The sequence below is a fragment of the Hypanus sabinus genome, unplaced genomic scaffold, assembly GCF_030144855.1.
Source record: "Hypanus sabinus isolate sHypSab1 unplaced genomic scaffold, sHypSab1.hap1 scaffold_654, whole genome shotgun sequence".
Lineage (NCBI taxonomy): Eukaryota > Metazoa > Chordata > Chondrichthyes > Myliobatiformes > Dasyatidae > Hypanus > Hypanus sabinus.
In genome coordinates, this window is record NW_026781509.1 from 137,049 (window position 1) to 279,682 (window position 142,634).

Here is a 142,634-nt window from a genome sequence, read left to right on the forward strand (position 1 = left end):
CACAGACCTATAACTGTCCCGAAATGTATTCCACTGCCCACTCTCTTACAGTCCCCAAGTTAATCGCATTGCCCTGCCCTCTCCCCACAGCTTCCTGTCAGTCTCCAAACTAATCACAGTTCACCTCACTTTCCTCACAAGCCTGTGTCAGTCCCCAAAATAATATCAGTGTGCTGATCCCTCCCCACTGTCCCCGTCCAGACCTCAAAGAATTCCCACTGTCCTGTTCGTCCCCGACAGACACATGACGTCCCAAAATTTTCCAATAGTACCACCCGCTCCCAACAACCTTGTAGAGTCTTCAAACAAATTCCAGTGCCCCTCCCTCTTCCCAAAACCTACTTCAGTAATATGTGTGTTTTGTGCCGCGTGTGATTGTTGGAATTTTGTTTCTTTATGCTGAGGAACGCTGACGGGTTTGACTGTATTCATGTTTACTGATGAATGGTTGAATGACAATTAAACTCGGAAGGATTGAAACGGTCTCTTATGTACAGGTCTCACCTTCTTTAGACAAGAACCCAGTGATTCAACTATCTGAAACACTCATTCCCCCCCCCAACACCTTAGCCACGTGTTAATCTCTATTACCCTCCTATTTCTGGCGACACCAGCCCGTGCAGAATGTTGCCCGCTTACCCTCCCACTTGAGATTGCTGAGGACCGGATCGAAGAGGTTGCGGCCTTGACACGCGGGAGGTAAAATACTATGTAGAAATCTCTATTCTGCACACAAAACCACTGTTATGCTCCCCAAACTAGGAATCGCCGATAACCACAGCTTGTTTCATCTCGCCTTCCCTTCTGAACCACAGAGACCAACTCGAAGCCAGTGACCGGAACTGTGAGACTTTCCTCTTCACGGTCATTTCCACCCGTCTCAACCACCCAGACGTTTACAAAGTGGAATATATGTTATTAAGCCAGTTGGACACAGGGGTTCTCTACAGTGACCGCTCAACCTCCTGACTGTCACCGAGTTTCCTGTGAACTGCACATTGGGTCTAACTTCCTATCAATATGTCCTCCCGACCACCCCCTCACCTTCCCGAATGACGCTGAGTTCATCCAGTATCAGTTCCAACTCCATAGATCCGAGCGTTAGAGTCTGCATCCGGATGCAATTATCAGAGGCGCAGTTGTGAGGGACACTGGAGGTCTCCCTGCGGTTTCAGATCCTGCAAGAGGAGCATTTAACTCTCCTACCAAGCATGCTTACTGTTCTAACTGTGCAATGTTAAAGAAGGAAACAATGAATAAATTGAAAACAAACCTATCAACAGTTTGCCCCGACAGTGACATGCAAAAGTTTGGCAGCCCTGGTCAAAATTTTTGTTACCGTGAATAGCTAAGTGAGTAAAACAGGACCCTAATTCCAAAAGCCATAATATTAAAGGTGACATATTTCGTTAATATTTTAGTAAGATTACTTTTTTTTATTTCCATCTTTTACAGTTTCAAAATAACAAAAAAGGAAAAGGGCCCGAAGCAAAAGTTTGGGCACCCTGAACGGTCAGTACTTAGTAAAGTGTCACATCTTGTAAACGCTTTCTGTATCCAGCTAAGTGTCTTTCAGTTCTTGTTTGGTGGAATTTTCACACATTCGTCCTTGCAAAGGACTTCTAGTTCTGCCAGATTCTTTGCCCGTCTTGCATGCACTGCTCTTTTGAGATCGATCCACAGATTGTCGATAATGTTTAGGTCGGGGGACAGAGAGGGCCCTGGCAAAACATTCAGCTTGCTCCTCTTGTAGTCCGTTGTGGAGTTTGAGTTTAGGATCTCTTTCAGATGATTACCCTGTTGTAGAAGCCGTCCTCTTTTCATCTTCAGCATTTTTACAGACGGTGTGATGTTTGCTTCCAGAATTTGCTGTAATTTAATTGAATGCATTCTTCCGTCTACCAGTGAAATTTGTCCCTTTGCCACTGGCTGCAAAACAAGCCCAAAGCGTGATCGATCCACCCCCGTGTTTAAAAGTTGGAGAGGTGTTCTGTTCAGGAAATTCTGCACTTTCCTTTCTCCAAACATACCTTTGACGGGCACAGGATAGAGGGATGTGAATTCGCAACAGACGAGATACGGAGCGAAGGCTGAACATTTGGAATAAGGGTGGATCAGCCTTGATCAAATGGTGGGCCGACACGATCGAGCAAATAGCTTAATTCTACCACTCTGCCGTATGATCGTATTTGAAGTTCCTGGGATAGTGGGTATCAGCGTCTCAGAGGGACTACACTGGGCACGACAAATTCATGTGACTCGAAGAACAGGTCATGTTCCTGTCAGAACTGCCTCAGGCACGCAGGTTTCAGCAATCCCATTCCTCCGAGAGTAGTTCGCTGTCACTTTCCCTTTAAGATTCAGACTGCCAATTATTGTCCGCCAGTGTTCCTTCATGGAATGTCTGTCGGTGAAGGCCTCGCGCCGAGCACTCAGTGCTCAACCGTACGGGATCCATTTCTTGTCCCGCTGCTTGTGACTTTATCTTTGGATTTCATCACTGTGCTCTTGTTTAATTCCGGTCTGAGCCGGAGTGTATTCTAGACTCTACTCGACCCTTGCCTTCTCCACCATCCATACCTCTCTCGGTACAGAAGAGATTGCAAGGTTAGGTGTATTACGGGATGTAGTCTCTCATTGAAGACTCGCGAATTTCTCCGGATGTACTGTGGAGAGCGTTCTGACTTGTCCCATCGCCGCCTGGTGTGGAGGCTGCAACGCAGAGGGTCGCCAGAGGCTGCAGAGGGTTCAAGGCTCAGCCAACCCATCACGGGCACAAACCTCCCCTCCATCGAGGACATGTTCAAGAAGGAATGCCTCGGGAAGACCACATCAATCAGCGAGGACCCTGTCCAGCCGGGTAAGTGCCCTGTGCTCATCGGTACCATCGGGGAGGGGGTACAGGCGGCTGTAAACTCATCAATTTACAAGCAGTTGCTGCCTCTTCGCCATCAGTTTAAGAACACTCCCTACACATTTAAACGCTCCCTCGGTATTCACCTTTGAACTAGTATTTATTATTTTTCGCTATTTACATTAATTTTGCATCTTCGACCGTGCTGAGGTCACGTTGAAGTTGTACAAAGTGTCGGTGAGTCCGCACTTGGAGTCCGGTGTTCAGTTCCGGTCGCCCTGCTGAAGGAAAGATTCCACTGATCTGGAAAGAGTGTAGAGGGAGATTTACGAGGATGTTGTCGGGTCTCGAGGGTCTGAGTTATGGAGAGACGGCAAGAAGGAGGGGACTTTGTACCTTGAAGCGTAAGGTTTTAAGCCAGGAGAGGCACAGATAGGGTGCATGTACACAGTTTTTTTTTTCCCTGGGTTGGGGAATTGAGAGCCAGAGTGCACAGAATTGAGGTGAGAGTATGTGGAGAGATCGGAGAGATGAAAGGCAGAGAATGGGGTCCGAGTGGAATAGGAGGGGTGGAAAGGGAATGAGTTGGTGAGAATGGGAGAAAGAGAAGAGGAGTAGAAAGGGGGACTCAATGGGGGTTCAGGGGAGTTCGGGTCCGGGAATTTAGAAGAGTTGACTAGATGGGGAGAGGAAGAGCAATGGAGGAGTATGCGATTGCGAGTAGAGGAGGATAATGGGGTACGAAGGAGAGGCGGAGAGAGTGGGAGTGTAAGAAAAGACGGGGGGTGAGAGTGGTGTAGATTAAATGGGGAAAAGTGGCGTGAAGTCATTTGATTGATGTCGACGCGACAGGCTGTTGACAGAGACCTCCGATCTCTTCAGTAATATCCGCGTATAAATGTGCCGACTGCTCACAGATGAATCTGTATTTATGTTAGCAATTGTAGCTCCAGTACGCGTCGCACATACTGCAGCTGGACCGGCCCTCGGACATCGAGTCGGAGGAGAGCGGAGGGACGTCGTAGATGGGGAGCGTTTAGCGGGTGCAGTGTATCATGGAGACGGGGCGGGGCGTATGGGTACGTACGGGATGATGGAGATGTCGAAGTGTTGAGGATGTGGGTCAAGGAGACGGAATTGCTTGTAAGCGAGGACGGAAACGGGAGCGGTGCATTGCAGTCTGTGTGACGGTGACTGGGAATAGTGTATGAGTAGGGTGACAGATTCGGGGAGTGGTTTTGGAGAGGGAGGGTGTTATGCATACGGGGAGGACTGTATTCGAGTTACAGTGCAGGGAGTGACTCTGTGTTGGTATCGTTGAGTGGTGAGATCCTGCTGTGGTGCAGAGCCTGTCTGTGTCATTGTCACGATGAGGGGCGTGTTCATGTCAGATGTGTGTTGTGGCAGTGACACCGACACACTTTCAGAGCCCCATTGAAAAACTCCGTGTCACACTGAGGGTTGTGTGTCTCGTTCATAGCTTATGCAAACGGTACTGTCCCTCCTGCAATCCAGACTCACTAATATCTGCCGTGTCCGGCTTAGAAGCGTTGACCCTTGACCTGAGCGTATCGGCCCTTCGAGCAATACTTCCTGCATTGATGCGCATGCAGCTCAGAACATGAGTCCCAGCAGGCTCAACCTTTTGCTTCTTGACATTTTCAGAAGTATTAGCAACATCTGTCCCAACAACTACTCAACGATCTGTAATGGAGTTCTTGTTTACATGTCCCTGCAACTCTAATTTATACCATCAGTCTGCCATTTTAATGGAAAAAAATCACCCCTGGAATATTAGTTCCAATCCAGTTCAGGTGTACTTATGGGAGAGGAAATGAAGGACCGGAGCAAGGTGGAGGAGGTGTGGCGCGGCCTCCGGGCAGGAGTCTGTGCTGCCCCCAGGTGTCCGCTCGGCAGAATACAAACTCAGTTGTGAACAATTGTAGATTACCGTGGCATTCAAAGTGCCCAGGGGAACTCAAGCTGCAGAGATGTGTGTGTATGTGTGTGTGTGTGTGTGTGTGTGTGTGTGTGTGTGTGTGTGTGTGTGTGTGTGTGTGTGTGTGTGTGTGTGTGTGTGTGTGTGTGTGTGTGTGTGAAATGCGAGAATGTACTTACTGATTACCTACATATGTTTGCTATCTTCATATTTTATACATATTATGTTCGCTTCAACCCTAACATTTTAGCCACATTTTAAACTGAATGTTCAGAACCGGCTCGTTTCCTACCTAAATACTGGCGACGATAACGACCGCACACGATCGAGGAATAACCATATAACCAAATAACAATTACAGCACCGAAACAGTCCATCTCGGCCTTTCTAGTCCGTGCTGACGCTTACACTCACCTAGTCCCACTGGCCCGCACTCAGCCCATAACCCGCCATTCCTTTCTTGTCCATATATCTATCGAATTTTACTTTAAATGACAATACCGAAACTGTCTGTACCACTTCTACAGGAAGCTGATTCCACACAGCTACCACTCTCTGAGTAAGGAAATACCCCTCGTGTTACCCTTAAAATTTTGCCCCCCAACTCTCAAATCATGTCCTCTTGTTTGAGTCTCCCCTACTTTCAAAGGATATAGCCTATCCACGTCAATTTGATCTATACCCCCCATTATATTAAATAGCTCTATCAGGTCCGCCCTCAACTTTCTACGCTCCAAAGAATAAAGATCTAACTTGTTCAGCCTTTCCCTGTAATTTAGGTGTTGAAGCCCGGGTCACATTTTAGTAAATCTGCACTGTACTCTTTCTATTTTGTTGATCTATTTCCTAACATTCGGCAAGACCAATGCATTATACAATTTTAACATTGCATCCCATCTCCTATACTCAATGCTCTGATTTATAAAGGCCAGCATACGAAAAGCTTTCCTTGCCACCCTATCCACATGAGATTCCACCTTCAGGGAACTATGCACCAATATTCCTAGATCACTCTACTCTACTGCAATCTTCAATGCCCTACCATTTATGATGAATGTCCTATTTGGATTATTCCTCCCAAAATATAGCACCGCACATTTATCAGCATTAAACTCCATCTGCCATCGTTCAGCCCACTCTTCCAACTGTCCTAAATTTCTCTGCAAATTTTGAAAACCTACCTCATTATCAACAATGCCACCTACCTTCGGTATGTGCCTTAGGTAGGTACCTAGATCTGCATACTTGCTAGTCCAATTTACCACCCCAGCATCCAGATCATTAATGTGTTTGACAAACAGCATTGGACCCATTGGAGATCCCTGAGGCACACTATTATACACCGGCCTCCAACCTGACATGCAGTTCTCCACCACTACTCTCTGGCATCTCCCATCGAGCCACTGTTGAATCAATTTTACTACAAACGTATTTTATTGTTAATACCTAACGATTAAACCTTCCTGACTAACCTTCTGTGCGGAACCTTGGCAAAGGCCTTACTGAATTCCATATAGACAAAATCCACTGCTTTACCCTTATCAACTGTACTCGTAACCTCTTCAAAAAATTTCAATAAGATTTGTCAAACATGAACTTCCGCGCACAAATCCATGCTGACTATTCCTAATCAGACCTTGTTTATCCAGATAATTATATATACCATCTCTAAGAATACTTTCCATTAATTTACCCACCACTGACGTGAAACTTACCGGCCTATCATTGCTAGGTTTACTCTAAGATCCCTTTTTAAACAATGGATCCACATGATTAAAACGCAAATCCTCCGGCACCATCCCCGTTTCTAATGACATTTGAAATATTTCTGGCAGAGCCCTTGCTATTAATACACCAAGTTCCCTAAATGTCCGAGGGAATATTCTGCCAGGAGCCGGAGATTTATCCACTTTTATATTCCTTAAAAATGTCAGTACTTCCTCCTCTTTAATTGTCATAGTATCCATAACTTCCTTACTTCTTTCCCTTAACTTACATAATTCAATATCCATCTCCTGAGTTAATACCGAAGAACAGAAATTGTTCAAAATCTCCCCCATCTCTTTCGGTTCCACATATAGCTGTCCAATCTGATTTTCTAAGAGACCAATTTAATCCCTCACTATACTTTTGGTGTTAATATACCTGTAGAATCCCTTCCGATTTATTTTCACCTTACTTGCCAATGCAATCTCGGATCTTCTTTTTGCTTTTATAATGTCTGTCTTAAGATTCTACTTACATTCTTAATTTCCTCGGGCACCTCATTTACTCCATGCTACTTATATTTATTATAGATCTCCCTCTTTTTCGAACCAAGTTTCCACTATCCCTAGAAAACCATGGCACTCTCTATTTTTTAATATTTCCTTTAAACGTAATAGGAACATAGAGATTCTGTTCCCTCAAAATTTCACGTTGAAATGACCTCCATTTCTCTATTACATCCTTCCCATAAAACAAAATGTCCCAATCCACTCCTTCTGCCTCCTTTCGCATCTCCTCAAAGTTAGCCTTCTTCAATCAAAAATCTCTACCCTAGGTCCAGTCCTATCCGTCTCCATAATTATATTGAAACTAATGTTATTGTGATCCCCGGACCCGAACTTCTCCCCAACACATACCTCCGTCACCTGACCTATCTCATTCCCTAACAGAGATCCAACACTGCCCCTTCGCTAGTTGATACCTCTGTGTATTGCACACATTTTACAAACTGCTATTCATCCAGCCCTTTTACAGAGTGAGCTTCCCAGTCTATGTGTGGAAAACTTTCCACAATCACAACCTTGTGCTTTCTACAAATATCTGCTATCTCCTTACAAATTTACTCCTCCAATTCTTGCTCCCCATTTGGTGGACAATAATACACGCCAATAAGTGTTACTACTCCTTTCCCATACCTCAATTCCAACAAAATAGTCTCCCTAGATGTGCCTTCTAATCTGTCCTGCCAAAGCACCGCTGTAATATTTTCTCGGGCAAGCAATGCAACATCTCCTACTCTTCACCCTCCGATTCTATCACTCATGAAGCAACAAAATCCGAGAGTATTTAGTTGCCAATCACACCCCTCTTTCAAATATGTTTCACTAATAGCCAAAACATGATATTTCCAGGTAACAATCCATGCTCTAATCTCGTTCTCGTCCACAATACCTCTTTTCTGCTCCCCTAACAAAGGCAACCCTATCGATAGAGCTCGCCAGATTTCACAACTTATTCCCTTTTGAGCCACAGAGCCATAGTCAGTGCCAGAGACCTGACCGGTGAGACTTTTCCCTGAGTGGTCATTTTTCACCTCTCTCCTCCCATCCAGAAGTATCGAAAGTGGTCTAGCTGTTATTCTGCGGATTAGCCACAAGGGGGGCTCTGCATTGGCTCTGGCTGTTTAACCTCTTTCCCCTTCCTTTCTCTCACCCAGTTTCCTGTACCCGTCACCGTAGTTGTAAATACCTCTTTATATGTCTTCCATATAACCCCCTCAGCTTCTCGAATGATCCTGAGTTCATCCGGTTCCAGTTCCAACGCTTTACGTAGAGTGTCACAGCGAGATGTGTGTGGGTGTCATACTATGGGGTCGTTTAGAGTCCATGTCATGGTGAGCGGTGTGTAGGTGTCACAGTGAGAGCTGTGTGGCTCGCTCATTGCCTATGTTGTCTGTGAAGCGGATGTTCTCTGTGTTTTGCAATCTATCGTCAAAGTCCTCGATCTAACCCACCTCCTTGTCTGTCCACTCGATGAGTTTAAAGTCCTTTTTTATCCCTACTGCAGAGCAGTGAACGTAATTCACGGAACAGAACATACAATTCGGCCCACAATGTTGTGATATACCACTTGAGTTGAATCACTTCTGACTGCACAGCAATCAACTCCCTGCATAATAACGTCCCTGTTAAAGAGGCACATGAACTCCTCTCTCCGTGCTTGTCAATGAATCTCACGGGACTGGTAAAGCCACCACTCAATTTTGAATACTTCCCGCTTCATCACGACTAATACAACCGAAACCGGGAATGTTGAACTGACGCTCCTGCCCGCCCGGCAACGGCGTCTCACTAATGTCTACAATATCATAATGCCAGCGGATGACCCCTTCCCTGACAGACCCCGTCGGTCTTTCGTACAATACTTCTCGCATTGAAACGGAGGCAGCTCAGAACATGAGTCCCAGCCGGCTCAACTGTTTGCTTCCTCACATTGTCTGTGGTCTCAACAACATCTGCTCCAACAACCACTCCAAAATCGGTTTTGACATTCTGTTTTTCATACCCCTGCATCGCTGGTTCTATCCCCACTCCTCCTCATCTTTATTGACAGAAATTCCCGTTGGAATATCAGTTCCAGTCCAGTCCAGATGTAAACGGTGAGATTTGCTCTTGGCAGTGTAAAGGAAGGGACTGTGTAGCATGGCCTCCAGGCAGGTGTATGTGCCGCCCCCTATTGTTCACTCTGCAGAAGACAACTTCTGTCGGTGTCGAATCCAGATTCCGGTTGCATTCTGTGGACCCCGGGACTCAAGCTGCGATGTGGCTTATTTTAAGCCTTATGCATATAAGGTCTATTGTACCTTCCTTCGAAGAGAACCAATGATCCAGCTATCAGGGGCCCTCACTCATCCCAGGACACCTGAGCCACGTGTTAAGCAGTGTTACCTTCCTATTTCTGGCCACACCAGCGCGTATCGAACTTCGACTGCTCACCCTGCCACTTAAGATTGCTGAGGACCCGCTCAGAGTGGTAGTGTCCGTGACACTCGGGAGGCGAAATACCATCCACTAATCCCACTGTCGCACGCAGAACCCCTTTTCTAATTCCCTAACGAATAATCCCCTATCCCACAGCTCGCCTCATCTCGCCCTCCCCCTTCCCTTCTGAACTACAGAGACAAAATCAGTGCCAGAGACCTGACCTGAGATACTTCCCTCTACTTGGTCTTTTGACCCGTCCCCCACCCAAAAGTATACAAAGCGGTAGACCTGCTATTGAAGGGGTGGGCTACAGGGGGCACTCTAACCTGGGCCTGTCTGTTAAACTTAGTCCTTCTGACTGTCCCCCAGTCTCCTGTGAACTGCACATTGTGTCTAACCTCCTCCCAGTATAACCACCTCATCACACCTCAGCTTCCAAGCAAGAATGCCAATAATTCTAAGGCTAAATAAGGAACTGTGAGGCCACATTTGGAGAATTGTGAGCACGTTGATATCCCTTATCGAACAAAGCATGTGGTTATATTGGAAAGGTTTCAAAGGAGGTTCCCGAAATAAATTGCCTGTCGTATGAAGAACGTTTGATGTTGTGGGCCTCTACTCCCGGGAATTCGGAATAATGAATAATGAAGGGTGCATATTGAAAAATTTCAGATTGTGAAAGATCATGACAGAGTTGGTATGAAGTGAATGGATCTAGGATCAGACGAAACAGCTTGAGAATATAGAGATATCTTTTAAAAGGGGGATAATGAGGAACTTCCTTCGCCAGAGCGTGCTGAATCCGCCGAATCCAACGCCGCAGGCAGGCGTGGACTACCTGCCATTCTGTATATTTAAGAGATAGTTTGAAAAATTCTACATTATTGAAGGAACGAAGTCGTGAGTTTGGAACCAAGCGGACTATGGATCAGTTATGAAACGACCAGTAGACTCGATGTCCTAATTCTCCTCCTGCGTCGTATGGGTTTAATTGAAGTTCCTAGGTTACTGTGTGTCAGCAACTCAGAGGGTCTATTGTGGCCCAACACGTTCCACGCAAACACAAAGAAGGTGTCATGTTTCCGCACGTCCCTTTCCCAGAGTATAGTTAACTGTCAATTTTCTTCTAAAGATTCAGAGATATAATTGTGCAATGTCACAATTCCTTATGGACAGTCTGTAGTTAAAGCATTGTCGCAGAACACTCAGTGCTCAATCGTAAGAGTCCCGTCTCCAGTCCGACTGCTTGAGATTTTGGCTTCGGTTGGTTTGGTGCCGTATTGCTTACTTCGTTTCTGAGTCTCCCACATGAAAAGGATGCCGCTACCTTGAAGGAGGCTGCTGGGTTAGCAGATGAAGTTGTTTTAACCCGCAGAGTTGCGATTACTCCGGATGGGAGTTGCCCAGAGAGTAACTGGGAGGATCAGGGGTACTTAGAAATTGAAAAAGGGACTGGTATGGAAAGCCTGGAAGAAGTAGATGTCCCGTTTGAATGTGTTCAGGATGTGGATGCACAGGGTACTGAACCTAGTATTGAAACTCAGGAAGAGTCTGAGGTATCTGATTTAGTTCAAAAGGAATGCAGTCCTTTTGGGGCAGATGGACTTGGTTCAGTGAAGAAAGCATTAACCTTGGTACCAGTGGAAAGTGAGAATTCTCAGTTGTTTGTGTTAAAAGGTATATTACAAGTTAGTGAGGAGATGAAATGTGGTAATGTGAATATTATTGAAGGAGAAGGGAAAAGTGTTATTCCTAAATTGAATAAAGAAAATTTAAAGTCTGGATTGGTTTTAGAAGCAGTAACCAGGCGGAATGAACAATGGCTTGTTAACAAGGTGCATGTGAATCAATTCCAGTTTGTTTTGGAATTTAAAGGTAAACAACTCGCTGATGTTATTCAAGGACGTGATTTGAAGGGACAGAATCAAAAGTGTTATTTTGACACAGAGGGATTACTTGCAGATGTTAAACTGAAAACTAATAGAATGCAGGGTCCTGAAGATAAAATTAATGACTTGCTTAAAAATAAAGAATTGTGTGGAAGTTCAGAAAATAGACTGAGTTTGGAAAACATTGGTGATAAAATAACTCCTACGAAAGGAGTATGTGAAAGCCTTTTCCACACTGGTGAGCAAGCTAACCACGTGAGAGTTAAGTGGAAAAGAGGCAAAGGTTGACAGAATGCCACTTTAAATAACAGGATCTGGCTTTGAGTGAATTCGACAAAGCATGTAAATAATAAAGACAACAACATGGAAGATTGAATGTTAAGTTTAGAAGTAAAATAGAGGTTAGTATTTGCATAAACTTTTGTAATGTACTACAGTATAATCACACATGTATTAGTTCACATTTTGTAATACACCACACTTAAGCTAAGATCACAACCCTTGGTATTTGTTGGCTAACAAAGAAAAAAATAGGCGGTTAATAAATTGGAGTCTGATGCTACAGGAATTTATTATGATACAAGATATTAAAGGAAGTGACAATGTAATCGCTGACAGTTTATCTAGATGCTAAGCTGAAGGTATATCTGCATTGTTTTGTAGTTAAACATTTCTGTATTTTTTTGCTAAACTCTGTAATCCTGTAAAACGCTGTACTCGCTAATTTTCTCCTTTGTTGAAAATTCCTAGAAGGATGGGGGTGTTACGAAGGATGAACAGCTCTGATAGGTAGAAGGGTGCAAGGTTGCCCATGTCCCCCTCCCCTGGGAGACTTACAAACCGTTACTGTTGCCAGGCTGTTAATGAGAGAGAAAGAGATGGAACAAAACATACTGGGACTGGAACATTTGCTTCAGACAAGGGTGAGATAAACGGGGGGAGGGAGACCATATTATGAGTCCTGTAAGACTCACGGCTCCGGAGAGGGCTGTTTACTTGGTACTATTCTGTTCATTAAAATTCCTCAATGGACAGCCGGAGTGGGCTAGTTTGATGGGCTAAACCATTCAAAACTGATTGACACCTGAGACCCCGTGAATAGGGATAAAACTGAGGTCTGGGGAGACACCCCTCAGAAACACCAGGAGACGCACTAGTGAGCACTGCTTAAGTTCTGGGACCCACGCGTAGGTGTGGGGGCATCGGAAACCGAGCGAAGGATCAGTCAATTTTAACTCACAGTGTTTATAACGAGGCCAGTGGGGGCTTGCGTGTGTGTCCACCTTTGCCTGGGTGACGAGTCCACCATAGATGAACACCCTAGTCCTAAAGGACAGAGTGGTCATACCTGAATGGCCACAACAACATATGGACGGATCAAGAACGTAAAGGACGTTTTGACTAGCTGTCACTGTTTGATCGTTCTCTCTTCTCTCTCTCTTTCTCTCTCGCTCTCTCTCTCTCTCTCTCTCTCTCTCTCTCTCTCTCTCTCTCTCTCTCTCTCTCTCTCTCTCTCTCTCTCTCTCTCTCTCTCTCTCTCTCTCTCTCTCTCTCTCTCTCTCTTTATACCCCATGTTAATTCATTATCCCCTAGACATCAAAAGAGCTTGTTTATTATTGATTATTATTATACCCACATTTTTAGATTGAGTACTGCTAAACTGTACTATCTGTATATTTGTATTGCTGTTATTGATTTGTATATTGTACTAATAAACACAGTTTTGAAAGTAGTACCAGACTGTAACGGACTCTTCTATCTTTGCTGGTAAGACACCCAGTTACGGGGTACGTAACACAAGTCTCTATTATAGTTTGGGGTACAACAAATGTACCGACCTCGCCAGCTCTGAGAATGTTTGCCCAGTTTCCTACCTTAACTGCATGAAGTATGCAATCTGCCGTAGAATTTGCAATTTCCGGAAGACCAGACAAATGATCGCCTGAATTTACGACAAAACTACTCAATTTTAAAGCTGTTTTATTCCAAAACTCAGCTGAATTGCTATTGGACGGACGGACAGGCAGACGGACAAACGTACTTTAGTGATCCAGAAGGAAATTGAGTTTCGGTACAACCGCACCAACCAAGAGTAGTGAAGAAATATAGCAATATAAAACCATAAATAATTAAATAATAATAATTTAATCATGCCAAGTGGAAATTAGTCCAGGACTAGCCTTTTGGCTCAGGGTGTCTGACACTCCGAGGGAGGAGTTGTAAAGTTTGATGACTTCCTATGCAGCTCAGTGTTACATCTCGGTGGAATGAGTCTCTGGCTGAATGTACTCCTGTGCCTGACCAGTACATTATGGAGTGGATGGGAGTCGTTGTCCAAGATGGCATGCAACTTGGACAGCATTCTCTTTTCAGACACCACCATCAGAGAGTCCAGTTCCACCCCTACAACGTCACTGGCCTTACGGATGGGGCGTTATCTACAGAGATGGCCATTTAGAGTAAACACATACTTCAGTCCATTCTTCAGCTCTTTTCTGAATTTCCTCTGTGTCAGTGCATAGATACAAGTATTGGTGCACATACTGAGCATTTGCAACATGTGTCCAAATTGTTGTAGAATATACGCTGGGGAACTCAAATATCTGTCCTGATAAAAATAGCTTTCGGCTTGCCATTTCAGGGAATGAGCTAGATAGGGAATCCAAAATAAAATGAAGTTAGCTGATATTGCAAACAACAAAATCATCGATCTTCTGCGGTTTTTAACCTCGGTATCTTTCTGATTTTCGCTGCTGTTCCGAAGCCCTCTGCGGTCTCTATTTGCCGCAATTATATGTCTGACTGTTAACCCACTTGATACTAGAATTAAGCCGATTGGTAACAACGGAGTTAAAATGCTATCCAGCAATTCGAATCCTTTCCACACTGATGACGTAGCGTATTCCCTGTGTGAAGGCGCAACGCCACGGGATGTTGTCGATAATGACGTAAGGTTCAATGGCAAAGTAAAACGGTATATTTCTCCCACAACTCACGAGAGCCACGGTCACCATAACCACCGTTGCGGTCCTCTCGGTGCAGTATCGTTCCCGCAGCTGTTGACAACATATCGCGATGAAGCGATCGAAGGTAAAACTGACCGTAAACCAAACAGAACAGTCCATCGTTACTACGCGAAATACCAGTGTCAGTGCGCACACAGGAGCGATGAGCCGGGTTCGGGAATAAATGTAGATATTGTTGGTCTGTTCCACTAAAGCAACAACGATAACCACCAGTAGATCCGCTGTTGCCATTCCAACCAGGTAACGGGTGATGCATTTGGAGAGTCCGCATTTTCCCCGAGGGAGGATCACAATCGCCGTTAAATTAACTACAAGAAATATGAAAAAAACAGGATTATCGTTCGCTGCAACTGTCTGAATGCCCACGATTCCTTCAATGCAGGAAGTTCTGCTCTTTGGAAGTGAAAAGCAGAAATTCAAAGTGTGGAGGCTCCGTTGATGCACTTTGGCTAGAGTACCGTAAACTTCCCGACAGTTTAGAGAGAGGCGTATAATTTTCACAACTCACCTTCCGATCGCTCCAGTAACCAGGAGCAACGCCAATTCCATAATTAGAGGTGAAACAGCTGAAGGGATTTCATAAATTTTAGAAGAACAGATCTGCGTGTCCAGATTCTACTGGGATATCTTTTGAAATAAAGGATGCCTATCTGGAAAAGCAAGCGCCTGGAAAGTGGAAAGCAGAAATAAAGTGTGTGTAGTCTCTGCCGGTGCACTCCGGCTGGTGGACGAGAGCGGCAGTGGGTTGGCGACCCTCCACCAGTTTAGAGCGAGGCAGTGAGCCGTCCATCGCTTCCCAAACACAATTCCCATTACTGAAGGTGAAGCATCTGAAGGAATTATTCGTAGAGAAACCTTGAGATTTAAAGCATAAGTTGCAATTTACAGACTTGTGGGAAAACAGACCTGCGTGCCGGAAATTGACTGACCGATCACTTGAAAAAGCTGCCATTTTGCCGTAAGGTCGAAGTGTCTGTATTGATAGAGACTCTGATCTAGGAAAACACAGACCAGCGTCGCTTCAGAAAGCCAAGCAAGGTCAAACTATGAAAAGATGGCACCGTCGGACACAACGTAATCTGCAAAAGAAAAGCAAGCATCACATTGAAAAACAAGATATGACTTTAAAAAAAGACTATCAAATGCTTGCATCCGCAATTCTGAAAACCCATTTCAGCGACGGTAGCTGTTGTGCTCAGTAAAAGTCCGATCAGTCCAGCGAAACAAAAGCAAGAGTGTGTTACCATATATACAGTGGCCAGCTCCGGTATCTTACCAGGAACACCAATCGCAATAAGCCCAGGATAGAAAACACCGGCGATGTAGTAAATCGCTGGATATCCCATATTCCGTCAGAGGCAGCGTTCAGCTGTGCGGAACGTTCCGACCTCGTATAGACTGGTGATCGGTTTCACCGAGTTATATGCAAGTGAGAGCAATTCCACTGAGGCAATTAGTCTGGTTATCACGTCAGGCACATTGGGGACAACGAGCCACAAAAACAGTGACATTATTTATTTTTTTCTCACTCCCATACCATGCTATAAATTCGTATCCCGAAGGGATGTTACAACTCATTAATTTTTAAACAACAGATAATATGAACGTTGCTAATGTAGTTTCCAAGAAACCTGGCTTCAGCTGCTGTAATCGGGCATTTTCTGATCAGTGTTCTTTCTAACATTGACAAACATCTTGAACAATCAACATCGACAATCCGATTTAAGCTGATTGATTTTGACACATTGGCGAAGCACACTCACATCGGACATTGAGACAGCACCTCGGAAGGTGAAATGGACTACACTCCATTGAAGGGGAGATAGGATCATTCTTTCTTATTCTCGTTCTAGTAATTTCGAATCATTTGAATGACAAATGTTACAGTGACAGCTGATGACATGAATCTCAATAAAAATGATGTACGTATGTTGATACAAACATGTAAAATAGATTGACAGCAATATTCCAGAGACAATAGACAATAGGTGCAGAAGTAGTCCATTCGGCCCTTCGATCCTGCACCGCCATTTTGAGATCATGGCTGATCATTTACTATCAATACCCGGTTCCAGCCTTGTCCCCATATCCCTTGATTCCCCTATCCATAAGATACCTATCTAGCTCCCACTTGAAAGCATCCAGAGAACTGGACTCCACTACCTTCCGAGGCAGTGCATTCCAGGCAGTGCATTCCAGGAGAAGAAGATTTTCCTTAACTCTGTCCTAAATGACCTACCCCTTATTCTCAAACTATGCCTTCTGGTACTGGACTCCCCCAGCATCAGGACCATATTTCCTACCTCTATCTTGTCCAATCCCTTAATAATCTTATATGTTTCAATCAGATCCCCTCTCAATCTCCTTAATTCGAGCGTGTACAAGCCCAGTCTCTCTAACCTCTCTGCGTAAGAAAGTCCAGACATCCCAGGAATTAACCTGGTGTATCTACGCTGCACTTCCTCTACAGCCAGGATGACCTTCCTTAACCCTGGAGACCAAATCTGTACACAATACTCCAGCGGAGGTCTTACCAGGGCGCTGTACCAATGCAAGAGGGTTTCCTTCCTCTTGTAATAAAGAAAAAAAAATACGCGCCAACTCATATCTAGTTGCGGCTTGTGGACTGATTGATGACCGTTCCTTTCAGGATTGGTAGAGTGTGCCTGGTTGCTTCTTTGTGTGACAAGTGTAACTGCAGGATTGATGTTAGGTCCGTTATTATTACCATAAATGTTAATGACTTGGATTTCAATGTAGAAAACTAAATCAGAAAAAAATTATGGGCAATCCTAGGTTGCTGGCGTTGTTAGACAATAACTCTATTCCAAGCTTGTAGATTGATATTGGATGGCTGGGGAATCGGCTGAAAATGGCAGGTGGAATTTAATGCAGGCTACTGTGACGTTGTCTGCGTAGTGAGGAAAGATACAACAGGTAAAGAAGCAAACATTGAATTTTCTGGAATTTAGTGTGTATTATTTAAAAGGGTCCCGGGAATACAGATCGATATTTCACGGGCAGATCGGCACGTGTTGAGCACTTATCATATTGGCCTACAAAACGTTCGTGAGGCCGTAAGTAGAATATTGTGGACTGTTCTGGTCACCTAACTGCTGCTTTGAACTGTCAATAAGCTTTAAAGTTTGCAGCGGTAAATTGAAAGGAAGAGTTCAGGAAATGACAGCAAGACTTAAAGGGACAGGTTGAATAGGTTAATAATTTATTCGCTTGACAGCAGGAAAATGATTGGTGATTTTACAGAAGTATGAAAATTGTGAGTTACAGACAGGGTGAATTCCTGGAGATATTCCCCATCATCTGAGTGCATCTACAAGAGTTCATAAGTTTGAGGTGAAAGGTGAATTATACAAAAGGGGTATGTGCTTATTCAACTCAGTGGGTCGAACAAATGTGGAAGAAATTGCCAGCGAAACTAGTAACTAAATCATTTCTGTGAAATTTGTCAGGCGCATGTATGACAGCAGGACGGATTGTGCGGAAACAGGACGTGGTGGGGATCTAGAGGGGCAGAAGGCCCTATTTCTCTGTAGTAATAATCAATGACTCCATGAATATCTCCACTCTTCTCAATTTCCATTTCGTCATTATTATAAATATGTGCAAAACTGCGTATGCGTTCAAACTCAAATTTCAATCGCACTTGCAGTACCCCTCTTTGCCTGTTGTAGAATTGCAGCCCTCGGTTGTCTCGAGAAAGTCTGACGCCAGTCTCCGTCGTGGAACTGGGATCGACGTGTGGCCCTCGGCTTACTATTCGATATCCTTTGTGGAGCTTGTTTCTGTGCGTGGCCCTCGGCTTGTCTGGGAATATCTCAGCGTGATAACACGCTTTACCTTCTTACACTTTGAATCCTATTTGCAAGGCTCGCTGCATCCGTCTTGAGAATAGTTTTATTCTATTCCCAATTCGTAAACGTCTGTCCTTTGTTGCGACAGCAGATCATTTCAATTTTTATTGCCAACAGCTCCATTATTCAATACATCCGATTAGTTGATAAATATATCAGTATTCATATTACCATATAACCATATAACAATTCCAGCACGGGAACAGGTCATCTGGGCCCTTCTAGTCCATGCCGAACGCTTACTCTCACCTAGTCCCACCGACCTGCACTCAGCCAATAACCCTCCATTCCTTTCCTGTCCACATATCTATCCTTTTTTTTTAAAAGACAAAATCGAACCTGCCTATCCACGTCAACTCTATCTATCCTCCTCATAATCTTAAATACTTCTATCAAGTCCCCCCTCAATCTTCTACGCTCCAAAGAATAAAGACCTAAATTGCTCAAGCTTTCTCTCTAACTTAGGTGCTGAAACCCCGGGAACATTCTAGTAAATCTCCTCTGTACTCTCTCTATTTTGTTGACATCTTTCCTATAATTCGGTGACCAGAACTGAACACAATACTACAAATTTTGCCTCACCACTGCCTTGTACAATTTTAACATTACATCCCAACTCCTATACTCAATGCTCTGATTTTTAAAAGACTGCGTACCAGAAGCTTTCTTCACCACCCTATCCACATGAGATTCCACCTTCAGGGAACTATGCACTGTTATTCCCAGATCACTTTTTTCTACTGAATTCCTCAGTGCCCTACCATTTACCATGTATGTCCTATTTAGATTATTCCTACCAGAATGTAGCACCTCACACTTGTCAGCTTTAAAGTCCATCTGCCATCTTTCAGCCCGCTCTTCTGACAGGTCTAAATCTCTCCGCAAGCTTTGAAAATCTACTTCATTATCCACAACGCCACCTACCTTAGTCATCTGCATACTTACTAATCCGATTTACCACCCCATTATCCAGATCATTAATGTGGTTTTGTTCATTTCTGCGATATTTGCGTTGTTACCAAGGAATCAATTATTATCTGTATGCAATTACTCCTCTGGTGGCGATGATTGCAGTCTTTCAAGTAGCGAATGGAATGAGGTAGAGAACGACAGTGACGGTCGGAGATATATATCTCGGCAAAACAAGTTCTAACTCGCACGGGAACTGTGAGGTGGCGGGGTTTCCCTGCCACTGTGGCCGTTGCCCCAGACGCCGGAGCTACCGCCTGGACGGTCTCTGCGCTCGCCGAATGAAACAGCATGAAGCAGGTTTCCTGTTCCGGATAGCATCAAAACTCCTACTGACTTGCGGAGGATTGGTTTTTAAGGTCAGCGGTGCACATTCCATCGTATTCTTGTGGCATGCCATGTGCGGGCAGAAAGCAGGATATTTTACCAGGCGAGTCACAGAGCAAGTCTCCACCGCGAATTTCTGCGCCCTGTCGCAACGCAGTTCAAAATTAAATTTCTCAATTAACCCGAGATTCACTGGGCTTCATTCTTATCGACTGGCCACAAATCCATTTGTCTTGGAGTATTGGAAATTGTTTGTACATACATTCGCTGATTCAGAAGGCATGGACTTTAGAGGGTGTCTGCGAAATGATGGTGTTTCGCAATGCTGAACCGGATGTACATTGGGCGTCACCAGTCTGAGGGCCACCACTCCAAGAGATTCCTAGTTAACTGCCGGATCTGCAAGGACAGATTGCCGTGACAGGTGATTGTTGAGGGAGAAGGTATAGATGCAGGTAAGCCACTTGTAACACCTGCAGGGATCAGTGCCAGAAAGGATGTCAGTAGGGAGGGATATTGGACACGGCAGTGATGTGGAAAGTGATACCTGCCGAAAGAAATTCGGGGGTGGGGTAGGGAATGTGAAACTTCCTGAGCTCCCGTTCTGGACGGATGAATTTCCGGAGGACGAGATGCTCGTGTTGTGTTCGGTAACGACATGAAGATTCTGTTCTCAGCTCTGACGAGGGATGAAGTTGTGGTTGGAATTTCTCCAGAGGGTGAGGTATAGATATCGAGAAATACTTATAGGTTTCAGGGTGATCATCTCGTTCAGTCAACTGAAGTTCTAGAAAATCCTGTGTAGCATCAAACACCGAAACCTGCAAAATAATCATGATTGCTATCGGAGGTAAATGCAAGTACAGGAAACTGAGCCAAACTTCAAGCGTTTGAGGATGGTCCGTCTGGACCTTCAGTGAGAGATCTCCACTGGGTGCAGGCTCGAGGGGCCGAATAGTCCACTTCTGCACCTATTGTCTATAATGGAAACCGCCGGAGAACATATGAATGCCGACCCTACAGCACTTACAGCTTTACAACTATATGATACTCTGAAGTCTAATGCCAGGTATGAAATGGAGATCATTTATGTTAAAATACCCTGTGTACATATACTTAACTAGTGAAGAAAATGTGCTGAATGCTGTGAATGAATGCACATGTTTTTAGTTGTTTCAGTTGGGCTGTGCGATGACGAAAAGGTAGCATCAGTGCAAATCACTGATCAAAGTGGGATGTAGTTAACCCGTTATAGTTCGGCATTTGCCGAATTCCGGAACACACTCAGTTATTTGTTTGTGTGTTAGCAGTGAGGCCGATGACCAGGCGAGGTGAGGGTCGTAGATGGTGAGGAAGGAGTAACCAAATGTGAGAAGGATGTTGGGTGAGTCCATCAGAAAGACAATGATGTGTTTATGGTACCCTATGACGCTCATGGACACAGATCATGTGCGTGCCTTGACCACCACAAGCCTGCAGGAAAATCCTGCAACCGCCATGGTGTTGAAGGGGCAGAGCTCGGGTCGTAGGGAGCACAGGATGCTCACACAGAGTCCACACAGGCAAGTTGCTGCCACGTTAGAATTCACCAGTGCTCACAATGAATATTCCTACTGCTCGACGAGGGCATTGCAGTAGGCGCGTTTGATTCATCTGGTAGCAGGGAGGTCTGAATAGTTAGCTGGCATGCTAACTAGGGAGAATTGTCTAAATGGCTATATAATTATATCTTCATTATAGCTTCATGGTAAAATGCAGAGGACATAGAGGAAGGATATTTCTCGGACTAGTGGGCCTGACTAATGATGCCTCAAATATTTGCATCGAAACTATTGTTTTCTGTCTTCTAAATCAACATACTGGAAGACAATATACAAGATATAGTCTTGCACCTTACAGATGATACCAGCATAGCTGAAATAGTGGACGGTAGTGGAAATAGTGGAGTATTATCGAGATTTTCAATGGAATTTTGTTCGGCTGGTTGTGTAGGCTTGATTTGAGATACTGCATTTAGGAAAGTCAATCAAGGTAGAATATCCACTACAAACGACTTGGCTCTGAGGTTTGCTGTAGAACAGAGTGGAAGTCTATAGTTCCCTGAAAGCGGTAGTGCAACGTCAAGTAAGGCTGCACTTGAAATAAGCTGATCAGTTTTAGACGGCCAGTTATCGAGCAAATTGTATTACTCTAGAATAGCACAGGAGGCATTCATCAACACCTTAATAGCACACAGGGAAATCCGATCTGAGAGAAGCTGGACAGCAAGAACATTGTTCGTTGGAGCTGAGCAGAATGACGTGTCAGTTTATGGATGTGTCTCTGGTATTGCCAGGGGGAATGCACTCAGTCTTTTATTCCCGTAGATGTGTAAAATTCGATTAAAAAATGGCATTTATAGACAATAGACAATAGACAATAGGTGCAGAAGTATACCATTCGGCCCCTCGAGTCTGCACCGCCATTCTGAGATCATGGCTGATCATTCACTATCAATACCCAGTCCCTGCCTTGTCCCCATATCCCTTGATTCCCCTATCCATCAGATATCTATCCAGCTCCTTCTTGAAAGCATCCAGAGAATTGGCCTCCACCGTCTTCCGAGGCAGTGCATTCCACACCTCCACAACTCTCTGGGAAAAGAAGCTCTTCCTCAACTCTGTTTTAAATAACTGACCTCTTATTCTCAATCCATGCCCTCTGGTACTGGACTCTCCCAACATCTGGAACATATTTCCTGCCTCAATCCTATCAAATCCTTTAATTATCTTAAACGTTTCAATCAGATCCCCTCTCAATCTCCTCAATTCCAGCGTGTACAAGCCCAATCTCTCCAATCTCTCTGCGTAAGACAGCCCTGCCATCCCAGGAATCAGCCTAGTGAATCTATGCTGCACTTCCTCAATTGCCAGAATGTCCTTCCTTAAACCTGGAGACCAAAACTGTACACAATATTCCAGGTGTGGTCTCACCAGGGCCCTGTACAAATGCAAAAGAACATCCTTGCTCTTGTATTCAATTCCCCTTGTAACAAAGGCCAACATTCCATTTGCCCTCTTCACTGCCTGTTGCACTTGCTCATTCACCTTCATTGACTGGTGAACTAGGACTCCTAGGTCTCTTTGCATTTCTCCCTTACCTAACTCGACACCGTTCAGACAATACTCTGCCCTCTTGTTCCAGCTTCCAAAGTGGATAACTTCACATTTATTCACATTGAATGACATCTGCCAAGTATCTGCCCACTCACTCAGCCTATCCAAGTCTCCCTGTATTCTCCTAACGTCCTCTTCGCATGTCACACTGCCACCCAGTTTAGTATCGTCAGCAAACTTGCTGATATAGTTTTCAATGCCCTCATCTAAATCATTGACATAAATCGTAAAGAGCTGTGGTCCCAATACAGAGCCCTGTGGTACCCCACTAGTCACCTCCAGTCAGTCTGAGAAACACCCATTCACTGCTACCCTTTGCTTTCTATCTGCCAACCAGTTTTCTATCCATGTTGAAACCCTGCCCCCAATGCCATGAGCTCTGATTTTACTCACCAATCTCCTATGTGGCACCTTATCGAATGCCTTTTGAAAATCAAGGTACACAACATCTACTGGCTTACCCTCATCTAACATCCTTGTTACACCCTCAAAAAACTCCAACAGATTAGTCAAGCATGATTTGCCCTTGGTAAATCCATGCTGGCTCGGCCTAATCCTATTTCTGCCATCTAGATGTGCCACTATTTCGTCCTTAATAATGGACTCAAGCATCTTCCCCACGACTGACGTTAGGCTAACAGGGCGGTAGTTCTCCGTTTTCTCCTTCCCTCCCTTCTTGAAAAGTGGGACAACATTAGCCACTCTCCAATCTTCAGGAATTGATCCTGAATCTAAGGAACATTGGAAAATGATTACCAATGCATCCGCAATTTCTTGAGCCACCTCTTTTAGAACCCTCGGATGCAGACCATCTGGACCCGGGGATTTATTAGCCTTCAGTCCTACCAGTCTACTCATCACAGTTTCTTTCCTAATATCAATCTGTCTCAATTCCTCTGATATCTTATGACCCTGGCCCATCCATACATCTGGGAGATTGCTTGTGTCCTCCCTGGTGAAGACAGATCTAAAGTATGCATTAAATTCTGTTGCCATTTCCCTGTTTCCTATAACAATTTCTCCCAATTCATTCTTCAAGGGGCCAACATTGTTCTTAACTATCTTCTTTCTCTTCACATAGCTAAAAAAGCTTTTGCTATCCCCTTTTATATTCCTGGCTAGACTGAGCTCATGCCTGATTTTTTCTCTCCGTATTGCTTTTTTAGTTAAGATCTGCTGTTCCTTAAAACTTTCCCAATCATCTGTATTCCCACTCATCTTAGCCCTGTCATACTTCTTTTTCTTTAATGCTATACAATCTCTGACTTCCTTTGTCAACCACTGTGGCCCCTTCCCCCTCTTTGAATCCTTCCTTTTCATTGGAATGAACTGCATTTGCATCTTTTGTATTATGCCCAAGTATATCTGCCACTGCTGATCCACTGTCTTTCCTGCCAGGGCATCCGCCCATTTAACTTTGGCCAGCTCATCCCTCATGGCTCCGTAGTCTCCTTTATTTAATTGCAACACTGACACCTCTGATCTGCCCCTATCCCTCTCAAATTGTAGATAAAAACTTATCATGTTATGATCACTACTTCCTAATGGCTCCTTTACTTCAAGATCACTTATCAATTCCTGTTCATTACACATCACCAAGTCCAAAATAGCCTCGTTCCTGGTTGGCTCAAGCACAAGCTGTTCCAAAAATACATCCCTTAGACACTCCACAAACTCCCTATCCTGGGGTCCAGCACCTACCTGATTCTCCCAGTCCACCTGCATGTTGAAATCTCCCATAACGACTGCATTACCTTTAGCACATGCCAATGTTAACTCCCTAATCAACTTGTACCCAATATCCACGCTACTGTTTGGGGGCCTGTACACAACACCCAATAGGGTCTTTTTACCCTTACTGTTCCTCAGCTCAATCCACACAGACTCTACTTCCCCTGTTCCCAAGTCACCTCTTGCTAAGGACTGAATCTCATTCCTCACCAACAGGGCCACCCCACCCCCTCTTCCCATATTTCTGTCTCTACGATAGCACGTATACCCTGGTACACTCAATTCCCAGGCCTGATCCCCTTGCAGCCATGTCTCCGTTATCCCAACAATATCGTAGTTCCCCATTTTCATCTGATCTTCAAGCTCATCTGTCTTATTTCTGACACTACGCGCATTCAAGTATAGAATTCTTAGCCCATTCCTCCTCTCTTTGCTTAAAACACTGTCTACTGTACCTAACCCAGCTCCTTGAACTTCCATTTGTCGGCATTTGTCGGCAAAGAACAGTCAGAAACGGTGTAGCCAAGTGTCACAGACCCATAGAACATTACAGCACGGAAACAGGCCTTTTGGCCCTTCCTGGCTGTCCCGAACCATTTTTCTGACCAGTCCCAGTGACCTGCACGTGGCCCATATCCCTCCATACACCTCTCATCCACATCCAGGTTTTTCTTAAATGTTAATAACGTTTACAATGCCATCACTTACAATAACAGGTACAATAACATCATTTAAAAGCATTTCAAGGGATGCATTATTTGGGAAGGTTAGGCACCGAACGCTGACAAATAGATCGAGCTTTGAAGGCACCGCGGTCATCATGGACGGCATGGTCGGATTTCATGCTGCACAACTCCAGCGCATGCAAAATGAGCAAACAGACTTTCATTGTTCCTACAGTCAGATTAAACCCAGTCTACCATTGAATCAGAGACCTGATTTAGGAAGGATTCTTTAGCAAAATCAGGCGGCTGAGTGGCCGGGTGTTTCAGTTTCCTATCCTCTTGCATTCTATGATCAATAATGCAACTGTGCCAGCAGAGTCTGCAACTTTAGGCACGGGCCACCTCCGTTACCGACACTCCGGAGCCATAACAAGTCTCCTTGTACGTGTTGGACAGCTGAATCCTTTGCACACCTGAAGTCCGGTCGATGATCTTCAGTTCGCGCTGTTGGTTGAGCAGGATCGTTTGATCAGGGTAATTGTGTGTAAGGCTGCACGGATCACTCTGCCAGCACTCCTCAATCGCAGTGAATTCACAGTGTGTAAGTTTACAGGGAACGGGCAGGCAGCTATAGGAGTGCAAAAGGAATCGGCAATAATGTGAATCCAGCAGGGTGTCAGCAGAGGACGTCAAACTCAAACAAAACATGTTTCGCCATCGACAGATTGTTTGTGATTTTTTATCCATTTCTCGGTTCTGTGGGCACACGTGACACCAGCGGTTGACCTATGACCCCGTCAACATAACACCTCCAGGTGACCAGGCAATGTCTGCAGCAACGGCAAATATGAGGACTCTGCGGACAGCCAATCCCCGTAAGGCTGCTGGTTACGTCAGAATCCCAGACTGACTGCTCAGTCTGTGTGCGCGCCAGACCACAGATAGACACGTTCAACATTTCACAAGCTGCTGCCCACTGGCATAAAGACAGGCGCTATGAAACATTTGCACTCATTCTGTATAAAGTAAAATATTAAAGGAAGGATGCAATACTGAGGCTTCATAAGTATTTAGTCAGACAACACTCGGAATACTGTGACTGGTGTCGGCAATTTATCTGAGAATGGATGCGATCGGATTGGCGATGGTCGAGATGACTGACACAAGAGTGATGCCGAATTGAAAGGGTTAACGTATAAGGAGCGTTTGATGACTCTGGGCCCGCACTCGCGGGAGTTCAGGAGATTGCAAATGGATTTAATTAAGATTATAGACTATTGGAGGACCAGGAAAGAGTGGATGCGTGGGGAATAATTCACACATTGTGGGGTTTGGGAACAGACTGCACGGCCTCAGAATACAAGGACGTTTCTATAGAAGAAAGACGAGGAGATAATTCTGCAACCGGGGGTGGTGAATCTTTGGACTTCAATCCCTCAGACAGCTGTTGATGCCATGCCATTCGGTATATGAAACAAAAAAATAACATTTTTTCCTGATTATTAACGAGTTAAAGGTTACGGAGTAAAGGCAGGAGAATGGACGTGAAGGGAACAATAAATGATGGAATGATGGAATGGCGGAGCTGAGTCCTTGGGCCGAATGGTCTAATTCTGCTCTGATTTCTTATGGTTTTGGTCAGTGACATCTGCTGGCTCTGACGCCAATCATTGTGATGAAATCCGTGATGATGATGATTGTTTTATTGTGGGCAGTGTCTTTCAAATTTGGGTAACGCGGCCATGATAAATAACCTTCAGAGATTGCTTGCCTAGCATCATCAGTCACATAACCAGGACTTGTGAGACACAGCTGCTCATGCAATCGTCCAACAGCCGCTGCCGTGGCTTCACGTGACCTTGATCAGGCTGCCAAGCAGGTTCGACATGTATCGCAGTAGCGGCCAGCAGGCCAGTGGAGGGAAAGGACGCCTTTCATCTCGCTGGCTCCAGACGAATTCCCAACTACTCACTTATTAAATTTCCCGCCTATAATGATTTTTACCATCTCCATCTCAATACTTGTTCATTTTAAACTTAAATATGGAATGTAATGGATTACCGGAACTGTAGCGGTTGCAAACAGAATATTGAAATGAACAATGTTTAACTTTAATATCGAAAACAGCATTCAGCAATTAAATGTATTTCCCGAATAAACGATAATGTTAAGCAATGCCCACGCTGTCGTATCTTCTATGTGCCCAGTCTACTAATCCTCCTCTTCATTGATATGATATCTGTTTTGTAAATGATCCCTGAAAGGAAGATCTGTGAATGAGAGAGAGAATCCCGGATGTCTTCTCAACTCCAAGATGACAGATTGCGGGGTATTCCGGATCGAGTCCTCTGAATTTTAAGCTGAAGGGTGAACAGTCACGGGCTGTGGTACATTTGGCTCCGGGTGACGTAGATATGAAGTGTGACGAAGCTCTGCAACATTGGTTCAGAGAGTTAGGGACTACCTTTGAAGAACAGGCCGTCCAGGGTTGTGATCTCAGGATTGCTACCACATGATAGTAGGGACATACAATACGAAGAATATACAATTTAACACGGGAATAAGAAACTGGTGTAAGCGGCTTGGTCTCTTCGAGGGAAGGTGAGCCCTGTACCTAGGAGACGGATTGCAACTGAACTAGAGGGGGACAAATATCCTGCTGGGGAGAGCTGCTTTGCAGGGGACAGAGTGACAGAGTTAAACGAGAGTGCAAGGGATGGTAATCCGACTGTCAGAAAATATTTAAAAATGGATTGTGGAGACAGATTATGCTGAGACCTCAAGCATAAATCAAATATTTGAACATGTGCGACTAATGTTCTTTCTCCCTTAATTGTTCACAGGCTCGAAAGTGGCTTGTAGGCCATCGACATCTCTGATCTCCATCGTCCATTTGGGGTTGGCCGTCTGGTTGGAAGTCATCAGCGCTCCATCAACTGTGCAGGGAATGGGCGTAAAGAGCTTTACCAGAGCCCCTTTGGCCTGTCTTATCCGTTTCAACTGTGGCTGCGGAGACATAGGCTTGGTCTGTGAGGCAAATGTGCATAGCAGCGCATGTTCCAATGCCGGAAATGTCGTAGGAAAGGCAGATGAGTTAAAGGCACCTGGAATTAAAATATAATAACGCAGTGATTAGTGAGAGCTGCTTGCAGGAGGGGCAGAAAGTTCTGGCAACTTAATATTCCCTTTCTTTGGACGTGACAGAGCGGGAGGGAGAAACGTGGGAGGGGCGGTGTTGTTAGTCACGGAAAATATCATCTCACTGCTCAGTCAGCACAGATTGGAAAATTCGTCTAGTGAGGCGCTAACGGTGGAACTGGGGAAGAAAGTGGAGATGGCCACTATAATGGGGCCCTATTACAAATCACGTATCAGTCCTCGGGATTCAGAGGAACACACTCGCAGATAGACTGTAGCAAGAAACATAAAGTTGCTAGAGTAGGCGCATTTAACTTTCCATACATTTACTGAGATCCTCATACACTGCTATCTGTTTATATATTTATTTGCACAGTTTGTTGTTCATTAATCCTGTTTAGAGTTACGTTTCAATAGATATTCTCAGGTATGCCTCTCAAGAAAACTACATTGGCATGCAGAAGTTTGGGCATCTCTGGTTTAAATTTCTGTTGATGTGAATAGCTAAGCGAGTAAAAGATGACCTGATTTTCAAAAGGTGTATAGTTAAAGATGTGATATTTCTTTAATTTTTTAAGCCAGATTATTATTTATTTTTGTTTCCAACTTTGACGGGTTTCAAAATAACAAAAAACGGAAAAGGCCCAAAGCAAAATTTGTGCATCCTGCACGGTCAGTACTTAGAACCACGCCCTTTGGCAAGTATCACAACTTGCAAACTCTTTCTGTCGCCAGCTAAATGTCTTTCAATTCTTGTTTGGGGTATTTCGCCTGTTTTTCCTTTCAAAAGGCTTCTAGTTCTGTAGATTCTCGGGTCGTCTTGCATGCACTGTTTTTTTGAGGTATATGCACAAATTTTCGACGATAGGTCGGGAGACTGTGAGGGCCATGGCCAAACCTTCAGCTTGTACCCCGTGAGGTAGTCCATGGTGGATTTTGACGTGTGCTTCGGATTATTATCCTGTTGTAGAAGCCATCTTCGTCTCAACTTCAGCTTTTTTTCTTTTTTAACTGGCAGTGTGATATTTATTTCCAGAATTTGCTGGGATTAAATTGAATTCATTCTTCCCTCTACCAGGAAAGCGTTCACCGTGCCACTGGCTGCAACACAAGCCCAAAGCATGATCGATCCACCCCGGTGCTTAACAGTTGGAGAGGTGTTCTTTTCATGAAATTCTGTACTCGTTTTTCTCCAAATATACCTTTTCTCATTGCGGCCAAAAACTTATATTTTAACTTTTGCAGTCCACAGGACTTGCCAAAATGCATCAGACTTGTTCAGATGCTGCTTCGCAAACTTCCGACTCTGAATTTTGTGGACGCACTAAAAGTTTTCTTCTGATGACTCTTCCATGAAGGTCATACCTGTGCAGGTGTTGCTGCCGCACAGTAGAACAGTTCGCCAAAGCTCCACAGTCTGCTAAATCTTCCTGAAGGGATTGATTTGCATTTTTAGAAATCCTACGAGCCGTTCTGTCGGAAAGTTTTCTTGGTCTTCTAGACCTCAACTTGACCTTCGCCATTGTTGTTAACTACCATTTCTTAATTACATTACGATCTCAGGAAACGGCTACCTGAAAACGCTTTGCTGTCTTCTTATAGCCTTCTCCTGCTTTGGGGGCATTATTTACTTTAATTTTCAAAGTGCTAGGCAGCTGTGTAGAGGAGCCCATGGCTGATGATTGTTGGGACAAGGTTTGACAAGTCAGGGTATTCATTCAACTTTGAAATTTGTATTACCTGGCCGTTCCTAACGATTGCTTTGAACAAGCCCTAGCCTAACAAGCTAATTAAGGTCTGAGCCTTTGGTAAAAGTTATCTGAGAGCTCAAATCTCTTGGAGTGCGCAAACCTCTGCATGGTGTTCCTTTCCTTATTTACACTCCAAAAATGTAGAAAATAAAAATAATACACTACTATCGCTTAAAATGTTGAAAAAATGTTTTATCTTTAACTTTAAGACTTTTGGAGATCAGGTCATCTTCTGGTTACTTAGCCATTCTCGGTAACAGAAATTTTGACTAGGGGTGCCCAAACTTTTACATGCCACTGTTGACATTCCTATGACATTTTCCAACATTCAGCTTGCATCGTTGAATATTGGGGAATGAGTTCACAACCATATATAACCATATAACAATCACAGCACGGAAACAGGCCATCTTGGCCCTCCTAGTCGGTGCCGAACACTTAATCTCACCTCGTCCCACCTACCCGCACTCAGCCCATAACCCTCCACTCCTTTCCTGTCCATATACCTATCCAATTTTACCTTAAATGACACAACTGAACTGGCCTCTACTACTTCTACAGGAAGCTCATTCCACACAGCTATCACTCTTTGAGTAAAGAAATACCCCTCGTGTATCCCTTAAACTTCTGCCCCCTAACTCTCAAATCATGTCCTCTAGTTTGAATCTCCCCTACTCTCAATGGAAGCAGCCTGTTCACGTCAACTCTATCTATCACTCTCAAAATTTTAAATACCTCGATCAAATCCCCCCTCAACCTTCTACGCTCCAATGAATAGAGACCTAACTTGTTCAACCTTTCTCTGTAACTTAATTGCTGAAACCCAGGAAACATCCTAGCAAATCGTCTCTGCACTCTCTCTAATTTATTGATATCTTTCCTACAATTCGGTGACCAGAACTGCACACAATATTCCAAATTTGGCCTTACAACTTTAGCATTACATCCCAACTTCTGTACTCAATGCTTTTATTTATAAAGGCCAGCGTTCCAAAAGCCCTCTTCACCACCCTATCTACATGAGACTCCACTTTCAGGGAACTATGCACAGTTATTCCTAGATCTCTCTGTTCCTCTGCATTCCTCAATGCCCTACCATTTACTCTGTATGTTCTATTTGGATTATTCCTGCCAAAATGTAGAACCTCACACTTCTCAGCATTAAACTCCATCTGCCAACGTTCAGCCCATTCTTCTAACCGGCATAAATCTCCCTGCAAGCTTTGAAAATCCAGCTCATTATCCACAACACCTCCTACCTTAGTTTCATCGGCATTCTTACTAATCCAATTTACCACCCCATCATCCAGATCATTTATGTATATTACAAACAACATTGGGCCCAAAACAGATCCCTGAGGCACCCCGCTAGTCACCGGCCTCCATCCCGATAAACAATTATCCACCACTACTCTCTGGCATCTCCCATCTAGCCACTGTTGAATCCATTTTATTACTCCAGCATTAATACCTAACGACTGAACCTTCTTAACTAACCTTCCATGTGGAACTTTGTCAAAGGCTTTGCTGAAGTCCATATAGACTACATCCACTGCCTTACCCTCGTCAACATTCCTCATAACTTCTTCAAAAAATTCAATAAGGTTTGTCAAACATGACCTTCCACGCACAAATCCATGCTGGCTACTTCTAATCAGATCCCGTCTATCCAGATAATTATAAATACTATCCCTAAGAATACTTTTCATTAATTTACCCACCACTGATGTCAATCTGGCAGGTCTATAATTGCTAGGCTTCCTTCTAGAACCCTCTTTAAACAATGGATGCACAAGAGCAATGCGCCAATCCTCGGCACAATCCCCGTTTCTAATAACTGAACAAAGTTTCGGAAAATTTGAATTCAATTAAACAAATGAATACAACAAAACAATCCGCCCACTTTCTTAGAAAGTTAGTTACATAAGGACAAGTAGTTGTTCATTTCATTTGGTTCACTAGGAAAGAACAGCCGTGTAACCTGTTCCAGGCCAAAGTCAACGTGACGACTTTCACTGCCTGCTGTATACAAGCAGATTATTCAGTTCGTTTCCCATTGGGATTTGAGATCATTGCAGAGCGTGTTAGCGATAACTCCCCCGTAACTGGAGAGAATTCACTGAGAGGCTGAACAACGTCACTGGAGAGCAAGGAACGGGAAACGTAAGTGCTCGACAGCGAACAACTCCGGAACACCTGGATTGAGTTCAATTTAACTGTTTTCAATGCCGCCTGTCAGGTCAGAATTCCATTGGTAATTATGATTCTCACACATTGTCCAGCTTTACTTGTCAGTTTTGATCTCGGAAAACAGTCTGATGGAATGTGTTTCTATATATTGCTCCTCACTGAGTCTCCCTAATTACAAAATTAAATAAAATTACAAAATTGTATAAAATTATTGTAGGGGTCTATATTTCCACTGGAGGATCTTTTGCCCAAACTGTTTAGTTTCCAATGAGCATGTTTCACTAGATGGCCTTTAGCCTAATTTTCCCATGATGCAGCGCCATAATAGAACGAGTCCCCGCGTATCTTGGGAGCAGAATTTTAAAATGCGCAGCGGGAGACGCAGCAGATTCCAATAGATTCAACTTTTCAGATGTATTAGCCTGCACAGCTGCCTACACCAATGCAATCCACAGATTCACCGCTCTCTGGTTAAAGAAATAACTTCGTCCTCTGTGTTTTAATTGGATGTTCTCAATACTGAGGTTCAGCACCTTGGTCCTAGTCTCAGTCACAATAGGAAATATTGTCTCCCCATATTCTTAATCTGGACTTTCCACTGTCCGATAGGTTGCAATGTGTTCTTCCCCAATTCTTCCAAACTCCAGCAAGCACAGACCCAGAGCTATTAAATTATCGTCATACATTACGATCCAACTCCTTGCGACACACGACATGACAAACCAGGTCACAGTTCAATGTCATTAAAGCAAAACAGCCCTGGGGTAAAAAAAGAAAGGAATCCTGGATTGCTTAATATTGGAATATAGATTGAATGACTGGGATATTAATAACTCGCACTTGAGTAAGAATTTTGAAGATAAGCATTTTAAAATAAGTGTAACGTATAAAGCGTAAGGTATTTTAATTTGCTTGAGTTCATCATATTCGACATCCTAACTCTAAAAGAACTGTGTGTAAATCCGCTGTAGCAAGATCCACTTGTATTTACTGTGGAAAATACTGTTCGGCCAGTAGGGAAACTGTACCGATGTGTTGTAGAATTCGAGTGAAACTGGACCAAGGCAACGTTATATCTCATTTGTTCCGTGATTTTCAACATATGCTGACGCTAGAAATTAATAGCCAGGCAAAATAAGGGCAATACATCAAACAGCAGCCGGTACAGAAGGCAAACTGAAACAGTAAACAATGAAACACCACTGAAAGATAATTGATGTCCGGATCAGTAGACACGGACAGTTCACTCCAAAGATTTATGAAATGCAATCTTCGAGAATGGATCGATGAGTTTTCAGTACTGGATATTATGGTGATTTAATGTGGAAGGTAAAACACATCTTACAGAAGGGAATTAAGCAGACAATTTAATCGACAACAGAGTAAAGTCGTCTTTAAGTTAAAGGAAAGGAAAGACAGACTTGCTGGGAGCAAACGGATTGATTGAGAACTGCAACGTTTTCAGGGAGTTAAACTTTTCAATATGTTCGCAGCGCAGATGTGTCTTTATTTCCAAAAATTAGAGAATTACTTGACTCTTCCATCTGAGCGGTACAAACATCTAAGAAGCTTCAAAACTAAATTAGCGGGGGGATTGCAGAAGAACTTTCATCTGCTGTCTGAATCTGGTCTGGGTCACTCCGTAAATAAATGTATTTGTGCAGCTGCTGAAATTCTGAGTCACAGAGCCTCAATTGTGAGCCTGAAAAAAGCCGGATAGACGTTGCCAGGTCGGTGGAAAGGTACCGCATGAGGATGAAGACCAGAGTGGTTGTCGCCCAACAGAGAAAGGTACTCTCCGACTCTCCATCTCCGGATCTCGCTGTTTACCGCAATTTCCCCGTCCCTTCAGTCCCCTGCGAACTCCGCTCGCCGCCAGTATCTGTCCGACGGTCAGAGCATTGAGGGTCAAAATGAGGAAGAAAGGAAGTAGCGGATTCAGCAGGCGGTTTGCCTAATAAAATCCCTCAAAACGTTACCGAAAAAGGTAATAGGAGTTTACCGTAACACACCCAGTTGCCTCTCCAGACAGTCGTTGCAATTTCCTCGGCAGAGAATAGTGATTGCCACAAGGTCAACTGCGGTGAAACAAAGACCGAAGACAAGATCTAACCGCTTTTTGTGTAGATATTCGACCTTCTCCGCCGGAAATAACAGCCATGGTTTATTTCGGATGAACTTTGTCACTGGGAGTAAGTACACACCTTTGTTTATGTGAACACCTGAACACGGCACAAAGCGATTAATGGTCGCAAAAGTTCACAAGGTCTCAACACGTTTGTGGCCTACAGCAGTTCTGAGCCGAGTCCAAGAATGATAGAGCACAGTGTTAAGTACCCCGAAACTGGGTGTCTAACCAGCAGAGATAGAAGAATCCGTTGGTGTCTGGTGGTTACTATTTTCAAGTGTTTATTAGTAAAATAAGCAAATCAATATCAATAATGCAAATATATAGATAATACACGTTAGCAATAATAAACCTAAACGTGTGGGAATAATAATAATCGATAATAAACAAGCTCTATCGTTGTCTAGGGGATAATGAATTATCATGGGAAAATATAAAGTTCAGTTCAGTTCATATGTGCTGAAGTCGATGTTGGTTGTTGTGTTGTAATCGTGAGAGAGAGAGAGAGAGAGAGAGAGAGAGAGAGAGAGAGAGAGAGAGAGAGAGAGAGAGAGAGAGAGAGAGCTGTAACAGCTACAGGCAGGCAAACCCTTTACGTTCTTGATCCGTCGTTTCGTTGTGGCCATTCAGGTATGCCCCCTCTGTCCTTCAGCTAGACCGTTCTTCTGTGGTAGACTCGTCACTCTGGCATGAGTGGACACACACACACAAGCCCCCACCGGCCCTGCTATAACAGTGTGATTTAAACTGACCGATTTCTTTGTTCGGTCTCCGATGCCCCACTCCTTTCCGTGGGTCCCAACACTCAGTCAGTGCCCAATAGTGTGTCTCCTGGTGTATCTGAGGGGTGACTCCCCAGACCTAACTTTTATCCCTACTCACGGGGTCTCAGATGTCAATCAATTTTTAATGGTTGTGTCCATCAAACCAGCCCACTCCGGCTGTACACTGAGGAATTTTAATGAACAGAATGGTTTAAGATAAATAACCCTCTCAGAAGCCATAAGTCTTTCAGAAGTCATAAAATGGTGAATCAACGTCTGACTACCCTGCTATAGCTCTCTCTTATCTGTAGCAGATGTCCCAGTTCCAGCATGTTTTCCCTTATGTATCTCTCTCTCATTAGCAGCAAAGCAACAGTAACGGTTTATGATTCTCCCGGCCGGGGGGTGGGGGGGAGGACATGGGCAACTCTGCACCATTCTGCCCATCAGAGCTGTTCATCCTTCATAACAACGGGAACAGCTCCTTCGGCCCAATATCTCCTTGCCGATCTACACGGCCAGCTGAGCTGTTTCCATTTGTCTACATTTGGACATCATCTTGTTAAATCTTTCGCAATCAATATTGGTTTTAAAACATCGATAACCATCCTGTATCACCCATTCCATTGCCAGGTAGTTCCATATACACACCGCCTTCTGTGTGATAAAATTTCTCTTGGAATCTAACTACATCTTGGCCCTCTGGACATCAACATACCCCCCACCCCCCGCTTACTTCGGTTCCACAAACTTATGGCGATACAAGTGACTCTGCGCCTTGTTTTACACCACTATGTAAAGTTATCCTTCTTTCTCCGACCTTTAGGAATAAAACACTCTATGTAAGGGACAAAATACAGCCGGACCTCTCTCTCTACCTAAGCCTTTAGAGACCTTGCAGCATCTTTGTCAGTATTGGCTGCACTCTTTCCAGCCCTTGCTAAACGAGGCCCCCAAAACTGCGCGGTGCATTATATCTAAAGACGGGGGTAGTGTTATTAATGCGTGAACGGAAATTTATACAAAGGTGGCATCAGCGTTAAGAGCCAGAGAGTTTTAATGATTTGTCAGAATGGCCTTCTCTTCAACCCGGGATCGCCCATCTGCGCTACGTTTCAAAAGCCCCGGTTTGTATTCGAATGCAAGGCCGGATTGTGAAACCACGATATTGCCCAACAACATCGCCTCATCTCTCTTCATAGCTGTGCGGCCCAACTATTACTCTGAGCAGAACTTTTTTTTCGGAAGTTGTGAATCCCGTGCGTCACTGTAATTTTATATTTGTAATTCGCACATGAAACAAACACAAGCGGATGCACAGCAGGCGAGTGAACGATGTCAGGCTGAAAAACCGACCGACGGGCACGATGTCAAAAATAAGATGCTCTGACCAGACAGTGTCGGCGTTCAGCGGTCGGGATGCTTATTAGAAATCAGGTGCCACCTACTGATCTGATTATCTTTCCCATCTGTAACAGTGGCATAACTTGAAACGCTGACAGCATAAACACTTTGGAACTCAAAATCTTTCAAGGTAAAGTTTGTGGTATGTTAATCCTTTCGAAATAAATATGGAATATAGTCATTGCTACATTATTAGTTTCAGGGTACTTCTCACTGATATTAGCAGGTATTTCGAAAAATTAAATTGACAATTTCTAAATTATATTAACATAGTAATAGTAACGGTTTGCAACTCCCCAAAAAGGGGGGCATGGGCAACTCTGCACCCTTCTGCCCATCAGAGTTGTTTATCCTTCGGGACAGTACCATAACCTCCTGCAAAGCTAAATCCTTCGACAGAAGGAACACCAGAACTTCGCTTCCAGATGTGTTCAATGTCCCCCATGTTCGCGTTGACCACCAGTACAGGGAGGGATCCTTCTGTCTCAGTATCTGAAGATAACGCGCGGGCTGCTTCAGGAGAGTGAAAACAGGAAAGCATCGCGTCCGAACATGGCCAGGCATTGAAGACTTGTGCCGAACAACCACCCGGTGTGTTCAGGATACTTTCAATCTCTCAGTCCGCAAGTGTTTGGTACTCACCTGCCCCGAAGTTTGTGCCACGTAGGAGAATCTTACTGGTCCGGAAATCTGCCACTCCCCCATCTGCCACTGCTTGGTTAGATGACGTAATGTGTTGTTTTAGTAAAGATTAAATTCACTCCGAGGGCGTCTGTGATAACGTGGCTGTGAAATGCCCGTACTTGTATTTGTGAAGTGTTGTATTGTAAATACATTAGCTGTCATTGTATGCTCGGGGAGGGCGGTGAGGGGAGGTTTGTTTACGGGTAAGATACAAGAGCAAAATGGAGGAAAATGTAATCCAGTATGTATTCTATATTGTGCCGTTCCTTCAGTAAGATATATTATAAAAAACAAAGAATCATAGAGAAGGAATGGTGTGCTGTGACAAGAGGAAGGAAGGGGCGGAGAGTGGGGTCACAGAAAGGGTGTTCAGTTTGCTGCCGTTGGAGCAGAACGTGTGAGGTGCCATTTTCTGGCTCCCTGTCTTTGTTTGGAACCTGTTTAAACGCCGAAATCCACTGATCAATGGCCAGGAGTCACAGACAGAGTGAGAATTCCGCCATACAATCCCATCACACAGTCCTGGAAACATACACTGAGTAACGCTCCCTCCGCAAAGATCAATCACACACCCCCGGGATCATACACAAAGTGCAAAACCCTCCATATTGTTTCAACTCACACTCCGGGGTCACACACAGAGTGAAGCTCCATCCAGTCCGTCCAAACGCGCAGTACCTGGGTCGGATAACCAGCGAAACTACCAAAAATTTATCCCATCACGCTCCCGGAGTCGGACCTGCAAAGACCCTCCTGCACCGTCGCAGCACACCCTACCGGAGTCAGCAAAATTACGAAACCCTCTCCCTCCTCCGTTACCCAGCTTTTCGGGAGGAGAGAGGAGGCCAGGGACAGGGTGGTGAGTTTGCAGACACTGATGCAAGCCGTGTGGAAGCACATGACCGGCCTGTGCATGCAGATTTGTGGAGAGTTTCAGATCCTGGAGATCGATATCCATGGTACGGGGGGAGGTGAAACACCAGCCATTATCTCTTCCTCAAACTCGGCGCAATTGCCTGTGTCACAGAGTGGGAGGAGAGTGGAGGGATGACGTAGATGGGGAGCGTTTAGCGGGAGGAGAGTATCACGGAGACGGGGCGGGGCGTATGGATCGTATGCGATGACGGAGACGGCGAAGTGCGCAGGAGAGGATGTGGGTCACCGTGACAGGGCTGCTTGTAGGCGATGGTTGGGTGACGGAGACGGGAGTGGTGCACTGCAGTGTGTGTGTCTGTGACTGGGAATGGTATAGGAGCAGGGTGACGGAGTCGGGGAGAGAGTAATGCATACGGGGAGGACTGTATTCCAGTTACAGTGCAGGGCCTGACTCTGTGTTGGTATCGTTGAGTGGTGAGATCCTGCTGTGGTGCAGAGCCTGTCAGTGTGTCAGTGTCACGATGGGGGGCGTGTTCATGTCAGATGTGGGTTGTGGCAGTGACACCGAAACACTTTCAGTGTCCCATTGAAGAACATCTCCGTGTCACAGTGAGGATTGTGTGTCTCGTTCATAGCTTATGCAAACGGTTCTGTCCCGCCTGCAATCTCGTCTCACTGCTATCTGCTGTGTCAGGCTGAGAGGCGTTGACCCCTGACCTGAGCGCAAAGGCCCTTCAAACAATTCTTCCTGCATTGAAACGTACGCAGCTCAGAACATGAGTCCCGACAGGCTCGATTTTTCCTACTTGACTTTTCCAGAAGTCCTCACAACATCTGTCCCAACATCCATTCAACTAACTGAAATGGCGTTCTTATTTACATGTGCCTGCAACTCTAGTTTATACCAGCCCTCACCCCTTCTCATGGCAAACCTTACCGCTGGGATATTAGTTCGATTCCAGTTCAGGTGTAAATTCAGAGAGTTGCTCACGGGAGAGGAAATGAAGGAGCTGAGCCAGGTGGGGGCGGTGTGGAGCGGTCTCCAGGCAGGCGTCTGTGCTGCCCCCTAGTGTTCGCTCGGCAGAATGCAATCTGCTTTGTGAATAATTGTCGATTGCAATGGCATTCAAAATGCCCGGTGTGTGCTTCAAGCTGCATAAATGTGTGTGTGTGTGTGTGTGTGTGTGTGTGTGTGTGTGTGTGTGTGTGCGTGTTTGTACATAATGCGTGATTGTACTTATTTAAGTTTGCTATCTTTATATTTTATACATATTATGTGCGTTTCAACCTGAACTTTTCAGCCACATTTTAAACTGAATGTTATTTCTAATTTTGGTCCCACATGCAGATAAATAAGTTTGGAGAACCGGCTCCCTTTTCGTACCTATATCCTGGTGACGATAACGACCGCATACCATCGAGGAATCTCGGTATCGTCCACAGTACCGCTTTTCCGTTCCCCGAACAAAGACAATCCTATCGACACAGCTCGTCAAATTTCACCACTTATTCCCTGCAGAGCCACAGAACCATAGTCAGTGCCAGAGACCTGACCGGTGAGACTTTCCCCACTTGATCATTTGCACCTCTCTCCTCCCATCCAGAAAATCCGAAGTGGTCTACCTGTTATTGAGCGGGTTGGCCTCAAGGTGTCTCTGCATTGTTTCTGGCTGTTTATTCCCTTTCACCTTCCTGTCTGTCACCCAGATTCCAGTACCCTACACCGTGGGTGTAAATACCTCTCTATATGTCTTCACTATCTTACCTCAGTTTCCCGAATGATCCCGAGTTCATCCAGTTCGAGTTCCAGCGCTGTTCCGCAGAGTCTCACGGCGAGATGCGTGTGGGTGTCACGGTATGGGGTCGCTTAGCGTCCGGTCGGGGTTGTGTCCATGTCATGGTGAGGGGTGTGTAGGTATCACAGTGACAGCTGTCTGTCTCGCTCACTGCCTATGCTGCCTGGGAAGTGGTTGTTCTCGGTGTTTCGCAATCTATCGCCAAAGTCCTTGATCTACCCCACGGACCTTCTCTGCCCACTCGATGAGTTTAAGTCTGTCTTTTTGCCACTCTTTCAGAGCAGTGAATGCAAATCACCGAACAGAACACACCCTTCGGCCCACAATGTTGTGATATACCAACTGGCCTAAATCTCTTCTCACTGCACAACAACCATCCCCCTGCATTCCCTGCACGTTAACATCCATGTCAAAGAGGAACATGAACACCTCTCTCCCTGAGTTTGTCAATGAACTTCATGTGACCAGTAAATCCGCCCCTCAACTTGGAATACTTCCCGCTTCATCACGAATAATGCACCCGAAACCGGGAACGTTGAGCTGACGCTCCTGGCCGCCCTGCACCGGCGTCTCACTAATGTCTACAATATCACAATTCCAGCCGTTGACCCCTATCCTGAGCTCATTGGTCTCTCGTACAAAACTTCCTGCATTGAACTGAAGGCAGCTCTGAACATGTGTCCCTGCAGGCACAATTTTTTTATTTCCTTGAATTTATCTGTGTTCTGAAAACATCTGTCCTAACGGTCACCCAACTATCTGTAATAGAGTTCTCGTTTACATCCCCCTGCAACTTTAGTTTATACCACCACTCTCCCCTTTTAATGGCGAACGGGATATTAGTGCCAATCTAGTTCAGGTGTAAACTTAAATGATTGCTCAGGGGAGACGAAATGAAGCAGCTGAGCAAGGTTGAGGCGGTCCGGCGCGGCCACCGCAGGAGTCTGTGCTGCCCCCTATTGTTCACTCGGCAGAAGAAAGCTCAGTTGTGAACAATTGTAGATTGCAGTGGCATGCAAAATACCCAGGGGCTCAGGTGCAGAGATGTGTGAGTGAGTGAGTGAGTGAGTGAGTGAGTGAGTGAGTGTGTGTGTGTGTGTGTGTGTGTGTGTGTGTGTGTGTGTGTGTGTGTGTGTGTGTGTGTGTGTGTGTGTTTGTGTGTGTGTGTGTGTGTGTGTGTGTGTGTGTGTGTGTGTGTGTGTGTGTGTGTGTGTGTGTGTGTGTGTGTGTGTGTGTGTGTGTGTGTGTGTGTGTGTGTGTGTGTGTGTGTGTGTGCGCTGGCTGTTCCCATCCAGAATACGTTTCTCCAGATATTCATAAATTCGCTCTCTAAGAATCTTCTCCATTTGCTTACCCACTACTGATTGAAGACTCACTGGCTTGTAATTCTCAGCACTATCCCTATTGCATTTCTTGAACAAAAATATAGCATTCGCTGTCCTTCAATCCCCTGGCGCCCAGTGATGACGCACATATCATGTACAAAAGGGCAGTGATATCTTTGTCCGCTTTCTCTAATTACATGGGGGTATATACCTTTTACTTTTACGCTGTTTCTTCCCTTTCAGCAGCTGTGGTACCATCACACTCTCCGTGTGATACTCTAATCACAGTCTACCGATAGACAATCTCTCCGCTATTTCTTCCCTTTCAGCAGCTGTGGTACCATCACTCTCTCCGTGTGATAATCTAATCACAGTCTCCCGATAGACAATCTCTCCGCTGTTCTTCCCTTTCTGCAGCTGTGTTACTATCACTCTCTCCGTGTGATACTCTAATCACAGTCTACCGATAGACAATCTCTCCGCTGTTTCTTCCCTTTCAGCAGCTGTGGTACCATCACTCTCTCCGTGTGATACTCTAATCACAGTCTCCCGATAGACAATCTCTCCGCTGTTTCTTCCCTTTCAGCAGCTGTGTTACTATCACACTCTCCGTGTGATACTCTAATCACAGTCTACCGATAGACAATCTCTCCGCTGTTTCTTCCCTTTCTGCTGCTGTGTTACTATCACTCTCTCCGTGTGATACTCTAATCACAGTCTACCGATAGCCAATCTCTCCGCTGTTCCTTCCCTTTCTGCAGCTGAGTTACTATCACACTCTCCGTGTGATACTCTAATCACAGTCTACCGATAGACAATCTCTCCGCTGTTTCTTCCCTTTCAGCAGCTGAGTTACTATCACACTCTCCCTGTGATACTCTAATCACAGTCTACCGATAGATAATCTCTCCGCTGTTTCTTCCCTTTCTGCAGCTGTTACCATCACTCTCTCCGTGTGATAATCTAATCAGTCTACCGATAGACAATCTCTCCGCTGTTTCTTCCCTTTCTGCAGCTGTTACCATCACTCTCTCCGTGTGATACTCTAATCACAGTCTACCGATAGACAATCTCTCCGCTGTTTCTTCCCTTTCTGCAGCTGTTACCATCACTCTCTCCGTGTGATAATCTAATCACAGTCTACCGATAGACAATCTCTCCGCTGTTTCTTCCCTTTCTGCAGCTGTTACCATCACTCTCTCCGTGTGATACTCTACTCACAGTCTACCGATAGACAATCTCTCCGCTGTTTCTTCCCTTTCTGCAGCTGTGTTACTATCACTCTCTCCGTGTGATACTCTACTCACAGTCTACCGATAGACAACCTCTCCGCTGTTTCGTCCCTTTCTGCAGCTGTTTTACTATCACTCTCTCCGTGTGTTTCAACGACACTCCCTTTACTCTCTTTTACCCGACTCTGTCAGTTTTGAAACATCTGGACCCGGGTAAGTACAGAAGCTATTCCCGCCCTTCTGTTTGTCAAGTCTCTGTGATAGTTTGGAGTGATTCACACAATGTAACAATCACGCCAGTTTATTGAGCGTTTCCTGAATTTCCTACCTAAACTGTATAAAGTATGTTGCCTTCCTTAATTTTGCAATTTCAGTGTTACCAGGCTGATAGTAGTCTGAATTCACGACCTACTCATTTTGTAAAACTGTTTGATTAGAAATTTCCGCTGAATTGCAATTGTAGCGTGCGTTATCTACATAGATGGTCATTTAATGTAAGCACTTACTTCATTCCATTCTTCAGTTCCTTTCTGAATTTCCTCCGTGTCAGTGTGTAGATACTAGTATTGGTGCACATATTCAGAATTTGCAACATGAACCCAAGTTGTTGTAGTGTATATAGCGGGGAATTCAAATATCTGTCCTTATACAAATAGTTTTCCGTTTGCTATTTCAAGGAATGACCTGCATAGGGTATCCAAAATAAAATGAAATTAGCTGATACAGCAAACAACAAAATCATCGATTTTCTGCGGTTTTCTCTCTCGGTATCCTGCTCATTTTCACTGCTGTTCCGAAGACCTCTGCGGACTCTATTTGCCGCAATGATAGGTCTCACTGTTAACGCATTGAACACCAGAATTAAGCCGATAGGTAGCAACAGTGTTAAAAGGCGGTCCAACACTTCGTTTCCTCTCCACACGGGGGCGCACCGCCACGGCGTGTTGTCAGTGATGACGTAAGGTTCAACAGCAAAGTTAAACGGGACACATCTCCCGCAGCTCACTATAACAACGGTCACCATGTCGACTCTTGCTGTTCTCTCAGTGCAGTATCGTTCCCGAGGCTTCCGGTTTATCGCGATGACACGATCGAAGGTAAAACTGACCGTAAACCAAACAGAACGGTCCCCGGTGACAACGTGAAATACAAGAGCCAGAGGGCATACAGGAGTGAGGAGCAGGGATCTGGAATAAATGCAGATTTTGTTGGTCTGATCCACCAAAGCGAAACCGAGAACCACCATCAGATCCGCTGTCGCCATTCCAGCCAGGTAACGGGTGATGCATTTGGAGAGTCAGCATTTTCCCCCGAGATAGGATCACGATCGCCGTTAAATTGACTGTAAGAAGTTTTCAGGAAAAAAAAAAAGCATCAACACAGAATTATCTTTAGTTGCAACTATCTGAATACCCACCATTCTTCCAACGCTATGCAGGGGTTGTGATGGAAAATAACTGGTTCTTTGAGTCTCAACAGTAGAGGCCTGGACACACACAGTTTTAATAATAAGGGATTTATTTACAAGGGGAAGTCGGGTCAAGACAAGCAACTACAATACACAGGAAGCGGTGTGGGGACAGGGTACGGTTACACAAAGAACAAGGGAAAAACACTACGACAGCTATCCCCCTTGACCTTGGATAGCCGCGGCTCCCTTACCAGGACAAACGATAGACCTTCCCAAACATAAATCAATGCTCTTACCTGCAATGAGGTGGTCTGTAAGAGAGGGCGAGCCAAGGACAAGTCTCACCTTGTATAGCATGGGGCTCTCGCGAGATAATCCAATTAAGGTGACCAATAATTTAGGTGTGCATTGATTAGTTGGGAGGGTCCAAATGTTCATGGGCATGTGGTGTGTCCTCCGACCAGCCAGGTGGCAGTGCACCAAATGGTGATTGGCATGTGGTGTGTCCTCCGAACAGCCAGGTGGCAGTGCAGCAAATGTTGATTGGCATGTGGTGTGTCCTCCGAACAGCCAGGAGGCAGTGCAACAAATGTTGATTGGCATGTGGTGTGTCCTCCGAACAGCCAGGTGGCAGTGCACCAAATGTTGATTGGCATGTGGTGTGTCCTCCGACCCGCCAGGTGGCAGTGCACCAAATGTTGATTGGCATGTGGTGTGTCCTCCGAACAGCCAGGTGGCAGTGCACCAAATGTTGATTGGCATGTGGTGTGTCCTCCGACCCGCCAGGTGGCAGTGCACCAAATGTTGATTGGCATGTGGTGTGTCCTCCGAACAGCCAGGTGGCAGTGCACCAAATGGTGATTGGCATGTGGAGTGTCCTCCGAACAGCCAGGTGGCAGTGCACCAAATGTTGATTGGCATGTGGTGTGTCCTCCGACCCGCCAGGTGGCAGTGCACCAAATGTTGATTGGCATGTGGTGTGTCTTCCGACCCGCCAGGTGGCAGTGCATCTGTCATGTGGCCGGTATCTCTCAATATAGCAGGGTAGAGTTTCTTTTTGGAAATAAATAAAAACGGAAATCCATAATGTCCCGGCTTCATCGGTGCACCCCGGCTGGAGGGACAGCAACGTACCGGAGTTGCCGACCTTCCGACAGTTTGGTGCGGGGCATCTGATTACCACGACGCACATACCGCTGAACGGTAGATCGCTTCATAATTAACACCATTTCAATTATCAGAGATGAAACAGCGGAAGGGTTAAATTAAAGTGAAATTAATGAGGTCCAAAGTACAAGTTACAATTTAGTGATAATGCAAGAACTGACCTGCGTGTCGATTTTCGACTGGAAGGTCATTTGAAAAAAGCTGCCGATCTGGAAAAAGCGACCACTGTCGCTTCAGAAAGCCGAGCAAGATCAGTCTATGAAGCTATGGCCATATCGGCAACAACGTATTTGACAAAAGAGAAAAATAGATCACCGTATCGGAAAAATAAGGACACCGAAACTGAGGGTAGCATTCGTGCTGATAAAATTCCGAACAGCGCAGCGAAACAAAAAGCAGGACGACGGCACCATATATTTAGTGACCAACTCCAGCATCCAACCAGGGACACCGATCGCTACAATTGCAGGATAGAAAATGCTCGGGATGTAGTAAATCGCTGCCTATTCTATATTCCGTCAGAAGCAGCGTTCAGTTGTCCGGAACGCTCCAACTGCTCATATTGACCGGTGATCGGTTTTACAGAGTTATAAGCAACAGAGAGCAATTCCACTGAGGTAATTATTCTGATTATGACGTCAGTCACATTCTGACCCCGGGAGTGTGTGACGGGACGGTGTGGAGGGAGATTCACTCTGTGTCTCACCCCGTGAGTGTGTGATGGGACGGTGTAGAGGGAGATTCCCTCTGTGTCTGACCCCGGGAGTGTGTGATGGGACGGTGTGGAGGGAGATTCCCTCTGTGTCTGACCCCGGGAGTGTGTGATGGGACGGTGTGGAGGGAGATCCACTCTGTGTCTGACCCCGGGAGTGTGTGATGGGACGGTGTGGAGGGAGATTCCCTCTGTGTCTGACCCCGGGAGTGTGTGATGGGACGGTGTGGAGGGAGACTCACTCTGTGTCTGACCCCGGGAGTGTGTGATGGGACGGTGTGGAGGGAGATTCCCTCTGTGTCTGACCCCGTGAGTGTGTGATGGGACGGTGTGGAGGGAGATTCACTCTGTGCCTGACCCCGGGAGTGTGTGATGGGACGGTGTGGAGGGAGATTCACTCGGTGTCTGGTCCCGGGAGTGTGTGATGGGACGGTGTGGAGGGAGATTCACTCTGTGCCTGACCCCGGGAGTGTGAGATGGGACGGTGTGGAGGGAGATTCACACTGTGTCTGACTCCGGGAGTGTGTGATGGGACGGTGTGGAGGGAGATTCACTCTGTGCCCGGCCCCGGGAGTGTGTGATGGGACGGTGTGGAGGGAGATTCACTCGGTGTCTGGTCCCGGGATTGTGTGATGGTACGGTGTGGAGGGAGATTCACTCTGTGCCTGACCCCGGGAGTGTGTGATGGGACGGTGTGGAGGGAGATTCACACTGTGTCTGACCCCGGGAGTGTGTGATGGGACGGTGTGGAGGGAGATTCACACTGTGTCTGACCACGGGAGTGTGTGATGGGACGGTGTGGAGGGAGATTCACTCTGTGTCTGACCCCGGGAGTGTGTGATGGGACGGTGTGGAGGGAGAATCACTCTGTGTCTGACCCCGGGAGTGTGAGATGGGACGGTGTGGAGGGAGATTCACTCTGTGTTTCACGCCGGTATTCCACCCTCCATCCGTCTGGTATTCGGGACCTCAGTGACTCACATCTGATATTCTGGAGGATAATAACTGTCTGCGTGGTACAGGAGGGGTATAGTTAGCCATGAACGGGGTTAATTTTAGACGAGATCCTGGGCACCCAGACTCTGCCAGTCCGATCTCCCTCAGCCTGGAGCTGAGACTCTACTGTGTCAGTGTGAGGAGGCTCCGACCCACTGTTGCGGTGCACAAGGTGCGGGGGGCAGCAGAAACCTCAAACAAACTCAAGTCCGACACCAAGGCAGGAAGTTACAGCGGTTTATTGATTTCATCATGATAAATGCAAATTAAACAGTATGTGAGCTGCTGACTTGCGCGAGTAAATAAGCTGTTGCAGCGATGTACTACATACAGAGTTAGAGACAACGACACGCAGTCGGTCTATTTGAAGTTTATTCAAACTTCCTGGTGCTGGCATTTACTCCCTGGGTATTTGTGAGCCGGTGCGCCTGCGCAGAAAGTGGGTGCCACACTGTTCCCGACTCACTCACAATTAACTAACCGGCGACAACGGGTGACCGGTAGATTAATCAGTCCCGTTCCTCCCCGTCACTCTGCATCCAATCACACTCCGGGGCCGTGTCCGGGATCGCTGCGGATCCAGGGTCATTACCGAGGTATTTGTCAATTTAACACCATTATATCGGCCAGACAGCCGAATGCCCCGTCCTCGCTCACAGTCACTCACAATTAACTGACCGGCGACAACGGGTGACCGGTAGATTAATCAGTCCCGTTCCTCCCCGTCACTCTGCATCCAGTCACACTCCGGGGCCGTGTCCGGGATCGCTCCGGATCCAAGGTCATTGCCGAGGTATTTGTCAATTTAACACCATTATATCGGCCGGACAGCCGAATGCCCCGTCCTCGCTCACAGTCACTCACAATTAACTGACCGGCGACAACGGGTGACCGATAGATTAATCAGTCCCGTTCCTCCCCGTCACTCTGCATCCAATCACACTCTGGGGCCGTGTCCGGGATCGCTGCGGATCCAGGGTCATTGCCGAGGTATTTGTCAATTTAACACCATTATATCGGCCGGACAGCCGAATGCCCCGTCCTCAGCAGAGGGGGCAAAAGGATTCTCTCCCGGGACACCGGTGTCCCAGACTGAGCCCCGGCCCCCCGGGCTCCTCCCGTCCGGGGAATTCCCCGGGGTGGCACGCGGGAGAGTCTCGGACCCGCACATCCGGCGGAAGTGGCGCCGCCGGACAGCGGGCGGAAATACGTCACGGCGGGAGCGCTTCCGAGATCACCGAGCTCGAGACCGGAGACAGTTCAATTAAAACCGTTGGAAATCAGCCCCGGCGCGCGGCCATTAAAGGTAAGGGCGGGAGTTAAAGGGGAGGGGGAGGGGTAGTTAAAGGGGAGGGGGAGGGGTAGTTAAAGGGGAGGGGGAGGGGAAGTTAAAGGGGAGGGGGAGGGGAAGTTAAAGGGGAGGGGAGGGGAGGGGGAGGGGTAGTTAAAGGGGAGGGGGAGGGGAAGTTAAAGGGGAGGGCGGAGTGTTAAAGGGGAGGGGGAGGGGTGAGTTAAAGGGAAGGGTGAGGGGTAGTTAAAGGAGAGGGGGAGTTAAAGGGGTGAGGGGAAGTTAAAGGGGAGGGCGGAGTGTTAAAGGGGAGGGGGAGGGGTGAGTTAAAGGGAAGGGTGAGGGGTAGTTAAAGGAGAGGGGGAGTTAAAGGGGTGAGGGGAAGTTAAAGGGGAGGGGGAGGGGTAGTTAAAGGGGAGGGGGAGGGGTAGTTAAAGGGGAGGGCGGAGTGTTAAAGGGGAGGGGGAGGGGTGAGTTAAAGGGAAGGGTGAGGGGTAGTTAAAGGAGAGGGGGAGTTAAAGGGGTGAGGGGAAGTTAAAGGGGAGGGGGAGGGGTAGTTAAAGGGGAGGGGGAGGGGTAGTTAAAGGGAGGGCGGAGTGTTAAAGGGGAGGGGGAGGGGTGAGTTAAAGGGAAGGGTGAGGGGTAGTTAAAGGGGAGGGGGAGGGGTAGTTAAAGGGGAGGGGGAGGGGTAGTTAAAGGGGAGGGGGAGGGGTAGTTAAAGGGAAGGGTGAGGGGTAGTTAAAGGAGAGGGGGGTAGTTAAAGGGGAGGGGGAGGGGTAGTTAAAGGGGAGGGGGGGAATCGGCTCCATTCCGCGGGCGGGGATGTTCACACATTCAGGTCCCGACTCTCAGTCCGGGTCTGACTCCCCACAGAGATCTCAGTTCATTCCTCCCGGTCTCACTGAACAGATTGTCCCGTAGCCTGAAACAGATGGGAGAATGAAGATGGAATAAACAGATCACACAACAGTGGCAGTAACAGGGGACCGGGGTTAATGTTTCAACAACACTCACAGACAAATATCACCAGAAAACCCGCGGATCCGCTGACATTTTATCACATTGAACATTAACATAAACACTCACCAGATCTGCTCCAGACTCGGGAGGGTCAGTATGAGGCGGCGGAGACCGGGGACAGATCGGTCTGTCAGAGAGTTTGATCCCAGGCTCAGCTCCGTCAGTGATGGTTTTGTACTGAGAGCGGAGACGAGATCCTCGGCCCCAGAATCTGTGAGACCGACATCCCTCAGCCTGGAGATGAGAGAGAGTGAGGGTGAAGGACACAGAGGGACAGGAGATGGTACAGATCCCCAGTGTTTATCTGTAACACAATTACTGATCACATTAATGTTCAGTGTCAGACACCCAGTGACTGTAAACACAATCTCCCACAGTCTGGTACTTACCACAGTTTCTGTATTTTACACTCCGGGTTCCTCATAGCCGCAGACACCAGTTTCACTCCTGAATCTCCCAGTTTATTATTACTCAGGTTCAGCTCCGTCAGTGATGGTTTTGTACTGAGAGCGGAGACGAGATCCTCGGCCCCAGAATCTGTGAGACCGACACGGATCAGCCTGGAGATGAGAGAGAGTGAGGGTGAAGGACACAGAGGGACAGGAGATGGTACAGATCCCCAGTGTTTATCTGTAACACAATTACTGATCACATTAATGTTCAGTGTCAGACACCCAGTGACTGTAAACACAATCTCCCACAGTCTGGTACTTACCACAGTTTCTGTATTTTACACTCCGGGTTCCTCAGAGCCGCAGACACCAGTTTCACTCCTGAATCTCCCAGTTTATTATTACTCAGGTTCAGCTCCGTCAGTGATGGTTTTGTACTGAGAGTGGAGACGAGATCCTCGGCCCCAGAATCTGTGAGACCGACATACCCCAGCCTGGAGATGAGAGAGAGTGAGGGTGAAGGACACAGAAAGACAGGAGACGGTACAAATCCCCAGTGTTTATCAGTAACACTATTACTGATCACATTAATGTTCAGTGTCAGACACCCAGTGATTGTAAACACAATCTCCCACAGCCTGGAGATGAGAGAGGGTGAGGGTGAAGGACACAGAGAGACAGGAGACGGTACAGATCCCCAGTGTTTATCAGTAACACAATTACTGATCACATTAATGTTCAGTGTCAGACACCCAGTGACTGTAAACACAATCTCCCACAGTCTGGTACTTACCACAGTTTCTGTATTTTACACTCCGGGTTCCTCAGAGCCGCAGACACCAGTTTCACTCCTGAATCTCCCAGTTTATTATCACTCAGGTCCAGCTCCGTCAGTGATGGGTTTGTACTGAAAGCAGAGACGAGATCCTCGGCCCCAGAATCTGTGAGACCGACACCCCTCAGCCTGGAGATGAGAGAGAGTGAGGGTGAAGGACTCAGAGAGACAGGAGACGGTACAAATCCCCAGTGTTTATCAGTAACACAATTACTGATCACATTAATGTTCAGTGTCAGACACCCAGTGACTGTAAACACAATCTCCCACAGTCTGGTACTTACCACAGTGTCTGTATTTTACACTCCGGGTTCCTCAGAGCCGCAGACACCAGTTTCACTCCTGAATTTCCCAGTTTATTACCACTCAGGTTCAGATCCGTCAGTGATGGTTTTGTACTGAGAGCGGAGGCGAGATCCTCGGCCCCAGAATCTGTGAGACCGACACCCCCCAGCCTGGATATGAGAGAGGGTGAGGGTGAAGGACACAGAGAGACAGGAGACGGTACAGATCCCCAGTGTTTATCAGTAACACAATTACTGATCACATTAATGTTCAGTGTCAGACACCCAGTGACTGTAAACACAATCTCCCACAGTCTGGTACTTACCACAGTTTCTGTATTTTACACTCCGGGTTCACCAGAGCCGCAGACACCAGTTTAACTCCTGAATCTCCCAGGTCATTCACCCCAAGTCTAAACACAAACAAACAACTTGATGAACAAAGTGATACAAACCGTAGGTCTGAGGGTAATTCACTCACGCGGATATTTCAGGAAACATTAAACTCTTCCGTAAATCACTGATCGGAGTTCCCATCACTGTCAATGTCCCTCACTGCCCAGTTCCATGGTATTCACCCAATGTCAGTCATTTAGTCTGTTGCTGTGACCCTGTGAACTCCACATATTCTGTCTCGTTCTCCGTTGGCTAGAACAGTGTTCCTGACCACAGAGTGTCAGAAGGGGCAGGGGTGAAGGTGATATAGCCCCACAGTGAGGAAGATTTTTGAATCGCAAAATGTCGATGGGAGATGGAGGAAGATGCCCCATCTGAGGGAATGGATGGGAAGACACAAGAGGAAAGGGATGGGGGAAAGAGTTCCCACAGGAGGAAGTGGGATGGGGAAGAGAGATCCCACAGGAGGAAGTGGGATGGGGAAGAGAGATCCCACGGGAGGAAGTGGGATGGGGAAGAGAGATCCCACGGGATGAAGGGGGATAGGGAAGAGAAATCCCACAGGAGGAAGGGGGATGGGGAAGAGAGATCCCACAGGAGGGAATGGGATGGGGAAGAGAGGTCACACAGCAGGAAGGGGACTGGGGAAGAGAGATCCCTCAGGAGGAAGGGGATAGGGAAGAGATATCCAAAAGAAAGAAGGGGGTTGGGGAAGAGACAACCCACAGAAGGAAGGGAGATGAGGAAGAGAGATCCCACAGCAGGAAGGGGGATGGGGAATGAGATCCCACAAGAGGAAGGGGTTGGGGAAGAGAGATCCCACAGGAGGAACGGGGATGAAGAAGAGAGATCCCACGGGAGGACGGGGGATGGGGAAGAGAGATCCCACAGGAGGAAGGGGGATGGGGAAGAGAGATCACACAGGAGGAAGGGGATGGGGAAGAGATTCCACAGGAGGAAGAGAATGGGGAAGAGAGTTCCCATAGGAGGAAGGGGATGGGGAAGAGAGATCCCACAGGAGGAAGGAGAATAGGGATGAGAGATCCCACAGGAGGATGGGGAAGAGAGATCCCACAGTAAGGGGGATGGGGAATGTGATCCGACAGGAGAAAGGGGATGGGGAAGAGAGATACCGCAGGAGGAAAGGGATCGGGAACAGAGATCACACAGGAGGAAGGGGATGGGGAAGAGATTCCACAGGAGGAAGAGAATGGGGAAGAGAGTTCCCATAGGAGGAAGGGGATGGGGAAGAGAGATCCCACAGGAGGAAGGAGAATAGGGAAGAGAGATCCCACAGGAGGAAGGGGATGGGGACGAGAGATCCCACAGGAGGAAGGAGAAAGGGGAAGAGAGATCCCAAAGGAGGAACGTGGCTGGGGAAGAGAGATACCACATGAGGAAGGGGGATGGGGAAGTGAGATCCCACAGTAGGAAGGGGGATGGGGAAAGAGATCCCACAAGAGGAAGGGGTTGGGGAAGAGAGATCCCACAGGAGGAACGGGGATGAAGAAGAGAGATCCCACGGGAGGACGGGGGATGGGGAAGAGAGATCCCACAGGAGGAAGGGGGATGGGGAAGAGAGATCCCACAGGAGGAAGGGGGATGGTGCAGAGGTCCCGCAGGAGGAAGGTGATGGGAAAGAGAGATCACACAGTAGGAAGGAGAATGGGGAAGAGAGATCCCACAGTAAGGGGGATGGGGAAAGTGATCCGACAGGAGAAAGGGGATGGGGAAGAGAGATACCGCAGGAGGAAAGGGATCGGGAACAGAGATCACACAGGAGGAAGGGGATGGGGAAGAGATTCCACAGGAGGAAGAGAATGGGGAAGTGAGATGCCACTGGAGGAAGGGGGATGGGGAAGAAATTTCCAGAAGGAGGAATTGGATGGGGAAGAGAGATCCCACAATAGGAAGCAGAATCAGGAAGACAAATCCAACAGGAGGTAGGGGGATGGGAAAGGGAGATACCACAGGAAGTAGGGGATGGGAAAGGGAGATACCACAGGAGGTAGGGGATGGGAAAGGGAGATACCACAGGAGGTAGGGGATGGGAAAGGGAGATACCACAGGAAGTAGGGGATGGGAAAGGGAGATACCACAGGAGGTAGGGGATGGGAAAGGGAGATACCACAGGAGGTAGGGGATGGGAAAGGGAGATACCACAGGAAGTAGGGGATGGGAAAGGGAGATACCACAGGAGGTAGGGGATGGGAAAGGGAGATACCACAAAAGGAGGAGGATGGGGTAGAGAGATCCCTCAGGAGGAAGGGGATGGGGAAGAGAGATCTCAATGGGGGATGAGAGATCTGACGGAAGGAAGGAGAATTGGGAACAGAGATCCCACATTTGGAAGGAGGATGAGGAAGAAACATCCCACAGGAGGGAGGGGAAAAAGAAAGAGAGATCCTGCGGGAGGAATGAGAAGGAGTGATCCCACATGAGGAAGGCGGATGGGGAAGGGAGATCTGACAGGAGGAAGGAGAATGAGGAAAAGAGATCCCACAGGAGGAAGGGGAATGTGGAAGAGAAATCCCACAGGAGGAAGGGGATGAAGAAGAGAGATCCAACAGGAGAAAGGGGATGGGAAAAAGAGATCCCACAGGAGGAAGGGGGATGGGGAAGAGAGATCCCTCAGGAGGATGGGGGCTGGGGAAGAGAGATCCCACAGGAAGAAGGGGAATGTGAAATTTCAACATGTAGGTGAACTGGGAGAAACAGTTTGGTGCTGGACCCCAGGATGGGGAGTTTGTAGAGTGCCTACCGGATGCATTCGTGGAACAGCTTGTACAAGAGCCGACCAGGGACAAGGCTATTCTGGATTTAGTCTTGTGTAATGAACAGGATTTGATCAGCGATCTTGAAGTAAAGGAGCCATTAGGAGGTAGTGACCATAACATGATCTGTTTTTATCTGCAGTTTGAGAAGGATAAGGGCAGCTCGGAGGTGTCAGTGTTGCAGTTGAACAGGGGAATCTATGGAGCCATGAGGGAGGAGCTGGCCAAAGTTAACTGGACGGATATCCCAGCAGAAAAGACAGTGGAACAGCAATGGCAGGTATTCTTGGGAATAATGCACAAGGTGCAAAATCAGTTCATCCCCAGAGAAGGAAGGATTCAAAGGGGGAAAAGGGGCCACAGTGGATGACAAAGGAAGTCAGTGATTGCATAGCATTAAAATAAAGGAAGTATGTCAGAGCTAAGGTGAGTGGGAGGACAGATGATTGGGAAGTTTTTAAGGAACACCAGAACTCAACGAAAAAGGCAATACGGGGAGAAGAAATGAGGTACGGATGCAAGCTAGCCAGGGATATAAAGGAAGATAGCAAAAGCTTTTTTAGGTATGTGAAGAGAAAGAAGATAGTTAAGAACAATGTTGGGCCCTTGAAGAATGAATTGAGTGAAATTATTATGGGAAACAGAGAAATGGCAGAAGAATTTAATGAGTACTTTCGATCTGTTTTCACTAAGGAAGACACAAGCAATCTCCCAGATGTATGGATGGGCCAAGGAACAGAGGAAATGAAACAGATTGACATTAGGATGGAAACGGTGATGAGAAGACTGATGGGACTGAAGGCTGACAAATCCCCAGGTCCAGACGGTCTCCATCCGAGGGTACTAAAGGAGGTGGCCCTGGAAATTGCGGATGCATTGGTAATCATTTTCCAATGTTCCTTAGATTCAGGATCAGTTGCTGAGGATTGGAGAATGGCTAATGTTATCCCATTTTTTAAGAAAGGAGGGAAGAGGAAAACAGAGAACTATCGACCTGTCAGCCTGACATCGGTGGTGGGGAAGATGCTAGACTCCATTATTAAGGATGAAATAGTGGCATATCTAGATAGCAGTGATAGGATTGGGCCGAGCCAGCATGGATTTACCAAGGGTAAATCATGCTTGACTAATCTGTTTGAGTTTTTCGAGGATGTAACCAGGAAGTTAGACGGGTGAGATCCAGTGGAGGTCATGTACCTCGATTTTCAGAAGGCATTTGATAAGGTCCCACATAGGAGTTTGGTGGGTAAAATCAAAGCTCAGGGCATTGAGGGGAAGACAGTGACATGGATAGAAAACTGGTTGGCAGATAGAAAGCAATGGGGAACGGTGAATGGGTGTTTCTCGGAATGGCAGGTGGTGACTAGTGGGGTGCCACAGGGCTCAGTATTGGGACCACAGCTGTTTACGATTTACATAAACGATTTAGATGAAGGCATTGAGAATAACATCAGCAAATTTGCTGATGATACTAAGCTGGGTGGCAGTACGACATGTGATGAGGATGTTAGGAGAATTCAGGGTGACTTGGATAGGCTGGGTGAGTGGGCAGATACTTGGCAGATGACGTTTAATGTGAATAAGTGTGAGGTTATCCACTTTGGGAGTAAGAACAGGAAGGCAGATTATTATCTGAACGGTGTAGAGTTGGGTAAGGGAGAAATACAAAGAGATCTTGGAGTCCTTGTTCATCAGTCACTGAAGGTGAATGAACAAGTGCAACAGGCAGTGAAGAAGGCTAATGGAATATTGGCCTTTATTACAAAGGGAATTGAGTACAAGAGCAAGGATATCTTGCTTGCATTTGTACAGGGCCCTGGTGAGACCACACCTGGAGTATTGTGTACAGTTTTGGTCTCCAGGGTTAAGGAAGGACATCCTGGCTGTAGAGGAAGTGCAGCATAGAATCACGAGGTTAATTCCTGGGATGTCTGGACTGTCTTACGCAGAGAGGTTAGAGAGACTGGGCTTGTACACACTGGAATTAAGGAGATTGAGAGGGGATCTGATTGAAATATATAAGATTATTAAGGGATTGGACAAGATAGAGGCAGGAAATATTTTCCTGATGTTGGGAGAGTCCAGTACCAGAGGACATGGTTTGAGAATAAGGGGTAGGTCATTTAGTACAGAGTTAAGGAAAAACTTCTCCCAGAGAGTTGTGGGGGTCTGGAATGCACTGCCTCGGAAGGCACTGGAGGCCAATTCTCTGGATGCTTTCAAGAAGGAGCTAGATAGGTATCTTATGGGTAGGGGAATCAAGGAATAAGGGGACAAGGCAGGAACCGGGTATTGAAAGTAGCTGCTCAGCCATGATCTCAAAATGGCGGTGCAGGCTCGAAGGGCCGAATGGTCTACTTCTGCACCTATTGTCTGTTGTCCTACAGGTGGAAAGGGGATGGGGAAGAGAGATCCCACAGGAGTAAGTGGGAATGGGATGAAATTTCCGGCTGGAAGAAGGGGATGGGGAAGAGTGATCCCACAGTAGGAAGCAGAATCAGGAAGAGAGATCCAACAGGAGGTAGGGGGGTGGGAACGAGATACCACAGGAGGAAGGGGATCTGGAAGACAATTCCCATAGAAGGAAGGGAGATGGGGAAGAGAGATCCCACAAGAGGAAGGAGAATGGGAAAGAGAGATCCCACTGGAGACAGGGGGATGGGGAAGAGAGATCCCACAGGAGGAAGGGGATGGGGAAGAGAGATCCAACAGGAGGAAGATGGATGGGGAATAGAGATCCCTCAGGAGGAAGGGGATGGGGAAGAGAGATCCCACTGGAGGAAGGGGATGGAGAAGATCCAACAGGAGGAAGATGGATGGGGAATAGAGATCCCTCAGGAGTAAGTGGGACGGGGAAGAAATTTCCGGCTGGAGGAAATGGATGGGGAAGAGTGATCCCACAGGAAGAAGCAGAATCAGGAAGAGAGATCCAACAGGAGGTAGGGGGATGGGAAAGAGAGATACCACAGGAGGAAGGGGATCCGGAAGAGAATTCCCACAGAAGGAAGGGAGATGGGGAAGAGCGATCCCACAGGAGGAAGGGGGCAGGGGAAGAGGGATCCCACAGGATGAAGGGGGATGGCGAAAGGAGATCCCAAAGGAGGAAGGGGGACTGGGAAATCTGATCCCACAGCAGGAAAGGTTATGGGGAAGAAACATCCCACAGGAGGGAGAGGATGAAATAATGAGATCTCGCGGGAGTAAGTGGGATGGGGAAAAGAGATCCCACAGCAGTTGGGGGTATGGGGAAGAGAGTTCCCACATGAGGAATGGGGATAGGAAAGAGAGATCCTACAGGAGGAAGGGGAATGGGAAGGAGAGATCCCACAGGAGGAAGAGGAAGGGGAAGAGAGATCCCAAATGAGGAACGTGGCTGGGCAGGAGAGATATCACATCGTGAAGTGGGATGGGGAAGAGAGATCCCACAGGAGGAAGGGGGATGGGGAAAAGAGATCCCACTGCAGGAAGGGGATGGGGAAGAGACATCCGACAAGAGGAAGGGGATGGGGAAGAGAGATCCTTCAGGAGGAAGGGGATGGGGAAGAGAGATCCGACAGGAGGAAGGGAATGGGAAGGTGAGATCCCACAGGAGCAAATGGATGGGGAAAAAGAGATCCGACAGGAGGTAGGGGGATTGGGAATTTCAACATGCAGTTGAACTGGGAGAAACAGTTTGGTGCTGTACCCCAGGGTAGGGAGTTTGTAGTGTGCGTACGGGTTGCATTCTTGGAACAGCTTGTACGAGAGCCGACCAGGGTCAAGGCTATTTTGGATTTAGTCTTGTGTAATGAACCCGATTTGATAAGCGATCTTGCAGTAAAGGAGCCATTAGGAGGTAGTGACCATAACATGATCTGTTTTTATCTGCAGTTTGAGAAGGATAAGGGCAGCTCGGAGGTGTCAGTGTTGCAGTTGAACAGGAGAAACTATGGAGCCATGAGGGAGGAGCTGGCCAAAGTTGACTGGACGGATATCCTAGCAGAAAAGACCGTGGAACAGCAATGACAGGTATTCTTGGGAATAATGCACAAGGTGCAAAATCAGTTCATCCCCAGAGAAGGAAGGATTCAAAGGGGGAAAAGGGGCCACAGTGGTTGACAAAGGAAGTCTGAGATTGCATAGCATTAAAAAAAGGAAGTATGTCAGAGCTAAGGTGAGTGGGAGGACAGATGATTGGGAAGTTTTTAAGGAACAACAGAACTCAACTAAATAGGCAATACGGGGAGAAAAAATGAGGTACGGATGCAAGCTAGCCAGGAATATAAAGGAAGATAGCAAAAGCTTTTTTAGGTATGTGAAGAGAAAGAAGACAGTTAAGAACAATGTTGGGCCCTTGAAGAATGAATTGGGTGAAATTGTTATGGGAAACAGAAAAATGGCAGAAGAATTTAATGAGTACTTTAGATCTGTTTTCACTAAGGAAGACACAAGCAATCTCCCAGATGTATGGATGGGCCAAGGACATAGGGTAACAGAGGAAATGAAACAGGTTGACATTAGGAAGGAAACGGTGACGAGAAGACTGATGGGACTGAAGGCTGACAAATCCCCAGGTCCAGATGGTCTGTATCCTAGGGTACTAAAGGAGGTGGCCCTGGAAATTGCAGATGCATTGGTAATCATTTTCCAATGTTCCTTAGATTCAGGATCCGTTCCTGAGGATTGGTGAATGGCTAATGTTATCCCACTTTTTAAGAAAGAAGGGAGGGAGAAAACTGAGAACTATCAACCTGTCAGCCTGACATCGGTGGTGGGGAAGATGCTAGTGTTGATTATTAAGGATGAAATAGTGGCATACCTAGATAGCAGTGATAGGATTGGGCCGAGCCAGCATGTATTTACCAAGGGTAAATCATGCTTGACTAATCTGTTTGAGTTTTTCGAGGATGTAACCAGGAAGTTAGACGGGTGAGATCCAGTGGAGGTCATGTACCGCGATTTTCAGAAGGCATTTGATAAGGTCCCACATAGGAGATTGGTGGGTAAAATCAAAGCTCAGGGCTTCAGGGGGAAGACATTGACATGGATAGAAAACTAGTTGGCAGATAGAAAGCAAAGGGTATAAGTGAAAGGGTGTTTCTGAGAATGGCAGGTGGTGACTCGTGGGGTGCCACAGGGCTCGGTATTGGGACCACAACTGTTTAGAATTTACATCAACGATTTAGATGAAGGCATTGAGAATAACTTCAGCAAGTTTGCTGATGATACTAAGCTGGGTGGCAGTGTGACATGTGATGAGGATGTTAGGAGAATTCAGGGTGACTTGGATAGGCTGGGTGAGTGGGCAGATACTTGGCAGATGATGTTTAATGTGAATAAGTGTGAGGTTATCCACTTTGGGAGTAAGAACAGGAAGGCAGATTATTCTCTGAACGGTGTAGAGTTAGGTTAGGGAGAAATACAAAGAGATCTAGGAGTCCTTGTTCATCAGTCACTGAAGGTGAATGAACAAGTGCAACAGGCAGTGAAGAAGGTTAATGGAATGTTGGCCTTTATTACAAAGGGAATTGAGTACAAGAGCAGGGAAATCCTCTTGCATTTGTACAGAGCCCTGGTGAGACCACACCTGGAATATAGTGTACAGTTTTGGTCTCCAGGGTTAAGGAAGGACATCCTGGCTGTAGAGGAAGTGCAGCGTAGATTCATGAGGTTAATTCCTGGGATGACTGGACTGTCTTACGCAGAGAGTTTAGAGAGACTGGGCTTGTACACACTGGAATTAAGGAGATTGAGAGGGGATCTCATTGAAACATATAAGATTATTAATGGATTGGACAAGAGAGAGGGAGGAAATATGTTCCTGATGTTGGGAAAGTCCAGTATCAGAGGACATTGTTTGAGAATAAGGGGTAGGTCATTTAGGCCAGAGTTAAGGAAAAACTTATCCCAGAGAGATTTTGGGGTCTGCAATGCACTGCCTCGGAAGGTAGTGGAGGTCAATTCTCTGGATGCTTTCAAGAAGGAGCTAGATAGGTATCTTATGGGTAGGGGAATCAAGAAATATGGGGACAAGGCAGGAACCGGCTATTGATAGTAGATGCTCAGCCATGATCTCAAAATGGCGGTGCAGGCTCGAAGGGCCGAATGGTCTACTTCTGCATCTATTGTCCCACAGGAGGAAGGGTGCTGGAGAAGAGAAATCCCACAGGAAGAGAGATCCCTCAGGAGTAAGTGGGATGGGGAAGAAATTTCCGGCTGGAGGAATTGGGGGGATGAGTGATCCCACAGTAGGAAGCAGAATCAGGAAGAGAGATCCACAGGAGTTAGGGCGATGGGAAAGAGAGATACCACAGGAGGAAGGGGATCCGGAAGAGAATTCCCACAGAAGGAAGGGAGATGGGGAAGAGAGATCCCACCGGAGGTAGGGGGATGGGAAAGAGAGATCCTACAGAAGGAGAATGGGAAAGAGAGATCCCACAGGAAGAAAGGGGCGGGAGAAGAGAGATCCCACAGGGGGATGGGGAAGTGAGATCCCACAGCAGGAAGGGGTATGTGGAAGAAACATCCCGCAGGAAGGAGGGGATGAGGAAATGAGATCCCGCAGGAATAAGTGGGATGGGGAAATTAGATCCCACCGCAGTTGGGGGTATGGGGAAGAGAGATCCCACATGAGGAATGGGGATAGGAAAGAGAGATCCTACGGGAGGAAGGGGAATGGGAAGGAGAGATCCCACAGGAGGAAGGCGGATGGGGAAGGGAGATCCCACAGGAGGAAGGAGAAAAGGGAAGAGAGATCCCAAATGAGGAACGTGGCTGGGCAAGGGAGATACCTCATGGTGAAGGGGGGTGGGGAAGAGATCCCACAGGGGGAAAAGAATGGGGATGTGGGATCCCACAGGAGGAAGGGGATGGGGAAGAGAGATGGCACAGGAGGAAGAGAATGGGGAAATAGGATTCCACAGGAGGAAGGGGATGGGGAAGAGATCCCACAGGACAAAAGAGATGGGCAAGAGGTATCCCACAGGAGGTAGGACAATGTGGAAGAGAGATCCCACAGAAGTAAAGTGGCTGGGGAAAAGAGATCCCACAGGAGGAATGGGGATAGGGAAGAGAGATTCCACACGAGGAAGGTGAATGGGGTAGAGAGATCACATAGGTGGAAGTGGGATAGGGAAGAGAGATCCCATACGAGGAAGGTGAATGGGGTAGAGAGATCACACAGGAGGAAGGGGGATAGGGGAGAGAGATCCCACATGAGGAAGGTGAATGGGGTAGAGAGATCCCACAGGAGGAAGGGGGATGGGGAAGAGGTCCCATAGGAGGAAGGAGAAATAGGAAGAGAGATCCCAAAGGAGGAATGTGGCTGGGCAAGAGAGATACCACATGGTGATGGGGGATGGGGATCCCACTGAAGGAAGGGGGATGGGGAAGTGAGATCCCATAGGAGGAAAGCGGATGGGAAAGAGAGATCCCACAGGAGGAAGGGGGATGGGGAAGAGAGATACCACAAGAGGAATGGGTTCCGGAAGAGAGATCCCACAGGAGGAAGGGAGATGGGTAAGAGATATCCCTCAAAAGGATGGCGATGGGGAGGAGAGATCCCACAGGAAGAAATGGATGGGGAAAAAGAGATCCCACAGGAGGAAGGGGGATGGGGTATTTCAACATGCAGGTGAACTGGGAGAAACAGGTTGGTGCTGGACCCCAAGATAGGGAGTTTGTAGAGTGCCTACCGGATGCATTCGTGGAACAGCTTGTACGAGAGCCGACCAGGGTCAAGGCTATTTTGGATTTAGTCTTGTGTAATGAACAGGATTTGATCAGCGATCTTGCAGTAAAGGAGCCATTAGGAGGTAGTGACCATAACATGATCTGTTTTTATCTGCAGTTTGAGAAGGAGAAGAGTTTAAAGGGGGTTTCTTCTTTTTTCTTTGTTACTGTTGGGAAAGGGTTTCTTTTTGTTAACTAGCAGGAATGCTAATTTACTGATACCGAGAATGGTATTCCTTTGTAAACCAAATGGGGATTAATTTTCTTTCTTCTGAGTCTGTAAGCTTTTGTTGACGGGCTTTTGGGGACATCGGCGCGAGGGGGTCGAGAGAGAGGACGCAATGCTCTAAGCTGGGCAAGGATCGGACCCCAAAGGGGGGTCCGCGGCCGGGAGATTCTCCGAGGGGGGGGGGGGATGAAGCTAGATGTGCTTGGTTGACCACTCGGAGGGTCCTGAGCTGTTTGGAGAGTCGAGGAGTTTGGAGGGTCCTGAGCTGCGAGTCGAGGAATTTGGAGGGTCCTGAGCTGCGAGTCGAGGAGTTCGGAGGGGATCGAATGTGGCCAGAAGACTTCAGAAATTGAGCTCCAACGGTTGTGCACGAAGTGGTTTGGACTTTGATAAGTTTGGCGCCTTTTCTTTAATTTTTTCTTCATATATACTGTATCGTTATTCATCACTTAGTTATAGTAACCTTTATAAATTGTACTCATTTAATCGCATATGGTGTACTGTCTGTTTTTGGGCGAGGCGGGGACATCACACAGCATCCACACCAGCTGATTACCCAGTTTGGCGGGGCCGAAGGCTGCTCCCCCTAGACGAAACGAGCTGAGCGAGCCTGAGGCGACCCAGGGGGTTACATGACCATAACGTGATCTGTTTTTATCTGCAGTTTGAGAAGGATAAGGGCAGCTCGGAGGTGTCAGTGTTGCAGTTGAACAGGGGAAACTATGGAGCCATGAGGGAGGAGCTGGCCAAAGCTGACTGGACGGATAGCCTAGCAGAAAAGACCGTGGAACAGCAATGACAGGTATTCTTGGGAATAATGCACAAGGTGCAAAATCAGTTCATCCCCAGAGAAGGAAGGATTAAAAGGGGGGAAAGGGGCCACAGAGGTTGACGAAGGAAGTTAGTGACTGCATAGCATTAAAATAAAGGAAGTATGTCAGATCTAAGGTGAGTGGGAGGACAGATGATTGGGAAGTTTTTAAGGAACAACAGAACTCAACTAAATAGGCAACACGGGGAGAAAAAATGAGGTACGGATGCAAGCTGGCCAGGAATATAAAGGAAGATAGCAAAAGCTTTTTTAGGTCTGTGAAGAGAAAGAAGACAGTTAAGAACAATGTTGGGCCCTTGAAGAATGAATTGGGTGAAATTGTTATGGGAAACAGAGAAATGGCAGAAGAATTTAATGAGTACTTTAGATCTGTTTTCACTAAGGAAGACACAAGCAATCTCCCAGATGTATGGATGGGCCAAGGACATAGGGTAACAGAGCAAATGAAACAGATTGACATTAGGAAGGAAACGGTGACGAGAAGACTGATGGGACTGAAGGCTGACAAATCCCCAGGTCCAGATGGTCTGCATCCGAGGGTACTAAAGGAGGTGGCCCTGGAAATTGTGGATGCTTTGTAATCATTTTCCAATGTTCCTTAGATTCAGGATCAGTTGCTGAGGATTGGAGAATGGCTAATGTTATCCCATTTTTTAAGAAAGGAGGGAAGAGGAAAACAGAGAACTATCGACCTGTCAGCCTGACATCGGTGATGGGGAAGATGCTAGACTCCATTAGTAAGGATGAAATAGTGGCATATCTAGATAGCAGTGACAGGATTGGGCCGAGCCAGCATGGATTTACCAAGGGTAAATCATGCTTGACTAATCTGTCAAGTTTTTCGAGGATGTAACCAGGAAGTTAGACGGGTGAGATCCAGTGGATGTAGTGTCCCTCGATTTTCAGAAAGCATTTGATAAGGTCCCACATAGGAGTTTGGCGGGTAAAATCAAAGCTCAGGGCATCGGGGGGAAGACATTGACATGGATAGAAAACTGGTTGGCAAAGGGTATCAGTGAATGGGTGTTTCTCGGAATGGCAGGTGGTGACTAGTGGGGTGCCACAGGGCTCGGTATTGGGACCACAGCTGTTTACAATTTACATCAACGATTTAGGTGAAGGCATTGAGAATAACATCAGCAAGTTTGCTGATGATACTAAGCTGGGTGGCAGTGTGACATGCGATGAGGATGTTAGGAGAATTCAGGGTGACTTGGATAGGCTGGGTGAGTGGGCAGATACTTGGCAGATGACGTTTAATGTGAATAAGTGTGATGTTGTCCACTTTGGGAGTAAGAACAGGAAGGCAGATTATTATCTGAACGGTGTAGAGTTAGGTTAGGGAGAAATACAAAGAGATCTAGGAGTCCTTGTTCATCAGTCACTGAAGGTGAATGAGCAAGTGTAGCAGGCAGTGAAGAAGGCTAATGGAATGTTGGCCTTTATTACAAAGGGAATTGAGTACAAGAGCAAGGATATCTGCTTGCATTTGTATAGGGCCCTGGTGAGACCACACCTGGAGTATTGTGTACAGTTTTGGTCTCCAGGGTTAAGGAAGGACATCCTGGCTGTAGAGGAAGTGCAGCGTAGATTCATGAGGTTAATTTCTGGGATGTCTGGACTGTCTTACGCAGAGAGGTTAGAGAGACTGGGCTTGTACACACTGGAATTAAGGAGATTGAGAGGGGATCTGATTGAAATATATAAGATCATTAAGGGATTGGACAAGATAGAGGCAGGAAATATTTTCCTGATGTTGGGAGAGTCCAGTACCAGAGGACATGGTTTGAGAATAAGGGGTAGGTCATTTAGGAAAAACTTCTCCCAGAGAGTTGTGGGGGTCTGGAATGCACTGCCTCAGAAGGTAGTGGAGGCCAATTCTCTGGATGCTTTCAAGAAGGAGCTAGATAGGTATCTTATGGATAGGGGAATCAAGGGATAAGGGGACAAGGCAGGAACCGGGTATTGAAAGTAGCTGCTCAGCCATGATCTCAAAATGGCGGTGCAGGCTCGAAGGACCGAATGGTCTACTTCTGCACCTATTGTCTGTTGTCCTACAGGTGGAAAGGGGATGGGGAAGAGAGATCCCACAGGAGTAAGTGGGAATGGGATGAAATTTCCGGCTGGAAGAAGGGGATGGGGAAGAGAGATCCAACAGGAGGAAGATGGATGGGGAATAGAGATCCCTCAGGAGTAAGTGGGACGGGGAAGAAATTTCAGGCTGGAGGAAATGGATGGGGAAGAGTGATCCCACAGGAAGAAGGAGAATCAGGAAGAGAGATCCAACAGGAGTTAGGGCGATGGGAAAGAGAGATACCACAGGAGGAAGGGGATCCGGAAGAGAATTCCCACAGAAGGAAGGGAGATGGGGAAGAGAGATCCCACTGGAGGTAGGGGGATGGGAAAGAGAGATCCTACAGAAGGAGAATGGGAAAGAGGGATCCCACAGGATGAAGGAGGATGGCGAAAGTAGATCCCAAAGGAGGAAGGGGGTCTGGGAAAACTGATCCCACAGCAGGAAGGGTTATGGGGAAGAAACATCCCACAGGAGGGAGAGGATGAGATAAAGAGATCCCACAGCAGTTGGGGGTATGGGGAAGAGAGTTCCCACATGAGGAATGGGGATAGGAAAGAGAGATCCTACGGGAGGAAGGGGCTAGGAAAGAGAGATCCCACAGGAGGAAGAGGAAGGGGAAGAGAGATCCCACAGGAGGAAGAGGAAGAGAGATCCCACAGGAGGAAGAGGAAGGGGAAGACAACCCACAGGAGGAAGGAGAAAAGGGAAGAGAGATCCCAAATGAGGAACGTGGCTGGGCAGGAGAGATACCACATCATGAAGTGGGATGGGGAAGAGAGATCCCACAGGAGGAAGGGGGATGGGGAAAAGAGATCCCACTGCAGGAAGGGGATGGGGAAGAGACATCCGACAGGAGGAAGGGAATGGGAAGGTGAGATCCCACAGGAGCAAATGGATGGGGAAAAAGAGATCCCACAGGAGGTAGGGGGATTGGGAATTTCAACATGCAGTTGAACTGGGAGAAACAGTTTGGTGCTGGACCCCAGGATAGGGAGTTTGTAGTGTGCGTACGGGTTGCATTCTTGGAACAGCTTGTACGAGAGCCGACCAGGGACAAGGCTATTCTGGATTTAGTCTTGTGTAATGAACCCGATTTGATAAGCGATCTTGAAGTAAAGGAGCCATTGGGAGGTAATGACCATAACATGATCTGTTTTTATCTGCAGTTTGAGAAGGATAAGGGCAGCTCGGAGGTGTCAGTGTTGCAGTTGAACAGGGGAAACTATGGAGCCATGAGGGAGGAGCTGGCCAAAGTTGACTGGACGGATATCCCAGCAGAAAAGACCGTGGAACAGCAATGACAGGTATTCTTGGGAATAATACACAAGGTGCAAAATCAGTTCGTCCCCAGAGAAGGAAGGGTTCAAAGGGGGAAAGGGGCCACAGTGGTTGACAAAGGAAGTTAGTGACTGTACAGCAGTAAAATAAAGGAAGTATGTCAGAGCTAAGGTGAGTGGGAGGACAGATGATTGGGAAGTTTTTAAGGAACAACAGAACTCAACTAAATAGGCAATACGGGGAGAAAAAATGAGGTACGGATGCAAGCTAGCCAGGAATATAAAGGAAGATAGCAAAAGCTTTTTTACGTATGTGAAGAGAAAGAAGACAGTTAAGAACAATGTTGGGCCCTTGAATAATGAATTGGGTGAAATTGTTATGGGAAACAGAAAAATTTAATGAGTACTTTAGATCTGTTTTCACTAAGGAAGACACAAGCAATCTCCCAGATGTATGGATGGGCCAAGGACATAGGGTAACAGAGGAAATGAAACAGATTGACATTAGGATGGAAACGGTGACGAGAAGACTGATGGGACTGAAGGCTGACAAATCCCCAGGTCCAGATGGTTTGTATCCTAGGGTACTAAAGGAGGTGGCCCTGGAAACTGCGGATGCATTGGTAATCATTTTCCAATGTTCCTTAGATTCAGGATCCGTTCCTGAGGATTGGAGAATGGCTAATGTTATCCCACTTTTTAAGAAAGGAGAAAGGAAGAAAACAGAGAACTATCGACCTGTCAGCCTAACATCAGTAATGAGGAAGATGCTAGAGTCCATTATTAAAGATGAAATAGTGGCATATCTAGGTAGCAGTGATAGGATTGGGCCGAGCCAGCATGGATTTACCAAGGGTAAATTTCCCAACTAATCTGTTTGAGTTTTTCGAGGATGTAACCAGGAAGTTAGATGGCTGAGATCAAGTGGATGTAGTGTACCTCGATTTTCAGAAGGCATTTGATAAGGTCCCACATAGGTGATTGGCGGGTAAAATCAAAGCTCAGGGCATCGGGGGGAAGGCATTGACATGGATAGAAAACTAGTTGGCAGATAGAAAGCAACGGGGAGCGGTGAATGGGTGTTTCTCGGAATGGCAGGTGGTGACTAGTGGGGTGCCACAGGGCTCGGTATTGGGACCACAGCTGTTTACAATTTACATCAACGATTTAGATGAAGGCATTGAGAATAACTTCAGCAAATTTGCTGATGATACTAAGCTGGGTGGCAGTGTGACATGTGATGAGGATGTTAGGAGAATTCAGGGTGACTTGGATAGGCTGGGTGAGTGGGCAGATACTTGGCAGATGACGTTTAATGTGAATAAGTGTGAGGTTATCCACTTTGGGAGTAAGAACAGTAAGGCAGATTATTATCTGAACGGTACAGAGTTAGGTATGGCAGAAATACCAAATCTAGGAGTCCATGTTCATCAGTCACTGAAGGTGAATGAGCAAGTACAGCAGGCAGTGAAGAAGGCTAATGGAATGTTGGCCTTTATTACAAAGGGAATTGAGTACAAGAGCAGGGAAATCCTCTTGCATTTGTACAGAGCCCTGATGAGACCACACCTGGAGTATTGTGTACAGTTTTGGTCTCCAGGGTTAAGGAAGGACATCCTGGCTGTAGAGGAAGTGCAGCGTAGATTCATGAGGTTAATTCCTGGGATGTATGGACTGTCTTACGCAGAGAGATTAGAGAGACTGGGCTTGTACACACTGGAATTAAGGAGATTGAGAGGGGATCTGATTGAAATATATGTGATTATTAAGGGATTGGACAAGATAGAGGCAGGAAATATTTTCCTGATGTTGGGAGAGTCCAGTACCAGAGGGCATGGTTTGAGAATAAGGGGTACGTCATTTAGGACAGAGTTAAGGAAAAACTTCTCCCAGAGAGTTGTGGGGGTCTGGAATGCACTGCCTCGGAAGGTAGTGGAGGCCAATTCTCTGGATGCTTTCAAGAAGGAGCTAGATAGGTATCTTATGGATAGGGGAATCAAGGAATACGGGGACAAGGCAGGAACCGACTATTGATAGTAGATGCTCAGCCATGATCTCAAAATGGCGGTGCAGGCTCGCAGGGCTGAATGGTCTACTTCTGCACCTATTGTCTGTTGTCTATTGTCCCACTGGAGGAAGGGGGATGGGGAAGAGACAACCCACAGGTGGAAGATGGATGCGGAAGAGAGATCCCTCAGGAGTAAGTGGGATGGGGAAAAAATTTCCGGCAGGAGGAAGTGGATGTGGAAGAGTGATCCTACAGAAGGAAGCAGAATGAGGATGAGAGATCCAACAGGAGGTAGAGGGATGGGAAAGAGAGAAACCACAGGGGGGAGGGGATCCGGAAGATAACTCCTACAGAAGGATGGGAGATGGGGAAGTGAGATCCCACAAGAGGAAGGAGAATGGGAAAGAGAGATCCCAATGGAGGTAGGGGGATGGGAAAGAGAAATCCTACAGAAGGAGAATGGGAAAGAGAGATCCCACAGAAGGAAAGGGGCTGGTGAAAATGATCTCACAGGAGGAATGGGGATAGGGAAGAGAGATCCCACACGAGGAAGTGGGATGGGGAAGAGAGATCACACAGGAGGAAGAGGGATGGGGAAGAGATGTCCCAGAGCAGGATGTGCATATAGAAGACAGTACCTGGAGTCGGAAGCTGAATCAGGAAGAGAGATCCCACTGGAGGAAGGGGGACTGGGAAGACAGCTCCCACAGCAGGAAGGGGTATGGGTAAGAAACACCCCACAGGAAGTAGGGGATGAGGTAATGAGATCCTGCAGGAAGAAGTGCGATGGGGAAAAGAGGTCCCACAGCAGTTGGGGGTATGGGGAAGAAAGATACCACAGGAGGAATGGGGGAAGGAAAGAGAGATGCTAGGGGAGGAAGGGGAATGGGAAGGAGAGATCCCACAAGTGGAAGAGGATGGGAAGAGAGAGCGCACACGAGGAAGGGGATGAGGAAATGAGATCACGAAGGGAGAAGTGGGATGGGGAACAGAGTTCCCTCAGGTCGAAGGGGGATAGAAAAGAGAGATCCTACGGGAGAAAGGGAATGGGAAGGAGAGTTCCCACAGCAGGAAGGCAGATGGTGAAGGGAGATCCAACAGGAGGAAGGGGGATGGGGAAAATGATCGCTTGGGAGGAAGAGGGATGGGTAAAGGAGATCCAGCACGAGGAAGGGGGATGGGGAAGATATATCCCACAGGAAGAAGACCGATGGGGAAGAGAGATCCCACAGGAAGAAGGGGGACGGGGAAGAGAGATCCCACAGGAGGACGGGGGATACAAGAGAGAGATCCTATGGGAGAAAGGGAATGGGAAGGAGAGATCCCACAGGAGGAAGGCGGATGGTGAAGGAGATTCAACGGGAGGAAGAGGGATGGGGAAGAGAGATCCCAAAGGAGGAAGGGGGATGGGTAAAAGAATTCGTTCAGGAGGAAGGGGAATGGGGAAGAGAGATCCAACAGGAGGAAGGGGGACGGGGAAGAGAGATCCCGCATGAGGAAGGGGGACAAGGAAGAGAGATCCCACAGGAGGAAGAGGAATGGGAAGAGAGATCCCAAAGGAGGATGGGGGATGGGGAAGAGAGATCCCACAGGAGGAAGGGGGATGGGTAAAGGAGATCCCACACGAGGAAGGGGGATGGGGAGGCGAAATCCCACAGGAGGAAGGGGATGGGTTATCGAGACCCAAGAGGAGAAAGGGGATGGGGAAGAGAAATCCCTCATGAAGAAGAGTGATGGGGATGAGAGATCCCACAGGCGGATGGGAATGGGGAAGAGAGATCCCACAGGAGTAAGTGGGAATGAGATGAAATTTCCGGCTGGAAGAAGGGGATGGGGAAGAGTGATCCCACAGTAGGAAGCAGAATCAGGAAGAGAGATCCAACAGGAGGTAGGGGGAAGGGAACGAGATACCACAGGAGGAAGGGGATCTGGAAGACAATTCCCATAGAAGGAAGGGAGATGGGGAAGAGAGATCCCACAAGAGGAAGGAGAATGGGAAAGAAAGATCCCACTGGAGACAGGGGGATGGGAAAGAGAGATCTTACAGAAGGAGAATGGGAAAGAGAGATCCCACAGGAGGAAGGGGGCAGGGGAAGAGAGATCCCACAGGATGAAGGAGGATGGCGAAAGGAGATTCCAAAGGAGGAAGGGGGACTGGGAAAACTGATCTCACAGCAGGAAGGGTTATGGGGAAGAAACATCCCACAGGAGGGAGAGGATGAGATAATGAGATCCCGCAGGAGGAAGGGGGATGGGGAAGAAAGATCCCACAGTAAGTGGGATGAGGAAAGAGATCCGACAGGATGGGGAAGAGAGATACCACAGGAGGAAAGGGATCAGGAAGAGAGATCACACAGGAGGAAGGGGGATAGGGAAGAGTGATCCCACAGGAGGAAGGGCGATGGGGAGGAGAGATCCCACAGGAGGAAGGGGGATAGGGAAGAGTGATCCCACAGGAAGAAGGGGGATAGGAAAGAGACATCCTGCAGGAGGAAAGGGGATTTGGAAAAGTGATCCCATAGGAGGAAGGGGGACTGGGAAGACCTATCTCACAGCAGGAAGGAGGATGGGGAAGAGCTCCCATACGTGTTGGGGGTTTGGGGAAGAGAGATCACACTCGAGGAACGGGGTTAGGAAAGAGTGATCCTACGGGAGGAATGGGAATGGGAAGGAGAGATACAACAGGAGGAAGAGTGATGGGGAAGAGAGATCCTATAGGAGGAAGGGGGATGGGGAAAATGATCGCTTGGGAGGAAGGGGGATGGGTAAAGGAGATCCTACACAAGGAAGGGGGATGGGGAACAGAGTTCCCACAGGTTGAAGGGGGATAGAAAGAGAGATCCAACGGGAGAATGGGGATGGGAAGGAGTGACCCCACAGGAAGAAGGTGGATGGTGAAGGGAGATACCACAGGAGGAAAGGGATCAGGAAGAGAGATCACACAGGAGGAAGGGGGATAGGGAAGAGTGATCCCACAGGAGGAAGGGCGATGGGGAAGAGAGATCCCACAGTAAGGGGGATGAGGAAAGAGATCCGACAGGAGGAAGGGCGATGGGGAAGAGAGATCCCACAGGAGGATGGCGGATGGGGATGAGAGATCCCACAGGAGGAAGGGGGATGGGGAAGAGAGATCCTACACGAGGAAGGGGGATAGGGAAGAGTGATCCCACAGGAGGAAGGGCGATGGAGAAGGGAGATCCCACAGGAAGAAGGGGGATGGGGATGAGAGATCCCACGAGGAAAGGGATCAGGAAGAGAGATCACACAGGAGGAAGGGGGATAGGGAAGAGTGATCCCACAGGAGGAAGGGCGATGGGGAAGAGAGATCCCACAGGAGGAAGGGGGATAGGGAAGAGTGATCCCACAGGAGGAAGGGCGATGGGGAAGAGAGATCCCACAGTAAGGGGGATGAGGAAAGAGATCCGACAGGAGGAAGGGCGATGGGGAAGAGAGATCCCACAGGAGGATGGCGGATGGGGATGAGAGATCCCTCAGGAGTAAGTGGGATGGGGAAAAAATTTCCGGCAGGAGGAAGTGGATGGGGAAGAGTGATCCTACAGAAGGAAGCAGAATGAGGATGAGAGATCCAACAGGAGGTAGAGGGATGGGAAAGAGAGAAACCACAGGGGGGAGGGGATCCGAAAATAACTCCTACAGAAGGATGGGAGATGGGGAAGTGAGATCCCACAAGAGGAAGGAGAATGGGAAAGAGAGATCCCAATGGAGGTAGGGGGATGGGAAAGAGAAATCCTACAGAAGGAGAATGGGAAAGAGAGATCCCACAGAAGGAAAGTGGCTGGTGAAAATGATCTCACAGGAGGAATGGGGATAGGGAAGAGAGATCCCACACGAGGAAGTGGGATGGGGAAGAGAGATCACACAGGAGGAAGAGGGATGGGGAAGAGATGTCCCAGAGCAGGATGTGCATATAGAAGACAGTACCTGGAGTCGGAAGCTGAATCAGGAAGAGAGATCCCACTGGAGGAAGGGGGACTGGGAAGACAGCTCCCACAGCAGGAAGGGGTATGGGTAAGAAACACCCCACAGGAAGTAGGGGATGAGGTAATGAGATCCTGCAGGAAGAAGTGCGATGGGGAAAAGAGGTCCCACAGCAGTTGGGGGTATGGGGAAGAAAGATACCACAGGAGGAATGGGGGAAGGAAAGAGAGATGCTAGGGGAGGAAGGGGAATGGGAAGGAGAGATCCCACAAGTGGAAGAGGATGGGAAGAGAGAGCGCACACGAGGAAGGGGATGAGGAAATGAGATCACGAAGGGAGAAGTGGGATGGGGAACAGAGTTCCCTCAGGTCGAAGGGGGATAGAAAAGAGAGATCCTACGGGAGAAAGGGAATGGGAAGGAGAGTTCCCACAGCAGGAAGGCAGATGGTGAAGGGAGATCCAACAGGAGGAAGGGGGATGGGGAAAATGATCGCTTGGGAGGAAGAGGGATGGGTAAAGGAGATCCAGCACGAGGAAGAGGGATGGGGAAGATATATCCCACAGGAAGAAGACCGATGGGGAAGAGAGATCCCACAGGAAGAAGGGGGACGGGGAAGAGAGATCCCACAGGAGGACGGGGGATACAAGAGAGAGATCCTATGGGAGAAAGGGAATGGGAAGGAGAGATCCCACAGGAGGAAGGCGGATGGTGAAGGAGATTCAACGGGAGGAAGAGGGATGGGGAAGAGAGATCCCAAAGGAGGAAGGGGGATGGGGAAAAGAATTCGTTCAGGAGGAAGGGGAATGGGGAAGAGAGATCCAACAGGAGGAAGGGGGACGGGGAAGAGAGATCCCGCATGAGGAAGGGGGACAAGGAAGAGAGATCCCACAGGAGGAAGAGGAATGGGAAGAGAGATCCCAAAGGAGGATGGGGGATGGGGAAGAGAGATCCCACAGGAGGAAGGGGGATGGGTAAAGGAGATCCCACACGAGGAAGGGGGATGGGGAGGCGAAATCCCACAGGAGGAAGGGGATGGGTTATCGAGACCCAAGAGGAGAAAGGGGATGGGGAAGAGAAATCCCTCATGAAGAAGAGTGATGGGGATGAGAGATCCCACAGGCGGATGGGAATGGGGAAGAGAGATCCCACAGGAGTAAGTGGGAATGGGATGAAATTTCCGGCTGGAAGAAGGGGATGGGGAAGAGTGATCCCACAGTAGGAAGCAGAATCAGGAAGAGAGATCCAACAGGAGGTAGGGGGATGGGAACGAGATACCACAGGAGGAAGGGGATCTGGAAGACAATTCCCATAGAAGGAAGGGAGATGGGGAAGAGAGATCCCACAAGAGGAAGGAGAATGGGAAAGAAAGATCCCACTGGAGACAGGGGGATGGGAAAGAGAGATCTTACAGAAGGAGAATGGGAAAGAGAGATCCCACAGGAGGAAGGGGGCAGGGGAAGAGAGATCCCACAGGATGAAGGAGGATGGCGAAAGGAGATTCCAAAGGAGGAAGGGGGACTGGGAAAACTGATCTCACAGCAGGAAGGGTTATGGGGAAGAAACATCCCACAGGAGGGAGAGGATGAGATAATGAGATCCCGCAGGAGGAAGGGGGATGGGGAAGAAAGATCCCACAGTAAGTGGGATGAGGAAAGAGATCCGACAGGATGGGGAAGAGAGATACCACAGGAGGAAAGGGATCAGGAAGAGAGATCACACAGGAGGAAGGGGGATAGGGAAGAGTGATCCCACAGGAGGAAGGGCGATGGGGAGGAGAGATCCCACAGGAGGAAGGGGGATAGGGAAGAGTGATCCCACAGGAAGAAGGGGGATAGGAAAGAGACATCCTGCAGGAGGAAAGGGGATTTGGAAAAGTGATCCAATAGGAGGAAGGGGGACTGGGAAGACCTATCTCACAGCAGGAAGGAGGATGGGGAAGAGCTCCCATACGTGTTGGGGGTTTGGGGAAGAGAGATCACACTCGAGGAACGGGGTTAGGAAAGAGTGATCCTACGGGAGGAATGGGAATGGGAAGGAGAGATACAACAGGAGGAAGAGTGATGGGGAAGAGAGATCCTATAGGAGGAAGGGGGATGGGGAAAATGATCGCTTGGGAGGAAGGGGGATGGGTAAAGGAGATCCTACACAAGGAAGGGGGATGGGGAACAGAGTTCCCACAGGTTGAAGGGGGATAGAAAGAGAGATCCAACGGGAGAATGGGGATGGGAAGGAGTGACCCCACAGGAAGAAGGTGGATGGTGAAGGGAGATACCACAGGAGGAAAGGGATCAGGAAGAGAGATCACACAGGAGGAAGGGGGATAGGGAAGAGTGATCCCACAGGAGGAAGGGCGATGGGGAAGAGAGATCCCACAGTAAGGGGGATGAGGAAAGAGATCCGACAGGAGGAAGGGCGATGGGGAAGAGAGATCCCACAGGAGGATGGCGGATGGGGATGAGAGATCCCACAGGAGGAAGGGGGATGGGGAAGAGAGATCCTACACGAGGAAGGTCATGGGGAAGAGATATCCCACAGGAGGAAGGGGGATGGTGAAGGGAGATCCAACGGGAAGAAGAGGGATAGGGATCCCAAAGGAGGAAGGGGGATGGGGAAAAGAATTCCTAAATGAGGAAGGGGGATGGGGAAGAGAGATCCCACAGGAGGAAGGGGGGTGGGTAAAGGAGATCCCACACGAGGAAGGGGGATGGGGAAAAGAATTCCTAAATGAGGAAGGGGGATGGGGAAGAGAGATCCCACAGGAGGAAGGGGGGTGGGTAAAGGAGATCCCACACGAGGAAGGGGGATGGGGAAGAGAGATCCCACAGGAGGAAGTTGATGGGTTATCGAGATCCAAGAGGGGAAAGTGGATGGGGAAGAGAGATCCCTCATGAAGAAGAGTGATGGGGTTGAGAGATCCCACAGTAAGGGGGATGAGGAAAGAGATCCGACAGGAGGAAGGGGATGGGGAAGAGAGATACCACAGGAGGAAAGGGATCCGGAAGAGAGATCCCACAGGAGGAAGGGGGATGGGGAAGAGAGATACCACAGGAGGAAAGGGATCCGGAAGAGAGATCCCACAGGAGGAAGGGGGATGGGGAAGAGAGATCCCTCATGAAGAAGAGTGATGGGGTTGAGAGATCCCACAGTAAGGGGGATGAGGAAAGAGATCCGACAGGAGGAAGGGGATGGGGAAGAGAGATACCACAGGAGAAAAGGGATCAGGAAGAGAGATCACACAGGTGGAAGAGGGATGGGGAACCGAGTTCCCACAGGAAGAAGGGGGATAGGAAAGAGACATCCTGCAGAAGGAAAGGGGATTTGGAAAAGTGATCCCATAGGAGGAAGGGGGACTGGGAAGACCTATCTCACAGCAGGAAGGAGGATGGGGAAGAGCTTCCATACGTGTTGGGGGTTTGGGGAAGAGAGATCACACTCGAGGAAGGGGGATAGGAAAGAGTGATCCTACGGGAGGAATGGGAATGGGAAGGAGAGATACAACAGGAGGAAGAGTGCTGGGGAAGAGAGATCCTATAGGAGGAAGGGGGATGGGGAAAATGATCGCTTGGGAGGAAAGGGGATGGGTAAAGGAGATCCTACAGGAGGAAGTTGATGGGTTATCGAGATCCAAGAGGAGAAAGGGGACGGGGAAGAGAGATCCCTCATGGAGGAGTGATGGGGTTGAGAGATCCCACAGTAAGGGGGATGAGGAAAGAGATCCGACAGGAGGAAGGGGATGGGGAAGAGAGATACCACAGGAGGAAAGGGATCCGGAAGAGAGATCACACAGAAGGAAGGGGGATGGGGAAGAGAGATGCCACAGTAAGTGGGATGAGGAAAGAGATCCGACAGGAGGAAGGGGATAGGGAAGAGAGATACCACAGAAGGAAAGGATCAGGAAGAGAGATCACACAGGAGGAAGGGCGATGGGGAAGAGAGATCCCACAGGAGGAAGGGGGATAGGGAAGAGAGATCCCACAGTAAGTGGGATGAGGAAAGAGATCCGACAGGAGGAAGGGGATGGGGAAGGGAGATACCACAGGAGGAAAGGGATCAGGAAGAGAGATCACACAGGAGGAAGGGCGATGGGGAAGAGAGATCCCACAGGAGGAAGGGGGATAGGGAGGAGTGATCCCACAGGAGGAAGGGGGATGGGGAAGAAAGATCCCACAGTAAGTGGGATGAGGAAAGAGATCCGACAGGATGGGGAAGAGAGATACCACGAGGAAAGGGATCAGGAAGAGAGATCACACAGGAGGAAGGGGGATGGGGATGAGAGATCCCACAGGAGGAAGGGGGCAGGGGAAGAGAGATCCCACAGCATGAAGGAGGATGGCGAAAGGAGATCCCAAAGGAGGAAGGGGGACTGGGAAAACTGATCTCACAGCAGGAAGGGTTATGGGGAAGAAACATCCCACAGGAGGGAGAGGATGAGATAATGAGATCCCGCAGGAGGAAGGGGGATGGGGAAGAAAGATCCCACAGTAAGTGGGATGAGGAAAGAGATCCGACAGGATGGGGAAGAGAGATACCACGAGGAAAGGGATCAGGAAGAGAGATCACACAGGAGGAAGGGGGATAGGGAAGAGTGATCCCACAGGAGGAAGGGCGATGGGGAAGAGAGATCCCACAGGAGGAAGGGGGATGGGGAAGAGTGATCCCACAGGAGGAAGGGCGATGGGGAAGAGAGATCCCACAGGAGGATGGGGGATGGGGATGAGAGATCCCACAGTAAGTGGGATGAGGAAAGAGATCCGACAGGAGGAAGGAGATGGGGAAGAGAGATACCAGAGGAGGAAAGGGATCCGGAAGAGAGATCCCACAGAAGGAAGGGGGATGGGGAAGAGAGATCCCACAGTAAGTGGGATGAGGAAAGAGATCCGACAGGAGGAAGGGGATGGGGAAGGGAGATACCACAGGAGGAAAGGGATCAGGAAGAGAGATCACACAGGAGGAAGGGCAATGGGGAAGAGAGATCCCACAGGAGGAAGGGGGATGGGGAAGAGAGATCCCACAGTAAGTGGGATGAGGAAAGAGATCCGACAGGAGGAAGGGGATGGGGAAGGGAGATACCACAGGAGGAAAGGGATCGGGAAGAGAGATCCCACAGGAGGAAGGGGGATAGGGAAGAGAGATCCCACAGGAAGAAGGGGGGTGGGTAAAGGAGATCCCACACGAGGAAGGGGGATGGGGAAAAGAATTCCTAAATGAGGAAGGGGGATGGGGAAGAGAGATCCCACAGGAGGAAGTTGATAGGTTATCGAGATCCAAGAGGAGAAAGTGGATGGGGAAGAGAGATCCCTCATGAAGAAGAGTGATGGGGTTGAGAGATCCCACAGTAAGGGGGATGAGGAAAGAGATCCGACAGGAGGAAGGGGATGGGGAAGAGAGATACCACAGGAGGAAAGGGATCAGGAAGAGAGATCACACAGGTGGAAGAGGGATGGGGAAGAGAGATCCCACAGGAGGAAGGGGGATGGGGAAGAGAGATTCCACAGGACGAAAGAGATGGGGATGAGAGATCCCACAGGCAGAAGGAGAAAGGGGAAGAGATATCCCACAGGAGGAAGGAGATCGCGAAAAGAGATCCCTCAGGAGGAAGGTGAATTTTTTTTTTTTTATTCTTCTACCAAAGTGCACAACCATGCATTTTACAACATTGTACTGTATTTCATTTATAACCATATAACAATCACAGCACGGAAACAGGCCATCTTGGCCCTCCTAGTCCGTGCCGACCCTTAATCTCACCTAGTCCCACCTACCCGCACTCAGCCCATAACCCTCCACTCCGTTCCTGTCCATATACCTATCCAATTTTACCTTAAATGACACAACTGAACTGGCCTCTACAACTTCTACAGGAAGCTCATTCCACACAGCTATCACTCTTTGAGTAAAGAAATACCCCCTCGTGTTTCCCTTAAACTTCTGCCCCCTAACTCTCAAATCATGTCCTCTCGTTTGAATCTCCCCCACTCTCAATGGAAACAGCCTATTCACGTCAACTCTATCTATCCCTAACTTGTTCAACCTTTCTCTGTAACTTAATTGCTGAAACCCAGGTAACATCCTAGTAAATCGTCTCTGCACTCTCTCTAATTTATTGATATCTTTCCTATAATTCGGTGACCAGAACTGCACACAATATTCCAAATTTGGCCTTACCAATGCCTTGTACAACTTTAGCATTACATCCCAACTTCTGTACTCAATGCTTTGATTTATAAAGGCAGCATTCCAAAAGCCCTCTTCACCTCCCTATCTGCATGAGACTCCACTTATATAACCATTATATGGTTATAAGGTGAATGGGGAAGTGAGATCCCACAGGAGGAAGGGGGATGGGGAAAAGAGATGCCACAGTGTTTGGGGTTATGGGGAAGAGAGGTCCCACAGGAGGAAGTGGGATGGGGAACCGAGTTCCCACAGGAAGAAGGGGGATAGGAAAGAGACATCCTGCAGAAGGAAAGGGGATTTGGAAAAGTGATCCCATAGGAGGAAGGGGGACTGGGAAGACCTATCTCACAGCAGGAAGGAGGATGGGGAAGAGCTTCCATACATGTTGGGGGTTTGGGGAAGAGAGATCACACTCGAGGAAGGGGGATAGGAAAGAGTGATCCTACGGGAGGAATGGGAATGGGAAGGAGAGATACAACAGGAGGAAGAGTGCTGGGGAAGAGAGATCCTATAGGAGGAAGGGGGATGGGGAAAATGATCGCTTGGGAGGAAAGGGGATGGGTAAAGGAGATCCTACAGGAGGAAGTTGATGGGTTATCGAGATCCAAGAGGAGAAAGGGGACGGGGAAGAGAGATCCCTCATGGAGGAGTGATGGGGTTGAGAGATCCCACAGTAAGTGGGATGAGGAAAGAGATCCGACAGGAGGAAGGGGATGGGGAAGAGAGATACCACAGGAGGAAAGGGATCCGGAAGAGAGATCACACAGAAGGAAGGGGGATGGGGAAGAGAGATCCCACAGTAAGTGGGATGAGGAAAGAGATCCGACAGGAGGAAGGGGATAGGGAAGAGAGATACCACAGAAGGAAAGGATCAGGAAGAGAGATCACACAGGAGGAAGGGCGATGGGGAAGAGAGATCCCACAGGAGGAAGGGGGATAGGGAAGAGTGATCCCACAGGAGGAATGGGGATGGGGAAGGGAGATCCCACAGGAAGAAGGGGGATTTGGAAGAGAGATCCCACAGGAGGAAGGGGGATGGGGAAGAGAGATCCCACAGTAAGTGAGATGAGGAAAGAGATCCGACAGGATGGGGAAGAGAGATACCATGAGGAAAGGGATCAGGAAGAGTGATCACACAGGAGGAAGGGGGATAGGGAAGAGTGATCCCACAGGAGGAAGGGCGATGGGGAAGAGAGATCCCACAGGAGGAAGGGGGATAGGGAAGAGTGATCCCACAGGTGGAAGGGTGATGGGGAAGAGTGATCCCACAGGAGGATGGGGGATGGGGATGAGAGATCCCACAGTAAGTGGGATGAGGAAAGAGATCCGACAGGAGGAAGGGGATGGGGAAGAGAGATACCAGAGGAGGAAAGGGATCCGGAAGAGAGATCCCACAGAAGGAAGGGGGATGGGGAAGAGAGATCCCACAGTAAGTGGGATGAGGAAAGAGATCCGACAGGAGGAAGGGGATGGGGAAGGGAGATACCACAGGAGGAAAGGGATCAGGAAGAGAGATCACACAGGAGGAAGGGCGATGGGGAAGAGAGATCCCACAGGAGGAAGGGGGATAGGGAAGAGTGATCCCACAGGAGGAATGGGGATGGGGAAGGGAGATCCCACAGGAAGAAGGGGGATTTGGAAGAGAGATCCCACAGGAGGAAGGGGGATGGGGAAGAGAGATCCCACAGGAGGATGGGGGATGGGGATGAGAGATCCCACAGGAGGAAGGGGGATGGGGAAGAGAGATCCTACACGAGGAAGGTCATGGGGAAGAGATATCCCACAGGAGGAAGGGGGATGGGGAGAGAGATCCCACAGGAGGAAGGGGGATGGGGAAGAGAGATCCCACAGTAAGTGGGATGAGGAAAGAGATCCGACAGGATGGGGAAGAGAGATACCACGAGGAAAGGGATCAGGAAGAGAGATCACACAGGAGGAAGGGGGATAGGGAAGAGAGATCCCACAGGAGCAAGGGGGATAGGGAAGAGTGATCCCACAGGAGGAAGGGCGATGGGGAAGAGAGATCACACAGGAGGATGGGGGATGGGGATGAGAGATCCCACAGTAATTGGGATGAGGAAAGAGATCCGACAGGAGGAAGGGGATGGGGAAGGGAGATACCACAGGAGGAAAGGGATCAGTAAGAGAGATCACACAGGAGGAAAGGCGATGGGGAAGAGAGATCCCACAGGAGGAAGGGGGATAGGGAAGAGTGATCCCACAGGAGGAATGGGGATGGGGAAGGGAGATCCCACAGGAAGAAGGGGGATTTGGAAGAGAGATCCCACAGGAGGAAGGGGGATGGGGAAGAGAGATCACACAGTAAGTGGGATGAGGAAAGAGATCCGACAGGATGGGGAAGAGAGATACTACAGGAGGAAAGGGATCAGGAAGAGAGATCACACAGGAGGAAGGGGGATAGGGAAGAGTGATCCCACAGGAGGAAGGGCGATGGGGAAGAGAGATCCCACAGGAGGAAGGGGGATAGGGAAGAGTGATCCCACAGGAGGAAGGGCGATGGGGAAGAGAGATCCCACAGGAGGATGGGGGATGGGGATGAGAGATCCCACAGGAGGATGGGGGATGGGGAAGAGAGATCCTACACGAGGAAGGTCATGGGGAAGAGATATCCCACAGGAGGAAGGGGGATGGGGAGAGATATCCCACAGGAGGAAGGTGGATGGTGAAGGGAGATCCAACGGGAGGAAGAGGGATAGGGAAGAGAGATCCCAAAGGAGGAAGGGGGATGGGGAAAAGAATTCCTAAATGAGGAAGTGGGATGGGGAAGAGAGGTCCCACAGGAGGAAGGGGGGTGGGTAAAGGAGATCCCACACGAGGAAGGGGAATGGGGAAGAGAGATCCCACAGGAGGAAGTTGATGGGTTATCGAGATCCAAGAGGAGAAAGTGGATGGGGAAGAGAGATCCCTCATGAAGAAGAGTGATGGGGTTGAGAGATCCCACAGTAAGGGGGATGAGGAAAGAGATCCGACAGGAGGAAGGGGATGGGGAAGAGAGATCCCACAGGAAGAAGGGGGATTTGGAAGAGAGATCCCAAAGGAGGAAGGGGGATGGGGAGAGAGATCCCACAGGAGGACGGGGGATAGAAGAGAGAGATCCTACGGGAGAAAGGGAATGGGAAGGAGAGATCCCACAGGAGGAAGGCGGATGGTGAAGGGAGATCCAACGGGAGGAAGAGGGATAGGGAAGGGAAATCCCAAAGGCGGAAAGGGGATGGGGAAAAGAATTCCTTCAGGAGGAACGGGGATGGGGAAGAGGTATCCCACAGGAGGAAGGGGGATGGGGAAAAGAGATCCCACAGCACTTTGGGGTTATGGGGAAGAGAGATCCCACAGGAGGATGTTTTGATGGGGAACCGAGTTCCCACAGGAAGAAGGGGGATAGGAAAGAGACATCCTGCAGGAGGATTGGGGATTTGGAAAAGTGATCCCATAGGAGGAAGGGGGACTGGGAAGACCTATCTCACAGCAGGAAGGAGGATGGGGAAGAGCTCCCATACGTGTTGGGGGTTTGGGGAAGAGAGATCCCACTCGAGGAAGGGGGATAGGAAAGAGTGATCCTACGGGAGGAATGGGAATGGGAAGGAGAGATCCCGAGGAGGAAGGCAGATGGGGAAGTGAGATCCCACAGGAGGAAGGGGCTGGGGAAGACAAATCCCACAGAAGGAAGTGGGATGGGGAACAGAGTTCCCACACGTCGAAGGGGGATAGAAAAGAGAGATCCTACGGGAGAAAGGGAATGGGAAGGAGAGATCCCACAGGAGGAAGGCGTATTGTGAAGGGAGATACAACAGGAGGAAGAGGGATGGGGAAGAGAGATCCTATAGGAGTAAGGGGGATGGGGTAAATGTTCGCTTGGGAGGAAGGGGGATGCGTAAAGGAGATCCTACAGGAGGAAGGGGGATGGGGAAGAGATATCCCACAGGAAGAAGGCGGATGGGGGAGAGATATCCCGCAGGAAAAATGGGGATGGGGAAGAGGTATCCCACAGGAGGAAAGGGGATGGGGAAGAGAGATCCCACAGGAAGGAGGCGGATGTGGAAGTTATATCCCACAGGAGGAAGGGGGATGGGGAAGAGAGATCCCACAGAAAGGAGGCGGATGTGGAAGAGATATCCCACAGGAGGAAGGGGGATGGGGAAAAGAGATGCCACAGCGCTTGGGGTTATGGGGAAGAGAGATCCCACTGGAGGAATTGGGATGGGGAACCGAGTTCCCACAGGAAGAAGGGGGATAGGAAAGAGACATCCTGCAGGAGGAAAGGGGATTTGGAAAAGTGATCCCATAGGAGGAAGGGGGACTGGGAAGACCTATCTCACAGCAGGAAGGAGGATGGGGAAGAGCTCCCATACGTGTTGGGGGTTTGGGGAAGAGAGATGACACTCGAGGAAGGGGGTTAGGAAAGAGTGATCCTACGGGAGGAATCGGAATGGGAAGGAGAGATACAACAGGAGGAAGACTGATGGGGAAGAGAGATCCTATAGGAGGAATGGGCATGAGGAAAATGATCGCTGGGGAGGAAGGGGGATGGGTAAAGGAGATCCTACACGAGGAAGGGGGATGGGGAACAGAGTTCCCACAGGTTGTAGGGGATAGAAAGAGAATTCCAACGGGAGAAAGGGGATGGGAAGGAGGCACCCACAGGAGGAAGGCGGATGGTGAAGGGAGATCCAACAGGAGGAAGAGGGATGGGGAAGAGAGATCCCACAGGAGAAAGGGGGATGGGGAAAAGAATTCCTAAATGAGGAAGGGGGATGGGGAAGAGAGATCCCACTGGAGGTAGGGGGATGGGAAAGAGAGATTCTACAGGACGAAAGAAATGGGGATGAGGGATCCCACAGGCAGAAGGAGAAAGGGGAAGAGATATCCCACAGGAGAAAGGAGATCGCGAAAAGAGATCCCTCAGGAGGAAGGTGAATGGTGAAGTGAGATCCAACAGGAGGAAGAGGGATGGGGAAGAGAGATCCTATAGGAGGAGGGGGGATAGGGAAAATGATCGCTTGGGAGGAAGGGGGATGCGTAAAGGAGATCCTACACGAGGAAGGAGGATGGGGAAGTGATATCCCACAGGATGAAGGGGATGGGGAAGAAATATCCCACAGGAAGAAGGGGGATAGGAAAGAGACATCCTGCAGGAGGAAAGGGGATTTGTAAAAGTGATCCCATAGGAGGAAGGGGACTGGGAAGACATATCTCACAGCAGGAAGGAGGATGGGGAAGAGCTCCCATACGTGTTGGGGGTTTGGGGAAGAGAGATCACACTCGAGGAAGGGGGATAGGAAAGAGTGATCCTACGGGAGTAATGGGAATGGGAAGGAGAGATACAACAGGAGGAAGACTGATGGGGATGGGAGATCCCACAGGAGGAAGGGGGATGGGGAAGAGAAATCCCACAGAAGGAAGGGGGATGGGGAAGACAGTTCCCACAGTAGGAAGTGTGATGGGGAGCAGAGTTCCCACACGTCGAAGGGGGATAGAAAAGAGAGATCCTACGGGAGAAAGGGAATGGGAAGGAGAGATCCCACAGGAGGAAGGCGTATGGCGAAGGGAGATACAACAGGAGGAAGAGGGATGGAGAAGAGAGATCCTATAGGAGGAAGGGGGATGGGGAAAATGATCGGTTGGGAGGAAGGGGGATGGGTAAAGGAGATCCTACACGAGGATGGGGGATGGGGAAGAGATATCCCAAAGGCAGAAGGGGGATGGGGAAGAGAGATCCCACAGGAAGAAGGGGGGTGGGTAAAGGAGATCCCACACGAGGAAGGGGGATGGGGAAGTTGATGGGTTATCGAGATCCAAGAGGAGAAAGAGGATGGGGAAGAGAGATCCCTCATGAAGAAGAGTGATGGGGAAGAGAGATCCCACAGGCGGATGGGAATGTGGAAGAGAGATCCCACAGTAAGGGGGATGAGGAAAATGATCCGACAGGAGGAAGGGGATAGGGAATAGAGATACCTCAGGAGGAAAGGGTTCGGGAAGAGAGATCCTATAGGAGGAAGGGTGATGGGGAAAGTGATCCGACCGGAGGAAGGGGATGCGGAAGAAAGATACCACAGGAGTAAAGGGATAGGAAAGAGATACCCCATAGGGAGAAGGGGGATGGGGAACAGAGATCCCACAGGAGGAAGGGGGATGGGGAAGAGATCTCCCACAGGGAGAAAAGGGATGGGGAAGAGAGATCCTACACGAGGAAGGGGAATGGGGAGAGAGATCCCACAGGAGGACGGGGGATAAAAGAGAGAGATCCTACAGGAGAAAGGGAATGGGAAGGAGAGATCCCACAGGAGGAATGCGGATGGTAAAGGGAGATCCAACGGGAGGAAGATGGATGGGGAACAGAGATCCCAAAGGAGGAAGGGGGATGTGGAAGAGAGATCCAGCAGGAGGAAGGGGGACAGGGAAGAGAGATTCCAGAGGAGGAAGGGGAATGGGGAACCGAGTTCCCACAGGAAGAAGGGGGATAGGAAAGAGACATCCTGCAGGAGGAAAGCGGATTTGGAAAAGTGATCCCATAGGAGGAAGGGGGACTGGGAAGACCTATCTCACAGCAGGAAGGAGGATGGGGAAGAGCACTCATACGTGTTGTGGGTTTGGGGAAGAGAGATCACACTCGAGGAAGGGGGATAGGAAAGAGTGATCCTACGGGAGGAATGGGAAGGAGAGATACAACAGGAGGAAGAGGGATGGGGAAGAGAGATCCTTTTGGAGGAAGGGGGATGGGGAAAATGATCGCTTGGGAGGAAGGGGGATGGGTAAAGGAGATCCAGCACGAGGAAGTGGGTTGGGGAAGATGTATCCCACAGGTTGAAGGGGGATAGAAAGAGAGATCCAATGGGAGAAAGGGGATGGGAAGGAGTGACCCCACAGGAGGAAGGCGGATGGTGATCCAACAGGAGGAAGAGGGATGGGGAAGAGAGATCCCACAGGAGAAAGGGGGATGGGGAAAATAATTCCTAAATGAGGAAGGGGGATGGGGAAGAGAGATCCCACAGGAGGAAGGGGGGTGGGTAAAGGAGATCCCACACGAGGAAGGGAATGGGGAAGAGAGATCCGACAGGTGGAAGTTGATGGGTTATCGAGATCCAAGAGGATAAAGGGGATGGGGAAGAGATATCCCTCATGAAGAAGAGTGATGGGGATGAGAGATCCCACAGTAAGGGGGATGAGGAAAGAGATCCGACAGGAGGAAGGGGATGGGGAAGAGAGATACCAGAGGAGGAAAGGGATCTGGAAGAGAGATCCCACAGAAGGAAGGGGGATGGGGAAGAGAGATCCCACAGTAAGTGGGATGAGGAAAGAGATCCGACAGGAGGAAGGGGATGGGGAAGAGAGATACCACAGGAGGAAAGGGATCAGGAAGAGAGATCACACAGGAGGAAGGGGGATAGGGAAGAGTGATCCCACAGGAGGAAGGGGGATGGGGAAGAGATATCCTACACAAGGAAGGGCATGGGAAGGAGAGATCCCACCGGAAGAAGGGGGATTTGGAAGAGAGATCCTACACGAGGAAGGGGGATAGAAGAGAGAGATCCTAAGGGAGAAAGGGAATGGGAAGGAGAGATCCCACAGGAGGAAGGCGGATGGTGAAGGGAGATCCAACGGGAGGAAGAGGGATAGGGAATTGAGATCCCAAAGGAGGAAGGGGGATGGGGAAAAGAATTCCTTCAGGAGGAAGGGGGATAGGGAAGAGGTATCCCACAGGAGGAAGGGGGATGGGGAAGAGAGATCCCACAGGAAGAAGGGGGATGTGGAAGAGATAACCCACAGGAGGAAGGGGGATGGGGAAAAGAGATCCCACAGCGCTTGGGGTTATGGGGAAGAGAGATCCCACAGGAAGAAGTGGGATGGGGAACCGAGTTCCCACAGGAAGAAGGGGGATAGGAAAGAGACATCCTGTAGGAGGAAAGGGGATTTGGAAAAGTGATCTCATAGGAGGAAGGGGGACTGGGAAGACCTATCTCACAGCAGGAAGGAGGATGGGGAAGAGCTCACATACGTGTTGGGGGTTTGGGGAAGAGAGATCACACTCGAGGAAGGGGGTTAGGAAAGAGTGATCCCACGGGAGGAATGGGAATGGGAAGGAGAGGTACAACAGGAGGAAGAGTGATGGGGAAGAGAGATCCTATAGGAGGAAGGGGGATGGGGAAAATGATCGCTTGGGAGGAAGGGGGGTGGGTCAAGGAGATCCTACACGAGGAAGGGGGATGGGGAACAGTGTTCCCACAGGTTGTAGGGGGACAGAAAGAGAATTCCAACGGGAGAAAGGGGATGGGAAGGAGTGACCCCACAGGAGGAAGGCGGATGGTGAAGGGAGATCCAACAGGAGGAAGAGGGATGGGGAAGGGAGATCCCACAGGAGAAAGTGGGATGGGGAAAAGAATTCCTAAATGAGGAAGGGGGATGGGGAAGAGAGATCCCACAGGAGGAAGGGGGGTGGGTAAAGGAGATCCCACACAAGGAAGGGGAATGGGGAAGAGAGATCCCACAGGAGGAAGTTGATGGGTTATCGAGATCCAAGAGGAGAAAGGGGATGGGGAAGAGAGATCCCTCATGAAGAAGAGTGATGGGGATGAGAGATCCCACAGTAAGGGGGATGAGGAAAGAGATCCGACAGGAGGAAGGGAATGGGGAAGAGAGATACCACAGAAGGAAGGGGGATGGGGAAGAGAGATCCCACAGGCAGAAGGAGAAAGGGGAAGAAATATCCCACAGGAGGGAGATCGCGAAAAGAGATCCCTCAGGAGGAAGGTGAATGGTGAAGTGAGATCCAACAGGAGGAAGAGGGATGGGGAAGAGAGATCCTATAGGAGGAGGGGGGATAGGGAAAATGATCGCTTGGGAGGAAGGGGGATGGGTAAAGGAGATCCAGCACGAGGAAGGAGGATGGGGAAGAGATATCCCACAGGAAGAAGGTGGATGGGGAAGAGAGATCCCACAGGAGGAAGGGGATCGGGAAGAGAGATCCCACAGGAGGGAGGGGTTGGGAAGAGAGATCCCACAGGAGGAAGTGGATAGGGAAGAGAGATCCCACAGCAGGAACGGGTGTGTGGAAGAGAAATCTGACTAGAGCAAGGGTAATAGCTAAGAGAAATCCAACAGGAATAATCGGGATGGGGAAGAGTGATCGCACAGGATGAAGGGGGTGGCATTTGCAACAATACATCTCAATCTGATTTACTGCAGTTTTACCCAAATCCGTTTACTTGGAAACAGCACAATGGAACAGTTTTAGAGTTCTGAGTGAGAGATAAGCCAAGTTACCTCAACTCCTGGCACTTGTTCAGCCCGGGTCCCAGCCGCTGGATTCCTTCACACTGAATGTGGCAGCGCTGCAGGTCGAGTTCTTTTATAGTATCACAGAGTCCGATTGCATGAGACAGAACCGCGCAGTCAACCGGGGTCAGTGTCATTCCACTGAATGAAAGTGTTTTCAGAGATCCCAGTGCGGCCTGAGCCAGTCCACGATTCTGAGACTCAAACAGGTAGTGCAATGTGTTCAGGAGTCTCCTTCTCCCAATGTCACCAGTGTTTCCACTCTGGCCTTTAACCTCCTCCTTCACCCAGTCAATCACCCGGCAGGTTGTTTGATGAGGAAATGGACCCAGAAACTCCTCCAGGCCCCGAGCTGTCATTGGGTTGGAGAGACCAGCAACAAAACGGAGAAATACCTCAAATCGCCCATCTTGTGTCTTGTGGGCTTCATTGAGGAATTTCAGGATATCCTCAGGATGTACAGTCAGGAATTGTGCGACTGCAGCTACAAACTCTTGGATGGTGAGGTGTGGGAATGTGTACACCACGCTGTGGGCAGAATCCTCTCTCTCCAAAAGCTCCATCAGGAACCCGGACAGGAACTGGGAAGGCTGCAGACTGTAGTTGATCAAATCTCCGTCTGCAAACACAATCTTCTTCTCGGACACTCCTCTGTAGGCCATCTGACCCACCCTGAGAAACACATCACGGGGTCTCTCAATCTCACGGCCGTGGTTTTTTAGGATATTGTAAATATAGTAGGAGTACAGTTGGGTGATGGTCTTGGGAACTCTCTGTGGGTCCCTGACACTTTCTGTGAAGAAGGGGCCCAGTGCCAGAGCGAGGATCCAGCAGTAGGAGGGGTTGTAGCTCATGGTGTACAGGATCTCATTCTCCTGCACGTGTTTGAAAAGAGCTGCTGCCACCATCTGATCTTCAAAATGCTTGATGAAATATTCCTTCCGTTCCTCACCAACAAATCCCAGGATTTCAGCCCGGACACCAATCTTCGCTTTTTCCAATAAATGTAACACAGTGGGACGGGTGGTCAACAGCACTGAACACCCTGGGAGCAGCTTGCCCTGGATTAAACTGTACACAATGTCCGACACTTCACACCACCACTCGGGATCTGGGCACTGGTGCTTGGGTTCTGTATCTCTCCGACTGTCCGCAAAATCGATTGTGTGCTTGAATTCATCCAAACCATCGAATATAAACAGCAATGCCTTTGGGTTCTTCCAGACCTCTCTCAGGATATTCCCAAAGTAAGGATATTGATCCAGAATCAGTTCCCTCAGGTTTATTCTGCAGTTAATAGAGTTTAAATCCCGGAATTTGAAACTGAAGACAAACTGGAATTGTTGGAATATTTTCCCCGCGGCCCAGTCAAAAACAATCTTCTGTACCATTGTTGTTTTCCCGATTCCTGGCACTCCGGCTACTGCTGCAGAACTGCCAGATTTGGATTTTCTCCGGGAAAAACTGCTGTGGAATAACTGAGCAGTCTCTATTTTTTCTAACGCTCCACGGAGATGTTTCTCTCTATAATCCTCGTGGTCTCTGCCTCTTGCCAGCAGCTCGTGTTCCACCAGTCTCCGATCTCGAAGAGTAGAAATGACCGTGAGCTCTGTGTATCGATCAATCAGCTGGAAAACCTTCACCTTCTCCCTCATCAGGATCGTGTTCACTCTCAGTGTTTCAGTTTGTGCCCGCAGAGTCTCCTTGTGTTTCTGTTGAACATCTTCATGGGAACAGAGAACATATTCAAAATGTTAACAAGCTCAACTGACAAAGAACTTTATAACTGCAGTCCAATATTCTGTGTTTGAGATTACATGAATTGATTCAATGCTTCCATGGATATTAGGACAGAAAATAAAATTCTGTCCACAGACATAGGAACTGACAGCGATGATTGTCTCAGAAAAATATCTAATCCTCATATTCTGACACTAATTACTGATGAAGGTGAATATTCCCCTGATATCCTATTGCAATCCTGACTGCACTCCCGTTACAACATTTCACTATATTTAAAGCATTGTTGCGTCATTAACAGATGATGTTAATGTTGATCTGGTGTGGAAATATGGAGAGCAGGACAACGTGCATTTTGGCAAAGCTACACACTGGGGTGTCCCGGGTGTCCACTGCTCTTGCATCAAAACAAGAGCAGAATATGCCGGAAATGCTCAAGTCTGGCAGTGCTTGGGGGACAATCGCAGTGAACTTGTGGGTCGATAACCCTTCGGAATGGCAAGAAAGAAACTGGCTAGTTTGCAGTCACAGTGATGGAGGATTGGTGAAAAGATGGAATCTCTGTTAATGGAAGAAACCACAAGCGTCTGTCTCAGTGGTGTACGTCGTGTCTGTGGGAGAGGGTGGTGAAGTCTTGACAACTGCTACTCATCAGTCTTGCTGTGGGGGTGTGGGGCTCTGTCTAATGAGGCCTCCGTCTGTCTCAGTGGTGTACGTCGTGTCTGTGGGAGAGGGTGGTGAAGTCTTGACAACTGCTACTCATCAGTCTTGCTGTGGGGGTGTGGGGCTCTGTCTAATGAGGCCTCCGTCTGTCAGAGTCGACCGAGGATGTCCTGTCCCTGCAAGCCGGGACACTCCGATATGGAGAGGAAGCTTCTGCCGATGTTGCAAGCTCCCTCTCTCCCTGCATCTGATGTACACAAAGGAACGGCAGAGACTGACACAGCTTGGCACCAGAGGTGTTTCAGGAGATGCCAGTCTGCGTTGAACACCATTTAAGACTGCCTCAGGGGCTCTAGATCCACTGGGTTTACTCCCAAACTCTTCCCCATGAGGGGTACAGTTACAGAGCAGTGGATGTTTGAGGTCAGAGCTTTCCTGTTGCTGGGTGAGCTGCCAATCACGGCCGACCAGACCCATCTGCCCAAAGGGACCGGTTGTAAGGAACCAGTAACCCGCCTTTACCCCTTCTCCTGTCGGAAGAAACGCTTCCACCGGGCTTAGTGGCTGAGCCAGACGCCTGCATCCCAGCTGCCCGTTTTCCTCTCTCTCTCTCTCTCTCCCCCTCTCCCCCTCTCTCCCTCTCCCCCTTTCTCCCTCTCCCCCTCTCTCCCTCTCTCTCTCACACACACACACACACACAAATACACTACTGTTCTTATGGAACTTGGAACTTCTGTTAACCAACCAAGGGAGAGAATCAAATGTTTTTTGATACAGTATAACATTGAAAGATGTCTTCTTTCCCCAGTGTTTGACATAGAATTACATAATTGATTATCAGTTGTTCCTTAAATTCGTTCATAAGCTACAGGTATTCTTTCTGCTTTTCTGTATGTATTATGGTTATCTAAATAAGTGGTTATAGTTTATGAGATACATAATGTTACAATTTTATACATAAAATGGTCTTATTTTTAGGAGCCAGTAATAACATAGTAGGTGACCAATCAATAGTCATAAATGCAGAATTAAAGCTGTCCTTGAGGCTGGTGGGACATACCTTCAGCTTTTTATATTTTCTGCCATATGGGAGTATGAAAGGGAGAATGTTTGAGGGTTCATCAGCAAGACTTTGGGTGGGGCTTGTGTCTGGCTAACTTAATTGAGTTCCTCCAGGAGGTGACAAAGGTGATGGATGAAGTTACAGATGGATGTTGTCTACTTGGATATTGGTAGAATGTTTGACAAGGTTCCCACAGGGGAGGCTCATACACAAGGTTAACATGCCTGGGAACTGTGATGAATTGTCCTGGCTGGCGGGGAACCATATTGGATATTGGCAGAATCTTTGACAAGGTTCCCACAGGGGAGGCTCATACACAAGGTTAACATGCCTGGGAACTGTGGTGAATTGCCCTGGCCTGGCGGGGAACCATATTGCGAGAAATTGCTTTCGCTGACGGGTGGTCAATCTGTGAAATTATTGTCATAGTTGGCAGAGGAAGACAAGTCAATGGGTATACTAAAATGCAGGTCTATGTATATGTTGCTGATTCCGAAGAGCGTCAACATTTACAGAAGGCAGGATAATGGGGTTGAGAGGAATTGCCGAGCAAATTCACTGAGCTGGATGGCTTAATTATCTGCCTAAGTCTGATGGTTTTAGGGAGCATCTAGAGTATTGTGTTCACTTCTGATTGTCCAGCACTGGGGATGATTGGAGAGGGTGTAGAACAGGTTCACCAGGATGTTGCTTGGATTCGGTGGCATGTGAGGCAAGTAGAGGTTTGAGAAACTTGGACTGAGTGTAGCTGCTATTACGAAGGAGAAGGTGCTTCGGAATCTGAAAGGTCACCTGGACTGGGTCATACTGTGTGTCAGGAGCCTGTCTGGGGTGAGTGGGGATTCCCAGACCGTTGGGACCTGGAGTGGAGGGTTCAGAGACACAAGGGCTGGATTAATACAGTAACAGCTGGAACAGCTGGAAAAATACATTTTACAATGTTCAGGCTACAACGAGAGATGATCTGAATTGTAACCTGAAACCAGAGATCGACGAATGATTGTTGGTGGATTTTCGTTCCCAGATTCTGACAAGTCACAGTATAACATTTGAGATGTGGTTTGAACGGAGCATTTCATCACTCACCTGTCAGTTCAGTGGGTAACTCAGACAACCCTTGTGCGATGTTCATGTATTCCTCTGGGTCAGGACCTGTTTAAATAAAAAAAAATAATTCATGAAAACAGAACTAAAATAATTACAACTATTTAGTTCAATGTGCCTTTGTGTTCAGTGCGTGGTTTTAACATACCGAGCTCCTGTATCTCCCTCAGTATCCTGTCCAGCTTTGGTAACTCAGTCCTCCACATCACAAAGGATTCCCACATCGCCCTCCGGGCCCGGGAGCCTTTGCCATTCACCAAACTGAGGAAGAGTCTGGAACTCTCTGTCCGGTTTCCCTTCTCCGTCAGTTCAGTGACTTTCTATAAAAGCAAACAATTAATTTATTTATTGTGGAGTCGATGGACAGACATGGCGAATCTCACAGTTTAATATTCATGCTGGATTAATGAGCTGAGGTGAATTTGACCGACGGTCCTGATAAGATGCAAAATTAATTTTAGACTCAATGCCTGTTCAACAGTACAGATATGCAGACCTTGCAATTATGTCATAGAACGATATGACGATTACAGCACAGTAATACAGTCCGTGCCGACCTGCACTCAGTCCATAACCCTCCATTCCTTTCCTGTCCATATACATATCCAGTTTTTAAAATGACAATATTGAACCTGCTTTTGCCACTTCTACTGGAAGCTAGTTCCACACAGTAACCACTCTCTGAGTAAAGAAGTTACCCCTAAACTCGTGTTACCCCTAAACTTGCCCCCGACTCTCAACTCATGTACTCTTGTTTGAATCTCCCCTACTCTCAATGGAAAAAAGCCTATCCACGTCAACTCTATCTATCCCCTCATAATTTTAAATGCCTCTATCAAGCTCCCCCCCCCCTTCAAAATTCAACGCTGTAAAGAATAAAGACTTAACTTGTTCAACCTTTCTCTGTACTTAGCTGCTGAGACTCAGGTAACATTCTAGTAAACCTCCTCTGTACTCTCCATATTTTGTGACATCTTTCCTATAATTTGGTGGCCAGAACTGTACACAATACTCCAATTTTGGCCTTACCAATGCCTTGTACAATTTATCTTTACTTCCCAACTCCTGTACTCAATGCTCGGATTTATAAAGGCCAGCATACCAAAAGCTTTCTTCAACACCCTATCCACACGAGATTCCACCGTCAGGGAACTATGCACCATTATTACTAGATCACACTGTTCTACTGCATTCCTCAATGCCCTACCATTTACCATGTATGTCCTATTTTGATTAGTCCTACAAAACTATAGCACCTCACACTTATCAGCATTAAACTCCATCTGCCATCTTTCGGCCCACTCTTCTAACTGTCCTAAATCTCTGTGTAAAATTTGAAAACTACATCATTATCCACAACGCCACCTATCTTAGAATCCTCTGCATACTTAGTAATCCAATGTACCACCCCATCATCCGGATCATTAATGTATATGAGAAACAACATTGGACCCAGTACAGATCTCTGAGGCACAACACTAGTCACCGGCCTCCAACCTGACAAACAGTTATCCACCACTACTCTCTGGCATCTCCCATCCAGCCACTGTTGAATCCATTTTACTACTTCAATATTAATACCTAGTGATTGAACCTTCCTAACTCACCTTCCATGCAGAACCTCATCACAGGTCTTACTGAGGTCCGGTACACTGATAAATACAGCAGGTGTGAGATGAAAAGGTGACGCTGAACCTGCAGTTCCCAGTGCTCCCCAGCGGAACAGCTGAAACAAATCTACTGAGGACAAGTCAGAGATCAAAGTCTCCATTGCCATGTAGAACTCCTAGCACGTGCAGGAGATTAATATTGATCACTATTCCCTCTGATACCAGCAGTTCAGTGACAATACACTAAATACACTCACCTCATTTTCTTCTCGACTGAAATGTCCATCCTTTGTCAACATCCAACCGAGTCTTTCAACCTTTTCTTCAATTGCATGTTTGAGTCTGTCCCTGTAGAACTTGGTCAGTTGGTACAGTCGATACTCGCCCCCCTCTGCCAGGAGGTCGGAGATTGTAAACTCTGGCTCAGTGAATATAAAATGAGAATGTAGTCACAAACTCAAATATCACTTTTCTCCACCGCTCTCACCCAGCCCTAACAAACCAGTCATGTCTTGAACCTCAATCTTCACCTGCTTTCAGATGGTAACACGTATTTTGCCCTAATCTCCAACACTGGTCTTAAAAAACCGACCCATCAATGCGCTGTGCTAGACGTTCCCAGAAGGAACCCATTCACCAGAAACCTGTCTCTCCCACCGTCCCACCCACTCACTGATTACAGTTTAAAATGGGCAATAAATGTTAAGACTGTCAATGATAGTCGCTTCCCAGAGATACTCTCTCTATCCTGGCGAATATATTTCCCATAACTCATATCCTGGAAATACTCCTTATCCGGATAGCTGCATTTCCTCCGATACACATCCTGGAAATCCTCAGAGCAGGTACGACATTTCCTGTAGTGCGGTAACCGGTGCCACACTACACCGCATGCACCACGCCCACACTTTTCCCCTCTCTGACCAACCCTCCAACAAGGAATCACATTTACCCACTTCCCACCGCATTCTGCGAACACATCACCCTCATGTTTCACTCACCCACTCCCTGTTGGGCACTGGACAATTCCGTGTTTAATGAGTTTCCGAGCTGACAGGCAGTCGCCTCACTTGTGCCGGTTCCAGGGTCCTGCTTTGTGACCATGACGTCACTGTCTCTGGGCTGACAGGCAGTCGCCTCACTTGTGCCGGTTCCAGGGTCCTGCTCAGTGTCTCTGACGTCACTGTCTCTGGGCTGACAGGCAGTCGCCTCACTTGTGCCGGTTCCAGGGACCTGCTCAGTGTCTCTGACGTCACTGTCTCTGGGCTGACAGGCAGTCGCCTCACTTGTGCCGGTTCCAGGGACCTGCTCAGTGTCTCTGACGTCACTGTCTCTGGGCTGACAGGCAGTCGCCTCACTTGTGCCGGTTCCGGGGTCCTGCTCAGTGTCTCTGACGTCACTGTCTCTGGGCTGACAGGAAGTCGCCTCACTTGTGCCGGTTCCAGGGTCCTGCTCAGTGTCTCTGACGTCACTGTCTCTGGGCTGAATTTGCTTCTCCTCCTCTGCAGCCGGACCGCATTCCATTGGGACATTGCTCTCAATCTGACCCTGCTTTGGAACCTTGCTTCCTGTATCCCGATCATTTTCCCTCGATGAGCTGCCTGGTAAAAGCCTCTTGAGTACTTTCTGTACCCGATTTAATTTCCCACCTGCAGGAAATGATGAATTGCAGGTTTAGAGTGATTTATACTCGAACAAGGATTCACAATGAGTGTCAGCAATGGAGCCGGGACTCCGGCTGACCGGATTTGGAGCGGGACTGTGCTGGTGAATGTGAACCACACCTCCTGCTAGGTGACCATCTCGATAAGCCAGTAAGTGGACACATCCACTCCCCGAAAAAAGAACTGGATAGACGCAGTAATACTGATCACAGACTACGCATTAGCTGAACACACCAATAACCAGTGGTTATTAATGGAAAGGCATTAGGTGAAACCGGGAATTATCACTTGGATTATCTCCCACAAACATAAATCTCCCTGGATCACAAACTGTCCAGTCATGTGTATCACTGACAGACAAGCCACTGGATTACTCGTGGTCCGATCCTCCAGATCCCACGTTCTCCGGTTGCTTTGTCACACACTGTCTTGTCCCCCGGGTCAAAGACTGACCACTGCCTTGAGATGGACAACGTCCAGTCCCCTGGGTTACAGACTGAACATAACCTTGAAGCCCATGATGCCTGGTCCCCTGGGTCCCATCACGTCTCCTGGATAATAATTGTCTTGTAGCAACTATACAAGTCATTGGCAAAGGGAGAGTCTTGCGTGCAGCTCTAGTAGCTAAACAAAGTCTCGCTGAGAGAGCTTTGCATTTGCTAAGGATGCAGTTGCTATCAATCTACAGGATGGATGTGATTCAGCTGGGAAGAGTGTCAGGGAGATTCACAAGTACATTACCGGATGGGGTTGTTTGTTATCAGGTTTGGCTGGGACAGTTTGCCCCGGAACACGGGAGCTTGAAGGGTAAACTTCCACACGTAAAACAGAATCAGAATCAGGTTTATTATCACCGGCATGTGACGTGATATTTGTTAACTTAGCAGCAGCAGTTCAATGCAATAGGCAATCTAGCAGGGAAAAATTAATAATGAATAAAATTTTGAAAAAAGTAAACAAGTAAACCAATTACGTATATTGAATAGATTTTTTTTAAATGTGCAAAACCAGAAAGACTGTATATTTTGAGCAAAGTAAGGTAGTGTCCAAAGATTCAATGTCCATTTAGGAATGGGATTGCAGAGAGGACAAATTTGTTACTGAATCGCTGTGTGTGTGCATTCAGGCTTCTGTACCTCCTCCCTCATGGTAACAGTGAGAAAAGGGCATGCCCTAGGTGCTGGACGTCCTTAATAATGGACGCTGCCTTTCTGAGACACCGCTCCCTGAAGATTTACAACTTCTGGCAGCTTCTCTCGGTCCTGTGCAGTAGCCCCTCCATACCAGACAGTGACAGACCAATGCAGACCACAAATGAAGTGTCTCCTGATCCTCAGCCATTTCCAATGCTGGCAATGTTCTCGGCTCGGCTACAGAAAACAGAGTTCGGAAAACTCCCCTCATCTACTTTGCGCAGCGAGGGGGGAGTTGAGAGCTGCCCTGACAAAACCTGAAATGTTGTATTATCGCACAATCTTTGAAATCCCGGAAATGCCCTTGTCACCTGCCTCTGAATTTTGTAAATGGAAGTTGAAGATGCCTTTCACCTCTAAACGGCCCTGTTGTGCAACAAACCCTGAACCTCGATAATGTTGCAGGGGTGGAACTGAGCTCTCTGACGGTGGTGTCTGAAAAGAGGATGCTGTCCAAGTTGCATGCCATCTTGGAAAATGTTCCCCTCCACTCCATAATGTACTGGTTAGGCACAGGAGTACATTCGGCCAGAGACTCATTCCACTGAGATGCAACACAGAGCGTCATATTAAGTCATTCCTGCCTGTGGCCATCAAACTTTACAACTCCTCCCTCGGAGTGTCAGACACCCTGAGCCAATAGGCGGGTCCTGGACTTATTTCCACTTGGCATGATTAAATTATTATTATTTAATTATTTATGGTTTTATATTGCTATATTTCTACACTATCCGTGGTTGTTACGGCTGTAATGAAATCCAATTTCCCTCGGGATCAATAAAGTCTGTCTGTCTGTCTGTAGACTTTTCCGTAACAAACAACACTGCTGTCACATTCCTGTTGTTGTTTCACTCTCAACCTGCTGATTCAGGGTCTCCGGCTCCTTTCACTCAGGTGAAGCTTTGCCTGGTGAGCGGAGTCATTCGACCATTTCTGGTGTCAGGTCCCTGCGCTGGAACTGTGGGACCGATCGATTACACAAAGTCACTTTACCAGTGGGATCAGTGACACTGCTCGATGAAACTTTTTCTCTGCCCTGTTAGCGCCTGTGTAAGCTTCTTCATCGGAACTATTGTGCACCAACAGGGCAGAAGTTTAGTTATAAAGATCCAGGTGAACATACCTGTAGCCATTCCGATTCTGACAGACAGTTGCTGATTGTCGTCGTCTTGTTTACACTCTGATCCCGGTGCTGGACAGCGCCGCCTTCTGGTGATGCTCTGAGCTACACAGAACAAGCAGACAGCGAGACAGAGAGAGTAGGATTACTTTGCAAATTGGGAACCAAACATCAACTCCCACACCATGTCTGTATGTCCGTCCAGTGATACCTGGAGCATCATTTTGATTGAATCACAGAGCAACAGAGTACAGATACTGACCCTTCAGCCCATCGCGACAATGCTGACACACAGTTTAAACTGAGATGGTCCTAATTTTCTAAGTTGGACCCGTTTCCCTCCTGTTCTAAATTGCTTTTATTCTTAATACTTATAATATTGAATTAAACACATTTCCAGCAGACTATATGATGCCCTGTTCACATCCAATCGTTCCACAGTCTCTGTGAACTTTGCATCTGCCTTTATATCAACTCTCCTATCACCTGACAAACACTCTGGTTCCCATCCCACAACGACCGAGTTTAAACCGACCCCCGCAGCTCCTGCAGTCCTGGCTGCAAGAACATTTGTTATCTCCAGTACAGATTTAACCCAATCCTTTGGTACATACAGTGTCAAATGGGAACATAACTTCATTGTAAAACCTACTTCTGCTTAATCACAGATCCGTAGTGTTACGTACTCGTGACACATGACAGTGGTGCCCCTGTCACGTGACTGGGCTTGACGCTTTACTGGACTTGAGGTAATGGTCTTGTGATGGCGGAGTGCCGTCATTTCCCGCCAGTAGAGATCATGTGACAGGTTTTTTTTACAGTTATATAAGGTAGACCCCACCCTGTGAGGAGGGACAGTTCGTGGCTGGATTTGCCAAGTTGACTTCATACCACTGCGTGTTTTAAGTGATGACGCAGTTTAGTTGAAGTATGAAGTTTTATGTAATGCCTGAAGTTTAAAAGGTCATTGCCAGCAAGTTCTTTACGATTCTGCTAGTAGTTCGAGACAGTGGAGAGTGAAGATCGAAGTTCGGGAGTTAAAGATCGAGGAGAATCGCTTTCTACGGTGAAACGGGTTTCGACCTTTGTTTGATCCTTATTTGGAAGGATTTCATTGACTATCTTCGCGTTGATCCCTGGGGTTTAACCAGAAAGGATTGAAGATAGTGAGGAAGGAAAGGTCAGTGCCTTTAAGCCGTTTCGTTTCGTAAATTCTTCGTGGGAAAAGTTCGACTTCGGGGATCGAAGCCAAGCGACGTGAAAGAGAATTTAAATCGTCTTATAAAGTCTCTCCTTTTAAATGGTCTGTGAGCATATCGAACTTTTGGCAATACCACTTTAAAGATCTGTTTTTGCAATATCGCTTTAAGAACTGTTTGGGCTGCCGCACAGCAGCTGTTTCCGGTTACGTTAGTGTTTGTTTACTTTTGGGGGGTTTGTTTTCTGTGTTTAATAAACGTGTTGTTTGTTATAAAAAAAATACCCTTGCCGAACTCATATATTTATTGTTGCCTGAATACGTAACAGTAGGTTCTGACCATTTATTAATAGAGAAGTACTTCATGATGTCAGGGTATGCAAATATAAATTATTATTTGGAATTTGCTAGTTAGGACTGAAAGAAATGTGGTGTTGGGACATTTGGCTTCAGGGGTGTTTGCACTTAGCAGAGGCTTGCACGACGATATACCCGAGGGCAAATATATCATTGCAGCTTGCAATAGACAGAGGAGTCAATGACATGTTGCTGTAGTTCATGGTGATTCCACTTCTCTGCAATCACTACAGCAGGAAAGAAATGCGGCACCTTCTAAAGGGGGGGGGGAATTATCAGCGTATTTTGAGATAATTGTGACATAACACAGAAAAGGAAGGAGACATCAGAAGAGATAATTTGGAAATGGGCAATCAATGTAAGGGAATGTGCGCGGCTTTACAGAGCTGATGCTGACAGCACATTAGCAGATCTGGAATGATTGCAACTGGGACTGATAGGGACATAAATGGTATTTCTAGGCTTATTCAGTCTCACTCCAGCTATTTTCTGCCTTCCTTGGTACATAAATGTAATGTCTTAAAGGACTAATGTTTGAGTAAATGAGACTCACCAAACTTTCTCCTGAGTGAGTCAATGGAAACTCTGATTCAGACGGTTTCTCTCCAGTTGGTGCCCTCAGTTCTCGAACTGGTTCACTTGTTGCTGTTCCCTCGTCGTCAGTTGTGATTTCTTCCAGGCGTGGGTTTTCCTTCCAATAAATCTCTCAACACAGGTCTAACTTTGAGCAGAGAGATAATGAAGCGTGTTAATAATACAAATTAGAACAAAGCATTGAATTTAAATATTGAACGTAAATATAATGATTCGAGTGAAGAAATAGGTGACTGCTCCTCACACTTTACAAAACCTGACAGGGGATGCAAAAGAACAGACAGAAATGCTGGAGGAACTCATCAGGCCAGGTAGCATCTGTACGTCGACTCTGATCTCTTCCATAGACGCTGAGTTCCTCCAGCATTGTGTGTGTGCTGCTTGGATTTCCAGACACTGCAGATTATCTCTTCTCCTGTGATAGGATACAAATAAGTCATCATTCAGTCATGGTAGAAGATACAAGTCATAATACATAGAAGTAGAATTAGGTGACTCTAGTCTTCCCCAGAATCAGTCATGGATGATTATGTTTCCAACACCGTATTCTTGCTTCCCTGCTATAACACTCAGCCTATTTAGCCATCTACACGAATATACCCAACTATTTTCCACTGAGGCCAGGGGAGAAAAAAGAAACAGAGGACATGGGTTAAGGGTGAAGGGGGGAAGTTTAAAGGGAACATGGGGGGGGTGCTTCCTCACACAAAGAGTGGTAGGAGTGTGGAATGATCTGCCAGATGAAGTGGTGAATGCGGGCTCCCTTTTGACATTTAAGAAAAACTTGGACAGATACATGGATGTGAGGTGTATGGAGGGTTATGGTCCAGGTGCAGGTCAGTGCTACGAGGCAGAAAAATGGTTCGGCACAACCAAGAAGGACCAAAGGCATCTTTCTGTGCTGGAATGTTCTATGGCTCTACGATAGCCTCCACCACCCTCTGTGGCTTCAAAGTCCACAGATCCACCAACACTTGGATAAAGTATTTGCTCTTGTCCCAGTTTTAAAGTGAACTTCCTTTATTCTGAGGCGTCACTCTCAGATACCAGACGCTCCGTCTAAACAAGACATCCCTTCCATTCCCACTGCGTCCAGACTTGTTGTTATTCAGTTGGTGTAAATAATCATCCCCGGTCGTACTATCCCCCTCCCCCCACCAACCCCAATCACAATCCCCCTGAACTCCACAGAACACAGGCCCAGGGACATCAAATGCTCCACAAGCATGGCAGGCAGTGACTAATGGGGCAAATCAAGGCTCAGTGCTGGGACCCCAGTTGTTTAAAATATATATTAATGATTTAGACGAGTGAATTAAATGCAGGGATCTCCAAGTTTGCACATGACACGAAGCTGGGCGGCGGTGTTAGCTGTGAGGAAGATGCTAGGAGGATGCAGGGTGACTTGGATAGGTTGGGTGAGTGGGCAAATTCATGGCAGATACAATTTAATGTGGATAAACGTGAGGATAAATGTTCTTGCACTTTGGTTGTAAGAACAGGAAAACAGATTATTATCCGGACGATGGCTGATTAGGAAAAGGGGAGGTGCAACGAAACCTGGGTGTCATTGTACACCATTCATTGAACGTGGGCATGCAGGTACAGCAGGTGGTGAAAAAGGCAAATAGTATGTTGGCATTCATAGCAAATGGATTTGAGTACCTGAGCAGGGAGGTTCTACTGCAGTTGTACAAGGCCTTGGGGAGACCGCACCTTGAGTATTGTGTGCATGTTTTGTCCACTAATCTGAGGAAAGACATTCTTGCCATGGAGGGAGTACAGAGAAGGTTGACCAGATTGATTCCTGGGATGACAGGACTTTCATATGAAGAAAGACTGGATGTACTCGGCTTATACTCACTGGAATTTATAAGATTGAGGGGGGATCTTATTGAAACGTATACAATTCTAAAGGGATTGGACAGGCTAGATGCTGGAAGATTGTTTCCGATGTTGGGGAAGTCCAGAACGAGGGGTCACAGTTTAAGGATAAAGGGGAAGCCTTTTATGACCGAGATTAGGATGAACTTCTTCACACAGATAATGGTGAATCTGTGGAATTCTCTGCCACAGGAAACAGTTGAGGCCGGTGCATTGTCTATATTTAAGAGGGAGTTAGATGTGGCCCTTGTGGCTAAAGGGATCAGGGGTTATGGAGAGAAAGCAGGTACGGGGTTCTGTGTTGGATGATCAGGCATGATCATACTGAATGGCGGTGCAGGCTCGAAGGGCCGAATGGCCTACTCCTAGACCTATTTTCTATGCTTCTATAATGCTTATCATTCCTCAGATTATTCTTTGAACCTTGTTAGCAACAACTGTACTGAATATATTTCCGGGGAAAACAAGACAATTGGTACCAGGATAATGTCCCGGAAAAAGCTCTCGTTTCTTTACTCTTCTATCAACTCTCACAAAACGAGCGCTGCTGCACTGGTCGATTCGCAGGAGATTTAAAGTTCTCCAGGGTGAATGTAATAAAGTGATACTGGAATTACCAGAATCGCTCAGCAGGTAAGGAACAGCTGTGGGGAGACGGAAATCGTTAGCGATTCCAGTTTCCCTATCTTCCGTCAGAATGGATTCAAATTCTTTCAGGTTTTAGTGAAAATTCTTGGGTTGTTCTCCATGGAACGGTGGGGACTGAGGGAGGATCTGACAGAGGTTTATAAGATTATGAATGACATAGTCAGAGTAGACAGGGAGCATCTTTTCGCTGGTTAGAAATGTCTAATACTAGAGGACATGCAATGAAGGTGTGAGGGAGAAGATGCAAAGGAAATATGAGGTATTACTCAGACTTATGTGGATGCCTGGATTGCCCTGTCTGTTATGGTGGTGGAAGCAAATACACTGGAGGCTTTTTAAGAGACGTTTAGATAGGCACAAGGGTGTGAGGAAGATGGAGAGGATATGGACCTTATGTAGGAGTGAGTCATTAGTTTTTTTCGGGGTGTGTTGATTTTCTTTTCAGCTGGTATGGCACAACATTGTGGCGGGAAGGCCTGTTCCTGTGACGTACTGTTCCATGTTATGTTCTTTCTTCAACATCTTGAATTTCTCTTTGACTCACACCGGCAGATAGACGTGACAATCAGGGGGAATTTCCAAATGCGAATTGAATTCTGAAACCCCGGTCTGCTTCTGTTGCAAACACAAATCAGCGTATTTAATCAGAGCCTTTCCCTGTGAGGGATGGAATGGGGACTCGTTCTCTAACGTCACTGTATGGACAGACAATCAAAGTCAGATTCCATATGTCCAGACGCTCCTGTGACTAATGTTACTTTATGGACATATAATCAATGTCACAGACCCAACAGTTGTGCAATATTGCAATGGAAGAAAGGCTGAATCAAAAATGCAATCAAGGAGAAGGCTATATTAACAACAGCAAAGGTATGGACAAAAAAAGGAAATTACTGGAATTATGGAAACCTCCTCTGCAGGATGCATAACAGATCAATAAAGTATGTGAGAGCTGGATTCAGTATATAGAGTAGGTTTTTCTGAAGATAATAGAGGGGAACCCCCAGATATTAAACACCCTAATTCTGGCCCACCGATTGCCAAAGAAGAAATAACTGAAGCAGTGAAAAGCATGAAACATTGTAAAGCCCCTGGACCTGATGAAATATAAATGGAAATGATACAAGCCTTAGAAGATCTGGGCATAGACATTCTTTCTGAAGTGTTTAATGGCATATATGAGTCTGGTGTATTGCCTAACGATCTCTTGAAATCAGCAATTAAAACTCTGCCTAAAATTCCTGGAAGTATTGGCTGTGAAAATTATAGAACAATCAGTCTCATGAATTACATAATAAGGATTTTGTTGAGAATAGTTCTGAGTCGAATTTAAAAAATGTTAAGGCCTGAAATTTCTCAACGGCAATATGGGTCTATTTAAGACAGAGAAGCTAGGAACACAATTTTCATAATGCGAATACTTTCAGAAAGGGCAATTGAATATTAAAATGATGTCTTTTATGTTTTATTGATTTCAGTAAAGCATTCGACAAAGTGCAACATGAAAAATTATTTCAAATTCTCACTATTCTAAACATTGACGGAAGGGCAAATAACCGAGAAATACAAGACCGAGATGGGATAAAAATTGAAGGTGTTTACAGCAAAAATATGAGATATGCAGACGATACCACCCTAACTGCGCGTGCTGCAGAAGACCTACAAATCCTCCTAGACAAAGTAGTACAAACAAGTGTAGATTTTGGTCTAAAAATCAACTGTCAACAAATCCAAATATATTGTAACATCAAAAGAGCAGAATTCTCTCAAGTGCCAATTGTCCATCGGTAACAAAAGAGATTGAACAAAAGACCAGCTGTAATTACCATGGGAGCTTTATATCGCAAGATGCTAGACGTAAAGTAGAAATAAAAATAAGAATTGGCATTGCCAAAAACAACTTCCAAAAAATGAAACCCATTTTTCCCAATAGAATAAAAAATCTGTGTCAAAAAGACTTAGTCTACTAACGTGTTACATCTCGGCAATCTTGCCGTATGCTTCCGAGACATGGACTATGACATCAGAACCCCAAAGAAACTTAGAAGCAACAGAAATGTGGTTTCCTAGAAGAATTCTGAAAATATCATATAGAGATGGGGTAACTAATGAGGCAGTACTCCAACATGCCCAGACAAAAAGATTTTTAATGAAAACATTAAATTAGAGGAAAGTTAAATTGCTGGCCCATCACATCAGAAAGGGAGCAATAGAATGCCTTACATTACAAGGCCGTATGCCTGGGAAACGCGGTAGAGGAAGGCAAAGAAGAAAACATATGGACACTGTGAGAAAACTAACAGATCTAACAGATCATTGGATGTGGAGAGCCATGATCGGCCAGGCATGTAAGGCGCAAGTCACATGCAGCAGAAGAATCAATGAAAGTCTCATATGTCCAGATCCTCCTGTGATTAACGTCACTTTATGGACAGACAATCAATATTTTTAAACAATCATACTTTATGTATTGTCTTTTGTTTATTATTGCGGTCTCCATCATTTTGTTGTTGTTTTTTTTTCTTTTCTGTCTTGGTTTGGATCCAGAGTAACAATTATTTTGTTCAGCTTCACACTTGTGTACTGGAATGACATAAAACAATTTTGGATCTTAAACACTGGGGAAAATACCACGACCATCCACATTATCTAAACTCCCTCTTGATTCCATCAGCTCCTACAATGTCACCCTCATTCTTCTCTGGAATAAATATCTTCAGTAATCTCTTCCGCACCCTCTCCAGCTTCAAATATATTTACTACAGTAGGGTGAATACAACTGTACATAATACTCTGTGTAGCCATGTTGATTCATATACAAATCAATGGCATGAATAGTGAATTACAGAGGTCTTAACAGTGAGACACACACACCCACTCGTCACAGGCCTCCATTCGCTAAAACCATCTTCAATCATCTCCCTCTGCTTCTTGTTCTCGAGCCCGGAGAGAATCCTCCTCGCCAGCTCCCCGTGACTTCCTCGTGACCGAACCTCCCCGATCAGCTGCACTGAGGGATTTTGTTACAGACTTTACCAAAGTTCAGAAAAACAACATCACTTGCAAACTTCACCCAACTCCCTAGTTAACTCCTAAATAATCTCCAAAATACTGTCTCGCCGATCAGTGGGTCTCAGGAAGAGATAAACTGGGAATTGACAATAATCAAACTTTGCAGACAGTTCATATCTGCGCGATTAAAAGTGTAAAGCCGGTTTCGCTGATGCCTGAAACGCCTCCATGCGGGAGAAAAGTTCTGGTACACGGTACCTTAAGACGAATAGTGTTTAGCAGGAGGATCGCTGAGGACACTTTGGTGAAAACAATTTCAATCTCCCACCATCAGTTTGTGCAAGGCCTTGGTACCTCGGCAACGTTCTCAGCGATGGTGACTGCCGCGTTCCTGTCACGTTGCTCTGGCGCTCTCCCCAGACAGAGAAGGCCCGCTCCCTACCGCTCTGTACATATACACGTTTCGAAGTTCAAGGCAAATTTACTTCACCCGCTTACATGTCTTATTATCTTCCTCGGCTCTCATTTGTCACCCGGCCACAGGGGCCCCGCCTTGCACACTTCTTTCCAATTCCGCAACTACTCCTGGCAGTTTCCTGCGCTCTATGTCAAAGTATTGGATCAGAGAGTTTCAAGTATCCGCTGGTAAAAATGTGCCTGACCCGCTGAATGTTTCGGGTATTTTCCCTGTTATTGCTTCAACAATACAGGAAGGAGGATACAGGTACTTGGAATCATCTGCCTCTTTCAGGGTTTGCTCCGAATTGCGGGAACATTATTCTAAATGCTTCAATGCTTATTGTTCCAAAGTGGAGTATCACATAAACGTTATCTCTTTTGACCTCTAAGGAGCAGCGCTGGGCTGGCTTTTCATTTCTTCATCACTCCACAGATAATTGGGCGCGGTAACGTGCTCTGGGATACTAAAACACACCCCAGAACCTTTCCTGAATTTTGCCAGATCCCCAGTGATACAGCGTATAGCTCATCAGTGATGTCTACCGCACTCTGCTGAATCTCAACGGCGATTCGTTTCCGCGTTTCCTTCAAACTCGCCGCCACAATATTTATCAATCCAAAGCAGTGAACTTCAACTTGGATTTAAAGCACGTGTTCTAATTCAAAGCATGCCACATGGATGAGAGCAATTATCCCGTAAAGGTGTCAAGTGCGCTCGATTATGAGAATTTACTTCGACAACGTCTATGAGTGAATAAATCAAAATAGCGTGCCGTGAATTCACAAGGTGAATTTCTTCTGCGCCTGTTTCCACTGCCGGTTTCTTTTCCCCGGGGCCACGGATTAAACTGCAAGTCCACTTCTGACAGAGCACAGAGATGTTTCAAAATGTTTGCACCACATTCATTGACACATCGGCATCACAGCACTGTCGGTAACTGAGAGAGTCCGAAGATCGCGCACACAGAACAGAAAATGTTAGATCGGCGATCTTCTTACCGGGAACACCAATGGCGGCAATGATCATGCACCATATTTTTTCACACAGTGAAATGTTTCAGCCATTCTGTGTGAGATCCAGCCTGACTTCCAGATGCCCGCGATCTCGCTGAAGCAACTCTGAGCTGATGAATCTCAACGGCCATTCATTTATACTCGCTCAAGCACACTAAATATTCAAGACGACACACGGCCGACGTGTCTTGTAAGAGCTGGGACAAAAACATATGTGATGTCATTCAAGTAAAGTCCTAATTGTGAAGAGGTATGGATAGCTTGACACGAAATTACAAAATCTCAAAGACGGAGAATTGACGATTCGGTAAGTCAGTGAATGTTACGAAACTCTCTTGGACTGACTTCTCGGTTTCATGATTGGTATTAATCGTGTCCATTCCGAGGCTCCATAGACTTCGTCATCATAGACCAATGCTCTACTGACATGGGGCTACTCTGTTTCTCGCTGGGATTCGTCTCGGTTTTAGATCTTGCATTAGAAGTAAATACAAAAATAAAATATGTGTGGAGACTTCGACTAAAATAGCATCCGGGTTTACGAAGAGACTGAGCAGAAGCAAACAGTTGGTCAAATTAATTTCAACACACATAAAATGCTGGATGAATTCACCAAGTGAACTTTTAGGGAAACAAATAAGCAGTCGACGTTTCTGGACGCGACCCTCCTTCGTTGAGCAGCTGAGCTCCATTCACAAGAGAAGAGGAATTTCCCAGCAGACAGCCATTTCAATTCCCATCCTAATTTCCGGTCTGACATGTCAGTCCACTTCCGCTCTTTGTTTCACAATGAGCCCACACTCGGGCTGGGGCAATTGCACCTTATATTCCGCCTGGGTAACCTCCAAACGTATGGCGTGAACATCGATATTTCGAAGTATACCGTCCACTATATATTGTGTGCTCGATCGAGTGGATTTCACAAGGAGATGGACAATGACAATCAGTTTTGCAGATGAAAGTGTTTTGTTCTCCCTGGATCGATATCAATGAGCTGAATTTGCTCTGAAATGTGACGTCATTTCACTAATCAAGGTCACTTCGAGGGCATTTACAAAGGCCCACTGGAATCTCGCGATCCATTAACCATCGAGTCGGCAAAGTGCAATCTTACACGTAACGCCCCAGTTTTTGACTACATTGATGATATGTTGTTCGGCGGACACAGACTAGAGATCGTTCACAAGAACTGACTGAGTACAATGAGTACAAATGAGCATTGTCAGTTTGAATGATGTCCATGACAGACAATGGGACAATGCAACAACAAGAATAATTTCGGAGAGGATAAAGATTAACATCGTACCCTGCTCTCCCAAAAACTGTGAAGTGCTCATATGGCACAAGACCACACGGCCCTTATGTTCCTGTGATGTCCCATCTGCAGCTGATAATATACCTGACCAGGAAGTAGATGACATCCGATTGGAACCTGAACAACAACCTGATTTGCCAAATAACCAACCTAGACGCACGTCCCAGGAATTTTGGAGCAAAATCGAGTAAATGACGCACTGAGTCCTTGAAAGTTGAACCACACCTTCTGAAACATTTCAGCAATGGGGCGAGGGAAACTGACTGTAAGTATCTCTACCAGTTCAAGGGCTTAATAGTTGAGGATCAATAACTGCTCCTGACCTTGTCGGCGGGGTTTCTGAGGCTCCTGTACCTTCTCTGTAACTGATGGAGGCAGCAAGAAGAGCGAATGACCTGGGTGGTGAAAATCCTTGATGATGTATGCTGCTTTCTTTCGACAGCACCCCGTGCAGATTTGCTCAGTGGTGGGGAACGCTTTACCCGAGATGGACAGGGCCATATTGTCTATTATTATTAGGAATTTACATTCAGCATTTTCAGTTTCCAGACCCTAATGCTACCAATCTACACTTCAGCACACCTCTAGAGAATTCCGTCAACGTTTTAGATGTCGTGCCGATTCTTTGCAAACTTCTAAGGAAGTAGAGATGCTGCCAGGCTTTCTTCGTAATTATAGTCACGTGTTGCCATTTATCCATATATGAACGCTCATGAGTGCAGACAGACGAGACAGCGTTTCTACGGAGACAAAGCGAGAAGACGCGTTGCCAACACTCACACCCAGTGAGCAGACACAAGATCATAACGACGTAATAACAGTCTCGACACCCACCTTCCCAATCCATATTCCCCCCGCCCACCGCCCTACCCCGGTGACGCCGTAGCTGCAAGCATACGTCATCACACCCACATAGAACAGCAGTAAATATACAACAACGCGGGATTGATATAGTTTAGTACCGGACAGCCCAGCCTACCGATATCATTTCTCCACGGTCCCCGAACACCTGCTGGGAGACACCGCGGCATTGTGGAGCAGTTCTCCTCCCGACCACCGACAGTGTCCAAAGAGTGAATCGGTGATCCAGAAGTTTGAGGAATCGATGATCATCCCCAACAGACACACACAGAGCACACACAACAGCACAGTCACGTAATAAAAATCCGGAGGCCCACTTCCCCTCTCGAACCCCCGCTTACCCCCGACGAGGGGTTGAGAGACTGGTGCTATGGAGAGAGAAACGGAGGGATGGGGAGAATCGGAGGTGAAAAGAAGTCTGATGTGAGAGAGCGACCGACGCAGGCATAGTGGGGGATATGGGAAAGCCTGGTAGAACAGACATGGGTGAGAAGAGACTTTGGATAGAGTAAGACCATGGGGGTGGAGACACTAGTGGGAAGGGAGACTGGGAGAGAGAGACGCGGGGACAGAGAGTCGGACAAGAGAATTAGACTGGGGAGAATTTGTTTCGGAGAGATTGTGGGAGAGACGGAGTAGTCAGGGAGAGAGTGACTGGGAGCAGAGAGATAGAGAGAGAGAGAGAGAGAGAGAGAGAGAGAGAGAGAGAGAGAGAGAGAGAGAGAGAGAGAGAGTCTGGAGAGACGGAGGGAATGAGGACGAAGAACATCCGGAAGACAGTGACTGGGTGACTGAAGTGCTGAAGAGAGTGAGACCCGGGCGGGATGCTGGGACAAGAGCGAGAATGATGGGGTAGAGTGAAAAACCATGAGAAGATTGAAAGGGACCTTGGATGCGGCGAGTGGACATGGTGAACGAACACATCGGGGCGGGTAGAGATCGTAGATGTGGATAACATTTGGAGAGAAGAGGAGGAGAGTGAAGAGGTAAAGGCATCTCAGAGAGAAGCCATTTTTTTGTAACTAATCGGGGAAAAAAAGGCTAGACTGCGCAGGCTCATGACGTAGCACGCAAAAGGTTTAAAATAAACCGCCATTTACAGCGGCCATCGTCAGAGTGGACTGAGGCAGAGTGAGATGGTTTTTCTCAACAGACTTCTGCGTGAACAGGCAGAACGAGGGTAGGTTCCCGTGAGTTTTGTCTTGTTTTGCGTGGATGAGTCTTTCTAGCATGTGGCCCGAGGCAGAATCAATACATCGGTGCAGTTGGGAATGATTACGTTTCTCTAGAAATTTTCACTTGCTCCAGAGTGAAAGCACAACCTCCATCGTTTTCCGGTTCTGTCGGCGTCGTCGCGTTTGGACCAGTTTATTGTGAGATTACAAACTCAAGTGGTTAAGCCTTTGGTCTGGTGATCTGAAGGTCGATAGTTCGAGCCTCAGCTGAGGCAGCGTGTTATGTTCTTGAGCAAGGGACTTAACCACTCTGCGAGGACACCGGTGCCAAGCTGTATCGGCCCTGGTGCCCTTCCCTTGGACAACATCGGTGGCGTGGACAGTGGAGAATTGCAACATGGCCAGCTGCCAGTCTTCCATACACCTTGCCCAGGCCTGCGCCCTGGAAACCTTTCAAGGCACAAGTCATGGCCTCACCAGACTAACGGATGCCTATTAAACATCTCAAACGACAGCTCACGGCCAGGATCGCTGTGTGTTTATTGACAGCAGACGGAAGGGGGCCGTGAGCTCCGATGAAATATTATGCATTTGGAGTATATTATTTTCTTTTGAACTCTGGACATTCTCTTTCTCCAGATTTAACTGTGCCCCAGGTGTCAGGAACGGGCTTCAAGGTCAGTCTCTTTGTGAAGAGGCATTGTTCAACAGCTGTCCCCATTTGGGCCATTGCAGTAATGGGGAACAATTGTGCCGAGATAACTATCTCCCATGGATAACAACCGGTCAAGATAAGGACGCCCGTCTCCTTCAGCTTCTCGCTCACTTACTGGAAACGAGTTACCATGTCTCAGCAGCCGTCATCTGAAATTATGGCCATTTCCCTCTGTCGAATTTAACTGGCGTCCTATTTTCTTTACACACACACCAACAGGGTTCGCCCTTACTTTACAAATACATGTACCGTTCATAGAGTGATGAAAAACAAACACATGAGATCTATTTGGTTTCTGTGTGCTGCTGGTATAGTGAATTAACAACAGGACATGTTATCAGAGCTTTACGGCCATTCTCCATGATCACAGCTGGACTGTGATCTCACTGACGCATCCCTGCGACCGCCTGCAACATTCACTCGCTTTCCGGTCCAGAATCTGTGTCCAGTGGAATTAAACACAGTGAAAAAAATGCCTCTATTTTCCTTTGAAACGAGTTCAACTCATCAGATTAGCTTCCTCTATCTTCACTTTTTTGGGATTCCCTGGAACAGCAAATGATGGTATTGAAATGGTAGTAAAACTAGAAATACTGCCGAGACCAGTGGGCTTATTGAAATACCATAACACAGTCCAGTACAGTTCTTGCTCCAACCTGGGTGCTGGACTCCCTGAGTCTGGTTTCAGTGAATCCGAGCATCTGAATTTCATGTAAGTGAACACACCCTGAACGCTGAGCATTGGATTTGGACGGGGTACAGCCGCGGTAAACTCAGTGGCCATATCAGTAAGTACAAGATGTAGATAACAATTGAGTGTAGACGTCCATAATTATAAGAACTGCCAGTGAGATTTACTGCAGGATTTTTTTTAAAAATTTGAATATCACTGCAAGATAGATATACACCGTCTTTGCTCACAAAATTACACAGAATAAAAATAAAATTAAGGCTCTTTTCAGCCTTAACATCCCGTCTGTTACAGGGAAGTGCGATACCGTGCCATGTTCAAATGTATGTGTTCTTCGCGATTGGTATGCATAGATTCCAAGGACCTTATGTTCCCTTAAGATTTACCCACCCTTATCATCACAACAATGTTTAGTTCACCATCTTGTCTACGTCATCCATAAATAGATCCAGATCACATTCAAGATAACACACGAGATGGGGGTGTTTGGTTTGTCTAATTCGGAAATAAACTCGGTGGTATTTTACGAAGTGCACCTGGACACCAGCTCTTTAATGCTGATCAACAAATCACGTGGCAGCAGCCCATTCACCTTAATAAAAACATGCAGAAATGGTCAGGAGTTCCAGCTGCTCTTCAGAACAAACATCAGATTGGGGAAGATTGTCATCTCAGTGACTTTGACAGTGGAATGATTGTTGGTTCCAGACGGATTATTGTGATTATCTCTGGGGTTGTCACGCACAACTGTCTCGATTGGCAGAGAATGGTGCGAAATTCTAACAGACAAACATCCAGTGTCAGTCCTGGATGGGAGAATGTCGTGTGTATGAAAGAACCGGATGAGAATGGCCAGACTGATTCAAGCTGCCGGGAAGGCGATAGGCAGTCTAATAAGCACAGGTAGCAACAGGGAAAGCGGCCAGTGAGGGAGTGGAGCTTTGAGGCTTTGACTCGAGAGGCTTCGACGAGTAGAGGCGGAGAACGAGCTTGTCACCTTGCAGCTAATTTGAATACATCCAGCTTGCTCTCTGCGGACAGCATGAGACCTGATAATCGAGACCAAGCTGTCACGTGACACCTTGTCAAAGGCTTTGCTGAAATCCAGTGTGCCTCGTATACGTGAAAATAACTTTGAATTCCCACCTATGTTTAATGTTACGTTCACAGGTTCCGACATCGTAATTAGTAGAAAAGTACTTGACGAGGCCAAGGTATGTAAATGTAAATTACGGGTTGCCATTTGCCAGTGAGGACTGAATAAAATGCAGGATTGTAATAGCTTGCTTTAAAAAAGGTCCGTTCTCAGCAGAGGTCCACACGACAATATATTCGAGGGTAAGTATGTCATTGCAGATTGCAAGAGTCAGAGGAATCAATGGCATGTTGCTGCAGTTCATGGCAATTCTACATTTATACAATCACAACAGCATGACCCATACAGAGAGGAAATTGTCAACGTATTTTGAGATGACTATGACGAAACGTGAAACGTCACACCTGACCAAAAGCTACTTCAGATGGTGCAAGACCTTCAAATGAGCAAACACTGAGGGTATGTGAGTGACGGTAAAGAGCTGGGCTTCTGAAAGCACATTGCCAGACCTGCAGTGAATACAACTGGGTCACACAGAGGCATAACTGGTATTTCCGGGCACATTCAGTCCATTCCGCCTATTTCTTACCTTCCTTTTTCCAGATATGTAATATGTAAGGGGCCAGAGTTTCGAGTAAATGAGACTCACCGAACTTTCTCCGGACTGAACCAATGGAAACTCTGAGTCAGAGGTCTCTCTCCAGTTGATGCTCTCACTGTTCGCTGATCCCTCGTTATCAGTCGTGGTTGGCTTACAGTTGCGGACTTTTCTTCCAATAAATCTCTCACCGCAGGTCTAACTTTAACCAGAGAGATAATGGAGCACATTAACAATACGAAGGAAAACAAAATATTTCTGTTCAATCTTCCAAAATGCATATCTAACTGAAATTTAAATGCTGAGGTCAAATAAAAGGATCTCAGTGAACAAATCTGTAATAGTCCCTCACACGTCACTCATCGTGATACGGGATATGAAGGACTCATCATTCTGTCATGGTAAGACATAAGATATGGGAGCAGAATGAAGTGATTCGGTCCATCGAGTCTGCTGCAACATCAATCACGGCTGATTCTTTTTCTCCCCAATGCCACATTCCTGACTTCCTCTCATTACATCTGATGCTGCATAGTATCAAATTCCACAGATTAGCCAAACTTTGACAGAGTTTTTTTTTTCTTATCTCCGTTTTAAAGGAAAGCTGAGACTGTGCTGTCAGATCCTGGACTCTCCGTATCAAGGAAACATCCTCTCCATGTCTACTGTCACCAGGATCTTCAGCATTCGGTTGGTTTACTTAACCATACATCCCTCCACCACCGTCACTCTGAACTCCACTGTGCACAGGTCCAGAGCCAGCAAGTGCTGCTCATTCATAAATCCTGTAGTTCCCAATCTTGTGTCTTGTTGCGAAACACTTTACTGAACACATTTCCAGAAAATAAAACGGCAAATTGATACCAGGATAATTTCAAACATGGGAATATCTGCTGATAATGGAAATCCAAGCAACACACACAAAACTCTTGAGGAACTCAGCAGGCCAGGCAGCATCTATGCAAAAGAGTATATCTGGCGTTTCGGGCCAGTCCTGATGAAGGGTCTCAGCCAGAAACGTTGACTGTACCCTTTCCCATAGACACTGCCCAGCCAGCTGAGTACCTCCAGCATTTTTTGTTGTGTGATCGGGATATTTTAATGTGATAAGCTGTGATCGCTCTACAGCTCTACAACCTATCAACAAAGCGAGAGCCTTTGCGCTGGTCCATTTCCAGAAAACTTAAACCCTTCCAAGGTGAATCTAATAAATAGAAACAGGGAATATTAGAAACGCTCAGCAAGCAAGGAGCAGCCGTCAGCAGAGAAGCAAAGTTCAGTTTCAGAATATTTCGTTAAAAAATTCAAACATTTTTAATTTTTTTAGCGCAGATCTCCAGCATCTTGAGTTTCCGTTTGACTTCCACTGCCTGACGGACAAGTGACATTGAGGGGGAATTTCCACGCAGGGCTTGCACACTGAACCACAGGATCCAATTCTCCTGTTGTAAAAATGGAACAGTGCATTCAATCGCCGTCTCTCTCGATGAAGGAAGGAATGGGTATTCATTCCCTCCTCAGATTACCAATCAGTGCTTCCAAAGAAATCTCGGAAAAAAAAACATATGAGCCCGGAACACATGCAGCATTTCCTCAGAACATCGTAAACCCGGGTGGATGAACACAGGGTCCACTTTAATTGGGTCGAAAACAGTCATAGCCCTGGACCAACCTCACAGGGAAACATCTGAATCCGTCAAATACCCACCACAGATTCCTTACACAATATCTCACACCGAGTGGTGTAGTCAGTAATTTGCCCCAACCAATGTCCAGGAGGAACATCCAGCCCCATCTGTAGCAGTTCATGCATGAGCCAAATCTCAATCTCTGACTGCTCCGTATTTCCGAAATCCCCTTGGCAGGATTATGGTCCAAGTACAAGCACTTCCCGGACTCTGTGCTGCCGGTGACAAGCTGCATAGTTACTGTGGGGAGGATGCGTTTCACATAGTCTCCAGCAGCTAAATTCAACAGATATTATCATTATCTTTTTCTTAAATGAGATATTGCCCGGCACAATCGTCCGCCACATATCCAGCCGGATAAAAGGATTAACACAAATAGTTGGAAATCAACTCCAAGTCACTCACCATTCTGACTTGGTAACATAACACCGTTCCTGCATTTTCGCTGGATCGGAATCATGAAATTCCCTCCTTAACAGCACTTTAAGTATCCCTACACACCAGAGTTTGCAGCGGTTCAAGATGGCAGCTATTAACCAAATTCTCAAGGGTAACTGGGGTTGGCTGACAGAGATGTCAACGGCCACATCCCGTAACTGAATAAAGAAACGATGTATTCAATATAAAATTGAAATTAAAAGGCTGGAAAATCGGTACATCTGATTGGATGTGTGGAGAGAGAAACTATGGAAGAGCCAGTATCAGAACAGTGACTGTCCAAGATGCTGTCCAATCTATTGAACGATTAATTGCGCAATTTCGCCCAAATCTTATCCTTTCTCACACGTATAATATAAAATATAACAATTACAGCACGGAAACAGGTCATCTTGGCCCTTCGAGTCCGTGCCGAACGCTTACTCTCAACAGTCCCACTGACCTGCACTCAGCCAATAACTCTCCATTCCTTTCCTGCTGTTATACATATCCAATTTTACTTTAAATGACAATATCGAACCCGGCTCTACCAGTTCTACTGGAAGCTGGTTCTACACAGCTACCAACCTGAGTAAAGAAGTTCCCCCTCGTGTTATCCCTATACCTTTGCCCCCTAACTATCAACTCATGTCCCCTTGTTTGAATCTCCCCTAATCTCAATGGAAAAAAGCCAATCGAAGTCAACTATATCTATACCTCTCATAACTTTAAATACCTCTATCCCACTCAAGGTCCCCCACTCAACCTTCTACGTTGCGAAGGATAAAGACCTATCTTGTTCAACATTTCCCTGTAACTTAGGTGCTGAAACCTAAGTAACATTCTAGTAAATCTTCTCTGTACTCTCTCTATTTTGTTGACATCTTTCCTATAATTCGGTGACCAGAACTGTACACAATACTCCAAATTTGTCCTTACAAGTGTCTTGTACAATTTCAATATTACATCCCAACTCCTATAATTAGTAATCTAATTTATCAGGGCCAGCATACCAAGTTTTCTTCACCAACCTATCCACGTGAGATTCCACCTTCAGGGAACTATGCACTATTATTCCTAGATCATTGTTCTACTGCATTCTTCAATGCCCTAACATTTACCACGTACGTCCTATTTTGATGAATCCTACCAACATGTAGCAACTCACAGTTATCAGCAGTAAACCCCATCCGCCATCTTCCAGCACACTCTTCCAGCTGAGCTAAATCTCTCTGCAAGTTTCGAAAACCTGCTTCATTGTCAACAACGCCCCCTATCTTGTTATCATCTGCATACTTACTAATCCAATTTACCACCTCATCATACAGATCATTAATGTATATGACAAACAACATTGTACAAAATACAGATTTCTGAGGCACACCACTAGTCACCGGCCTCCAACCTGGCAAACAGTTACCCACCATTCCTCGCTGACATATCTCATCCAGCCATTGAACCTTTCGAACTAACCTTCCATGTGGAACCTTGTCAAAGGCCTTACTAAAGTCCATATAGACAACATCTACAGCTTTACCCTCGCCAACTTTCCTAGTAAGCGCTTCAAAAAATTCAATGATATTTCAACATGACCTTCCACGCACTACTCCATGTTGACCGGTCCTAATCAGACCCTGTCTATGCAGCTTATTATATTTACGATCTCTAAGAATACTTTCCATCAATTTACCCACCACTGACGGCAAACATACAGGGGTAGAGTTGCTACGTTTACTCTTATAACCCTATTTAAATAATGCAACACCATGAGCAGTACGCCAATCCTCGTTTCTAATGACATTTGAAATATTTCTGTCAGAGCCCATGATATTTCTACAGTAACTCCCCTCAAGGTTCTAGTGAAGACCCTGTCATGTCCCGGGGACTTACCCTCTTTTATACTCCTTAAAACTGCCAGTACTTCATCTTCTTTAATCATCATAGTTTCCATAACTTCCCTACCTGACTCCCTTACGTTACACAATTCAATATCCTTCTATTTAGTGAATACCGAAGAAAAGAAATATTTGAAAATCACCCCCATCTCATTCGGCACCACACATAGCAGCCCCCTCTGATTCTCTAAGGGACCAATTTAATCCCTCACTATCCTTTTGCTATTAATATAATTGCAGAAACCCTTTGGATTTATTTTCACCTTACTTGCCAACGCAACCTCATATCTTCTTTTAGCTTCTCTAATTTCTTTCTTAAGATTCTTTTTACATTCATTATATTCCTCGGGCAACTCACTTACTCCATGCAGCCTATATTTATTGTAGATCTCCCTCTTTTTCCGAACCAAGTTTCCAACATCCCTTGAAAATCATGGCTCTATCAAACTTTTAACCCTTCCTTTCAACCTAACAGGAACATAAAAATTCGGTATCCTCAACGTTTTACCATTAAATGACCTCCATTTCTCTATTACAACCATCCCATAAAACAAGTTGTCCCAATCGATTCCTTCTGAATCCTTTCCCTTCTCCCCAAAGTTAGCCTTTCTCCAATCAAAAATCTCAACCCTTGTTCCAGTCCAACGCCTCTCCATAATTATATTGAAACGAATGGAATTGTAATGACTGAAAAAAATATATCCTGCATACATTTTACAAACTCCAAACCATCCAGCCCGTTTACAGAATGGGATTCCCAGTCTCTCTGTGGAAAATTAAAATCACCCACAATCACAAACCCGATTTTCCTACAAATATCTGCTGTCTCCATACTGATATGCTCCTCCAATCCTCTCTCCCCATTAGGTGATCTATGGTACACCCCTATAAGTGTTACAAAACCTTTCCTATTCTTCAATTCCACCCAAATAGACTCCCTAGACGAGCCATCTAATCTATCCTGCCAGACCGACTCTGTAATATTTTATCGGACAAGCAATGCAACACCTCCCCCTCTTGTCCCTCCGATTCTATCACACCTGAAGCAACGAAACCCAGCAATATTTAGTTTCAAATAACACGCCTCCGGCAGCCTTGTTTCACTAATAGCTACAACATCATATTTCCAGGTTTCAATCCATGCTCGAAGCTCTTCCATCTCTCTTACAATTCTCCTACCATTAAAGTAGTTGCATTTATGATACTCTCCACCTCTTACTCTCTTTTTATCACTAACGGTGCAAACAACTTTACTGTCTTCTTTTTTCTTCCATCTCCTATACAATCTGTTCCTACGTTCTGGTACCCCTCGCCCCTTGTATCTAGTTTAAATACACTGGAGCCTGTCTAGCAAACCGACCTGCAAAAATATATGTCCGCCTCCACTTCAGATGTAAATTGTCCCGCCGGAACAGGTCCCACCTTCCCTGGAAAACTGCCTAATGATCTACAAATCTGAAGCCCTCCCTCCTCCACCATATATTCAGCCACGTGTTCATCTGCGCTATCTTATTATTTTTAATCCCGCCTGCACGTCGCACTGGTAGCAAACCTGTGTTTGCAGTTCTGGAGGTCCTGTCCTTTAACGTCGCCTAAAAACTTAAACTCACCTTTCAGGACATCCTCACTCTTCCTACGCACGTCATTGGTCCCTACATGGACCACGACATCCGGCTGCTCCCCCGCCCTATTGCGAATACTAAGGACTCGATCTGAGATATCGTGGACTCTGGCACCAGGGAGGCAACAGGCCATCCAGGATTATCGATCTCATCCACAGATACTCCTATCTGTCCCCCGAACTATCGAATCCCCTATTGCTTCTGCTCTGCTCTCTCATGGGAAGGTAGGACATCCAGTGTTCTGAAAAGTTAGTAAAAGTGATTATCGGTGCATAAATCGTGATCGTTCGAGAAAGGGTAATGAAAGGCTCTTAAATTTATAGCAGTTGGACCTTCTAGATATTCGCTGCTCAAAATTAGTTCTGTATTGTTCAGCACTTGAACTTCATTGCCGCACAGTGCACTCCCTTGGACAGGGCGAATCTTTTATTTTATTTTTATTCTTTTGCGTTATTCATTTCTATTTCCTGGATACAGAGATGCTCCCGCTAAAACAGTTTTGTCCACTCTATTGACTTTTTACCTCTCTTTTAAATCCGTGTTTTTAAATCAAAGCAAGTGTCAGAGAGTGAAGAAGTAAAGATATCTCGGACAGAAACTATTTTTCCTAATTGATTGGGGAAAAGAGGCTAGACAGCGCAGGCTCGTGACGTAGCACGCCTACGGTTTAAAATGAAGACCGCCACATACAGCGGCCATCGGCAGACTGAACTGAGTCAGAGTGAGACGGTTTTGGCTCAACAGGCATCGGCGTGAACAGGCAGAGGCGAGAGTAGTTTCGAGTAAGTTTTGTTTTCTTTTGCGTGAATGAGTCTTTCTAACATGTGGCTCGAGACAGAATCAATTCAGCAGTGCTGTTGGCAATGATTACGTTTCTCTAGAAAGTTTCACTTGCTCCTGAGAGATGGCACAACCTGCAAAGAGTTCCGGTTCTATCGGCGTCGTCGCTTTTGGACCAGTTTATTGTGAGATTACAAGCTCAGGTGGTTAAGGCGTTCATCCAGTGATCTGAAGATCACTGGTTCGAGCCTCAGCTAAGGCGGCGTGCCGTGTCCTTGAGCAAGGCACTTAACCACACATTGCTCTGCCACGACACCGGTGCCAAGCTGCTTGGTTCCAGTGCCCTTCCCTTGGACAACATCGGTGGCGTGGACAGGGGAGATTGGCAGCATGGGCAGCTGCCAGTCTTCCATACAACCTTGCCCAGACCTGCGCCCTGGAAACTTTCCAAGGCACAAATCCTAGTCTCACGAGACTAACGGATGCCTATTAAACAACTCAAACGACAGTTCAGTGCCGGGATCGCTTTGAGTTTATTTGACATTGACAGCAGACGGAAGGGAGCAGTGACCTCCGATGAAATATTATGCCTGTGAAGTACTTTTTTCTGAAGTCTGGTCATTTATTTTGTCCAGATTTAACCATGTCCCCATTAACTTTAGCCGCACTGATTTCAAGCTTAGCCTGCTTATAAAGAACCAATTTTAAGTGTTGCCCGCGTTTGGAACAGTACGGTAATGGGCCGATTGGGCAGCAACTGTGACGAGATAAGCATAGCTGCATAGAGATTACAACCGGTCAAAGTCGACAGCAAGATAAGGACGCCCATCTCCTTCAGTTTAATTTTCTCTTACTGGAAACTGGTTACAACATCACCGGAGTAATCATATGAAATTGTGATCATTTCCCGCTGGCGAATTTGCCCGACATCGCCTTTACTTTACCAATAGATGTAACGTTGCTCGTCAGAAAACGATGGGGGAAAAAAAAACACCAGACATTAAATTCACGGGGTCCCTTATTTGTCCGTGTGCGCTGCAGCAATGTTAAATAATTAACAGGGCTTTCGCCCCCTCAGTTCTGTTCCACCATTTCCCCCACTATGTTCCATCTCAGTGACACCGCCTACAATAAATTACTCCCTTGACTCTGAAGGCTCAGTGTTTTGCGGAATTAAACAGATTGGAATAAAAAAAAACTCTGCTTCTATTTTCCTTACAAAAGAGTTCAACATTATAAAATTATCTTCATCTGTTCTCACCAGTTTCAGCTTCCTCTAAAGCAGCAAATGGTAGTATTGATATGGTAGCAATGCAAGAAATACATGCCGTGACAAGATGGCTTATTAAAATACCATAACACAGCCCAGTACAGTTCTTGCTCCTACCTGGTGCTGGACTCCTGAGTCTGTTTTCAGCAAATCCAAGTATCTGAATTTTATTGGCCCTAACAGTAAGTGAACACACCCTGAGCAACGTTCAGTTGATAACACGCTCATAAAGCTGAACTTCACCCTATTCAGCGCGTAACGCCACACCCTGTTCCACAACAATTGTAGTGAAAAACGCAAAGACTCATTTTGCTTGAATGAGCCTTTCAATGATGATATTGATATGGTAGAAATATTAAAAATACTGCCGTTACAAGAGGGCTGATTAGAACACCATAACACTGCCGTGTACAGTCCATGTTCCTACCTGATGCAGAACTCCTGGGGCTGGTTTCAGGGAATCCGAGTATCTGAATTTTATTGTCCCTAACAGTAAGTAAACAGACTCTGAGCAAATTTCAGTTGATAACACGCTCATAAACCTGAATGTCACCCTATTCAGCATTTACACCATACCTTTTTGCACAACGCTTGTGTTAAACCACACAAAGACTCACCTTGGTTCAATGCGTGTTTATAACTTGCGGTCCGAACCAGAATTGATACTTCACTGCGCGAAATGTTACCACCTGCAGAGAGGAATCATGAACCGCATCCTGGTTCCGTTCCGTTGGTGACGTCGCTTTGAGGTATTGTTCACCTTGGGAGCAGTTTATTGTCACATCATAAACTCCAGCAACAGCTGAGGGCAAAGATCGCTGCGGGTTTATTTCACAGAGACAGGAGAAGGAAAGGCGCTCTCTGTTGAACAGTGGACATCCCCTTTCTGCAGATTTAACTGTGCCCCCGTAGCCTGGATTTGAACTGAATTTAAGTTGGCCTATTAAAGAGCCCTCTTTAACAGTCGTCCGCAGTTGTAACATTTGGGTAATGGGCAACCCGGGAGCGGCTGTGCCAGGGTTACCATCTCCCAGTCAAAATCGACAGCAAGATAAGAACGCCCTACTCCTTCAGTTTATTGCTCACTTACTGGAAACAAATTGCAGGATGATAGCGCCAATTGAAAGAAAGCTCTGTTTCTCTTGTCCTTTGAGGAAGCGAATTTCAAAGGCACACTGGTTCCACATCAGAAAAATCACCTCATCTATCTTCCTCTGTTTCACCTACCCCTACAGCAGCAAACGTGTTCTCCACATTCCTGTCAAGCTCCGCGTGATGTGCAATGTCCCGAGCAAGGGGTCAGTTCATTTATCTAAAATAATAATTTAGTCCATTTCCCACTGGTGAATTGGCCTGAAATCTCATTTACTTTACACATACGTCAATCGTTTATCATCAGTGAGTTATGGAATAACTCGAAACATTAAATTCTCTGGGTCTCCCATTTGGCGCAGTCTGGCATATTTAATTAGTAGCAGATATTCTCTATTTCCATTTGAATAAGTAACAAGCAGGACAGAGAGAGTCAAGCGGTTGAGTTTGTGTACTTGGATTTTCGAAATTCCTGTGATAAGGTGCTACACATGAGGCTGCTCAACAAGCTACGAGCCCATGGTATTGCAGGAAAGATTCTAGCATTGAAAAATCAGTGCCTGATTGGCTGTAGGTCTGATGGTCTTATGGAAATGCAGCTTCCCTGGAGGTGGAGGAAAGAGGTGGAAGAGGCAGTGGGAAGACATGGTTTGTCAGATCTGAAAACGATTTGATTTTACTATAACCGGACTGAATCGGAAAACCATTGTGAGGGTACTTTAAATGACAGAAGCAGGGGAGATGTGATCGCATCAGTTGAGGGCAGGGATTGAGTCTCCATCAGACCCTCAGTGAGATGATTCAAGTTACAATGTGCTGCGATGAAAGCACAGTGTTTAGGGCCGGATTTAATCACTGATTCTGACACAGTGAGAGGCATAGTTTTACTGTAAGGAAGCAACATTAATGGAAGAAGACAAAGAAACTTTATCAATTGCCAGTCGCTTAGCTGAAGTGTCCAGTCTGTATAACCATATAACCATATAACAATCACAGCACGGAAACAGGCCATCTCGGCCCTGCTAGTCCGTGCCGACCTCTTAATCTCACCTAGTCCCACCTGCCCGCACAGCCCATAACCATCCACTCCTTTCCTGTCCATATACCTATCCAATTTTACCTTAAATGACACAACTGAACTGGCCTCTACTACTTCTACAGGAAGCTCATTCCACACAGCTATCACTCTCTGAGTAAAGAAATACCCCCTCGTGTTTCCCTTAAACTTCTGCCCCCTAACTCTCAAATCATGTCGTCTCTTTTGAATCTCCCCTACTCTCAATGGAAACAGCCTATTCACGTCAACTCTATCTATCCCTCTCAAAATTTTAAATACCTCGATCAAATCCCCCCCTCAACCCTCTACGCTCCAGTGAATAGAGACCTAACTTGTTCAACCTTTCCCTGTAACTTAATTGCTGAAACCCAGGTAACATCCTAGTAAATCGTCTCTGCACTCTCTCTAATTTATTGATATCTTTCCTATAATTCGGTGACCAGAACTGCACGCAATATTTTAAATTTGGACTTACCAGTGCCTTGTACAATTTTAACATTACATCCCAACTTCTGTACTCAATGCTCTGATTTATAAAGGCCAGCGTTCCAAAAGCCTTCTTCACCACCCTATCTACATGAGACTCCACCTTCAGGGAACTATTTACTGTTATTCCTAGATCCACTGCGTTCCTCAATGCCCTACCATTTATCCTGTATGTTCTATTTGGATTATTCCTGCCAAAATGTAGAACCTCACACTTCTCAGCATTAAACTCCATCAGCCAACGTTCAGCCCATTCTTCTAAGAGGCATAAATCTCCCTGCAAGCTTTGAAAACCCACCTCATTATCCACAACACCTCCTACCTTAATATCATCGGCATACTTACTAATCCAATTTACCACCCCATCATCCAGATCATTTATGTATATTACAAACAACATAGGGCCCAAAACAGATCCCTGATGCACCCCGCTAGTCACCGGCCTCCATCCCGATAAACAATTATCCACCACTACTCTCTGGCATCTCCCATCTAGCCACTGTTGAATCCATTTTATTACTGCAGCATTAATACCTAACGACTGAACCTTCTTAACTAACCTTCCATGTGGAACTTTGTCAAAGGCTTTGCTGAATTCCATATAGACTACATCCACTGCCTTACCCTCGTCAACATTCCTCGTAACTTCTTCAAAATATTCAATAAGTTTTGTATGTTACCTTAACAGAAACAGATACTCGCAGTGGTGACAAAGGGGTTTCGTCTGGTTACTTTTAAATTGGAGAGGAGTGTGGGGTTTTGAAATCAATGCCTTGTGGTGCCACGATCTTCAAATTAGTGGAGTGGTGGATCAGACAGCATTGAAACAGGCCTTTGGCCGGCCATACCTGTACTGACCATCCACCCACTGTCTGCACTGGTCCCGTTTATCAGTACTTGGTTCATAGCAGACTGTATCTCGGCAGTTTCAATGCTCACGATTATTCCCTAGATCATATCTTGAATTACGGATCAACATGAGGTACTCGCCAGTTCTCCCGGAGTTTGCTTGTGGCTAGGCAGGACACAAGCATATTGGTCAAGGCCCCAATATAGGGGCCTTGCCTCTCTCGGTAACTCATCAGGGCCTGGAGACACATACGCCTTAATGCACTTTAAGAGACCCAACGCTGTCTCCTCCTTTACTTCAAAATACCCGAGCAGACGAGTACTCTCGGCACTGATCTCTATATCCTCCCTAACTACTGATGTAAGTTACTCATTAAGGGCATCACACACATCCCGGAGGGCTCTGTTTGATTCGACATTCCTAAGCTTTACATACATTTCCTTTTCCTGCTTGACTAAGCTCATCACTTCTCTCCACATTTAAGGTTCTCTTACACTGCCAATCTCGTCATTTCTTCACACAGGAATGTCGCTGCCCTGTACTCCGTGCCAATGGACTCTAAACACCCTCCACATGTCAGATGTGGACTTGCCAGAAACAGTTGTCTCCCATTAACTCTCCATAGTTCTTGCTTATTGAATTCGTAATTTACCCTGATCCAATTCTTTACTGTCCCACAAAGTCTACACTTTCCCTCACTATAGCTCTCTTAAACTTAAGGGGTTCTGCCCTAACCATTCACCCACCAAATGGTCGGGTATCTCGCTAGCATAATTACCCAACACCAGTTTCAGTACAGCTCCTGCTTTTATTAGACTATCTACATACTGATTTAAGATGTCATCCTAGATAGCAAAAATGGTTGAAGCTCGAAAACCGGGGAGCTTTTAATAATCAAATCAAGACTATTTAAAAAGGAATAAGCTGAAAAGGTGAAATATGAAGGCAAGCTAGCTAATAATATAAAATAAGATAGCAAAATAAAGTATCATAAAGAAGCACAGTGATGCATCATATTCAAATGTGATTAATATGCATAGAATCTAACATGGTCCGGTCTCCGTTTTCCCACTAATTACTATTCTTGCCGCTGTGTGGATCAACCATTCATGTGAGCCGGAAATTTTCACACGGCCTGAAGAAAGCGCTGCATCTCTGATCTGATCCTTTTGTAATGCGCATCTATAAATATTTAGAATGGACTGACTAAAAACACATTCATTTGTCTTTATCTATTAATGGAAGGATGTGATAAATTATAGAGCAACGAAGAAAAATCTCTCAGATTTCATGAACTGTTTTCCAGCTGAATGTTAATCCATCTGCGCTGCAACAAAGGCTCGGTGACGCGAGCATTTTAATTACAGCGCAGCCGCACACTGGCACAGCTCAGACGGAACAGTGTCAGCCTCTCTCTCCAGGTTACCCCAAACTGCCTTGTCAGCGACAACCTGTTGTTAGAGACATGAAAATCGCAAAAATCAGCACCAAATCTCACCCATATTCTAGATGCTAAATGCACTGAATGGCCGTGTTATTAGACACAGCCGCTCATATTCGAGATGCTAAATGCACTGAATGGCCGTGTTATTAGACACAGCCGCTCATTAATGGGAATCTGTTAATCGCGTGGCAGCATCTCAAAGGATAAAACATGAAGATATGGTCAAGAGGTTCAGTTGTTGTTCAGGCCAAACATCCGAATCTGGAATAAATGTGATCTAAGTGACCTGAACCGTGGAATGACCGCTGGCGCCAGACAGGGTAGCATGAGCATTACGGAAACTGATCGTCTCCTTGGAAATTCACGCACAATTCGCTCGGTTTACAGTGAATGGTGCGAAGACAAAACGAAAGAAAATCCAATGAGCAGCAGTTCTGAGGGTGAAAACGCCTTGTTAATGGGAGACATCAAGGAGATTGAATAAACTGATTAAATCCGACAGGAAGGCGACAGTAACTTAAATAGCCTTGCGCTCCCAAAGCCGGGGTGCGGAAGAGCGTCAGTGAACGCAGAACATTGGATTTGGACGGGGTACAGCCGCGGTAAACTCCGAACATACACTCAGTGACCATATCATTAGGGACAGGATGCAGATAAAAATTTCCCACTGAGTGTAGTCTTCCATAATTTTTTAACAACTGCCAGTGAGATTTACTACAGGATTTTCATTTTTATTTTAAATATCACTGCCAGATATACACCGTCTTTGCTCACAAAATTACACAGAATTAAAAAAAAAACGTTTTAGCTGCTGTTTTCAGCCACAACATCCCGTCTGTTGCAGGGAAGTGCGATATTGTGCGATGTTCAAATGCTTGTGTTCTTCGCGATTAGTATGCATAGATTCCACGGATTTTATGTTCCCTTAAGATTAACCCACCCTTGTCATCACGACAATGTTTAGTTCACAATCTTGTCTACGTCATCCGGTTGTGGGAAACAGGGGAATGAATAAATAGATCCAGATCACATTCAAGATAGCACCGAGATGGGGGTGAGTGGGTTGTCCAATTCGGAAATAAACTCCCTGGTAATTTTACGAAGTGCACCTGTACACCAGCTGGTTAATGCTGATCAACAAATCACGTGGCACCAGCCCAGTCACTTTAATAAAAACATGCAGAAATGGTCAGGAGTTCCAGCTGCTCTTCAGAACAAACATCAGATTGGGGAAGAATGTCATCTCAGTGACTTTGACAGTGGAATGATTGTTGGTTCCAGACGGATTATTGTGGTTATCACTGGGGTTGTCACGCACAACTGTCTCGATTGGCAGAGAATGGTGCGAAATTCTAACAGACAAACATCCAGTGTCAGTCCTGGATGGGAGAATGTCGTGTGTATGAAAGAACCGGATGAGAATGGCCAGACTGATTCAAGCTGCCGGGAAGGCGATAGGCAGTCTAATAAGCACAGGTAGCAACAGGGAAAGCGGCCAGTGAGGGAGTGGAGCTTTGAGGCTTTGACTCGAGAGGCTTCGACGAGTAGAGGCGGAGGACGAGCCTGTCACCTTGCAGCTAATTTGAATACATCCAGCTTGCTCTCTGCGGACAGCATGAGACCTGATAATCGAGACCAAGCTGTCACGTGACGCCTTGTCAAAGGCTTTGCTGAAATCCAGTGTGCATCGTATACGTGAAAATAACTTTGAATTTCCACCTATGTTTAATGTTACGTTCACAGGTTCCGACATCATAATTAGTAGAAAAGTACTTGACGAGGCCAAGGTATGTAAATGTAAATTACGGGTTGCCATTTGCCAGTGAGGACTGAATAAAATGCAGGATTGGAATATCTTGCTTTAAAGAAGGTCCGTTCTCAGCAGAGGTCCACACGACAATATATTCGAGGGTAAGTATGTCATTGCAGATTGCAAGAGTCAGAGGAATCAATGGCATGTTGCTGCAGTTCATGGCAATTCTACATTTATACAATCACAACAGCATGACCCATACAGAGAGGAAATTGTCAACGTATTTTGAGATGACTATGACGAAATGTGAAACGTCACACCTGACCAAAAGCTACTTCAGATGGTGCAAGACCTTCAAATGAGCAAACACTGTGGGTATGTGAGTGACGTTAAAGAGCTGGGCTTCTGAAAGCACATTGCCAGACCTGCAGTGATTACAACTGGGTCACACAGAGGCATAACTGGTATTTCCGGGCACATTCAGTCCATTCCGCCTATTTCTTACCTTCCTTTTTCCAGATATGTAATGTGTAAGGGGCCAGAGTTTCGAGTAAATGAGACTCACCGAACTTTCTCCGGACTGAACCAATGGAAACTCTGAGTCAGAAGTCTCGCTCCAGTTGATGCTGTCACTGTTCGCTGATCCCTCGTTATCAGTCGTGGTTGGCTTACAGTTGCGGACTTTTCTTCCAATAAATCTCTCACCGCAGGTCTAACTTTAACCAGAGAGATAATGGAGCACATTAACAATACGAAGGAAAACAAAATATTTCTGTTCAATCTTCCAAAATGCATATCTAACTGAAATTTAAATGCTGAGGTCAAATAAAAGGATCTCAGTGAACAAATCTGTAATCGTCCCTCACACGTCACACATCTTGATACGGGATATGAAGGACTCATCATTCTGTCATGGTAAGACATAAGATATGGGAGCAGAATGAAGTGATTCGGTCCATCGAGTCTGCTTCAACATCAATCACGGCTGATTCTTTTTCTCCCCAATGCCACATTCCTGACTTCCTCTCATTACATCTGATGCTGCATAGTATCAAATTCCACAGATTAGCCAAACTTTGACAGAGTTTTTTTTTTCTTATCTCCGTTTTAAAGGAAAGCTGAGACTGTGCTGTCAGATCCTGGACTCTCCGTATCGAATCCTCTCCATGTCTACTGTCACCAGGATCTTCAGCATTCGGTTGGTTTACTTAATCATACATCCCTCCACCACCGTCACTCTGAACTCCACTGAGCACAGGTCCTGAGCCAGCAAGTGCTGCTCATTCATAAATCCTGTAATTCCCATTCTTGTGTCTTGTTGCGAAACACTTTACTGAACACATTTCCAGAAAATAAAACGGCAAATTGATACCAGGATAATTTCAAACATGGGAATATCTGCTGATAATGGAAATCCAAGCAACACACACAAAACTCTTGAGGAACTCAGCAGGCCAGGCAGCATCTATGCAAAAGAGTATATCTGGCGTTTCGGGCCAGTCCTGATGAAGGGTCTCGGCCAGAAACGTTGACTGTACCCTTTCCCATAGACACTGCCCAGCCAGCTGAGTACCTCCAGCATTTTGTGTTGTGTGATCGGGATATTTTAATGTGATAAGCTGTGATCGCTATACAGCTCTACAAACTATCAACAAAGCGAGAGCCTTTGCGCAGGTCCATTTCCAGAAAACTTAAACCCTTCCAAGGTGAATCTAATAAATAGAAACAGGGAATATTAGAAACGCTCAGCAAGTAAGGAGCAGCCGTCAGTAGAGAAGCAAAGTTCAGTTTCAGAATATTTCGTTAAAAAATTCAAACGTTTTTAATTTTTTTAGCGCAGATCTCCAGCATCTTGAGTTTCAGTTTGACTTCCACTGCCTGACGGACAAGTGACATTGAGGGGGAATTTCCACGCAGGGTTTGCACACTGAACCACAGAATCCAATTCTCCTGTTGTAAAAATGGAACAGTGCATTCAATCGCCGTCTCTCTCGATGAAGGAAGGAATGGGAATGCATTCCCTCCTCAGATTACCAATCAGTGCTTCCAAAGAAATCTCGGAAAAAAAAACATATGAGCCCGGAGCACATGCAGCATTTCCTCAGAACATCGTAAACCCGGGTGGATGAACACAGGGTCCACTTTAATTGGGTCGAAAACAGTCATAGCCCTGGACCAACCTCACAGGGAAACATCTGAATGCGTCAAATACCCACCACAGATTCCTTGCACAATATCTCACACCGAGTGGTGTAGTCAGTAATTTGCCCCAACCAATGTCCAGGAGGAACATCCAGCCCCATCTGTAGCAGTTCATGCATGAGCCAAATCTCAATCTCTGACTGCTCCGTATTTCCGAAATCCCCTTCGCAGGATTATGGTCCAAGCACAAGCTCTTCCCGGACTCTGTGCTGCCGGTGACAAGCTGCATAGTTACTGTGGGGAGGATGCGTTTCACATAGTCTCCAGCAGCTAAATTCAACAGATATTATCATTATCTTTTTCTTAAATGAGATATTGCCCGGCACAATCGTCCGCCACATATCCAGCCGGATAAAAGGATTAACACCAATAGTTGGAAATCACCATTCTGATCACCAATCACTCACCATTCTGACTTGGTAACATAACACCGATCCTGCATTTTCCCTGGGTCGGAATCATGAAATTCCCTCCTTAACAGCACTTTAAGTATCCCTACACACCAGAGTTTGCAGCGGTTCAAGATGGCAGCTATTAACCAAATTCTCAAGGGTAACTGGGGTTGGCTGACAGAGATGTCAACGGCCACATCCCGTAACTGAATAAAGAAACGATGCATTCAATATAAAATTGAAATTAAAAGGCTGGAAAATCGGTACATCTGATTGGATGTGTGGAGAGAGAAACTATGGAAGAGCCAGTATCAGAACAGTGAATGTCCAAGATGCTGTCCAATCTATTGAACGATTAATTGCGCAATTTCGCCCAAATCTTATCCTTTCTCACACGTATAATATAAAATATAACAATTACAGCACGGAAACAGGTCAACTTGGCCCTTCGAGTCCGTGCCGAACGCTTACTCTCAACAGTCCCACTGACCTGCACTCAGCCAATAACCCTCCATTCCTTTCCTGCTGTTATACATATCCAATTTTACTTTAAATGACAATATCGAACCCGGCTCTAACAGTTCTACTGGAAGCTGGTTCTACACAGCTACCAACCTGAGTAAAGAAGTTCCCCCTCGTTTTACCCCTAAACCTTTGCCCCCTATCAACTCATGTCCCCTTGTTTGAATCTCCCCTAATCTCAATGGAAAAAAGCCAATCGAAGTCAACTATATCTATACCTCTCATAACTTTAAATACCTCTATCAGGTCCCCCACTCAACCTTCTACGTTGCGAAGGATAAAGACCTATCTTGTTCAACATTTCCCTGTAGCTTAGGTGCTGAAACCTAAGTAACATTCTAGTAAATCTACTCTGTACTCTCTCTATTTTGTTGACATCTTTCCTATAATTCGGTGAACAGAACTGTACACAATACTCCAAATTTGTCCTTACAAGTGTCTTGTACAATTTCAATATTACATCCCAACTCCTATCTAATCTAATTTATCAGGGCCAGCATACCAAAAGTTTTCTTCACCAACCTATCCACGTGAGATTCCACCTTCAGGGAACTATGCACTATTATTCCTAGATCATTGTTCTACTGCATTCTTCAATGCCCTAACATTTACCACGTATGTCCTATTTTGATGAATCCTACCAACATGTAGCAACTCACAGTTATCAGCAGTAAACCCCATCCGCCATCTTCCAGCACACTCTTCCAGCTGGGCTATATCTCTCTGCAAGTTTCGAAAACCTGCTTCATTATCAACAACGCCCCCTATCTTGTTATCATCTGCATACTTACTAATCCAATTTACCACCTCATCATACAGATCATTAATGTATATGACAAACAACATTGTACAAAATACAGATTTCTGAGGCACACCACTAGTCACCGGCCTCCAACCTGGCAAACAGTTACCCACCATTCCTCGCTGACATATCTCATCCAGCCATTGAACCTTCCGAACTAACCTTCCATGTGGAACCTTGTCAAAGGCCTTACTGAAGTCCATATAGACAACATCTACAGCTTTACCCTCGCCAACTTTCCTAGTAAGCGCTTCAAAAAATTCAATGATATTTCAACATGACCTTCCACGCACTACTCCATGTTGACCGGTCCTAATCAGACCCTGTCTATGCAGCTTATTATATTTACGATCTCTAAGAATACTTTCCATCAATTTACCCACCACTGACGGCAAACATACAGGGGTAGAGTTGCTAAGTTTACGCTTATAACCCTATTTAAATAATGCAACACCATGAGCAGTACGCCAATCCTCGTTTCTAATGACATTTGAAATATTTCTGTCAGAGCCCATGCTATTTCTACAGTAACTCCCCTCAAGGTTCTAGTGAACACCCTGTCATGTCCCGGGGACTTACCATCTTTTATACTCCTTAAAACTGCCAGTACTTCCTCTTCTTTAATCATCATTGTTTCCATAACTTCCCTACCTGATTCCCTTACGTTACACAATTCAATATCCTTCTATTTCGTGAATACCGAAGAAAAGAAATATTTGAAAATCACCCCCATCTCATTCGGCACCACACATAGCAGTCCCCTCTGATTCTCTAAGGGACCAATTTAATCCCTCACTATCCTTTTGCTATTAATATAATTGCAGAAACCCTTTGGATTTATTTTCACCTTACTTGCCAAAGCAACCTCATATCTTCTTTTAGCTTCTCTAATTTCTTTCTTAAGATTCTTTTTACATTCATTATATTCCTCGGGCACCTCACTTACTCCATGCAGCCTATATTTATTGTAGATCTCCCTCTTTTTCCGAACCAAGTTTCCAACATCCCTTGAAAATCATGGCTCTATCAAACTTTTAACCCTTCCTGTCAACCTAACAGGAACATAAAAATTCGGTACCCTCAACGTTTTACCATTAAATGACCTCCATTTCTCTATTACAACCATCCCATAAAACAAGTTGTCCCAATCGATTCCTTCTGAATCCTTTCGCTTCTCCCCAAAGTTAGCCTTTCTCCAATCAAAAATCTCAACCCTTGTTCCAGTCCAACGCCTCTCCATAATTATATTGAAACGAATGGAATTGTAATGACTAAAAAAAATATATCCTGCATACATTTTACAAACTCCAAACCATCCAGCCCGTTTACAGAATGGGATTCCCAGTCTATCTGTGGAAAATTAAAATCACCCACAATCACAAACCCGAGTTTCCTACAAATATCTGCTGTCTCCATACTGATATGCTCCTCCAATTCTCTCTCCCCATTAGGTGATCTATGGTACACCCCTATAAGTGTTACAAAACCTTTCCTATTCTTCAATTCCACCCAAATAGACTCCCTAGACGAGCCATCTAATCTATCCTGCCAGACCGACTCTGTAATATTTTATCGGACAAGCAATACAACACCTCCCCCTCTTGTCCCTCCGATTCTATTACACCTGAAGCAACGAAACCCAGGAATATTTAGTTTCAAATAACACGCCTCCGGCAGCCTTGTTTCACTAATAGCTACAACATCATATTTCCAGGTTTCAATCCATGCTCGAAGCTCTTCCATCTCTCTTACAATTCTCCTACCATTAAAGTAGTTGCATTTATGATACTCTCCACCTCTTACTCTCTTTTTATCACTAACGGTGCAAACAACTTTACTGTCTTCTTTTTTCTTCCATCTCCTATACAATCTGTTCCTACGTTCTGGTACCCCTCGCCCCTTGTATCTAGTTTAAATCCACTGGAGCCTGTCTAGCAAACCGACCTGCAAAAATATATGTCCGCCTCCACTTCAGATGTAAATTGTCCCGCCGGAACAGGTCCCACCTTCCCTGGAAAACTGCCTAATGATCTACAAATCTGAAGCCCTCCCTCCTCCACCATATATTCAGCCACGTGTTCATCTGCGCTATCTTATTATTTTTAATCCCGCCTGCACGTGGCACTGGTAGCAAACCTGTGTTTGCAGTTCTGGAGGTCCTGTCCTTTAACGTCGCCAAAAAACTTAAACTCACCTTTCAGGACATCCTCACTCTTCCTACGCACGTCATTGGTCCCTACATGGACCACGACATCCGGCTGCTCCCCCGCCCTATTGCGAATACTAAGGACTCGATCTGAGATATCGTGGACCCTGGCACCAGGGAGGCAACAGACCATCCAGGATTATCGATCTCATCCACAGATACTCCTATCTGTCCCCCGAACTATCGAATCCCCTATGACTTCTGCTCTGCTCTCTCATGGGAAGGTACGACATCCAGTGTTCTGAAAAGATAGTAAAAGTGATTATCGGTGCATAAATCGTGATCGTTCGAGAAAGGGTAATGAAAGGCTCTTAAATTTATAGTAGTTGGACCTTCTAGATATTCGCTGCTCAAAATTAGTTCCGAATTGTTCAGCACTTGAGCTTCATTGCCGCACAGTACACTCCCTTGGACAGGGCGAATCTTTTATTTTATTTTTATTCTTTTGCGTTATTCATTTCTATTTCCTGGATACAGAGATGCTCCCGCTAAAACAGTTTTGTCCACTCTATTGACTTTTTACCTCTCTTTTAAATCCTTGTTTTTAAATCAAAGGAAGTGTCGGAGAGTGAAGAAGTAAAGATATCTCGGACAGAAACTATTTTTCCTAATTGATTGGGGAAAAGAGGCTAGACAGCGCAGGCTCGTGACGTAGAACGCCTAAGGTTTAAAATGAAGACCGCCACATACAGCGGCCATCGGCAGACTGAACTGAGTCAGAGTGAGACGGTTTTGGCTCAACAGGCATCGGCGTGAACAGGCAGAGGCGAGTGCAGTTTCGAGTAAGTTTTGTTTTCTTTTGCGTGAATGAGTCTTTCTAACATGTGGCTCGAGACAGAATCAATTCAGCAGTGCTGTTGGCAATGATTACGTTTCTCTAGAAAGTTTCACTTGCTCCTGAGAGATGGCACAACCTGCAAAGAGTTCCGGTTCTATCGGCGTCGTCGCTTTTGGACCAGTTTATTGTGAGATTATAAACTCAGGTGGTTAAGGCGTTCATCCAGTGATCTGAAGATCACTGGTTCGAGCCTCAGCTAAGGCGGCGTGCTGTGTCCTTGAGCAAGGCACTTAACCACACATTGCTCTGCCACGACACCGGTGCCAAGCTGCTTGGTTCCAGTGCCCTTCCCTTGGACAACATCGGTGGCGTGGACAGGGGAGATTGGCAGCATGGGCAGCTGCCAGTCTTCCATACAACCTTGCCCAGACCTGCGCCCTGGAAACCTTCCAAGGCACAAATCCTAGTCTCACGAGACTAACGGATGCCTATTAAACAACTCAAACGACAGTTCAGTGCCGGGATCGCTTTGAGTTTATTTGACATTGACAGCAGACGGAAGGGAGCAGTGACCTCCGATGAAATATTATGCCTGTGAAGTACTTTTTTCTGAAGTCTGGTCATTTACTTTGTCCAGATTTAACCATGTCCCCATTAACTTTAGCCGCACTGATTTCAAGCTTAGCCTGCTTATAAAGAACCAATTTTAAGTGCTGCCAGCGTTTGGACCAGTACGGTAATGGGCCTATTGGGCAGCAACTGTGACGAGATAAGCATAGCTGCATAGAGATTACAACCGGTCAAAGACGACAGCAAGATAAGGACGCCCATCTCCTTCAGTTTAATTTTCTCTTACTGGAAACTGGTTACAACATCACCGGAGTAATCATATGAAATTGTGATTATTTCCCGCTGGCGAATTTGCCCGATATCGCCTTTACTTTACCAATAGATGTAACGTTGCTCGTCAGAAAACGATGGGGAAAAAAAACACCAAACATTAAATTCACTGGGTCCCTTATTTGTCCGTGTGCGCTGCAACAATGTTGAATAATTAACAGGGCTTTCGCCCCCTCAGTTCTGTTCCACCATTTCCCCTCACTATGTTCCATCACAGTGACACCGCCTACAATAATTTACTCCCTTGACTCTGAAGGCTCAGTGTTTTGCGGAATTAAACAGATTGAGATAAAAAAAAACTCTGCTTCTATTTTCCTTACAAAAGAGTTCAACATTATAAAATTAACTTCATCTGTTCTCACCAGTTTCAGCTTCCTCTGAAGCAGCAAATGGTAGTATTGAAATGGAAGCAATGCAAGAAATACATGCCGTGACAAGGGGGCTTATTAAAATACCATAACACAGCCCAGTACAGTTCTTGCTCCTACCTGGTGCTGGACTCCTGAGTCTGTTTTCAGCAAATCCAAGTATCTGAATTTTATTGGCCCTAACAGTAAGTGAACACACCCGAAGCAACGTTCAGTTGATAACACGCTCATAAAGCTGAACTTCACCCTATTCAGCGCGTAACGCCACACCCTGTTCCACAACAAAGTGAAAAACGCAAAGACTCATTTTGCTTGAATGAGCCTTTCAATGATGATATTGATATGGTAGAAATATTAAAAATACTGCCGTTACAAGAGGGCTTATTAGAACACCATAACACTGCCGTGTACAGTCCATGTTCCTACCTGATGCAGAACTCCTAGGTCTGGTTTCAGGGAATCTGAGTATCTGAATTTTATTGTCCCTAACAGTAAGTAAACACACCCTGAGCAAATTTCAGTTGATAACACGCTCATAAACCTGAACGTCACCCTATTCAGCATGTTACACCATACCTTTTTGCACAACGCTTGTGTTAAACCACACAAGGACTCACCTTGGTGCAATGCGTGTTTATAACTTGCGGTCCGAACCAGAATTGATACTTCACTGCGCGAAATTTTACCACCTGCAGAGAGGAATCATGAACTACATCCTGGTTCCGTTCCGTTGGTGACGTCGCTTTGAGTTATTGTTCAGCTTGGGAGCAGTTTATTGTCACATCATAAACTCCAGCAACAGCTGAGGGCAAAGATCGCTGCGGGTTTATTTCACAGAGACAGGAGAAGGAAAGGCGCTCTCTTTGGAACAGTGGACATCCCCTTTCTGCAGATTTAACCGTGCCCCCGTAGCCTGGATTTGAACTGAATTTAAGTTGGCCTATTAAAGAGCCCTCTTTAACAGTCGTCCGCAGTTGTAACATTTGGGTAATGGGCAACCCGGGAGCGGCTGTGCCAGGGTTACCATCTCCCAGTCAAAATCGACAGCAAGATAAGAACGCCCTACTCCTTCAGTTTATTGCTCACTTACTGGAAACAAATTGCAGAATGATAGCGCCAATTGAACGAAAGCTCTGTTTCTCTTGTCCTTTGAGGAAGCGAATTTCAAAGGCACACTAGTTCCACCTCAGAAAAATCACCTCATCTATCTTCCCCTGTTTCACCTACCCCGACAGCAGCAAACGTGTTCTCCACATTCCTGTCAAGCTCCGCGTGATGTTCAATGTCCCGAGCAAGGGGTCAGTTCATTTATCTAAAATAATACTCGAGTCCATTTCCCACTGGTGAATTGGCCTGAAATCTCATTTACTTTACACATACGTCAATCGTTTATCATCAGTGAGTTATGCAATAACTCGAAACATTAAATTCTCTGGGTCTCCCATTTGGCGCAGTCTGGCATATTTAATTAGTAGCAGATATTCTCTATTTCCATTTGAATAAGTAACAAGCAGGACAGAGAGAGTCAAGCGGTTGAGTTTGTGTACTTGGATTTTCGAAATTCCTGTGATAAGGTGCTACACATGAGGCTGCTCAACAAGCTACGAGCCCATGGTATTGCAGGAAAGATTCTAGCTTTGAAAAATCAGTGCCTGATTGGCTGTAGGTCTGATGGTCTTATGGAAATGCAGCTTCCCTGGAGGTGGAGGAAAGAGGTGGAAGAGGCAGTGGGAAGACCTGGTTTGTCAGATCTGAAAACGAGTTGATTTTACTATAACCAGACTGAATCGGAAAACCATTGTGAGGGTACTTTAAATGTCAGAAGCAGGGGAGATGTGATCGCATCAGTTGAGGGCAGGGGTTGAGTCTCCATCAGACCCTCAGTGAGATGATTCAAGTTACAATGTGCAGCGATGAAAGCACAGTGTTTAGGGCCGGATTTAATCACTGATTCTGACACAGTGAGAGGCATAGTTTTACTGTAAGGAAGCAACATTAATGGAAGAAGACAAAGAAACTTTATCAATTGCCAGTCGCTTAGCTGAAGTGTCCAGTCTGTATAACCATATAACAATCACAGCACGGAAACAGGCCATCTCGGCCCTCCTAGTCCTTGCCGACCTCTTAATCTCACCTAGTCCCACCTGCCCGCACAGCCCATAACCCTCCACTCCTTTCCTGTCCATATACCTATCCAATTTTACCTTAAATGACACAACTGAACTGGCCTCTACTACTTCTACAGGAAGCTCATTCCACACAGCTATCACTCTCTGAGTAAAGAAATATCCCCTCGTGTTTCCCTTAAACTTCTTCCCCCTAACTCTCAAATCATGTCGTCTCTTTTGAATCTCCCCTACTCTCAATGGAAACAGCCTATTCACGTCAACTCTATCTATCCCTCTCAAAATTTTAAATACCTCGATCAAATCCCCCCTCAACCCTCTACGCTCCAGTGAATAGAGACCTAACTTGTTCAACCTTTCCCTGTAACTTAATTGCTGAAACCCAGGTAACATCCTAGTAAATCGTCTCTGCACTCTCTCTAATTTATTGATATCTTTCCTATAATTCGGTGACCAGAACTGCACGCAATATTCTAAATTTGGACTTAACAGGGCCTTGTACAATTTTAACATTACATCCCAACTTCTGTACTCAATGCTCTGATTTATAAAGGCCAGCGTTCCAAAAGCCTTCTCACCACCCTATCTACATGAGACTCCACCTTCAGGGAACTATGTACTGTTATTCCTAGATCTCTCTGTTCCACTGCGTTCCTCAATGCCCTACCATTTATCCTGTATGTTCTATTTGGATTATTCCTGCCAAAATGTAGAACCTCACACTTCTCAGCATTAAACTCCATCAGCCAACGTTCAGCCCATTCTTCTAAGAGGCATAAATCTCCCTGCAAGCTTTGAAAACCCACCTCATTATCCACAACACCTCCTACATTAGTATCATCGGCATACTTACTAATCCAATTTACCACCCCATCATCCAGATCATTTATGTATATTACAAACAACATAGTGCCCAAAACAGATCCCTGAGGCACCCCGCTAGTCACCGGCCTCCATCCCGATAAACAATTATCCACCACTACTCTCTGGCATCTCCCATCTAGCCACTGTTGAATCCATTTTATTACTCCAGCATTAATACCTAACGACTGAACCCACTTAACTGACCCTCCATGTGGAACTTTGTCAAAGGCTTTGCTGAATTCTATATAGACTACATCCACTGCCTTACCCTCGTCAACATTCCTCGTAACTTCTTCAAAATATTCAATAAGTTTTGTATGTTACCTTAACAGAAACAGATACTCGCAGTGGTGACAAAGGGGTTTCGTCTGGTTACTTTTAAATTGGAGAGGAGTGTGGGGTTTTGAAATCAATGCCTTGTGGTGCCACGATCTTTAAATTAGTGGAGTGGTGGATCAGACAGCACTCAAACAGACCTTTGGCCGGCCATACCTGTACTGACCATCCACCCACTGTCTGCACTGGTCCCGTTTATCAGTACTTGGTTCATAGCAGACTGTATCTCGGCAGTTTCAATGCTCACCAGGATTATTCCCTAGATCATATCTTGAATTACGGATCAACATGAGGTACTCGCCAGTTCTCCCGGAGTTTGCTTGTGGCTAGGCAGGACACAAGCATATTGGTCAAGGCCCCAATATAGGGGCCTTGCCTCTCTCGGTAACTCATCAGGGCCTGGAGACACATACGCCTTAATGCACTTTAAGAGACCCAACGCTGTCTCCTCCTTTACTTCAAAATAACCGAGCATACTAGTACTCTCGGCACTGATCTCCATATCCTCCATAACTACCGCTGTAAGTTACTCATTAAGGGCATCACACACATCCCGGAGGGCTCTGTTTGATTCGACATCCCTAAGCTTTACATACTTTTCCTTTTCCTGCTTGACTGAGCTCATCACTTCTCTCCACATTTAAGGTTCTCTTACGCTGCCAATCTCGTCATTTCTTCATACAGGAATGTCGCTGCTCTATACTCCGTGCCAATGGACTCTAAACACCCTCCACATGTCAGATGTGGACTTGCCAGAAACAGTTGTCTCCCATTAACTCTCCATAATTCTTGCTTATTGAATTCGTAATTTACCCTGATCCAATTCTTTACTCTCCCACAAAGTCTACACTTTCCTTCACTATAGCTCTCTTAAACTTAAGGAGTTCTGCCCTAACCATTCACCCACCAAATGGTCGGGTATCTCGCTAGCATAATTACCCAACACCAGTTTCAGTACAGCTCCTGCTTTTATTAGACTATCTACATACTGATTTAAGATGTCATTCTAGATAGCAAAAATAGTTGAAGCTCGAAAACCGGGGAGCTTTTAATAATCAAAACAAGACTATTTAAAAAGGAATAAGCTGAAAAGGTGAAATATGAAGGCAAGCTAGCTAATAATATAAAATAAGATAGCAAAATAAAGTATCACAAAGAAGCACAGTGATGCATCATATTCAAATGTGATTAATATGCATAGAATCTAACATGGTCCGGTCTCCGTTTTCCCACTAATTACTATTCTTGCCGCTGTGTGGATCAGCCATTCATCTGAGCCGGAATTTTTCACACGGCCTGAAGAAAGCGCTGCATCTCTGATCTGATCCCTTTTGTAATGCGCATCTATAAATATTTAGAATGGACTGACAAAAAACACATTCATTTGTCTTTATCTATTAATGGAAGGATGTGATAAATTATAGAGCAACGAAGAAAAATCTCTCAGATTTCATGAACTGTTTTCCAGCTGAATGTTAATCCATCTGCGCTGCAACAAAGGCTCCGGGACGCGAGCATTTTAATTACAGCGCAGCCGCACACTGGCACAGCTCAGACGGAACAGTGTCAGCCTCTCTCTCCAGGTTACCCCAAACTGCCTTGTCAGCGACAACCTGGTGTTAGAGACATGAAAATCGCAAAAATCAGCACCAAATCTCACCCATATTCTAGATGCTAAATGCACTGAATGGCCGTGTTATTAGACACAGCCGCTCATTAATGGGAATCTGTTAATCGCGGGGCAGCAACTCAGAGGATAAAACATGAAGATATGGTCCAGAGGTTCAGTGTTGTTCAGGCCAAACATCCGAATCTGGAATAAATGTGATCTGAGTGACCTGAACCGTGGAATGACCGATGGCGCCAGACAGGGTAGCATGAGCATTACGGAAACTGATCATCTCCTTGGAAATTCACGCACAATTCGCTCGGTTTACAGTGAATGGTGCGAAGACAAAACGAAAGAAAATCCAATGAGTAGCAGTTCTGAGGGTGAAAACGCCTTGTTAATGGGAGACATCAAGGAGATTGAATAAACTGATTAAATCCGACAGGATGGCGACAGTAACATAAATAGCCTTGTGCTCCCAAAGCCGGGGTGCGGAAGAGCGTCACTGAACGCCGAACATTGGATTTGGACGGGGCACAGCCGCGGAAAACTCCGAACATGCACTCAGTGACCATATCATTAGGGACAGGATGCAGATAAAAATTTCCCACTGAGTGTAGTCTTCCATAATTTTTTAACAACTGCCAGTGACATTTTCTACAGGACTTTTATTTTTATTTTAAATATCACTGCCAGATATACACCGTCTTTGCTCACAAAATTACACAGAATTAAAAAAAAACGTTTTAGCTGCTGTTTTCAGCCACAACATCCCGTCTGTTGCAGGGAAGTGCGATACTGTGCGATGTTCAAATGCTTGTGTTCTTCGCGATTAGTATGCATAGATTCCACGGATTTTATGTTCCCTTAAGATTAACCCACCCTTGTCATCACGACAATGTTTAGTTCACAATCTTGTCTACGTCATCCGGTTGTGGGAAACAGGGGAATGAATAAATAGATCCAGATCACATTCAAGATAGCACCGAGATGGGGGTGAGTGGGTTGTCCAATTCGGAAATAAACTCCGTGGTAATTTTACGAAGTGCAGCTGTACACCAGCTGGTTAATGCTGATCAACAAATCACGTGGCACCAGCCCAGTCACTTTAATAAAAACATGCAGAAATGGTCAGGAGGTCCAGGTGTTGTTCAGAACAAACATCAGATTGGGGAAGAATGTTATCTCAGTGACTTTGACAGTTGTTAGTTCCAGACGGATTAGTGTGATTACCTCTGGGATTGTTACGCACAACTGTCTCGATTTACAGAGACTGGTGGGAAATTCAAACAGACAAACATCCAGTGCCAGTCCTGGACGGAAAATGTCGTGTGCATGAGAGAGACTGAAGGAGAATGGCCAGACTGATTCAAGCTGCCGGGAAGGCGATAGGCAGACTAATAAGCACAGGTTGCAACACAGAATGCGGCCGGTAAGTGAGTGGGCCAGTGAGGGAGTGGAGCTTTGAGGCTTTGACTCGAGAGGCTTCGACGTGAAGAGGCGGTGGGCGAGCTTATTCCCAGTTGGTCTTTTAAATGCCTCCTGAGGCGGTGATGTGCCTCTCCTATGAGATGTGGCAGTCTTGGGGGAGCTCTCCTATCCCGCAGAGTCACATCTGCCAGAAGAGCATGCGGCTAGGCGATATGGAATACCATGTGGGGAATCTGGAGCAGCAGCTCAATGACCTTCGACTCATAACTTCGAAACAAGAGGACATGAGTTGAGAGTTAGTTGGCAAATGTATAGGGGAATTTCTTTACTGAGAGAGTGGTAGCTGTGAGGAACGAGCTTCCAGTAGAAGTGGTAAAGGCAGGTTCGGTATTGTCATTTAAAGTAAAATTGGATAGGTATATGGACAGAAAAAGGAAGGAGGGTTATGGGCTGAGTGCGGGTCAGTGGGACTAGGTCAGAGTAAGCTTTCGGCACGGACTAGAATGGCCGAGATGGCCTTTTTCCGTGCTGTAATTGTGATATGTTTATATGATTATATGGTTATAAGGGAGAATGAGGCAGACAAAGATGAGAGCTACAGGAAGCTAGTCACACAAAGGCTGCAGGACGCAGTTCGTTGGGTGACAGTCCGAGGGGGAAAAGCGAAGGTGAGTAGACAGGTAGTGCAGAGCACAACTGCAGCCATTCCCCTGAATAATAACTTCAGGGTCCTGGATACTGTTGTTG

At 46.6% G+C, this 142,634-nt stretch overlaps 2 protein-coding genes across 8 annotated transcripts in view; both read right to left on the minus strand.

The window, feature by feature from the left end:
- Positions 1-1,090, minus strand: part of LOC132389797 (uncharacterized) — a 17,527-nt gene extending 16,437 nt beyond the window's left edge. Inside the window, exon 1 of the mRNA XM_059962343.1 lies at positions 1,045-1,090. Coding sequence (XP_059818326.1) covers positions 1,045-1,090 — 46 coding nt within the window. The remainder of the gene's footprint in view (positions 1-1,044) is intronic.
- Positions 1,091-48,579: 47,489 nt separating this feature from the next.
- LOC132389798 (NACHT, LRR and PYD domains-containing protein 3-like) lies at positions 48,580-121,307 on the minus strand. 7 transcript variants are annotated; one of them, XM_059962344.1, is made up of 16 exons: positions 121,287-121,307; positions 113,049-113,199; positions 99,489-99,656; positions 97,384-97,485; positions 94,405-95,052; positions 93,661-93,821; positions 91,942-92,113; positions 91,776-91,841; positions 87,212-88,946; positions 50,839-50,925; positions 50,513-50,683; positions 50,187-50,357; positions 49,717-49,887; positions 49,391-49,561; positions 49,068-49,235; positions 48,580-48,903 (listed from the first exon to the last, which is right to left on the minus strand). In XM_059962344.1, exons 4-16 carry the CDS (start codon positions 97,391-97,393, stop codon positions 48,816-48,818), a joined length of 3,819 nt encoding a protein of 1,272 aa, XP_059818327.1. In that variant the 5' UTR covers positions 97,394-97,485; positions 99,489-99,656; positions 113,049-113,199; positions 121,287-121,307; the 3' UTR covers positions 48,580-48,815. The 7 variants fall into 7 exon arrangements, with proteins under 7 accessions (XP_059818327.1, XP_059818328.1, XP_059818332.1 ...); XM_059962347.1 differs by lacking the exon at positions 121,287-121,307 and having other exon boundaries at positions 48,581-48,903; positions 94,405-94,492; positions 94,637-95,052; XM_059962345.1 differs by lacking the exon at positions 121,287-121,307 and having other exon boundaries at positions 99,489-99,652.
- Between the last annotated feature and the right edge of the window lie 21,327 nt (positions 121,308-142,634).

Bases quoted from the DNA above. Each gene is read 5' to 3' on its own strand.
- LOC132389798 (XM_059962344.1), bottom strand. The intron at 50,926-87,211 runs GTAACTTGGCTT...GTTTGTGTTTAG, and splicing joins AACAAGTGCCAGGAGTTGAG to ACTTGGGGTGAATGACCTGG. The intron at 49,888-50,186 runs GTAAGTACCAGA...TCTCATCTCCAG, and splicing joins TGTAAAATACAGAAACTGTG to GCTGGGGTATGTCGGTCTCA.